This window comes from Argiope bruennichi, chromosome 2 (genome assembly GCF_947563725.1).
Source record: "Argiope bruennichi chromosome 2, qqArgBrue1.1, whole genome shotgun sequence".
Taxonomy (NCBI): domain Eukaryota; kingdom Metazoa; phylum Arthropoda; class Arachnida; order Araneae; family Araneidae; genus Argiope; species Argiope bruennichi.
This window is the reverse complement of record NC_079152.1, coordinates 72,470,164-72,614,342: the sequence shown is the minus strand read 5'-3', so window position 1 is coordinate 72,614,342 and position 144,179 is coordinate 72,470,164. Positions and strand designations below refer to the sequence as shown.

The window sequence follows — 144,179 nt, the reverse complement described above, 5'->3', positions numbered from 1 at the left end:
ATGTCAAAATCACATCAATTGATTTTGTTAGTTTAACAGTATTATTTAAAGTATTACTCAAGTGCAGTTTGAAACGAAAAGAGACTAAATTCAAGCTTTTTTGTGATTCCGTTGTCGAATGAAAAGGAAAAGACAAAAATAGATTTAATTGTTTTGTTTTGGTGCATATTGATAGCTTTGGAAAAGATTGTGATTCGCCGATTTTTAAGGTGACTCAGCTGAACGTAAATATAAATGCAAATGAACATTTATCATTGTCTTTATTTATTTATTTTTAACTTGAATATGTTGACGAGTTTCCGGATAACTGAAGTTATTTTATTCCGTCGACAAAGAAACAACAAACTGCAAGTTGTTGTTTTTTTCCTTGCTTTTCTACCCATTTCCCAATTTTTCCCTTCCTGTCGAAATCAACATAAAATAATTTAAAAAATCCACCTGATCAGGAGCCCCTACCAGGCATAGAAAGTCCGAAAATTCCATATTTTATTTGTTGTTTATGGAATATTTGGGATGCATAAACATTTGCTAAGACTACACACTGACTGTATTTGACAGTCGAAAAGAGAATCTTATTGATTCTGTCACACAAGCAGGTATATAGAATCTGTTTTTGGTATTCTCAGCAATAAATGGAGGATACTTCATCGACCGTTTAATGTTCAACCACAGTTTACTAAATATATTGTTAAAGCCTGTATTATTCTTCATAATTATGTGAAGTATAGAAATGGATTCAATGTCAATTATAATATATATAACTGTAAAATATGTTATTTACTTATTTAATTTATTCCTTTTTTTTTCCTTGGTATAACAAGGTATTCCTACAGAACATTTTTTCACATAATTTTTATTTACTTGTAATATATTTAATACATATATTCGTTTTATTAGAAACCAGTCTTAGAAACAGGTTTTTTTTGTGAGTTATTATAATTTCATTTCTTTATTTCTCATGCTCCTTTGATCCCAATTTTATATTGTTGTAGCATGTGTAAAGTAAACACATTCATTAGTAGATAGAAATATGTAGATAAATTAATTGTAAAACAGAAAAAAGATAATTAAATTTGCCGATTAATTTTTCATCTATTTAATGCTTATTATCCTTGTTCTGAATTTGTCTTTCGAATTTTACAACGCTCTCTGCCAACATCGCTACAGATGTTGCAGCGATGTTTTCTTGTTCCCATTTTAGTTTTTCATGAATATCTTTAAAACTCCCCAGTTCTCATACTACACGCTTATATCAAATTATAGAATATAAAATTCTTTATATTTTCAAGCTTTTATTTTTATTAAAGTTTTAATATTTTTGCGAATATGGTTTCTAAACTATTTTTTCGTTTTCAGTAATTTACATCATCAAATCCGGATGTTACCAGCATCAAAAAAAAAAAAAAAAATCTCAAGAATGTGCTTCTATTTAAAAAAAAAATCATAATTGAAACGCCATTTATTATTTTTTTAATTAATTTTTTAGAGTTTCCAACAGTTCTCACTCTATATTTTTGCTATTTTCACTTACTAAACGTCGTTTAGGACCCCATATTGTATGTATCCCTGGCTATCCCAGGTAAGCACAGGAAATTAACCGAAAAAGGTATTAATAACTAAATTATTTTTCTTTTTGCATAAATATGAATCTTATAAAAATATGGAAAAGGTTGAAGGAAGATTAAAATTAGATTGAGAAGTTGACTGTAAATTACTAAAATTAATACTAAAATGTTCCACCGTTGTATAATTCATTTCTTAAACTCTCTGATTTCCTAAATTTTATCTAAACTGAAGGTAGCTATAAGTTGAATGAATTTATCAAACATGTGTCAATAATTCGTGGAATGGAAATAAGCTCTAAGATCAAATTTGAACAAATCAATATTCTTATATGAACTATCACTTTGGGAGAAAAGAGACATTATTTATTACGAATTTTTCTTTTAGAGATTTAAGCTAAACAGCCTAAAGTAATAATAAAGCTAAACTTCTTCGATACTTTTTCTTAAGTGGAAACTTTCCTATGAAAATTTGCTTAAACAATATTTATGAATTAGGAACGAAAAAGAAAGCAAATAAAACAGCTTCAGTCAAGGAAAGGAAAAAGACACCGCACGTTTTTATTATTTCACAGCCGCTTCAATAAATGGACCCAACTTTGTTTAACGTTTTTCTCAAGAATCCGAATTTCACTGCCATTTTTTAAAAGCAAATTGACAGAGAAGGGAAAAAAATCTAAACAATCTCTTTGTTGCGCTGCAGCTTTGTTTAGTGCATTTTTTACTTTTTTTCCGCCCTTTCGGAAAGAGAATTTCGGGATTCTGGATCGATCCTGATAAGTTTCTTTCCTTTCTATTCTCTTCTTGTGTTCAGTCAGTTAGTTTGCAGTTAATTTGGATAAATTCCTGCACTTTTTTGTAGTGTGGAATCCGCTGATTCACATCTCTTTTAATGACTTATGATAAAGGTATATGTTACTGCAGATTTTTTAAAATATTGGGAACATTTTTAATGAAATAAAATTTTCAATAATTCATGACAATGTTAAAAGCTTTAACATATATTAAAGAGAAATTTGACTTACTTAGGAAATCCTTATTTTGTCTGAACATCATCTATATCTATATAAGCTCCGAAATGAATTGAAGAGAAAAAATAATCTTAAAATGTTATTTACTTTGATTTATTTTTGAAATTCATATAATTTGACCTACGGGGGGATTGGACAAAAATATGGAAACACCTAAAAAAACATAATTTCTTCCCTAATATAGTATAGGAAAACCGTTGGAATGCAAAACATCTTGCAGTCTTCTCGGAATGAATTAATATAGTTAATGTATTGCAGCCAAGGGAATCTTGTACCACTCTTTCTACAAAACAATGGCAAGTTTAGGTAATAATGAGGTGGATGATAGCTACCACGCACCAGGGGAAACGTGGTTGTGTTCAGAAAAAAGTTCTGGACCATGTGAGCTGTGCGAAAAGGTGCAATTTCGTTTTGGAAAACACCATCACCTTTGGGGAAAAAAGTTTGTATCAAGGGATAGACTTGATCGGACAAAACATTTACATATTCTTTTGCAGCAATGCTCTTTAGCAGACTTACCATGTGACCAACAAAAAAGCACGATATGGCTGCCCAAACCATCACAGAACCGCCGTTATGTTTCACTCTTGGAACAAGCAGTCTGTATTACAGGCTTGGGATGACGTTCGCCAGATGTAAATTCGGCCAGAAGTGCGAAACAGTGTGAAACAGGACTCATCCGAAAATACTATTGCCTTCCACTGCTCCACAGTCCAGATGTTATAAATTAAACATTACTTTTTCCTGTTACGAACATTAGAATCCCTGATGGGTGGTTTCTGAATTGCAGCTGGGCCAACAATACTCTGCTTATGGAGCTCCCTTCTGATTGTTTTGGTACTTATAGGGTTTGTGAGCATTCATTCAAGCAGTAATTTTGGCAGCTATGGTCTGTTTCTTTTTCATCACAATCCTCCTTAAATATAATTCAACACAGACTTTCGTTCAAGATGTGATTTAGCAGATGGTGGGTTTTTTTTTTTGTATTTCAAATATGAGGAATAAATCTTTGATACAGTATTTATTAAAATAATAAACACCTCAGCTACCTTGCCTACAAAAGCATTTACCACACGCGCTGCAACAATTTGTCCACATTCGAAGTCTGTCAGCTCTGAGATGAAGTAATTGCAGTTTCACAGATCCTTTGTATTCACGTCGTTGCATAAGTAGGGTCTGTAGGTGAAAGCCCCAGCGCCACTTACACATTTCACTAGAATAAACATTTCTTTATAAGCATGCATTTCACGAGGTGCTCCCATATTTTGGTCCAATCCCTGTATTTCATACATTCGAATGATTTAAGTCACCATTTTCAATTCAAAAGAGTACATACACATCTTTCCTTTTTTTAAAGTGTTTCTTTAAACAATTCTACACTAATTAAATGATGTATCAAAAAAATTTATATTAGGATTTCTCAACATATAGATGTAAATTTTACTTAATTTAGCGATAACTGAACTTTAAAAATATTATAACACTTTTTTTAATAATAGATTAAAATTTTGATATACGAAGAAGGGAAGAATGTTGTGAAGATTTCGTTCTTAATATTCGAAATAATACATTATAATAGTCATCTATTTTTTTAAATTAATGACTGCTTATAAAACTTTTTTTAATAGCTTCATCAGAGAATTTTGCAAAATATGACGTTTATGTTCTAATAAAATATAAATTAAATAACAAAATAACTTTTTCTTCATTCTTGACACTATTGATAATTTTTATCCTTTATTGATATTGGTAATATTAAAATTCTGTAATATTTTCGTTATTGGATAATATTCTGGGTTATTTTCCATCTGCAATCGATATGCTATAATAATAACATAAATTTGATTTTGAAGCATAAATTCAGGGACGGTGTAATTTCTTTAGAAAATAAGAATTCTTGCAATGTAAATGTTATCAACTCTAATTGTATAAACTTTCAATATGTACAAGGAGCTGATTTCGGCTAGAGGCCCATATAAAATCGTATTGCTAAGCTAAATTAGCCTAAATTAAATTCCGTCAATATCATATTACTTCAGTTAATTCTTTAAAGTAATATTATAGGATTTATTTTAAGAAAATGTAAGAATGAATACTGTTAGATAAGTTATAACGGGAAAATGACTTTTGTGTAGTTATGACTCATAATATTTTAAAACGTTTACAAGTAAATTTTATTATTAATATTTATTACGTATTTGTAAAAATAAAGTTTCTCAAAAATGGATTGGTAGAAATGATTTTAAAGCTACTATTACATTTTCATTTTTATTATATTATATTAAGCGAGGGTATTAATTATGTTATATTAAATTGACTATTCGAAACTGAACTTTGAAAACTGCATAAAAAATCAAGAGCTTCAAATTCAATATAATAATTATTATTTGAAATATTAATTTTACGGTTTTATGTAAGTCTTTTGAAAAGAATAGTATATGAGTCAGTAATATATAAAAATTCAATAATATATATTAATTAATTATATAAAATTTTTAATAGTCGCCTTGGATGACCAGATGGTTTGCTGAGAAAATTGGTTGTATTTGATACCAATTTAATATCTTATAGTTGGATGTTAATGATTCCCTAAATAAAACCCATTAATCATTAAATTGTGAAAGATATTAAAGTCGTCTTATTTACACATGTTCTGTTTATTATGTATATGAATTATCCTATGATTGATTACCTATTCTATTATTCCATGATTCTATGTATATGAATTATTCTATGATTACCTATTCTATTATTCCATGATTCTATGTATATGAATTATTCTATGATTACCTATTCTATTATTCTATGATTACCTATTCTATTATTCTATGATTACCTATTCTATTATTCTATGATTACCTATTCTATTATTCTATGATTACCTATTCTATTATTCTATGATTACCTATTCTATGATTCTATGTATATGAATTATTTTATATGATTAAGTCTCTGACATCGGAAATCCACGAAAAAAGTGTCTGTTGGATTATAGGCACTTGGTTGTTGTGTTGCTATGCTTAGTAAATACCATGAACGACATTTAGTACGTTTGGTAAATGTTTAAATGACATATGTAGTTATCTGCCATATTCCTATGGCGTTATCTGAATGCTTATGTTATTTATAAAATAAGGAGATAATTAAGTCATTTTGGCATTTCTTTCTGGAAATATTATTTTAGAAATATTTCCAGTTTAGATTAATCGAATATTGAAAAACAGGGTATGCAGGATATCCCAAACAAGCATAAAAATTAATAATATATTTAAAATTACGTCTTGACAAATTTAATTAAATTTATTCAACTCAAAAAAGTTTTTTCAATTTATTGATGGCTGATACTAAGCAATCTCTGACAGATTCACGACTTTTCTTTGAGATCTGAATAATGAGAAAGAAGTATCATTTTTGAATGTTATATTTTTTGTATTGTAGAATTTTCCCATTTTTTTTAATTTTTTTTTCAGATGGATTGGGATGTGGGGTTTAGTGGCACAAGAACCATACTTGACTATATTGCACCTGACATATGGTTAAAATATAAGAAACATTTTTTTATGTAAAATTCTGTAACAGTAGAAATGAATTAATAAAACTGCAGAGCAATACTCCTGACACTATAAAAAAGATGTTAAAAATGGTAATGTTAAATAAGATGATAAAAACCAATTGATTTTAGAAATTTAAAAAGGTTTTTGTGAGGACGTTTTCCTACAAGCATTTGCATGTCCACTGATGAAGCATTTAAAAATCTTAAACGGTGAGGATTAAAATCAGGATATTCAATTAAAGGATGAAGAACCATTAAAATCACTTGGCATCTGGAGCAGAAAGGAACTTAATCGACAAATAAAAGATGTTTATATGTAAAACAAGTGTGGCGAATTGGTTTTCGGAAGGCTTTATATTACGGCAAAAAACACTTTTTCGTTTTTTTTTTTTTCCTTAATTGCTTTCTTCACACCACGTTAAATAGCATCCATTCATGTTTTAAATAGCTTTATTTGTAATCCTCTGAAAGCCGATCCAAATCTGATCAAGCAAAAGTACAAAAGGGAATAAACAATTTATCTTGACAGGAAAATCCCTTTTGGAGATACATGTATGCAATTCCCAACTATTACAATTGATTCCCGCGCTTCCAACAAGTGACGGAAACTGTTAGGTTACTCGCTGAATTTCTTAGCTTCTTAATTCTTGTTTCATTTGTTGCATTGATATCTTTTTCTCCTTCATTTTTCGAAAACAAGACCATCTTTGTAATAGGTTACACTGTTCGCTGCGAATCATCCTTTTAAAAGAATCGATTGGATGCTGTTTAGATATTTAAAATATTCAAAAGCAGTCAAACCATGGAAAAAAACTTAGTGCAACTAAAAGTAAAAAGCTTAAAAGGATTATTAGTTCATAGAAGAAAGTTATTTGAGCAGGATAATCTAATCACCAGATGCAAAAATCTGAGACAAAAACCAGTATAATGCTGCTTTTTATTCATTGAGTGTCTTTTCTGCAGTTTCTATTTTAATTGTTCCCTTTTTTTGTTCTCAGAGCTTTTTCTTCGTTTTATTAAATAAAATTATTTGAGTTCTACAATCTAATCACTACATGCAAAAATATGAAACAAAAAATAGTATAAAGCTGTTTTTTTATGAATTTAATGTCTTTCCCGTAGTTTCTATTTTAATTCTGTTCCTTTTCTTTTCTTTCATTTTTTTTTCGTTCTCAGAGTTCGTTATAGTTTTTATTACTTACACCTTTACATAGAAAGCATGTTTTTAAAAATTTTCATTCTTTTTTATGTTGGAAAGGAAAGGAATGATATAATAAAGTTATTAAGAATTAAGTCACTTTATAACTAAATAAATATATAAAAAGATAGACTAGCTTGAATACGTTCTGAGATATTTTAATAAATTTGCTGCAGAAAAAAATAAAATATTTGATTAGAAGTATATAATCAGTAAAAGATTTAAATCTTATAATAAGTATCATATATTTGAAATTCCTATTTATATTTCATTTTATTTTACATTTGAATATTCTTTCTTCTCCTTTAATTCTAAACCTATGACTTTGTATTTGATAAAGGAAATTTATATATATATATATATATATATATAAAGGGATTACCGAATGATATTGGGACGAATAAATAATCCTTTCCTTTTCACATAAAACGTAAAGAGGCATAAAAAAAAATGCGGCAATTTAAAAGTTATTATTATTATATGTAGTGAGATGCTAATGAATGGAAATGAAATAGAATTTATGGTTGGATTGGAATTTATGGTTACACAAAATAAAAAAAAAATGAAATATTTTTTCCCTTGATAGAACTCCAACAAAACGCATTAATGATTCGTAGTAATTCCGATTATAGAATATTTCTGCATTGGAATATCTTCACAACACGCCACGTAAATGCTTGCAAACTACTTAACAATCTGTTTATTTAACTTTTTCTATGATTTGATTTTTTTAAATTTTTGAAACTGAGCTAAGTATTAAGCTCTATACAGTATTATTTGTTGTTCATGGCGCAAAGAAATTTTATACATGTTTCTTATGCAATTGTAAGAAGCATATTTTAACTTTATGCCACTTTTTGTTAAGGAAACATCTGCACTCTGATATTTCCTTAACAAAAAGTGGCGAAAAATAAAATCCAATACTCTCAGTAAAGGAAAACGACTATTTAATCTACACAAAAAACATGAGACACGGATAACAGAAGTATACACCAAACATCATTTATTGAAACCTACAGCATACAAGTAGCAAATCGTTATTAAACAATCGCAAGAACACAAAGAATTCAGAGTTCCCTTTCTTGAGATCAATGCGTCAAAGACAGGTTTCACTTGTCCACTTGTGTTGACTTTAATCAATACTGACTACTGACGATTCTTAGTTCTGTCTCTCATCATTTTATTGTTTCTGCGACAGGACAAAAGCGTTTCTACAAAATATCATATATTTGCTCCTAATCGGGATATCATCAGAATTCCAGTAGCTTCTGGAATTCTAGCTTCTATCGATACTACCTTGTTCAGTGGTGGCAGCGTGATCGGCTGTACACAAGAAGAAGCTTCTGGAAATTTCATTTTTGTTGCCAAATTCTTCACCATACCACAAAATTCCCGACAAGTCCATCGCAGAATTCGGGGATTATTAACCCTGTCATACATTCAGCTTTCGATAAAGCAACCTGTAAAACTCATTTCCTTACTATAAAACTAACGGCGCAGGGAAATAATGTTATAAATTCATAACACTGTGTATCATAAAAATATAATATCCTACTATCGCTTCAAGATACCAATTAGTTAGAAGCTTACATTTGCAATGCTAAGCGTCGCTTAGCATCGATTTATATATTATTCGATGCAGTAATTACTCTTTTACTTCTGATATAAAATACTCAGTTGATTTCAATAATTTATCTTGTGTAATAAGATAGTGTCTCATGGCATCTAAATTCGAATCAATATGAACAGCATACAATTTTAACATCAGCAGCATTGCCAATAGCAGATAGAATGATTCAAATTACATTACAGACTAATTCAAAAAGCATATGCGGTAATTTGAAAAATGGCGTACTTTCATATATTTTTATCTGATTTAAACGATAGATCGAGCCAATCAACAGTAGCAAAAAGGAAGTTGTTCATTGAGATATGATAGAAAGTAAAACAAGCCACATATCCGTGCTCCTCTAATAATTCCTGAGAAGGATATATTTATAAACATTTTTTTTTCTTTCATATTATTTTAGTTTCCAGTTCAAAGGGGAAATCCTTTGTACACAAAAGGGATTCATTATTGGAAAAATGGATTTTCGAAAGAACCATTTTTACTGCATTAGACGTAAATTTAATTACAGTCGGCTTGAGCTTAGCAAATAGAAGCTTTAAAGAAATACCGAATTTTTCTTATTTTTTTCCCAATAAATTAGCCCACTGAGAATTTTCTTTATTATTCTTCTCTAAAGAAAAATAAGACTTTCTGAAGGAGACCCAAACTCCTCCTTCAGAAGTTTTCGGTAATTTTATTTCTGATTATATATATATATATATATATATATATATATATATACATGTGTGTGTGTGTGTGTGTGTGTGTATGTAAAAATTTCAAAATGGCGTCCTGTATTGCCAGGGAAATAACGTGTATTTATAATTAAGTACCTATTCTGAATTTATTTAGACAAGTAACAGGTCCCACACAAAAATTTTAATTCAAAATTAAAGAAGATAGTCCAAAGATTCCAAAGAAAAAAATGTTGACAATACCATAATAAAAAACAAGAAAAAGTTTCATAGTGTTAACCGTAAAATTGGTACAGATATTTGCAATAAAATCATGAACTTACCGTGGTTTGAAGAAGGGCCCGTCAAAAACTAAAAAATGTATTCTCCATTATCTCAATGCCGAGTTACCTTCTTTTTTCAAGACTTTTTATTATTATTTTGCTTGCATTATTCGTTGCTTAAATTTCTTTTCTCAATTGCTTGACTTGTAAAAATTGCAAAATAATACCGGATAATACATTTTTCAATTTTAGACACTCCCTTTTTCAAGTCAAAAATTCATAATTTTAAACACAAATATTTCCACTTGTTTTCTAGACAACTGTATGAAACTTTTTCCTGTGTTTTTATAATAGTATAGAATACATTTTTCTAATTGGATTTTTTGTTCAATCTTTTATTTTATTATTTAAGTTATTCTTATTTTGCCCTTGAGATTCTATAACCTCGTAATAAATTCAGTATAGTTACTTCATTATCACTACACATTACTGCTTTGTCTACAATAGAAGGCGGGGAGTTTAAAGAACTTACAAGGAATTTATCAATCACCCTGTATATATATATTTATACACTCTAATCTAATAAATGGTTTGTTTTCTATTTTATATTCGGCATTAGATTCATTTTATTTTAAGAAATTTCCATTTCCTTTTTCGAAGCATTTTATTCAATATTTATCTTTTCTTTGCAATCTTTCAGTAAAAATTGCGGAAATTTTCAGAAAGTTGTAACTCCGCCCTTGGGCATGTGGAAAGGTTCGAAACAAACATTCCAAACTGTGCTGATAAGTTCTGTTTAAAATAGAATACAGCAACAGAACAGAAAAATAGACAAAAATGCAATAGTTAAAATGCAGTCTCAGAACATGAAGAAACCAAAAGTATTTCATGGTTGCAACTATAAATTTATGTAAAATGGAACAAATATGAACAAAATAGAAAAATATAGCGTTATCGAAGCCAAAAAGTACAACCAAGAGAGGAAGTGGAAATATTTCTTTCTTTTTTTTTTTTTTTTTTGCTTTTATTTTCATATAGTGCAAGAATATGAAATTCTCACTTGCCTATCTAGAATCTTTCGCAACCCCCAAAACAAATTAATTCTTCAGAGTTGTTCAATTTTCTGATATAAAAATTGTAAATAAAGTGTGATTTTTGTATTATATTTCACTTAAATGAGATAAAGAAAAGATAAAATACAAATAATAGGTTAAAATATTGAGTAAACGGCTAAAAGATATATATAATTGTTTTTTAGGTTCAAATATTAGCAAACATTTAGAAATAATGCCTATCTAATTAGAAATTAATCAAGTATAACTTATTTTTTGGTTGTTATTATAAATCTTTTGAAAAATGCATTAGCATTATTTTCAATTTTTATGGTTCTTACGATAAATTTTAAAATCTGATTAAATATTTGTTTTTAAGGAATATAATTAGAATAATAATTAATCTAACAATACAGATTAAAGATTTTTACATCTTCACATGTAAAGGTGTCCTTGATTATGCATTTAATTACAGAATTTCTGATATTTAAAGTAGTAATTCTATAAAATTCTAACAAAGCAAGCAAACATCATTTGGGCTTGGGTCAGGCATGGTTGTTCTTTATATGTTCTATCTGTGAGATGTGTGAATGTGCCCCCCTGTAAAAAGGGCCTGTGCAGGCGAATGTGATGCGTGAGTAGCTAAGACGTACTCTTGGCCCTAGTTGGCGCTACTAAAAAAACAAGAGACGCACCCTCGGCTTAAAATCGCTGATTTCGTCAGCGAGCTTGTCCATGCCAAGTGCCAACAACAACAACATTCAGAAAAAACTCTGCCAACTCGGCTTTCCGAATTAGGTAACACGATAAATACAAAACATAAAAACCTGAACAGATACAATTTGGCATCTAAACAATAAACGATATTATGTTTGGAGTCAAATCCGTCAAAGTATTGACCGTCTGTCGGTCTGTAGTTTCACTTGCATATAAACGCGATACATAAAAAAACGAAATGACTTAAATTAATAAAACTTGATTTGTAAACTCGTGATTTCATTTTTAATGGTATGCCAAATTTTGTCTCCTTTAGCATGAAAAAAATTCTAAAATACATAATCAGTTTTTTTTTCTTTTTTAAGTTACCAAACATATTTTGTGCGGGGGTGAGGAAGAGAATAATAATTTTATTAGATTGTAAGAAAGCTTTGAGTAGACTTATTCTGCTAGTTTTTATATATATATTTTTTTAATGTATGCATTGTTTCTTTAAAATTAATACCCGACAAAATTTTAACAAAGAGAATGACTTAGATTTAATCTCAGTGGAATTTTAGTAAAAAAAAAATATTTCAATTTTTAATAATATTTACATTTTTTTATTGATTATGTATTATTAGGAATAAAAATGTTAAGAAAAATAGCGCTAAAATAAAAAAAAATAAAAAAAAAACGTTCTACAAATAATATATTTTTTTTTATTTCTGAGATAAAATTAAGCACTTTCTTCCAGATTTTTAATATACGAGGTAAAAAAAATTGTTTTTGTTCCTTGTTCATAATTTAACCGTTGAAAATTTTGTAGAACTGAAGCATAAAAATAACATTTACAGTAGCGTCTTCAGCGGAAAATGAAGAAAGCTGATTTATGTCGAACAAAAGAAAAATATTCCAAATATTTCTATTCGTTTGCAATCCCTCACATAAATGGATGCAGATTTGTTTGGCGTTTTCTTCCTGGAGTCCAATTCTTTGGGAAAAAGAGAAATGAGGAAGAACTTTTCTAAACGATCCTTTTGAGACGTCTGCAGCTTTGTATAGTTCAGTTTTTTATTCTTATTTCTTTACTTTCGTACAAAGATTTCAGAATTCCGGATAGATCCCGATAACCTCTTTTCTTTATTTTCCCTTTTCGCACTCAATCAGTTAGTTCTCGGGTTGCGGTTTGTACGAATGATTGCTGTGCCACACAGTTGGGAAAGAAATGTTTGATTGCTGCTGCTTTCTCTCTCTCTCTCTGTTTCGGATTCAAGTTGAAAATTGGCAATTAAAAAAAGTCCTCTCTACCTCTGAAGATTCGTAGAAATATATAGAGGTTGTTATATTTTTAGAATTTGTGTGATTAAAGTTTTGTTATCTTTTCTCCCCGGCATTTTTAAGAAAGAAAATAGGACGTATTATTGTTGATTTTCTTGATTTGCATTTTATCATGTTCTTCAATGAGCATGCCAGGGCTGCGGTGGCTAGATGGTAAGGTCTCGGCTGGTGAGCCATAGGGTTTCAGGTTCGAGACCCGATTCCACCTAAGGACCGTCGTGTAAGGGGTCTTTTGCATTTTAAATTCATCATGACCAAATGTCCTAATAGCTCAGGTGTCGTCCTCGCCGTCTGACCGCGGTTCGAAATTCCGAGGTCCGTCCCAAAATAGCCCTAGTGTTGCTTTACAACGGGACGTTAATATAACTAAACTAAACCAAACTCACTGAATATGCCAGTACCAAAGCATATATTCAACGGTGGTATCAATAAACTTTTGTTTAGAAATTACCCATTTCAGCAAATAATTAAAGAACATTATATAAATTCAAATTATAATTTTAAAAAAAAATAATGATATGATCGAGATTAGGTGTGTCTTCATTTCGTTTATAGTAGTTTATTTTGCATTTAGTTTGTAGCTAGTTATTGTTTGCATTTCGAATGTAGCTAGTAGCTATTTTGTAGATAGTTATTGTTTGCTTTTCGAATGTAGATGGTAGCTAGGGATTGCAATACCGGTATACCGGGATACCGAATACCGGTATTTTGAGCCCTTTGTACAATTTTGTAATACCGGTATTCACAAGTTTAAATACCGGTTTTTCGGTATTTACTAGAAATTTTTAAAATTGTCTCCACTATATGTTCAGGTATCGCGAACATAGCAAAATAGTATACGTTTTTGTTTTTATGTCTCCCTAACGGGTAAAATTAATTGGCTAATTAATGGCTTAATTAATTGCTTAAATCTAAATTAGCGAAACATGGATTATCCCTGAAAGAAAATATTGTATCCATAACGACTGATGGGGCAACAATTATGAAAAAAGTTGGAAAGTTGATTGGTGCAAATCAGGCAGTTGTGCTATGCTCATGGAATTCAATTAGGAGTAATAGATGTATTATACCAAAAAAATAAAGAACAGAAGAATCCAAATGCTGTGGATACCGAAATTTCGGATTCCAACTTTGAAAAGAGTAAGAGTGAGAGTGATATTGACAATGAAGATAATGACAATGTAATTGTGGGAGAAGATATTGCTAATGAGGATGAAATATTAACCCATCAAGAATTGCTTCCTATAATTTATAAAGTTCGAAAAATTGTTAAGATATTTAAACGTTCACTTATAAAAAGGATATTTTACTAAAATCGATACTAACTGAAAATAACACAGAATATATGTTAATATTAGATTCTAAAACACGTTGGAATAGTTTACTCCTAATGATGGAACGATTTTTGAAACTGAGAAGTCCAATCCAAAAAGCAATAATCGAATTAAACCTGTAAATTAATTTTTCAGATAGTGAATTCAACTTAATATCTAGAACTATATCAACTCTACTTGAAACAAAACTGACTATTGAGGCCTTATGTCGGAGAGATTCTCATTTATTAACAGCTAATGCAACAATAAATTTCATGTTGCAGTCACTGAAAGAACAGCACACGTCACTATCTGAAGAATTATATATTACATTGAAAAATCGCACAGAAGATAGGCATACCGAAATAGAAAATGTCTTATGGTATTTACATAATTATAAGGATTTTAAATATAAAAAAGATGAAAAGAAAATAACCAGTTCAAATCTGATTAAGTTCAGAGTAAATTTTCTTAAAATGTTTTACCCATAAACTTATCCACATTCAGAAGAATTCGATTCAATTATCGAAGATTATGATGTCGCTACTGTCGATAGTAAAAAGGAATTGTCTCTTGAACAAAAATTAGAATTAGCGATAAATAAAAAAATTTCAACGAACCAAAATACAATACAGAAATCAGCTATATCCAAAACTATCCGACGAGAAATCGATTTATTTGAAGATGAGGGATTTAGAGGTAAATACTTGGAAAAAGTATATCGCGCATTGCTAAGAGTACCACCCAACTAGGGATTGCAATACCGGACCAAAATTTCAATACCGTTATTCGGTATTTTCTAAATCTTAATACCGGGATACCGGTTTTAATACCGGTATTAGAAATTTTAGAAAAAGAAAGAAAACACAGGTGTTTCATTGTTTTATTTGCCAGTTTTGTTAGAGAGTGTAAATATCACAAAAAATAATTTGTCACTTATAAATTATAACAGTATATAATCACAAAAAAGTAAAGGAACATCTTATTTATTTAAATCACAAAAAAAGTGTAAATATCACTATTTAGTCTGTGGTACTATTACAAATTTTTGAAATGGGATCTTAAAAAAACATAATGTATCAATTGTACTGTCATTAAGCCTGAAAAGTAATTTTGTGTAAAAATTGCCAGCGGTCGAAAACCCTCTTTCGGCATCTACGCTAGCTGGTGGTACTCTTAGCAATGCGCGATATACTTTTTCCAAGTATTTACCTCTAAATCCCTCATCTTCAAATAAATCGATTTCTCGTCGGATAGTTTTGGATATAGCTGATTTCTGTATTGTATTTTGGTTCGTTGAAATTTTTTTATTTATCGCTAATTCTAATTTTTGCTCAAGAGACAATTCCTTTTCACTATCGACAGTAGTGACATCATAATCTTGGATAATTGAACCGAATTCTTCTGAATGTGGATAGGTTTGTGGGTAAAAAATTTTAAGAAAATTTACTCTAAACTTAATCAGATTTGAACTGGTTATTTTCTTTTCTTCTTTTTCATTTTCATTTTTAAAATCATTATAATTATGTAAATACCAAAAGACATTTTCTATTTCGGTATGCCTTTCTTCTGTGCGATTTTTCAATGTAATATATAATTCTTTAGATAGTGAGTGATGTGTGCTGTTCTTTCAGTGACTACAACATGAAATTTATTGTTGCATTAGCTGTTATTAGAATCTCTCCGACATAATGCCTCAATAGTCAGTTTTATTGGAAGTAGAGCTGATATAGTTCTAGATATTAAGTCGAATTCACTATCTGAAAAAATAATTTACAGGTTTAAGTCGGTTATTGCTTTTTGGATTGGATTTCTCAGTTTCAAAAATCGTTCCATCATTACGAGTAAACTGTTCCAACGTGTTTTAGAATCTAATATTAACATATATTCTGTGTTATTTTCAGTTAATATATATTTTAGTAATATATCCTTTTTTTTAGGGGAACGTTTAAATATCTTAACAATTGTTCGAACTTTATAAATTATAGGAAGCAATTCTTGATAGATTAATATTTCATCGTCATTAGAAATATCTTCTTCAACAATTACATTGTCATTATCTTCATTGTCAATATCACTCTCACTTTTACTCTCTTCAAAGTTGGAATCGTAAGTTTCTATATCCACAGTATTTGGATTCTTCCGTTCTTTATTTTTTTGGTATAATACATCGATTACTCCTAACTGAATCCATGTGCATAGCACAACTGCTGATTTTCACCAATCAACTTTTCAACTTTTTTCATAATTGTTGCTCCATCAGTCGTCATGGATAAAATATGTTCTTTCAGGGATAATCCATGTTTCGCTAATTTAGATTTAAGCAATTAATCAACTAATTAATTTCGCCTGTTACGGAGACATAACAACAAAAATGTATACTATTTTGCTATGTTCGCGATCCCTGAACATATAGTGGAGATAATTTTAAAAATTTCTAGTAAATACCGAAAAACCGGTATTTAAACTTGTGAATACCGGTATTACAAAATTGTACAAATGGCTCAAAATACCGGTATTCGGTATCCCGGTATACCGGTATTACAATCTCTACACCCAACTAACGTAGATGCCGAAAGAGCGTGTTCCACAGCTGGTATTTTTTACACAAAATTACTTTTCAGGCTTAATGACAGTACAATTGATGCATTATGTTTTTAAAGTTCACATTTCAAAAATTTGTAATAGTACCACAGACTGAATAGTGATATTTATACTTTTTTTTGTGATTTAAATAAATAAGATGTTTCTTTTTATTTTTGTGATTATATACTGTTATAATTTATAAGTTACAAATTATTTTTTGTGATATTTACACTCTCTAACAAAACTGGCTGATAAAACAAAAAAAAAACCTGTGTTTTCTTTCTTTTTCTAAAATTTCTAATACCGGTATTAAAACCGGTATCCCGGTATTAAGATTTAAAAAATACCGAATACCGGTATTGAAATTTTGGTCCGGTATTGCAATCCCTAATGGTAGCTATTTTGTAGCTCGTTATTATTTGGATTTCAAATGTAGCTAGTTTAGTTTTGAGAAGATAAAAAGAAAATTAGGTGCAAAATTTCAAATTTTCTTGTAGAATTAATTGAATTTACAGGCTCCAGTTATTACATCAATTACCAGTTACCTCATTAAATTTACACTATAAATTCGATTTTTATTTCGAATTCAAATAAACATTTTCAAGAATTTCTTATTTTGATGATATGTATAACAGATTTATAGAATAATTTCAGTTCTGGTGAAAAGAAAATTTAAACGGAGAATTTTTTTTAATTATTATTAAGGAGAAAAAAAAATCATAGGGCCTTCGTTAGTTTATAGAGATAAAAATATATATATATAAGTACACATCATAATTAAAATATATTATTTAATGATCTCAAAAGTAAGTAGAGAATTAAGTCAAACCAAAATCAGGGATATTATTATGGAATAGATTGACTGTGCCTAAAAGAGAAGAAAATGATGGAATTTTGTTTTTATCGCCTTTTTGAGATGGAATATTTCCAATTTTCACCTTCCTAAAGCAATATCAAATAATTGGACAATATATAGGTAAGTGTCAGTCTATCAGATAATTTAACTAATAATATGCATTTTAATCATAAAAATATAAGGTACGCTGTAAATAAAATTTCGTTCAAAGCGTTATTCGTTTAGTTTCGGCTCTTCTTATTGCTACAAAATTTCAAATTACTTTTGAGTACGAAAGAGATTATCCTGTTCTTAGCTTTAATCTTCGTCATTATTACTTAGCGAAGCCATGGAAAAAAATTCTTAACAAAAAATACGATAAAATCTTAGTAAATAGCTTTCCAATATTAGAAATTTTAAGCTTTATTAATCCGCGATCAAGAGCTTTAGCAAAATAAAAGATATTCTACGAAAAGAGTATTTCCCGTCTTCGTTCGTAAATGGAAGATTTAAATTGTACAGAGAGAAAGCTAAAACAATATTTATGAAATGGAAAAGAAAAAGATGTCGAAATCAAGAGTCGCATTTTTGGTAAACGATAAAATCATATTAGTCGAAAGAAAAATGTTCCAAATATTTGCATTCTTTTGGAACCATGCCTAACAAAATTACACGGGCCTCACTTTGTTTTATATATTTTGGGGATGATCAAATTTTTTAGCCATCTTTCGAAGCAGAAAGGTGGTTGGGTGTGGGATAGGGAGGAAGACATTTACTGAACAGTCACTTAACGATTTCTGATTGCTTTACTTTTATCAAGATATTTGATAAAACGATTTCTGACTGCTTTATTTTTTTTTTTTTTTCATTTTCTTTCACTGATATTTCAGGATTCATCACGGTATTTTTTTTTTTCATTTTTTTTCTTTTTTTCTATCTATTTGCAATCAATTAAGTAAAGGATTATCTTTGGAATTACTACTCCGTACTGTTTTGTGCAGTGATGAATGCCAAGATTCTAAGTGTAAAACAACAGGAATGCTAAATGTCAAAAATGTATTTTAAAAGGTAACTCGTATTTTTTAAAATTTATTTTTGGAACTTGCATGTACAGAAAGTTTGAATGTTAGAAGAAAATCCATGGAATTTATTAGCTCAATAATAACTGAAGAATAAAAAAAATGTTTTACAGTTTTATTAAAATGAATTTCTGTCTTTAACCTTGAAAGAGAATAATTAATCAATTTGGCACAATATGATTTTGATGACAAGTAATGCATCCTCCAATAGCCTTAATAAATATATGTAATAGATTACATTTAATTAGATGTTTCTACAATCTACATTTCTAATAATATTGTCACGTAGGTTCTCTAGTGTGGAACTCACGACACACACACAAGAAGTAGAGCTAAACTAATTTATTAACTCAACTCTGAGCGCAGAACAAAGTGACTGACAAATCTTCTGCTTTTATACTAGCACGGAAAGTTCCAGAATACTTTTCTGGAGACAGTAAGAAAAGTCCAGAACACTTGTCTGGTAAACTAAGGAAATGTCCAATATCTTCAGGAACATGAAATAAAGAGAAACATAAAATCAAGGAATTAAATATTTACACAAACTGTGAATCGCATTGTCTCTAGCAGGATTCGAACTCAAAATCTCTCGATTATGAAATCAGGGCTATGGCCATTCGGCCATGGAGAGTCGACTGCCTCTTTTCAATGCGGCAATATCATACCTGGTTACTTCTAATTCACACCAAATTGATTTAGAAATTTCAAAGGAATCCTTCCTATTTTCAAAAATACCTAAAACTATCGAAGCTTTTTCAAATAAATGCTTTTATGTATTTCATTTTTATTTATTCAGTTGATGACTTCGATAAAGGAAAAATATTAGGGTTATTTGAATAAAAATAAGGGTATTTTTAATTGAATGCTAATACAGTAGACTCCCGATTATCCGCGGGCGGGTTATCCGCTGTGCGGATTATCCGCGCCTGCCGCACGAAGTTTTTTTTTTTTTTTTTTTTTTTGACTGATTTTTTCAAAAAGGTGCAGTTTTACAGTTATGCTTTTGTAATTACATAATACATTACAGTATTAAAACAGTGCAGATGTATTAATTTTTCTGTGTATCCTTGACGCCTATCGTAAATACAAAGCACTTTTCTGTTTTCATTAACAAAATGCATTTTAGGTTAGTTTTGAGTGATATACTAAAATATTAAGCGTTAGTGAAACATTTCCTGCTGTTTATTTTACGTTTTATTGTACATAAAACAATTTTTCAAAGTTGGAATGACTGTTTTCTTTTTTGCTATACCCTTTTTTAGCTTTTTTCGGATTATCCGCGATTTTTGTAATCCGCGGCGGCCGCGCCACCCAATTCCGAGGATAATCGGGAGTGTACTGTAGTTTAGAATTGGAAACAAAAAAATTGATCGAATCCTCCTTTATTATAACACTTTTTAATGTAAAAAAATAGCTTGGCATTCTCTTTTTTAAAATTGAAAAAGGCGAGAGAGACTGTAAGAGTGAATGTAGATTTAGAATTCATGTGAAAAGTTTAATGAAAAGTAGAATTCTGGAATATATTTTTGGATGTAATTTTGCTGAATTCCCTTTCTTAAAAGCTGACTTCGGAAAATTGATATTTTCTGAGATGGGAGATTTTTATTGGAGCAAATTGCAATTATAATTAATAAATGGTTAAGAATAATATTTCCAAACATTTTATTTAAGACATTAGAATGTGTAATGTAGCAAGCCTCCACTCGGTGCACTCTGTTTTACACTAAATCTGTCATGGCTTTGCTTCCTTCCTTGTGTCAACTGGAAAGTTCAGAAATTTTAGAAGGCTAGAGATCTAATGGCGTCATAGCCAATCTTCTGAGCATTTGTAATAAATAAATAAATGATCAAAAGAAAATCAATTTGCAACGATATTGAAATTCTTTAAAATATAATTCCTAGGTTATAAATTATTTTTGTATTAAAATCTGTATTTAATTTTTGCTCAATGACCAAAGTTATTTTTGAAGGCATTATTGAACAGATTGAATTTTCTTGAATTTTCAACAATGCTAATAATATTGGTGAAATACCGAAAATGTTAATTTCCTTAAAACATTTCAGAGCGTTGTAAAAAGACGATTTAAAATTAATTTTTAATAATTTTTTTTTAAATAAAATAAAAATCTTAATTTTATTTTATAAGTTTCATTAAAATGACAATTTTTAGAATTTTAAGATGATTTCAAAAATACTCCTTCTGAGATAATTAATTTTCCATTGTCTGTAGAAAAAGACAACATTATTCATTCCTTAAAAATCTAGTTAAGATTAAAATTGCTTCGAATTTGCAGAATGCCGAGTTCAAAAGTATTGTTGTGCCGAATTTGGTGGCTCTTGATTCAATAAGTGTAAGGCTATAGATAAAACTTGCGCGCAGAGTTTCGAGTTTTCCCATTAAATGAGAGCAAAGATAATAATTAATCAAATGGACAAATAAGATTTAAATATCGAAACTAATCCTAATTTAAAAGTTCAAAAAGATGTACAATCGTTATAAGTAACTAACATTTTAATAGAATAATTTCTTTTTTTTTAAATTCCAGTCTCATTTTCGGCTTCACATGCAGATGCTAATTTTTTTTCGATGTTCCTCAATGTTAGCGACTAAGCTCTTTAAGAAAGATTGCAAAATAGAACAATGTTTTTCTTTTGCGGATAAAATGGAGAGATGATTTTTGTATGCAACCCATTCAACCAAAACAGTGACTCACAAATGTGAAAACTTTATGCACTACTTCACTCTCCTCCCCCCTCTTTTTGTCCCACGTCGTAAGGAAAGTCCCCTTCATTAAAGTTGCACATTGTGCGTTCATTTTAAATAAATTCTATGAACCACCCTTTTAAAACAATCGATTGAAGGCTATTCAGTCGAGAAACATTCGAGTTTTCTCATTAAACAAGAACAGAAATATGATTGGTTGTTGGTACTTATGCACTTGTAATGACAAACCGGCTGATGAAGTCAGCGATTTCAGCCGAGCTGGAGCAGTAAAGGCCCTGAGCGCCCGAGGACAAAGTCTGACTTCTAGCTCATGTGAAGATGACAGTGACACACTCGCTTGTACAACCCCTTTTTACAGGGGAGCTCTTTCACACGCCTCACAGATGAACACAAGGTAAGAAATAAACGTGCTCGAACCAGGACCATAACCCGGGATGCCCAGACCACGGGGAAAACGCGCTACCCCTAGGCCAGGACGTCAGCAGACGAGACATATTAATTAATCTAATGGAACAATAAGAATTAAAAATCAAGGTTCCTTGTCATTATTTAAGTAACTAATTTTATTTTAAGTAACTAATATTTTTTTCCTCCAGTATCATTTTCTGCTTCTCATGCAAAAAATTATTATAATTATTAATTTTTTTAATTCCTCAATACTAGTGACAGAACTGTTGGGAAAACAAGATTGCAAAATGGAGCAAATTGTTTCTTCTGCAAACAAAATGTCTCTTGGAAAGAAGATTTTTGAATACGAACCACCCAACCAAAGCAGCGACTCACACACGTCAAAACTTTATGGACTATTTCACCCTCCCACCTCTTCTTTTAGTGTCATGCCGTAAGGAAAGCCCCCTTCGTTAACGTTGTTCATTTTGTGTTCATTTTAAATAAATTCTGTGGACCGCCCTTTTCAAACAATCGATTGAAAGCTGCTTAGCAATGCAAAATATCTGAAAACAGTGGGAACAAGGGAAAAAAAACTACAAGCATGCTGGGATAAATAAAAAAAGGAATGACTTCTTACTCTAATCACCTAATACAAATTCTGATGAAAAGATCAGTTTAATACGGTTCTTTAAGCCCTTAATGTTTTATTCGCAGTTGATAACAAGTGTCCAAAATCTGTTATTTTTGCTGCAATTTCTTTTTTCATTGTTTTACCGAATTTTTTTCTGATAGATTTTTATAAAAATTGTTCTCGGTTTTGTTTGAAGAAAAGGCATGTTTTGGGAAAACTTTTTTTTTTCTTTTTGTAAGAAACAAGAATATAAAGAATTTTTCCAAGGTAAAGAAAGAATGAAAAGGAAATGAAATTTCCATTTTATATATTTATTAGAAAAATGAATAAAAGTAAAATGGCTGGAAATATATCTTTAATAAAGATTTTTTTTCAAAATAGGGTAATTTTCTTGTTCTGCATTTATTAATTTTATTTCATATTGGCTTATTTTACTTTTTTCTTTTTAAAAGAAGAATAGTTTTAATAATCATTCTACATTTTTCATGATATTCTAATATTTTTCTTTAATTTATAATTTAAAAAATATCCCGTTATTGACATATCTTCTGTAATTTTATTTTGGAAGAATTTAAAAGAATTTAATATATTTAACTGTTTAATTCTCTCTTCATATTATACTAAGATACTTTCTTCAATACATTTGGAAATAAATAAATAAATATATGTATCAAATTCAAAATAAGAATGTCAGAAAAGTAGATTAAATTAAATAGAAAAAAAAGTTAAAGCAGTTAAATGTAAATTTTTATTAGTAGGATAAAATGTAATTTTTTTCCTTTCTTTTCTCCCTTTTTAATAAATAATACATTACTGTAAATATTACTGAATTTCGAAATCCATTTTTCTTAAACTTTCTAATAGATAATATAATGGGAATAGGATAAACTTCAACTAAATTTGTTGAGTAAGACATAATTAATCTACGGAAAGTATTAAAATAACTTATTATCATCGAGAATATACAAATATACAAAATTTTATAGTCACAGCATATCAAGAAGTCATGTTTAGAAACACGAGGAAAATCAAGTTAAATGAAAGAATATAAAAACAGTCTTGCATGTTCCTATTTTCTTTTCTTTTTTAAAAATATACATCAATTTGTGGTATCCGTTTCTTTACCAAAGATATATTTTTCGATATATATGGTGATTGGATGTAATTAATTGTTGTCATAATAACTGAAAAACATTTCAATTTATAACACAAAATACTTGTTGCATAAAGAAAGAATTAATTTTAGATGTGATTATAGTAAAAAATTTCTTGAATTTATTATTAAAAAGGCTTATGAAATGAATGGAGAATTTTCTGTGGCTTCAAAGTAATTATATTAGCATACAAATATATAAAATAATTTTAGTATCAATTTTCTTGCTTAGAGAACAAACCAATATAAAAGGTATGGATTTGTACAGATTGAGAATTGAAGGAATAACTTTCCTTAATAAAAAGTATATACTTATTCTAGATTTCTACAATTAAAGACATCTTTTCACATAATTAAACTGGGATCGTTTGAAGTTTTTTTTATCTATTTTTGTTCACTCTTTACCTCCACGCGCATGTGGAGGTTCGTTCTGATTTTGTTAAATTTTTAAGCTAGATTTTATTTTTATAACGTACATAATAGTTTAAAATACCTTACTATAAAACAAATTTATCTTTCAGTCTATACAAATTATCTGAAATATATTTGCTACAATAACTACAAATATCATGATAATTTATTGAGAAATTTTAAATAATGAAAGTTCTCAATTTGTTTGGAAAAATCTTGACAACAGGCTTTAAGCAATCTTTGCTTAATTTTCTATTTTCTAGTAGTTTAATTTTGTTAAATAAGCGATTTTTCTGTTATCTCATTGTAATTATAGTAGCAGATGCTGAAGTAAAAAGAAGGCTTTTAACGTTAACTTTCTTCTGAAAGCACGCAATAGAAGCATTACAACGTTAAAAATTATATATTTCAATTTAAAAAGCTTGTTTTTAGGCAAGCGCTTAGTTTCATTTAATACAGATATATAATTTGCTTGTTTGTTATACTATTGTAAGTTAAATTTATCCTTATCTAAGTATACAAACATATGAAGATCTGGATGATACCATTAGAGTCTTCATCATTTATCAAATTTTTTATCAAGCATTTTCATCTTTAAAGCCATGTTACTTTAATAGATTTACACCTTATCTCTGCGTTGCGTAAATGAACAACTTAACAGACTCAATTCCCATAACGACGTAGCGTTTTTAAAAACGCTAACTGTCTGATTCATCTGTCATCTAAATTTTATGATTGTAAAATGTCACTTTCTTATTCGTCCGGTAAACCACACAGTCTCTTTCTTTTTCTCTCAACAATGAATGAATATCACGTGATGAAATATTTGATATAAGGATGTTAAATGTTTGAAATCAATGCAACAACATAATGTATAGTGGAAATTAAATAATGTTTGAAAAATTGCTGAAATTCAGAAAATATTTGTGGAGTTATTAAAAAAGATATAATTTTTTTCAAATTAAAAAAAGTGTAACATTTTATTTTAAGCTTAAATTTTTTTTTTGCGAGAGTTATTGCGGAAAAACGCTAAAATTTTGCTTAATTATTAATTAACAAAAATCATAATCATGTAAAAAATCTCTCCAATTTATTCAGTTTTTACCTACCACAGTATATATGTGACAATCTTCGTGTTTCTAAATCAAGAGATCTACCTTGTAAAGCGGCAAAACATAAATTCAAGTTTATGATTATTAGAAATGAATATAAATATATATATAGTATATATATATACATATATATAGCCTACATATTAGTCTTATTCCAATATTAGTTGAGTAAAAAACACACAGGGTTTCTCTTGAATTTCATGAATTGAATTGTATATTATTTATTTTACTGAATTTTTTTAATATCTGCACCTTTTGCTTGAACTTACAAAAAAAAAAAAAAAAAAAAAAAAAAAACCATACCAATTTGCGAAATTAAAAAAAAAATCGCTTCAGCTTTTTCCCTCAGACTACATTCTCCAAACATCACCCAGAAGTAATATAAATCTAATTTCAAATTCCCTGAAATCCAAAGCAAATAGTCATCAAATAAATAAAAGGAAGAGTTAGAAATTTCTGTCGATCTGAAAGAAAGAATGAAGTGAATTAGCCAACAACAGCAGAACTGCGAATTTCTGTTACATTCCAAACATTTAAAGGAATATACTTATTGCAATCTTTGAACTTTTGTTTGCTTTCTGTTGCTGTGTTTATCCTTTCAGAAACAGATGCTTGAAAAGCACATGATTATCTTTCTGTTAGCTTTATCTGTTTGTAGTATTGAATCTATTTTTTAAAATAATCGATCGGGGGATATTTAAAACTGTAAAATGATCTAAAGTAGTCGCAACATTTGAATAAAATAATGCAACTTCTGCTCATAAAAAAATCTAAAAAGGCGTTTGGGGGTGAAAAAAGCTTTAGCCGAGCAGAGTCTAATTATCACATGGAAATTCTGGAAAGCAACAATATAATGCTGTTCCCATACCATCTAATGCCTTGTTCGTTGCTGATAACGAGGGGCTTTAATGCGTTGATTCTATTTATTAGTTTTTGCACGGAAAGTGAGGAAGAAAATAAGCTTTAAAAATAAAAATAAAATTAAAATTCTTCTTTTCTTTCCATTAGCAACTAATCACCAAAGATCACAATCTAATGGCCTCTTTCGAAATTATGGTTTGCCAAAAACCTAAAATTAATAATACGCTAGTTTATTTAGCAGAAAATATAAGCGGTAGCTTCGGAGAGACTACTCTTGCTTTTTTTAAAAGTGAGTTTTATCTTTTATTGTATTAATTTTTAAACAAAAATAGAAGTTTAAAATTATCAGGAATGTATTACTCTGAAGTGCCAGAAAAACTGGTATACCAATCTAATATCGTGTAGAGCCCCTACGAGCACGAAGAAGTGCCGCAACATTGCATACAAAGGATTCAACTAATTTGTGAAGATATTCTATAGACAGTTTACACCATGATTCCTGCAGGGCGATCCACAACGCCATGGGAGTGCTAGGTGGTGGAAATCTCCTAAGAACAGCACATTGCAAAACATCCCAGATATGCTCTATAATGTTCATGTCAGAGGAATTTGGTGGCCAAGAGAAGGAATGAAATTCAGAAGAGTGCTCCTCAAGCCACTCGGTAGCTACTATAGACCTGTGGGGTGGCGCATTGTCCTGTTGGAATTTCCCACGTCCGTTGGAATGCACACATGACATGAAAAGATGCACGTGGTCAGAAAGCATGTTAACGCACCACTGGCCTGCCATGGTCGAGTCTAGACGTATCAACGATCCCATTTCATGCCAACTATGCACGCCCTATACTCTCACAGAACCAGCATCAGCTTGAACAGTTCCTGGTACGCATGAGGTATCCATGAATTCATGGGGTTTTCTCCACACCCGTACACAGCCATCCGCCATATACAATTGGAAACGTGACTCGTCAGACCAGACAACGTTTTCTCATCATTAAGAGTCCAATAACGGTGTTGGCGAGCCCAGGCAAGTCGAAGAACTTTGTGCCGCTGAGTCAACAATGGTACACGAGATGGTATGCTGCTGCGGAAGCCCATATCAATTAGGGCACGTTGCACAGTGCGTACACTGACATTTGTTGATGGGCCTGCATTCAAATCCGCAACTATTTAAGGAAGTGTTGAATGTCTATCTCGTATAACGATTCTCTTCAGTCATAGAACGATCCCGTTCTATCAACGTTTTTTTTTTCGGTCACACCACTGTAGGAGATTTGAAGTTTTACCAGAAACCTAATATTCGCGGTGCACCCTTGAAATGGTAGTGCTGGAAAATCCAAATTTCATCGCTACATCGGAAATGCTATGTCCCATCTCTCTTGCGCCGACGATTAGTCCCCATTGAAAATCGCTTAAATCTTGATAATCTGTAAACCATGAATGTATTATAAGTAAAACCAAAAGTGTGTATTATCTTCACCTATGAATAGAAAAGGATTTAGAAATTAAATATTCTATCTTATGTAAATATTTCTCTTTTCAAGTAATATCTGCTATTTTACTACCAAATGATTTTTTTATGAATATTTTCTTCAAATTAGTGAAATATTACTTCTGAGGGATAAACAATTTTTGTTTGATTTCTCCACCGTTTCGAAGCATTTATAAAAAGGTAATTAGATGAATATTTAAACATCATTTCTTAAACAACACAGGGAATTTTAAACTGAAAATTTCTAATTCTCTTCAATGTAATATTGTAGACTGTATTTCCTGATAGCTAAATTATATACCAAATGAATACAAATGAACAGTTAGATAAAATATTTAAAAACATCAACACTTAAAACTAAGATTCTTATGTAATATATAAATTATTTTTACTTCTTTTTATTTTTACGAAAACCAAATTTTGTACTTAAGGCGAATGCCATATTAAAATTAATGAAAACTGTTGGAAAATATATTTTAGGGTGTGAGTTTTTTGGCTCTGTAATTTAATTTGCAATAAAAAAATAAGTAAAAATTATTTTAATGATTTACAAAAATGCTGAAAACAAAGATTATTTAAAGTAATAAAAGATGATTTATTTTAAATATTAGGCTCTTAATCGTAAAAAAGTCAGTTTGTCAGGTGACATGGATATGAGTGTGGCAATCTTTTTTCTTTGCTGTTAGTAAATTTTAGTTAGAATTTGAAAAGAATAAAATGAATATTAAAATTATGATTTGCGTGTGACTGCTAGATTTAATGAAAAAAAAAAAAAAAAACTAAGAATAGACTTGCAGCTGAAGGAACCTTTTATTGTGTATTTCAGAGTCCCAGTCTTTTCCTTTCAGTTTTCCCCGAGTTGTCTTCTGAAGTGGTTTGTCCGGTAGAATGAAATAATTGCGCTAATAAAGTTGATCATTCACGAGCTACCGAAATCCGATTACTCCGAGCCGAAATCGACTGTGATGTAAAAACCAGTAAGTTCTAGCGTGGCTTAGAGAGAAATGGTTTATATCCAATCTTTCCCAATGTCCATTTCTACAACCCTTTAGAATCAATTTAGTTGAATACAAGTGGGTTTTTGAGAGACTTGAGTTGAATGGGGGGGGGGTGTTACTTGCGATGTACATTAGCAAGGCCAAGGGTTGAAATGAAGCACATTTGGTGTATTAATATCCTTATTTAATAAATGAGATAAAAATGGAATGGCTTGGTGGGGGAATGATTGTGAGTGATAGGCTTCATTATTCTCTCAGCGTTTTGGTGGCTAATAGTTCCATCTTAATAAACTTGCACAATGATCGTCAACTTCTTACATAGTTGAAATTGTATCCGTATAGTGGCCTAAACTTTTTATTCTATATTAGGATCTAAAAGAGAATCTAAAATAGAATCTAAACTATTTTCTTCTTATGGTAGATATGTTTATCTTATTAATAACGCTTAACGATTCCTTTTACATGCATTTCGGTAGACATTCCTACCAAATTTAGTCCAATTATATCTGCCAAATTATTAAAATATTTAGGATTTTTTAAAAATTATATTTTAGATTTAAGATATTTGGTATTCGAATCCCCTTATTTTTTTAGTTGCAGAAAGTGTAAGATTTTAAAAATTGCAAAGGCGAATTAAGAAGTGTACCGGAATACTTATTGTCGTTAACTCATGGGCTGGGCTAGCACAAGCCTCTTCGCATTCTCTAGAATGATTTTCCTTCATGTCAATAGACAGCCACTAGCACAGTGAACGCTGCTCATAACTGGTTTTAGTTTCAGACAACCAACTTCTAGGGACGAAATATCAACTCTTTAATGAGCCATTGTGTAAATACTTTCATAATCTTGCTGATACTTTTTAAAAATATACTTTGCTTTTAATTTTATAGTGCCTTGTCCATTTATTTTTTAATTCAGCCTTATAATTAAAAAAAAAAGAACGACTTTCATTTCCTATCAGTTAAATAACATGAAGCGATATTAAAATACTTAGATTTTTTTCTTAAAATTACTATAACAAAAAGTAATTTTTTCTACTTTTTTTGTTGAATTAATTATTAACTGAATGTTATTCATTACATTAGGTTATTATTAATAATAATAACAATTACTCAAATTTATGTCATACTAAATAATCCCAGGAGAAACGAAGAAATAAAATGAAACTATTAAATAAATATATTCCTAATTTTAATTAATACCTTTACCGAAAGTGAAAAGAAATTATTTATCTTATTTCTGAAAAGAAATAATATTGCGGGAAGTTTCGCCAAGTTAATTCATTAATTAAACAAGCACAGAGCTCCGAAATGCTATTTACTTTGGTAGTTTTCTAATTAGATTTACATATTTCCATATTTCTTTTCTTGATTATTAGACAAATAAAGGCGAATTTTCTAAAAAGATTTTAAATGAAACTTGAGAATTTAATTCGAAGAGGATTCTTATTGGAATATCTTCGCTGTTTTATTTCCGTTGTCGCACGAAACATTCGAATCGATTCAACCCTTGAATCTCTCTTAAGAAAAAAGTAAGTATTCCATTTGATTAAATACTTTGCTTCTTTGTTCAATAATATTCTTCATCCTTAAAGCAACTGATTATTTTTGTATTATTTTGAATAATAATTTAAATAAAAATCCCCTTTTAATCTAATATATTATTATATTTTAATAAAAGAAAACTGCTGTTGAATTTTTTTATTGCCATCAGTTAAAAAATTTAGCATAATTTTTTAAATTTATTTTTATTTTAATTTTTAAAAAATTATTATGCTGTTTTTTAATTTTATATTGAAAATCTCGACTTGTGATAGAGATTTACTGAGACTAGTAAAAATATTTTCACTATAAAATATTACTAAAGTATATTTTCACTATAAAATATTACTAAAGTATATTTTCACTATAAAATATTACTAAAGTATATTTTCACTATAAAATATTACTAAAGTATATTTTCACTATAAAATATATTTTTTACAAATATTTTTTGTGGTCTTTATTAAATTCACTAAACGTAAGGTTTTTATTATTGAGTTTTTGAATTTTCAGATATGATTCTTAACAAATGTCCTCAATAAACAGTGTTTATGTTAGAAGAATAAAAATGTTCACATGAACAAATGCTTCATCAATTTTAGTAAATTTTTCATACTAAGCTTTTGTTGACGAAAAGAAATACTGTTACTGGATTTTTAAAACTTTTTTCTCACAAGACATTAAAATTATATTGAACTTTTCAAATGAGGGCACTGCCATGACATCATCGTAGCGTCACGAAAAAAACGTAAATGTTCGTTACAGCTATCTTCTAACCTTCTTGGCACTGTTATTTAAATTTTTATTTCTTTTGTAAACTACAGGGTGATCAAGAAAAAAACAGGAGGTATTTGGAGGCCTGTAACGTGTTATGCACTGTACGAAATATAACAACATTTCGCCACTATACACATTAAAGTATGCGGTTTCGATTTGTTAAGGAAAAAATATATATATATATAGTATCAAAAAACACCGATGTGGAAATTTTGATGCTGCGATCGAATTCATTATGTAATTTGCATGTACGGATACTTTGTGAAACGATATCGAGGATAAAAGGAAGGGTAGAGGGAATTCAAGTCATTCTGCATGAATTTGCCCATAGATGGCGTTGTCACTATGTGAATTTGCCTTATTAGTCGAGCTGATTTATCAGCGGGTTGAAAATTCCAGTGCTGCTCTTCGTGAATACCGGCGGTTAAAACAGTTACGTAGAGGACCGATGGCCATAACTAACTTAAGAAGAATGCTTGAAAGATTTGAAACAACGGGAATTCTTGCTGTGCAACCAGGCCGAGAACGATTTATGGTTGTGGGGCTACTTGAAAAGTGTTGACATGTTCCTGACATTCCTACTTTAAAAGATCAAATGACGTTACACGTCAGACGAACAAATGCCGATATGCTACGAGCCACTGTCGAAAACCTGGTGTACCGCATGCAATTATTGGAACATTAGGCTGGTGGTCACCTTCAGCCAAATTTATATGTTACTATAATAAACGTTTTTCATTGGTATTTGGTATGTTGATATTTACTGTTACCATGGGCAATTATGTATTCTTTTTTCACACATTATGTGCCTTACAACGCCGTGGCGCTGCAAGCGCATAATCCCCTATCGCCCTTTTTTGGTACTTTTTTTTTTTTGTTAAATTGAAACCACATATTTTAATGTATATGGTGGCCAAATTTTATTATATTTTGTCCGTTACATTACACGCTACATGCTCCGAACACATGCTGTTATTTCTTGATCACCCTGTACATAGGCAACGAATAGAATACTTCTTTACATTTCTATCACAAAATAAAATTACGAGACTAAATATTGTTGAAAGATTGAAATTGGTTTAAATTTCAAGAGAATAATATCATCTATTTTAGGAAATCTGGCAAAAAAAAAAAGAATTACCAAAATTTAGGAAACATTTACATGATACTTAAATTAGTACAATAAAAAAAAAAAATTCAAATTTTGAAACGGTATAAAAACTTTTGTTCAATAATATTTTCTGTGGATATCGTGGAAAAATATAAAAACTCAGCTCAATTTTTAATTAATAATGAAAGTTTCAAAGAAATTGCTTCGATACACGGATTCCCACAATTATAGGCACGCATCATTGTTGAATACCAAACTGCCTGCCTGTAGAATTGCCAATATATTTTTAAATATATTTATCTTATTTATTATAAAGCGTTTGATAATATCAAATATTAAAGAAAAATCATAGCAAGAGAAAGACGAGATGATAATAAAATGCACGTGGCATTCTATCTGGAGAAAGAACGATGTATGCTCTTATAGCAAAAAAATTGTAGTTTTATGTCAAATTTTAGTTATTTAAACCAGAATTTGTAGAAATAATTAAAGTTTGGTTATTAAAACTATCATGAAAAAGACATCCAAAATACTTATTCGATTTTCTGGTAGTTGAGTACTAACAACATGCCAGCAAATAATCAGCGAAAAAAAAATCACTAAAGATCACTCTCCATGGAACACTTTATTCAATAGTTCGTTCTTGTTCACCAAATCTATGCAATTAATTCACAAATACCGGTAATTATTCTACGAAGCATGCACTTCTCATGTGTGAGAATCTGAGAATAAAAATATGAGCATTCATGGCAATTTTCAAGAAACATAATTTTATGCAGAAGAATAACTCCTTCAGTTTAGAGTACGCGAAGAAGTTTTGAAGACACACTTCCGCTAGTTTTATATACTTTTGAAAAATCGTAATAAATTTTCTCTCTTACCTTTATTTTATCAAATTTTTTGTGTGATCTGTAACAAAACACTCTCAGATAAAAGCTAATTCAAAATTATTGATAATGATACTTAATGTATTATTATCGAAAGATGAATGACCATACTTATTAATTTTTAACATTTTATTTGCAATTTTCTGTAGCTAAGTTTGGTTATATTAACGTCCCGTTTTGAAGCAACATTAGGGCTATTTTGAGACGGACCTCGTAAATTTGAACCGCGGTCAGATGACGCGGACGACACCTTCTGTAGCAAAATGCCTTTGGATGTAAAGTATAACGAAACATTTTGGGAATGAATTTTATGCAAAATTATTATTATTATTTTTTGCATGAAGAAAATGAAACTGAAATCCACTCTGACAAAAATGCAATTAGGTGTTAGATGAAGAATCTTATATCTGTATTTGCGGTGAATTAATGCAAGAATGACAATTGCAAAAGTCTATTATTCAGTCTACAGTGTTAAGAGAATCATTTAAAATAAATTATGCAGAAATGATTCAACTGTAAATAAATTTAACTATCATTAACGGTGTACACATTGGTTACCATATTAATCAAGCAATGAAATATATAAGACACGTAATTTTGTCGCTTTTAATGGCAAGAAAATGAAATGAACTGGCTATATTTGGTGATAGGTTTTTACTTCAACAAGCCAGTTTTACTGAAGTGAATACAACACTAGAAGCACATGTTTCATATTCAAGAAATAATTAAAAACTTTAAATTGTTGAAATTTCTACCTTTCCTTTTTCAAAATTATCTTGTTAGCTTTTTTTACCCAAAAGGTTTTTCTCGTAAGATAATTTAACTGAAAATTATCATCATCCTTTTTGCGAATTTTAATTGTTTTCAAATGTATGATTTTAGCCTAAATAATGGTTTAAAGATAATCATGATTAAAAAAATGTTAAAGTTTTGCTAATTATTATCCTCCATTAAACAATTTTGATTTTTTTTAAAATTAACTTCATTTTTCCGAAATAAATTTAGTTTAGAATTACTGATTTCAATGAGGGATTATTGTTTTAATATTTTATTTTAATGCTAGTAATAATTAATATAACTTTAAATACAATTTGTAAAACTCCCGATTTTTATCTTTTTGACTTGATTTACAGTTTATTAGGATAATACTTGTGACACTCTGTCACAACAATATCTTCAAAGCTACGTATAATTTAAAACTCCTATTACTTTATAACATTTGTTTCTCCAAAAATGGAAAGTAAGAAAAGTTCCATCTCCTCCCTGGCATAAGGAGGTAGGAGAATGTCTCAGGGACCCAAATGCAATACATTTTCTTAAATCCCCGATTTGCTCTTAGCAGCATTTGGGTAATGAACTTGTATGGTTAGTATCTTTCCCAAAATAATTTTCACTGTTTTTCCACTCCAAAAAAAATCGCTCCTCTTTTCATTTTTAATTTCTTTAAGAATTTATAAAATATTTAGACTATATCCACATATGCAATGCTCAGGAAACGAAGAGTCCAAGACTGAACTAATGCTCATATCAAAAAAAGAGTCAGAATACAAGCTCAAGATATAATAAATAACAAATATATTCTACGAACATAAATTGTATTGAAAAACGAAGCGAGTATATGAAGAAGGAGGAGGGGGGTTCCGCATCGTTTTATAAAGAAAAATAAGATAAAAAGGGTGGAAAGCGGATTTGGTAACCAAGGAATGATAATACCATTTTTCTTATTTTTTTTCTGATATAGTGCAAAAATATGGAATTCTCGCTCGTATATCTGAATTCTGTTTTGGCCCCTAGGGAAGTTAATTCACCAGAAATGTTCTTCTTTTTCAGTCTGAAAAAAATGATATGTGGTATTTTTGCATTTAGGTATTTGATACTGCATAAATTTATAAAGAGAATGTAAAAGTTGGTAAAAATGGGAAAGCATTCAGTAAAACTCTAAAGATAATCTGTAACTATTGAAGGATATGTATGCGGTATACTTGAGATTACCTTTTCCCTTTTTACAAAATAAATTAATAATAATACTTTAACACTTGAAAAAACACGCAAATCGGCGTGTTTCATTTCTATGTAGAATATTTAAATATATAGGATCTAACAAAAACAGTAATGTTTGACAAATATGATTGCACAATAGTCTAGTTAAAAATTTGAGAACATTTTTTTATTTCATATTTTTTTATGTTTAAAATGAAATGTCTTTTCAATACCTAAAAGAAGGAAAGCTTGCTTCATAAGGCTATTATTTATATTTCAATGATTCGTACTTATGCCTTGGCTATATAATTCTGGAATTCATAATAAATGTTTAGAAGGCTAGTAATTTTGAATCCTGTGGTTTCAAATGATTTGAATTGAAACAAAAATATTTACAAACAACTAGTTTTTATAAATTCTGTAGGAAAAAAATTACTTTTTTAGAATAAAAATGTTAGAATACTTTAAAAGCATCAGTCTCGTAGAATAATTTATCTAATCCATAGCAGGAATCCGCTTTTAAGAACATTTAACTGAGCTTAAAGAATCCTCAGAGGATAAAGGATTTTATGATTGTATTCATTGCTGGGGGCTTGGAATGCCCGAAAAAACATGCTAAAACAATTTTCCCGAAAAAGAAGATAATGACAACCCTTTAGTCGCATCTTCTGAGAGTGATAAGAAAGCCTGGTCTTATGTCGAACGAAAGAAAAACGTTCCAAATATTTCTGTTTCATCGCAGGCACTCAAATAAATGGGTCCGGCTTTGTTTAACGTTTTCCTGGGGGAGTCGAGTTTCCTGGCCATCCTTCTGGTACAGAACGATAGAAGGTGGGAAAAAAATCCTTTCTCTAAACGATCCCTTTGTGACGTCTGCAGCTTTGTGTAGAGCATTTTTTATTTTGTTTCATTTCCTTTCGCAGATGGATTTTAGGATCTTGGATCGATCCTGATAACATTTATTACTATTTTTTTTCTCTTTCCTTTTCACGCTCAATAAGTTAGTTCTTAAGTTGCGGTTTGAACAAATGTCTACTGTAACGAGAAACGTTGGATGTTAAGGTTGGGCTGCTGCTTTTTCAATCCATACTACAATAAGATTGTTATAAAAAATTTTTAAAAGAGAGGCTCTTGTATTGTTAAAAATCAGTAAAATTATTTGTTTTCTGTAGCTGTTTCGAAACTTTGTTTTGGATATTTAAAAAAAATAATAAAACACTTTTTAATATTTAAATTAAGCTGCCTTTTTAACATCTATCAAAATTGTAAATTTTCAATTTCAAATAAGCATTATGCTGATTGCATTGATAATTAATTTGTACCTTACCATTTTATTGTAACGAGCAACGCTGGACGTTAATGTTGGGATGATGCTTTTTCAATCCATACTACAATGAAATTTATATAAATTTTTTTAAAAAAGAAGCTTTTGTACTGTTAAAAATCAGTAAAATTATTTGTTTTTTGAAGCTGTTGCGAAATATGGTTTTGTTTTTCAATACTTTTTTAAATATATAAAAAACTTTTAAATATTTAAATTAAACTGCCCTTTTAACATCTATCAAAATTATGAAAAGAAAATAATCAATTTCAAATAAGCCTCATAGTGATTGCACTAATATTTAACCTGTATCATCCTGTTCCATATATGCTGTCATTATTTGGAACACTCTGAACATCTGGAAAAGGCATAACGGCTTAATTTCTAATGCAGACTTTCTCCACAAATTTGAAATATTCTTTTCTATTCTGTATACTCGAAGATAGAGAATCTTTTTAGCCAGGTGTTACTGGTTATTCTAAAGTTAATATTTTGTATCAGTAAAATCAGATTTCAAAAAAATGGAGTGGAAATATTGCTCTCCGTCTCTTAACAAATCTTGAATAAAAATAAATGAAATTGACGAAACAATTAAAGAAAAAATATTACGTTATACTCGATTCCTTATGTCGAGTTTGTAAGCTTCTTCAGTCTTATAATCAGTCTTATATGCATACTAAATCTTCTTGACAACTGAAACATATAGAAATATCTTGTTAATCAATTTTCTAAAGTAGAATTCATATAGAACAAAATTAATATTCTAGGTAAATAAGATGATGATCAAATGCGAATAATTATGTAACAAAATACCATAATATTTACAATCAATGATGCTGATTTGATCATGGTATTCAGAAGAAATGACTCTATTTAAATAAAAAAAAAATGAAGAAATTATTTTGAGTGTTTTTAATCACATTTGAGAAATTATCTTTTGAAATGCATATGCCGTTTTAAATTGACAGCTTTATTACAAAATAAAATAGCTGGTCAGAAATTCGAGAGAACTAAATAAAAAACATAATGAAATAAAGGAAACTTTAGTACACGTTTATTTACTGTTAAATTGCAGAGCATTTTGATTACTTCCGCTTAGTGACCTTTCGGAGACCAACTAGTTCATCGGGGAATATTGATTATCTTTAATTTTCTTTAAATCATTTAGATATGACTCCTTATTCATGAAATCGCCAGACAACCAAGCTGTTTATTTCATTTGTCTTACATATGCTCCTCTCATTGGTACATGAATTTTTCTAAATTATAGAAGGCATAAGAGCCGTGTAATTTTAATGGCCTGATATTTCTTTGTTTCATTGCATATTCTAATGGAATCAAATCCTATATCATCACTATATTATAAGAGCAGAGTTTTTCAGAATTATCGAACTTTCTTAGTGTTATAATTTCATATTTTTTATTTCTCACCAGTTGTTGCCAGGTTTATTGTTTATATTTGATTTCAGATAAATTGTTAGATAAGGAGTGTCCAAATATTAACACTATATTTGAATTTGTCATCATTTGTGCAATAAAGTGTTAGCAATCCTATTAAAAACCATTAGACACATTCTCAACTTCCAAAGTATATGTGTTCCAAGTTGCTCAGCTGTAAGTCAAATGGAATGGTCTGTAGACACACACGTATACTTTTATCTTTATTATTAGTAAAGATGCAAAATACAAAAACCACAGTAAAAAAAACTCGGAATCGTCCACTTTTTAAAAAATTCAATTGATTTTTTTTGGGTACTTTGTGAAATTATGAAAAGATTCTTTTGAGTTTATAAACAAATGAATGACGCCGTAAACCTTATTTCCTTTGTCGTTTAATAAAAAAAGAAAGAAAATGCCAATTATTAAAATATTTCTTCAAATTTTTCTTGCATCTGATTGATTACTTTTTCAATAAATTAATTTTTTCATAAAAGCATGTAAGTAGTTTAAATTTAAAGCTATTGCAACTTTTTTTGGATACAAGTCTTTCTTATTAAAATATTATCAACTAAAACTTGTATTATTTTGTTGAGAATAATCGCTAAGAGTTTTCCTTAACAGCAACTAGGCAATTATAAGAGACCTATACAAATAATTATAAAATAACAGTGGCAGTATAATCTAATCTGTGTTAAATTAATGCAATAACATCTGAGCCCACGAATGCAACGGTCTGTAATTAGCTCAAAGCGGGGAACATGAATGAGCACTTTATGCTATTGAAACTGTAAACAAGCCCATTTGAAATATACTTTATCTGTGTCTTTTTTAAAAATCTACAATAAGGATTAGTGTGTTGTTTAATCAGATTTGTGGAAGCAAGAAAAATAAATACAATTAAGAAGCAAATAAAACGTAGGTGAGAGTTACTAAATTCAATCCATTAACACGGTTAACTTATACAAATAAAAAAGGAGCTTTCACAAAAAGTACAAATACACAAGTTTATTCAAATTAAGTTTCATGCTTTTCTTCCTTAATAGAAGCAAAGTTTTGATGACGTGTTTTAGTCTTCTGAAACGTCTTCAAATTTAGTTACCAAATGCCCAATTGAATTTTACTTTTTTGTGTACGAAATATAGAGAAAGTATTGTAATCATCAAAAAATTCGAACAAGAGAATTTGACGATTCTAAAGGTTCCTGACATCCTTGATTTAAAAAAAAAAAGAAAAAAAAACTTGTGATTGATGAATTTTTGATCAAGTTAGCAGATATCTACCAAATTTCGAATGAAATTCCTTCAAAGGCAGTCTGTTTATTTGGTTGTTCGAATATAGGGAAAATGATAACTACCAAATGAAAATAACTCGATAAATGAAATTGAATACATATTTTTAGCATTTAAAATATATATTCTGACAAATTATGAAGTAAATCCTCCAATGTATTGACAGTCTACCGGACAGTTTTTTTGGCGCATATATAAATGCAATAACTTAAATTTATAGAATTCAGTATGTGATCTTGTAATTACAACTGCAATTCTATGTGAAATTTTGACTTTCTTTTAGTTGGTCAGAAAATAGGTTTCCAATATACATATTCGCGTAATAGATTTAGTCAACATGTTGGTTTCATGCCAAGAATCTGTATATCTTAACTATTATTCATCAACGTTAAACAATAATTTGTGATTTTACGAAAAATTTACAATTTTAGGCTAGTGTACTGGAATACTAATTTTATTACAAAATAAACGAGAAAGTTTTAGAAAAACCGCTCTTACAGTCTTACTGGTTTAATATAATATTCGATGAAAATTTAATGTTTTTTTATAAAATTTGTGAAATAAAATTTTCATTTGAGTTAAGTTGAATATTTTCACCTACTAAGCATTTAATAAATGTATCTATGAAATACTTCCGTAAAAAGCAATTGACGGAATAAGTTCTAAGGAGATTGATTTTTTTGTGTGGAAGTAAAAAAAGAAAATGTGTGATACTCTGATGGAATTAATTAAGCAAATAGCTTCAAAATGCATTACTGTTAACTAACTTCAGTTAAGAATCGTAATATGAAAAGTAAGTTACTATATCTTAAAAAATTTTCAATGATTATAAATTGATTTAAATTTACAACTTCTAGTTACGCCTGCTAGGAAGTTAAATTTTTGTTCTTTAATTCCCGAAAAGTTCCTTACTTCAGCATTTTATTACTTCCTTTCATATTGAGACTTTAATGATTGCACTTTCCATTTGGATTTCAAATATTTTATCTGCTTATGTCGAAGAATTTTTATGTGAAATGTTCGATAAAACTTTGAAAACAATAAAATTTATTTCTGAGAAATTCAACTGTTTGTGAAAACTTAGAGAAAAGGTTATGGCACAGAAAGGTTGATGAAAGGGTTATTAGTAAAGCAATTTCAAGAAGTTTTCCTTGGTTTTTTGAGAATCAACAATGAAGACTTTTACTGAAACTTCTTTATATAGGGTGCAACAACGACACTGAAAAAACATTCTTAAGTGTTTCTTAATTTATTCATAGCACTAAAAAATGACTGATTTATTTGTAATTTGAAATGCATGCTTATCCAGAGACATTAAATACATGCAACGCAAACACTGCTAGAAATTTCCACTTATTCGAAGTTGGGATTTCTGAAAGAAAGCTTTCACTAATATCTGGTGTGCAGCCTGATCTCACGTGACTTTCGAAGTAGACTGTTTTTAACATGTTCGTTGCTATGATTTACTGCATCTATATAATATGACGACTGCTCTATTTATTAATTAAAAGCTGTTAACTAAATAGAAAGTGCAAGTCACAGATGTGAATAAAATAGATCAACGGCAGCCAATGTGTCAAAGGTGTTAACCTTATTATTGGCATACTTTTCAAAGATTAAGAAAGCAGTTCTCTCTGGAAAGATTGGCCAGAAAAAGTATTCAATATAGTGTTGATAACTAATAACAATTCTTGCTTTTTTAAAATTAAGATTTAAATTCTTGGCACAATTTTAATAATATTCCTTTCCTTAACAATTAACCCCATTTTTCACAAAATTATTTACTTACTCTTTGACAATATGAACTAATGAGCAGTATTTTAATGTATGAGGGGAAACAAAGTGAAAAAATAATGTATGTAATAAATTATGCTGATTTTTTTGGAAAGAAGTTACAAGGAACAAGGGATTGTTTTAATTTCATATTTGCAGTAAAATTAACAGAGATTTGGTCATGATTTGTAAAAACACCGTTTCTACTAAAGAATGCCAAATATCATTATTTATCATTGCATTTAATATTAATTTGCCTTAACAAAAATATTGTCATTTTCTTCCTTTTTGTAATCTTTTTTTTTATTTTTAGAATTGAAATACAACTAATTTTAAAACTGAATGCTCCTTCTACTGTTTTTCATTGAACACCATGCCACAAAAATTTATTTATTTCATTCGGGTGAATTTGGTCTGTTTTAAGCAAGAAAGTATATATTACTTTAATAAATGAAATTCACTGCTCACTAATTTTTAGGGCTACAAAGATAGCTTTTCAGAAGAGAGAAATTAATATATCAATTGTTTTAAGCAAAAGATCAAACTCTAAACTTTAAACAGGCTTTACATTTCTACCTAAAGAATCAATTAACAATTAAGTGTTCTTTATAATGGAATTAATTAATAAAAAAAATTACATGAAGTAATATTTGTTCTCAGATTTTTGATGCACTTCTTTTGATGCTATTTACTTTTAATAAAGAAAAATTTATTTGATGTTATTCAAACATTAACTTGATTAAATCCATTAATGCCCATTATTCCATTTTAAGAGCGTCTCGAAAAAAACGCTTCCATTTTACATAAATAAACATTTCAACTTTAAAATTATGCATGCAATCCTATAATTTTGTTTTAATTTGTTATTAACAAATAATATAAAGTGCGTTCTTAAACACTTATTTATTTATTTTGTTCTTAAAGAGTCGCGCTGTTCGTGATGCCAGGAAGGAAAAACTAAATTAAAGAATAATTATGAATAACTTTATGTGTATTTGATATATACTTGTTGGAATGGTTGGAAATAGTTCACGATTGTTTGACGATACGAAAAATGAGTTTCAGTTTTATACAAATAATTATTACAACTTTAAAATTATACTTATGTATTCCAATACTTTGTTTTAATTTGTTTTTTAAAAAATTACAGCACATAACTGATATAAAATATGTTCTGAAACAATTTTATTTTTATGTTCTTAAAGAATAGCGAGGTTCGCGATGTCAAGAAGGAAAAACTAAATTAAAAAAATTATTTATTAATAACTTTATCTGTATTTGACATAATACTATGAATACGTCTTTAGTTTACGCATTTTTACAATTTTAAGTTGTTTGTTTCAAAATTAGTATAGATTTGTTTAACCTTTTAATATTTCAATTTTTAAAGAGCAGGCTACAAAAGGTACCTCTTTTTTTCAATTGGCTATTTTGATCCTAGAATTGAATATTTTATTCAAGAGAAGTTTTTTTTATTGAAAATTAGATAAAATATCCTTTTTCTTTATGAAACTTTCAAAATTCGATATGGTTATTACTATTACTACAAATTCGATTTTTTTCATCAAAATATAAAAATTATATAAGGTTACTATTAATAACTTAAATGAAATTCCGGAAAATATCCACTTAATATTTTAAAACTTAAATTTAATATTATTTGATGAAAGTAATGTTTCTTCAATTTTTCAATGTGGTTTATTGAAATATTGAGCTTTTTTAAATAAAATTTTAAACCTGCTTAGATTATCATTATTTTTTAAACCAAGTTTTACAAAATATTGCCAGAGATTGATTCTGCAATGTTTAGAAACCAGTTTGAAGAAATTGTGCTGTATTTTTTATTTTACTTCAAGGCAAATAAGAAAAGGTAACAAAAATAAGGCCTTTATCTTGTTTGTTAAATGAAAGATTCTTATTTATCTAAGTTCAACAACAACAACTTTCAGTTGATGAAAATATGGGCTTTTATTATGGTCTTCATAACTGTAAACAATTTATTCAGAGAAAAACCTATTCGCAATTTTAATCGTAAAATGTTTTCTGAACATGAAATCAGTTGGCGCAAATATTTTTGTGTCTATGTTTGTAGAAACTATTTATTCTAGCACCTATTTTGGTGATATTTAAATTTTTTAATTAAATAAAAAAAATTGATTTATATACATTTTTAATATTTGTACAGTTGATCAAAAACCATTTACAAACAATAAACAGTATATTTTTGAAGACAAAAATGTCTATATTTAATGAATTAAAATATAATTTTTTTATTAAATGATAGGTCTGGAAATGTTATGAACTATCAGATAGAAAACTAATCACTGAAAGCTAATAAACATTTTATATGGAGTTAAAAAAAGGCTTTATTAACACAAGCTCTGGTTTAAAGATAATAGCCAGTAAATGATTGAATCACACGGGATTTTCACTGATATGTCCAGTTTCACTGTTATTTACTTCTGGTGCTGGTGGGACAGTTTTTTCTTCACTTTTCTTCAGCTCTTCGCGGAATGCTAATAAACCCAGTTGAGCATGAGAAGCTTCACTTAAAGCTCTAGATCTCAAACAAGCTCTTTGTTGGTCCACAGATAAGATTTCAGGATCGCATTTCTTTTCGTGCCATAGGTGGAAGATACCTGGATCCGTTGATCGTATAACCATCAGCTTACTGCGAACATACTTCCTGTACAACATGACGTCCTCTCCACCCCAGCCTACTATTTCCTCATCAAACCCCTTTACCTTTAAAAAGTCACTTCTGTACTGACAAGTCATTCCATATCCGAAATCCCTCCAAAAACCAGTATCACGTGAAATCAGCAGCTGCTCTGCCTCACTTGGAATTTCTTTTCCTTGTAAAGAATAAACAATGGAAGGATTGAAGAGACTGAAGACTATAGGATAGTACACTTTTTTGCCTGGTTCTGTATTCAAACGACATCGTTCCAGGAATTTGGTGGAAAATATGACATCCACATCACACATAAAAAGCAAAACGTCTCCTTTAGTCCAGTGTTGGACACCAACTTGGAGGCCTTTACCTCTGGAAAACGTATCATTCAGAGTCAAAAGTTTAAAATTCCGAAATTTTGTGTCCTTTGAAATTTTGGTCAGTATTTGTTGTACGTCTAGTAGACCTTCCGAACCGAAGTATACCACAGTTAAAAACACACGCTTATCGTGTTTTATGCCAACTTTCACAAATTTATCCATGAAGTTCCGGAATTTGTCTATTCTTCCTGAAAGAGGCAATATGATGTTGATAAGACGTTTTGCTGTCCTTTCTGATTTATCATTTACCAGCTGAATGGGAGCGAAAGGCCTTATAAGTGTTAACGTTTTGTATGTCCTGGATGCGTTTCTCTCTCTGAAATACAAAGAATATTGAGTTCCGGTGGTTGGATCATTTCTGAAGACACCTTCCACAAAGTCATCCACAGCATATCGAAACTTGCCTTGTCTGTCTTTATTCATAATTTCTAATGCTCTCACAAAAACTTCTAGAAGGTCCTTTCTTCTATACCCAATGGGTTTCTCAACAACCCTCTTACCAAGACTCAGATCAACTGGGTAAACTCGGCTAAAAGTAAAATGAGAGAAAGGTATGACTTCATATTCATTGTTCAGTTGAACGCCATGCTTTAACTCAGCGGATGATATTTGCTTTTCAATGTATTCACTGCATTCTTCGACTCCAAGAAGATTATGAGAGGCAACGCTTTTCACTGGAATGGGCTGAATATCCTCGCTGAGTTTCTCAAATGTCTCCAACTTCTTTTTGAGTTCAGTAATTTCGTTTTGCAATCTCTGGATTTCTATTTTTTGTTCATCATCTTTCCTCCTGGCGGCATCACTCTCATCTTCGCTGTTACTCATCTGATACATCGCGATGCCAGTGTCTGGAGACATAGGTCCCGATGCGGAACTCTCTACTCGTAGTTCTTCGTCTAGTCTGAGTCCGCATCGTCCAATCAATATAACGGATACGACAGAGATTGAGAAGAGTATAATCGCAATTCTACTAGCCAGTCTCATTCTTTTCCAGTATTTGGTGTATCCGCTTCCATCACTGAGAACAGTCATTGAAATAACTTGTTGGGAAACTTCTCATTTTATGACATGCCTTTTATTTTCATTTACCTGTGAAAGAAAGGAAAATATTTTGATTATAATTCTAATCTAAAATGGTAATATTGATGCATATAAAAGAAAAAATCAATAGAAATTATAAAATCATTTCTTTTTACTTGTATTCGAATTTACTGATTTGACACCTTCGAATTTTAATAAGACGCAAATGTATGCAAACTTCTCTGGACCAATAAATTTTACTGATTGCTTGCTCTTAACATTTTTATATCAAAACTTTTACGAAAGAACGAAAGAATAAAAGAAACCATTCGGAAATATTTTACTAACACTGAAAGATGTAAATTGCATAAGTAATAAAGATAAATTTTCATTTCTATAATTTTAAAGGAAAAAAAATAACTCTGTTAGAATTATGATCAATCAATATTTATTAGTACAACATTGAAACATTATTTGTTATTTAGCAAAAAGAGTAAAATTAAATTTCTAAAAATATTTTTATAATGATGCTAAATATTTCTAAAAATGTTCTTATAATGAAGCCAAACACTTCTAAAAATGTTCTTACAATAATATTCATTAGAAGCCTTAGAGAATAATCCAACCTAAATAATGCCACATTTCATCAGGAAAATTCATATTTAATAAAGCATTAATTTGATTAAATATGAAATAAGAATGGAAAATTATTCTTTTTATTCTTAACGATGCTATAAAAGAAAATTGTTGAACGAGATATTGAGCAACAAACCATTGCATATAGATATACTAATCAGCGTTAATTAAATGGCAAAATCCTTAAGTATTACTTTGAACTGAAAATGAATCAGAAAATAATAATAATAAAATTAAAAACGAAACGAAATTTGATACTGAAAATCCTTTTGGTGTTCGCAGGTTACGTAAAATGTTAGAACAAAAGAGCATGGAAAGTAGTACATTTTTTTTTTTTTTGTGAATATTTGTACTGTTTAGGAAAAATGAATTTATGTTAATCTTGTGAGTCAGATGTAGTTACAAAAAAGTTTACAGTACTATTTTAATTAACAGTCTATAATTTCCGAAATACCTATAAAAATTTATTTTTACACCATTTTACATATTTTATTCGAAAATTTATTATATTTCATTTATAACAATTTTTTCGAATATAAAAAAAACATTCACCAAAGGAATTTTTTTAATGTTTTGAAATCTGATGAATAGAATAGAAATACCTTTTCATATTTTTCAGTTTCCCCCCCCCCTTGATTTTCCTGCTTTAAAAATTGAAAAAATAGAAGGAAATTCGAGTTAAAGAAAAACGCGATGAGCAGATTTTATAATAATGAAAAAATTTTGCATAAAAATTATCCTTATGATTTAGAAATTAAAAAGTTTCAATTGGCGTCTCACTCTTTTAGTTCATTCTAAAAGAAAATATGCTTTTCAGATCAAATATCACTTGGAAGGCGGGAAAAAATGATGTAATGAAAATTTTATTTCGCATGACGGTTGTTTGAATTTCAAAAGAAACAAAAGAAAATTTATATAAATGCGAAAAAAAAAAACCCGCAATCTATTTTTATTATAAATTTTGAAAACTAAACATCAGAAAACTGAAAACATTGATTTCTGTCCAATTTTTTTACTGCCGATAAATACTGAGATATGATTTCAAAATGTAAAAAAATGATTTTTATACAGATACAGAAATTATTATTAACATAATTTTTTTTAAAAATGCCCTGAACATCGAAAAAATTATGAAAATAATTTGCAGCAATATTTTATATTTATCGTTTGTTACTTTGTTTTCTATTTCTATGCATAACACTGCTTGCCATTCAAACAAAAGCAAGGTTTCCCAGAAGAAAATATTCAAACATCGCATAAAAGCGTGAATTGCATTTTTTCTATAAATACAAACAAATAAAATATTTTTCATCATTTTAAGTTTGTCTTGCATTTTGAAAACCTCAATCAAAAATAAAATAAAGTTTTAAAAAATCGACAGAAGTAAAATTTTTTGACAGCATAACTCCTTATCATGACAAGTAGAAATAGTATATTTTAACTTGGAAAGAAATAAGAAATGAAAAACGTAAAATTGCTGTCTCTTTTTTCATTCAAAGCTGTCAATGTGAATTTGCATTTCATGACAGACGCTCCTAGGAGAAAGAAGAAGAAGAAGAACGCAATCAAAACTCACTTTTATATGAATATTAATCGATAAAAATAAAGAAGAAATTTATGGAAGCTCAAGCAGGGAAGGAATTACATTACAGTAATTACGTTTTGAAAGTTTTATGTATATCTTTCTAAAGAAAAGTAGAGATGAAAATTTTTTTAAATGTTCCACGCAGAGAAAAAGAAGTGAAATATAGGGGAAAAAAGAATTTAGTTAAGTGCATTTATACAGGGTTTGTTAACTACAGATTTATAGATTCTGAGAGGTAAAAGATAAGTAAAGTTTAGTTATATAAACGTCCATTTTTAAAGCTATTTTGGGATGGGCCTCGTAATTTTGAACAGCTGTCAGATAACAAGGACGACACCTGATATTGCACCCCCTCTCCAGACTTCCACACCATACCAAGGCGGATTTAGCGTGCATCAAACCTGTTTACGATAGTTCATCAGTGGAATCAGCCTGAAGTCCTGCTCTTCCCAAGCTGAGACCTTACTGCCAGGCCATTCCAGCCCTCGAGAGATAAATAAAATTGACAGAAAATATGATCATAACAGTGACATATTTATTTATTTCATATTCGGATGACACGTAAGGAAATTATTCCACACATTAGTTTAAAGGTTATATTTATCGAAAAATTATATTAGTCAAAGCTCAAGAGTATAAGAACTTAATATATAGGAATATTTTTTTTTTGGGGGGGGAGGTGATAATGCGGGCTTTTCCTTTATACATAAACTTGGAGAAAAAAATTTGCTATTTTTAATATGAATTTTCCAGTTTAAAGATATAAAACTTTTTTTTCACCATCTGGGTATTGTATAAAAAATGCTAATTTCTATTAATTGTTGTTCTATTAATATTAAAAATTGCATGAAGTTGCAATTAAGTAAAACTAAAAACAGTATTTTGAGATAATTTCATTCCCTTTGTTACAAGGCTACAAGCAGCACACGTTTAATGAGCGTGTCGTAACTACGTGTGATAAACCTTGTCATGCTACATGTAGAATGTCTGATGATAAGATCTTGTTTTCATAATAAAAGATTCAAAGCGCAATCTCGCAGAGGAACCGCCCCATAAGAGAGTCTGGTAAACTTTCAATAAGCGGATCAAATGTCATCCAGCATGGAAGTTTGGAGAACGAATACTAGCTTAAACAGCGTCCTTGTCAACTGTTCAAGATTCAGCAAAATAGGTTTTTGCTTCTAAAGTATCTGATCAATTGTTGACTTCTAATCTTACTAGCCTCCATAGAATGGTAATTGGTTTGAATTTCGAGAAATAAGTACTTGTATAAATTTCTTAGCATTCATTATTAACTTCACAGAAATTTACAGAAAAGGAATTCGGAATATTGGATGTTTTTCACATTGATTTTAATTGTCCTTATGTCACTGAAAACCATCGTTGAAATGTAAAATTTGAGAAACAGTTATTTAAAACACACACACACACACTATAATAAAAATAAATAAATAATTGCTTTCCCCCCCCCCCCAATTTTTATTATCTACTGTAAACAATTTTTTTTTTTTTGGTTGAACAGAATTCTTTAAATTCAAGCAAAATGAACACACTTTGGTACAGTTATGAAAAAGTTAATAATTAAATCAAAATCCATTCCTGTTCTTTTGCGATAATTAATTGGAAAATTGACATTATCCATAAGAAATGCTTGGAACCAAGTCTTAACATATGCGATTACATTCGGATTAATTTTTTTGAAAAATGTATTAAAATATTTATACAACTGAATTTTTGGTTAAAATAGGTTGAAAACACAATTATAAAACAAAAATATATCAATTAAAAATCAAAGGTGATTTTAAAATTAGAAGAAATATTAATTTTTACATTGAAAATTGGTAAAAAGTGAAAATATTTTAGTTTAGACGCTTATCAAATGATTCGTTCTGCACTTTTCATGTGAGAAATATATTACTTAGTTTATGAGCTGAAATAATCTGTATTTCCGTCTAATCGTTAAATACTGGGGTCTGGCTGATAAATAATATGAAATATTAAATTATTTTTCGCATTATGGTACTTTCAAGCAAACTATAATTTGTTTTAAAAAATCAATACACTACTTATTTTATTGTTTGTTTCTTATGGCACTTGCCACTGACAAGCCCGCTGTTACGAAGACAGCGATTTAAGCCTGAGGGGGAACGTATCTTATTTTTTATAGCAGCGCCAACTAGGGCCAAGAGTACGACTTTGCCACTCAGGCATCACTCATTCGCTTGCACAACCCCTTTTTACAGGAGGGCACATTCACACATCTCACAAATAGAACAACCATGCCCAAAACCGGGACTCGAACCCGGGACGCCCAGATCACGGGGAAGACGCGCTACCCCTATGCCAGGACGCCGGCACTTATTTTAGAATATATTCCAGTACAATAACAGAATAACATTTTAATTCATGTGATCAGCAATAGGAATATTTTGCCACAACTGGAATTAGAAAAATAGCAATTAATCATGTGAAATAGCAATATGTAAATTATGAAGATAAAAATAGAATTATTGTCGCTTCCCACAAAACGAGAATAGAAAAAAAAATTCAAACTGTTTTGCCAATAAATAAATAATAATTAAAAAAAACACCTCGATTTTTATATTAAAAAAATATTTTTGAACGAATTTACCTATCTTAATCTATATTTCAAGCATAGCCGCACATTTAAAAGTACCATTGTTTATTAAAAACAAAAGGCATAATAATGCTGAAAAATCATCGAAAATCATCATTAATCATAAAAATCATCATTTTGTAAGATTAACTATATAATCATTTAGTTGTTCGTTTTGTAATATATGTATAATGCATTTTACACTGGGCACAAAGAATTACGTTTTTAATGAAAAAAAAAGGTAAGTTAATATAATCCATAAGACAGTGATTTGCATTCGAGAAAAGGAGTAAAAAAAAATTGTTCTTGGGACGAAAAGGGCGAGAAATTGTTCTTGGAGCGACGAATGCCATATGCAGATTTTTCTGATTTATAAATAGAAATGATTTTGCATATTCTTCAACTTTTTAGTTTTGTCCTTTCATTATTAAACATTTCATAATAAAAAGAAAGCTAAAGTTTGCATCGAATAAAATTTTTATAATAACGGTAAATCTTTACTATGAAAAATACAAAAGTATTTTTATGACTTATGAGGGGAAAAAAAAAAAAAAAAAAAAAAGAGAATAGTTTGATGTCTTTCTTTTTTGTGCATAACTGTCAAAGCGAATTCTCTTTTCTTGTCAAATGTTTCAACGTATAAATTGAAAAAAAAAATTATGCACCGAAAACTTTCTTTTATATGAATATGAATCTTCAGAAAATGGTAGAAGAAAGAAAAAAAAAAAATCTTTAAAAGAGCGAAAAGAAAAAGCGCGCTTTTATGTATTGAATATTTCGAATATATCCTTCTGAAGACGACTAGGAGAAAAAAGTTCGAGTATGCTGCATGTCTGGAAAAAAATAATGAAAAGGAAAGAAAAAAAATAAAGAGCAAAATCTAGATAAATGTGTTTACGCAGCTGATGTTCAACGCAGATGTATCGATTTGGAGATGCAAAACACAAATAAAAATTATAAAAAAATATCGTCCCAAGTATGATCGATGATTCAAAAGCGTCAACCCAGGGAGAAACACTTACGGAAATGGTACATTTGAATAAAATATCGTTTATGCTCCACGCGCTCGTTTAAAGATGAAATTTATCGAAAAATTCAATCGCGCACAGGCTGGTTCAAGTATATTAGAATATCGTACAAAAAAAAATCGTTTTTTCGATAATGGTGATTTTTTTAACGAGCTTTTAAAGAAAGTATAGTTCATTTTTTATCACGAATTTTCAAGATTAATGGTACAGAACAGCTTTTATTTTTGAGACATTATGCAAAAGCATTTTTTTGAACTTAAGTATTTAATTTATATTGATGAAAGTAGAATTTTTCTGACACTAGAGGGCGTTTAACAAACTATTCCTTCAAGCAAATACCTTAGTAAATGTATAACTTAAAACTTCAAACAGAAAAATTTTACTTCGAAATCTAACTTCTTAAAATGTGATTCGTGACTATGCAATTTGAGGCAAAAAGTTAAAATTAAAAATTAAATAACATTTTAGGTATTTGAATATCTTAAAATAGTAAGTTCCATTTGAAGTCAGTTGTAGGGATGCCTTACCCACAAAATAAGAGTAATAATAATTCAACTCAAGAAACAGTTTCATCTACGAAAATTGAACTTTTTATAGCTAAGAATTTAACAGTTTGGTATGCTCAGGAGTTCATTTTTTGTGTGTGTGTGCCAAATGAATGTATTTTGTGCTGCTTTCAAGCAACAAACTGTGTACAGTAATGCTTCAAATAACCAGACTTCTATAAATCGAGCCATTTCCAGAAAATTGAGCCATGTTTTTCATTTTTTAATAATACAAAAAAAAAAAAAAAGCTGAAAGTACAGAGTTCTGCACCTGAACCAATTTTCACAATGCGATGATTTTATAAAGTAGTTGCTGAAAGGCGATCTCATACAATTCAAGGAATTAGAGAGAAAAAATAAAATCATTGTTCCATTCTTAAGCCCTTTAATAGTAAGGTGAGTATTTAATAGTAAGAGGAGTAAATTTCATGAATTTTGATGAAAAATGAAAGTGTAAAATTTTTGGAATGCTACGAATAATTAACCGGGAAAAGGTATTCTACTAAAAACATCATTAAAGAATCACTAGGAAAAATTTGAAAGAGAAAGTAAAGACCAGAATCATTCGGTGACAACTCTTGTAAAAAATTTGAGAATTTATAAAACAGTATGTTAAAATCTTATCACAACAGTATGTTAAAATCTTATCACTTATATTTTCAAATCCTTGAAAAAGAAAAAGATTTAAAGTTTAGTTTCTATTAACCGAATTTATTATATGATCTCAATACATTCGTATTACACTTATTCACTTTGATTCATATAATCGAGTTGTTATCCCAATAAGAAATATTCATATAACAGAAAATTTTCAGCATTATAGAAATGATGCAATTAAAAAAGAAATTGCTGGTATGAAAAATTATCCATGTATGATTTCAAAATTCCCAAAAATGAAAAGGGGGGGGGATTCGGGGAAAAAATCCATTAACAATTGAGAAATTTCATTAACAAATTAAAACATGCTGTTAAAGAAAATAATTAGTTTTAAATTAAGCAGATTTTACCGATTAAAATTGGATTAGTTAAAAACAAAGTTTCCGTTGAAGAACAGTAATTTACCAATAAAGAAGATTTCATAAATAATGAAACTTTTAATGTTGAATATACGTGGGAATAAACAATGCAAGTTGAATATTTTCCTGTCTGAAGTGCTTTTATCTTCAATACAGGGTTACTTATCAAACACAAATAACTAAAAATAAATTTGTCTGCGTAGTCATAGCACTTTCTAACGTAATAACTATTCATATTTTCATTAAAACATTTTATAAAAACTCATTATTACGTTAAATTATTCTTAAATTTATACGTTCACAATGACAATGTCTTGAAATTTTATATATACCAACAACAATTATATATACCAGTAATCATTTGGCAAAAATTAATTTTTTGGTAAAATGAATTTTTACCAAATGAATACTTTTTCAAAAATTACATGGTACAAATTGATCCTTATTTACATCATTATTTTTAATTATTTATTTACTGGAAACGTTCAAAACTGAATTTTTCATTATTATCGGCATTTCTATCATTCATATAAAACTTTCCATCATTTTATTGAAAAAAAAAAATGTACAGTTTAAAATTATGTTACAACTTTTGAGGATCCTTTTACTTAAAAGTCAAAAATAAGAATGAATTTCACTAAAAATGAAATTGTTATAATCCTGTGCCAATATAAAACTTTTTTGTAAATGAATTTAAAAAAAAAATATTTTGAAAAAGAATTTGACTTATTCATAGTTTTTTCAACGCCCATATATCTGTGACTAATTAGAACGAAAAGCGAGAATGGATCTAGCGGCTTCCTTTAGAATTCGAACGGTCATAAAGAGAGAGAGATAAACCTTTTTGAATAGAGCCTCAAATGATCATTAACACTTTCAACTGTGAAACTTCTGCGTACAATAGCAGACGATAATCTAGAGCGAGATATCTGTGTTCCATCACAGTCTCGGAAACCAGATGCGGGATGATTAGAAACACAATGGGGAGGTGCCCTGAAAGGGACACTGAGAAGTCTCGGTGCAAATGATAATGGAGTCAGTTGCTGCTAACCGCAACTTTGCGGTTACCACCAAACTTTTATCATTAATTTTGTCGCTTCATTTAGAACATTGAAAGAAAGAATGGTGGAATAGGTAGCAAATTTAGTAAAAGGCTCATCGCTACCAAAGTTATTCTAGCGTTACAAATGTTGCTCGTGCTTTTCATGTGTTTAAAAAGAATGTGATTTTGAGTCAAAGGCAGAAAAGCAATTGTTTTTTTTAATGTAGTTATTTAAAATCTCCATGTAAAATATCTTTCTTTTTCTTTTGACAAATTCCGCTGCTTTGAAAAGAAAATAAATTTTATATTATTTTCTTACTATTATTATAATTGCGATCGGAATAAAAGTGTATTAAGCTAATTGCTTGCAGCCAGTAGACTGCTTAGGAGTTTTTCTAGCCATATCCGAAACTACCTATCCATGGGATAGAGCTCAAAACTTGAATTTGCTGCAGGAAACAATTTTTCATTGGGACACAATACTTAATGATATCTTTACGACTATGTGCTGCATTCAGAACAACGGATGGCATTTTAGAAATACAATGCAGTACCTCATACCAATAAATCATTATTGATATTGTTATGCAAATTTTAAATTAATTCAGATTTGTTGATGTGACCATTTGTCTGCAATGGAGCATTTTAAGAGGCAAGACTCTTTGAATCATCTTTTTTGAAATAATTCTTGTAGCTTCTGGTTATTTGGGGCACAAGATGATCCATTCTAAGTTTGGAGCCACTTTTTGTAATTTTTCCACATCGGTTTGCAATTTTTCCATATCGTTTATTCAAGATGAAGCCATTTTGCTGCTTTAGATACACTTTTAAAAATATCAACATTTTTGGAATTCAAAAATGGGCTTGGATAAATCAGTCCCATTTGTCATAATTGCTGCAGATTCAATGTTCTTTTAAATAAGCACAATATACTTTATATCTCTCTTATTTCTAAAATTATTTGAGTTCAAATACTTCAGAACACTGGAATCCTTGGGTTCTCTTTCAAAGATAAAGAAACTTCTCTACCCCTTCAAAAACATTAACATAGCAAGTGTTCTTAAGAAGTTGATACATAAAAGAGGACCCTGCTTAATTGATGCAAATATATGCTTGGACTTGCTTTGAAGGTTCTCAAAAATCCTTCCTGTCTCCAAAACCATCTGGGCGATCTTATATAACGTCTCTTCTGATACTCCCCCTCTGCCGGTATCCAATCCTCCTCCTCTTTGCGGATATTCAATCAATCTTACTTAACGAAAAAAGGACGACATTTTTGAAGTATATCAAAACGTTTTGAACAACGGTAGTAGTTTCGTTGAACGGGCGTTTGTGGTCTTTCAGTTTTGTTAAAGTTATATCCATAAACATGCAGATCATAAAAATAATTACGTTAGGCTGACATAGAAAATGGGAGGTGACCCACATTAATATGACTCGATTGTTTATTATTTTCTAATTCTTGAAGCACCTCAGGCTGATACTGCTATTTTTACTTTCTGTACTATAATCATTTAGAACCATCAAGCATAAGTTTTAATACCGTGTTTTTTTAATAAAAATTAAAATAACAGAAGGGTTCCGAATGATACGACAAATTCAGGAAAACAGTTCGAGAAGCGAGGGCAAAATACAATACAACATCAAGAAAAACCATTCGGTTCCAACAGAGTTTCGAAATCGGAGACTCCGAAACATAGAACATAAAATTTCCTTATTATTTTTCCTTCTAAATTTTTAAAATTAAAAGAAAACATATATCTTTTTAATTTGAAAGAAGCCCGATTAATACTTAAAGGCATAAATATTTCTAAGATTCTTTCTTTAATAATTACATTGAAATTAGTGACAAAAACATGGAAAACGAAAAGTTAAATATCTGTCTTTAAAAAACCTAGACTTATAGGTTTTATATAGACTTTATAGCCAAACAATCGAAACTATATTTATTATATGAAGATATTTTAGCCGAAGGAAATAAAAACTTAAATATCAGGCATCATGTAATAAAGCTTTTAAAGATATAAAAGGGACATATTTAAAATAAAATATCTCTCCGTCCTTCCTTTACCAAAAACATACGAAAATGGAATCTAAGAAAATATTATAAGATAAATAAATATATAAAATAAAAGTAAACAAAGTTTGAAGATAATTTTGAAAAGTCGTCGATTCGTGATAGTTAAAAAAAAAAGACGACAAAAATATTAATATAAATTTTGTTTAATAAATATCATTTAACAGGGTGCGATGGCCTAGTGATAACTACATCGGCTCCCTAACTACATGAATCCAGGCTCGAAGTTCGATACCGAAGAACTACCTTGTAAGCAAGTATGGCACGTGCTAAAGCTGTAAGGCTAAAAGACTTCATGTTGCTTTGGGTGAAAGCTTCGAGAAATGGTCGCCAGTCTAGATATCGTCATCTGACTACACTTCGAAATTGCTATGCCCTTTCCAAAAACAACTCTAACGTTATTTTAAAATGGGAATTTCAAATAACTGAACCCAGCTCCTTTTAATTATAAAGTATAAAAACATCCTTTTTTTAAATTTATGGAACATAAATATAATTAGTTATTTGTTTCAAGTTATTCTTGCTTTTGTCCTTTTTTACAATCTATAGACTGTGGTATTGTAACCTTCATTTACCGCCATCACTTGATCCTATTCATATTTTGCTGTATTAACAAGAAAAACAATACCATCAAGGACATATCAATTGAAATCCCTCGCTTCAAAATTATACTCGAATAATTATTATTTTCTGAGAAGCTTTTCCCATTCTATTATTACTTGCAAATTATCTCATTTGTTTAAATGCATATTCAACAATACTTAAGAGACGAACGTGAAAACGTGCTTCCCCAGAACTGAAATCTCACAACGAGGACCCTCTCCAAAGGCAGGGAAATTCTAAAGTTTCAAATGTTCTATCTTGACGATCATCATAATGGCGTCACGTGTCCAATTAACAATTGAAATTTCCGTTTAATGGAATAATTACGGTTTGTCATGCAGCAGCGCACTCTGCCCGTCATAAAGGCACATCTTCTAATTAGGGCGCCACATGGATGGAATCACTTTCCAACCTTCCCAACCCTTTACGGAATAATGATTTGAATTATCAGAAGAGTAAATGAGAGGAGGGATGGAGTGTATCGGTTTAGAGTGCATTTGGATTGAAGTCTTTGATTATGCAGTCTTCACTCGTTAATCACAATTAAAGTTTCAGTTCAAACTGCTACAATGATAGTAGCAATTGCATATACCATTAATACAAAGTATTGTTACAAAGTAAATGAACTATTTCTTTGTTATAAGTGAAATTGGTAAGTGTTGCGAGATGAGAATTTGTATGCAATAGGAAACCAGTGTTTTAAAGTTTCATTTCAATTTTTTGGTCCATTACAATTTTTTTTAGATGAAGAGTTGAATGAATTTTTGTTATTTTAGTAAAGCATAATTATTGATTAAACTAAAATTATTGAATATATATATATATAGTTAAGAATAAGAAAAAAAAATTTTTAGTTTAAAATCTAGAGATCGAAACAAAAATCTTAAAAGCCTAAAAAAACTGATAAATATACTCCCAAATGAGTCGCATTATTAACTGCATAGATTTTAACTTTAATTTATAATGATTATTTAAGGATTTATTTCTTATGAGAGTTTTTAAGGTTTAATTTCTAAATAGAATTAATTTCAACATCTGAAGTTTTAACGATTTTAAATTTGATTTCTAGATGTTTGATAAAAAATACTTTTTTTATTTCATAGTGCATTAATAAAATCAATACTTTTTAAGGAATTGAATTTTTATGAATTTCTTTTTACATTTTAATCTTAAATATCTTTTACAATTCCTTATAATAATTGTTATAAATGTTTGCGATCAATTTTTTTCCTGAGATTTACAACCAAATCAGGGTTCTCATGTAGAATCAAGACTTAACGATTTAACTACACACACACACACACACACACACACACACACACACACACACACACACACACACACACACACACACACACACACAATTTTCATCGTAAATATACAACTTTGCAAAGTTTTAGAACTCTAACACATTTGGAAATAAATAGAAAATTGATTACAAAATTTTTACTTCACAAAGATGGAAAAAGATTACATTAAATTCACATTAAAAGATTTGGAGTCATTAAAGCGTTGGGACATCTCTATGACAATTTAGGAATATTCTTCAAAGCGACAATAGACAATATAGATGGAGACTAGAGTAGCTTTCACACGAGGCCAATTATTGCGCGCAATAGAAGGCCACGTTCCGCCTACCTTCAGGTGACCGCAAAGATCACTTGACACCAATGGGAGAATGGAATATAGTTTCTAATCAGGAAAAGCTTTAGCCATTATTCCATTGCAGTCACGTGATCTTTGAGGTCACTTGAAGGTAGGCGTGGCCTTCTCTTGGAGCGCCATAATTGGCCTCGTGTGAACGCTGCTTAATAAAGCGTCCTAGAAGGAGCAAAGCAAAAGAATTCAAGCTGATATTCAGAGTCCTTCAGAAACAAAATAATAGAAAAATTGCCTTATAAATCCTCGGATATATAAAACACATCCAAAAGTTATGTTAAACCATTACAAAATCCTCTATTATAAGGAATGCTTTGATGGATATTCAAGTCCAGTTAAACAATGATTTTTTTAAAATCAATCTTGAGTGGATTGAAAGAAGAATGCCATGATTTTAAAGCACAGTACAATTTCTGTAACAAATTAGAAATCGTCAAACTTTTAAAGTAATATTAAGATCATATAAATTGTATCAAATTTTGGACCTAGTCTTTTAAAAGGGAGGAATCGAAATGTAATTTTAGTTGTTTTTTTTTCACTACATTATGAAGCTATGAAGCTATATGTTAAACGTTCATAGTGAATTGAATAAGTATCCCAGAAAGAAAAAATTACAGCATTTCCACTGGTTAAGTACAGTAAGCTGAAGACGCAAATAAACGAGAACAGTTCTATTTTTTAGAAATTTGACTAATTTGTAGAAGGATGTGATGCTCAAAGGAAAGGTCTGAACGAATTTCTGCAGTATTTTTCAGGCAGGCAAAATAAATAAATAAAGTTAGTCAATTTTTTGAAAATAAGAAAATAAATATGGTTCAAACGTCATAAGAATTGCAAACAGAAAAGTTAAAACAAAATTTGATTATTCGCAAAAGTTATTTCCGGATATTTTTTTAACAACTATGTGATACACTAAAAAAGTAACGTGAATAGAAAGTATTAAATTCATTCTCACTAGATAAAAAAGAATTGTGTAATATTATCTTTCAAACCATTTTAAACCTCTTTACGGAAATAGAACTCAAAACAGAAGGAAATTGAAATAAAAATTGTCTAAGAAGGGCCTTTTATTTCATATCTTATTATTTGAAGAAAAATCCCACATTCTTCACCTAAATTTAGCCTTATACTATCTTTTTTTGCGAAAGCACAAAGAAAAAAAAATAATAAGATACAATCTCTTATTTGAACCCCGTCTCTCACACGGATTTAAAAACTCTTAAAGGAACAAGCAATTGTTGTTGCCTTTTTGAGAAAAGAAATCTCAAAGCAGATTTTACTTTTAATGATTTCGTTGTTCAAATGCAGCGAAATAATAAGAATCCTTTGTTGGAAAGAAACTGCCCACTTGAGTACATTTCTTTGTAAAGAATTTTTTCTTCAAAGAATTATTTTATTGAGAATATTTCAGAGAATTATTTGAAATTTTGAGTTCAGTATTTGTTTATATGAGTGTAGTTTTTATATATTCATGATGCTAATAGTTTACATTGTGTTGTTTATTAAATGTAAATATCTTTTAAATCTTACAGTCAATGCATTTGAAAATAAAGTTATTAGGAGCCCACTTTAGTTCTTTTTAGAATTAGCTACATGAAAACTAACTTCGAAAGAATCTATACGAATTTAAATCCAAATCAGATGATCAGGACGAACATGAGCTGTCATCTTCAAACTTCTTTGTTATATCAGCAGAAGAATATATGAGAAAGATCTTTATAATAAGCATCTAAGCAGAGTTTAGGAAATATCTTTAAAGGAGGTGAGATTTTGAACACACCACATTCTTGCCTCGAAGCTGAGACTCAACCATCAGGCCACCAAGTCCTAACGTTAAATATGAAATAATGAACAGAAGGAAAACTGTAGTGAAATGATTCATTCAGTAAAAAAAAAAACAAATATTTTAATATTTAAATTGATATTTTCTGTACTGCTACCTGTATGAAAATTGTGAGATTGTTTAGAGACCAGATGGTTCCAGAATCAAAACCCTATTCTACTTAAAACTTTTCAGGGTAAACATCTCACCGAGTGAAATTTGATATTTCTTGTATCAATTTTCTTAATTACTGTACAAAATTATGAATTCCAATCTAAAACAGTTCTCTTACAACTTTAAAAGGTTTTAATTATATTTCACAATTCATGGAATGTTAGAAAAATTAGCTTGATTTAAACTTTATGCTGAAGTTAGGATAGAAAAAATTTAATTCAGCTTATAATATTTCTTTTAGTAATTTGATAATAAGATCAGTAATACTAAGAAAAATCAAAATAATATGCAAAATAAATTGTCAACAAAAATATAAAACTGATAGATTTTTAAGAATTGCATTTTTTTTTTTTTTTTTTTTTTGAAATTGCCAATGGTGGAAATGTTTCTTTTTTTCTTCTTGAATAATTAATTGGTAATAAAATAATATATCTATAAAGAAAGTTTCTGAAAACATATTTTTAATTAAAAAATAGGTGAACTTCCCACAGGATGGTATGTAATTTTTAAATATAGCAAGAAAACGCTAACTGATATCAGCTGAAAGAGTGTTAACACGTAAATTGACAAATCACCGATCATCACATGCATTTACCATTAATTGCGAAATTTGATAACATATCGTTCTAAATAAATTTTAACTTGACTTCATCTAAATTAAATGTTAAAGGGCAACAGCGGCATTTAAAATATTTGGGAAAAAAAAAATCCAAATCATTTATCTTGCTCTGTAGTTTTGTAAGAAATACATGTAAGAACAACAAATAATCTTTGAAAGTATATTTAGAGTTAACATTTAAATAAACGTTATATTTATTTGTAATATATTTTTTTGGAATGCAAAAATTTTTGAAATGTGACTCTAAAATTTAATACGTGGGACAGCAAGCAAGGCTAAGTAATAAATACTTAAGTATTCTTCAAGGAATAAAATAAATAAAAAAGCAAAGGATATCTTTTTTGCCTGATAATTTATTCAATAATATTGAGGAATGCAATTCTTCTAAGCGATCATGTAACATTCCACTGTATTCGCTTATAAACTGCTTTAAATAATAAATAATTTTGGATATGATTATACCGAATATTTTTCAGCACTTAGATTGTTTTATTTGCTACTTACTGACAAGGCGAACAGTGCTTTTATCAGGGCTAGCGTTTTCTCTTAATTTTTCTTTTAAAATTGGTGGTCAATTCTGAAGCCAAAAATAACACCTAATTTGATAAATCAAAGCATGATTATTTATTAACCGAGCATAATGATTGAAGTAAGATTTAAATCATCCTATAACAATTTTTGAAACATAGTCTCGATAATTTTTTTATCTTCATTGTGCAGTCGAAAATAGAGGTCAATACATTTTTAGTTATTGCTATATTTTAAAAGTAGCAGAAATGGGACAAGTTTCATATAGTATTTATTAATGAATACTTTATGAAACAAAAGAAGCATCACTTAAAATTTTCTTCATCCGTATTTTGTTTAAAAATGTTTTGTTAAATGTTTCCGCAAAACTTTTCCAGTTTTTAGAAGAACATAATTAAATTCTTTGAAAAAGATAGCTCAATACTAGAAATAATGTCTGCTGTAATAATTGTGCATTAATAATAGAAAAACGAATGAATCATTTTTTTTAATACTTTTCATTCGAATTTTTATTGTTACGACAGAAATGTTGAGCTTTAAAAAAATCTAATTAAAGAAAACCCATCAGAAAAAAAATAAGAACTTAAAATTTTTTCCCTTATTCTTCCAATACCAAAACTCCGAAGAGAATAATTGTCATTTTTTGAAGTTCGGGCTCTTAAAAAGTTTTTGACGTTAAGAAAAATGAAAAAGTTTGTTAAAAGAGTCTTCCCCTCTCCCACCCCAAGTGGAACAGCACAGAACGTGTGTCTTTGGTCCAGAGCCAAGTCTTCAATCAAAATGGATTCAGAAAAGAGATTAATAAAACGACAGATGTCGGGAATTAATTTTAAATTATTACTCTTTAGAGAGGAAATATTCATTCATCTCGAAATTTCTGAAGCAGGAATTGGAATAGTTATGCGATTCTTTATTTCCATGATTAAGCAGAAAGAACTTTAATGGCGTGCTGACTTTTAAATATAAGTCATCATGAACATTTTTTGGATGTTCCCCAATAAATGAAAAATAAATATACAGCGTAATCTGGTGGTGTTTAAAATTAGAATCCAGAAAGGGCACAGGATAGTTTTATCAGTGCTTTGATTGCGAAGAGTTGTTTTTGGTGTAAAAATAAATATTAAAAATTATTTGCTTAGCAAAGAGTTATGAATATTTTTTTTAAAAAAACATGATAGTAATTTAATAATAACTTTCTTAGTGATTAAGAGTGATTATTTGTTTTTCGAAATTAAATAAAATAGATACGGGTATCAGTGTAATTTTTATAGAATTACAGAAAGTAACATTTTACAAGCAAAGGATTTGCTTATAGAAAATATTCTATGATAGATATATGCGATTTATTATGAGTTTATTTCTCATCTTGGCTGTATGAAGAGTAAACTCATTTGGCTGTGTTATAACTAATTGATCACTTATAAATTATTCCAATGATAAGATTTTAAACTAAATGTTGCCCAAACGAAAGATTGAACCACTTTATTTAATATTTATATTACATCGATAAATCATCTATGCCATTCAACAAATATTGCATCTGAGACTTTAGAATTTGAAAATCAATTTAAAAGCCTTATTTTTAAATTTATAAAATAATTAAGCATTTTATTAAAATTCTTTATACTAAATGAAACAATTCTCTCTCTTTTCTTTCATTTTAATTCTTACTTATATGAATGCTTTAGTTTTTAATATGATGCTGAATACAAATCTTGCCGAAAATTCTAAATTTTCAATTATTGAAAAAAAAAAAAAATCGAACGGAGGGAATTTTACAACTTTTTCTTCCCTGCCGGGAAAATGTTCAGTTATTTTTCCAAGGGTTAAAAAATCAAAAAGATACATTATAATGAACATAAACTCATTTAGATTAAATTTCAGTAATAATAATTTATTTTGAATGATCACCAATGCCAAATTGCCACTCGTAAGTTGAGGATTTTCACTTTTTGGCGATCTTTAATAAATAAGAGAGGCCGTAAAATATTACTATTAAAATTTGATATGAATTCAAAAACTGCACAAATTTTCAAAAACACATTTTAAATTGTATTCCAATTAAAGTTTTCACATATTGCATGACTAGAAGATTCCTAAAAGTGAATACTTCTATGGTTATGCTTACAAATATAATACGGAAATGCAATTCAGAGGATAAAAACGTTTTTAAAATTTAATTGTTCTAGCACCTGCGTTTTTAAACTATCATTATCATATGTGCAATTGCATAAAGACAAAAAATTTCTAATTACATTCCATCCAAATTTTGAGCCCGATTTATAATTTCGATATTATGACAACAAATCAACTGTCTAGCTTACTGATTTCGTCGAGTCATCTCTTTCATAGGCAGATATAATATGAAGAATCTTTTTTTTTTTTCAATATGAGGAATATATAAAAAGAAAAAAGCCAACATAATTTAATATAATAAGCTTTTGAAGATTGTTTTGCTCTCGGCTTTAATAATTTGTATAAACATGAAGTGAAGAGAAAGTTTCTCTTAAATTCTTTGACTAAATTTTGCAACTTTTGCCAATCACTTTCAAGGTCAAGTGTCCTTGTGCCTGACCTTCCATTGATATGCCACTGAACTGAGTCGAGAGTAGATAGGCAGAGTAGCAAGGAACTGCCGCAGGCCCAGTTAGCAGAAAATATTTAAATCGAATATAAACTGTCTAAATGCAATTAATTAATGTTCAAGTGAGACACTTTAAAGGCACTGCCCCAACAAAATTTTGAGAACCATCTTGAAGTAAAAAGAATATAATTAAGTGAGTTGTTAAATACCATATATAGAAGCATTTTTTTTTTATTTGTGAGATGATGAGAATTGAAACCATTCTTAATAAGCTTTCTAATGTTTATATCCATGGAAGCCATGCAACCACTGAAAAAATGCGTAATGCTTTATTTTAAATGTCGAAAAAAATGTCACTTTTCTTTATCGTTTTCTTAAACAACAAACTCTCAGTTTTCGGTACAGTTCTAAATGAATAACAAATTAATTTAATCAAATCAGTTTTGACTAAACAGAACTAATCATGAGTAATAGCTAATAAAATAAATTCATAAACAGAAAGAACTTTAACCGAATTACGCTTAGATGGAAAAAAAAGACTAAGCGAAGATAAACAAATAATTTCATGACATTATTCATACTTTAACAAGACTTATCGAATGGAATAAATCAATAATAATAATCTAAACAAACTCTAATTATGTGCTATTTTCGCTTCCCGAATATTAAATTAATAACTCAGGCAAACTTTCATATAATCTCCATGCGTGGGTATACTTTCATAAGTCTTGTATTCCATTATTAGATAGAACACAATACCCTAACTCTGAAGAATATTTTATTTTTTTAGCACACCCACCTGCAACCCCCAATCCCTTCTAATCCAGCAGCTTCCTATAAATCTGCATAATTACATTAAAAGCGATATTCTATGATGCATTAAAGCTAATAATGCCAAGGGAGCTAATGACGTTACAGCGCAGAGTTCTGAATATGAATGACAAATCACTCATTTAATGATGCTTCCAGTGATTTCGGGGAGCTGCGTTATTAGGAGAGCTCGTTATTTACCGTCACTGTACCCATGATTGTCGTGGTAGAAATTCGAAACTATGCAGTTGGGATGGACATCGACCCCTCCTCCCTCTTTCTAAACAAAATGGGCGGGTTATTATCCAAAATGCCCCCTCCATGAATTATAAATCGTAAACACCTGCAAGTAACTTGAGTGGTAGAGTCGGGTAAACAGGGTGCATAAATATTTGATATCGGGAGGAAATGATGAAGGTGATAATGATGTGAAGAGAATTACCGGTGGAAGGTGATGCTTTTTAGAATGAGGCTTATCATTATTAGTGGCATCCGGTCTATAAATTGTAAATGATGAAGTGAACTTAAACAGAAAAAAATAGCAGTAATAGGAAAAATTCACTGTCATATTACATCATTAAACAAGTGATAAGACTTTGAAAGTAGTTTTAGGCAATTTAGTCAACTTTGCAATTTCTTTTTATTAATAAAACTAGTAATTTAGATTATATTGAAATAATTTCCATGTCTACAACATATATATTATCCATCTCCAAAAAAATGAAATGTGTAACGGAGGATTTCAAACTAGACAGAATACGCAGTTATGTAGGATCACTAAGGTTAGAAGGGGTCGCAAGCAAGTTGATTAAAAAAGTTCATATTCCTAGTTGCCAAATAAATGTTTGTAAAAATACAAATACAATTGATTATTAAATATAAGATACTATTAAAGAATTATAAGTATGATTGGTCAATATTATAAATTTCTATTAGTTCATTTTGCTATTAAAATATTTATAAAACCGAAAATGCACTTCAATGTTGTTATGCCGAGCCATCAGGAATCATAACAGTTAAATAAAAGCAAATACATTTTCTCAAAGGTAATAAATTTCTCCTTACGTAGAATAAATCAGGGACTTAAAGATGTATTAAAATGTGAAATGAAATCCTCCATTTTATTAAAAGATAAGTTTTATAATACGCATTGCTTAGGGCTACAAAGAAACTTAAATCACTAATAATATCAACAAATTGTCAAATATAATTGGTCCATTTCTAAACATTCACCCAGTTATTAGAATATTTACCGGGTGTCTCAAAAATGGTTGATGGATTTTGAAAATCAATAAAAAAGAAAGAAAACAAAAAAGACAGAAGGCGATAGAAATATATCGTCTGCTGCCCTGTGCTTGTGAATTTTATTCATCGAATGCAACTTTAACTAACACTGCCACCGACAGTTGGTATTGCATTGCATGTAAAACACATCCAACTCATACTTTTGCACAGATGTATAGAAAATGCTGCCTGATGCTGAGCAACGTTGTGACAGCAAATGGGGGTTTACATTAAAAACATCAATGTTTAATTTTTTTGCAACAATTCTTTTTCTACCAATTTTTATTTTTAATATTTTGTGTCGCCACCTATTGGTAGTAATGTTAACTAAATTTGCGGTTTGGTGGGATAATATTCCCAGCTTTCCCAAGTGCAAAACGGAAAAAAATACATTTCCACCACATTCCGTCTTTATTATTATTATTGATTTTCAAAATCATCATTTTTTGGGGACATCTATTATAAACACCAAACCTCTGCTGTAATAATATGTGCAAACGAGGATGCCAGGAGTGTGGAATCATAACTGGGAAAGGCTGATATTTTCAAAAAATTAATAAAATAATAAAAGATTAATCTAAAATAACATGTTAAATATGTGCATAAATACAAAATTAAATGGATCATCTTATTAAAAAGGCGTCATTGTATATTTAATGTGCACTACTAAATCCGTCACTGATAATACGAGACTAAGAAAATGGAAAATAAAGATTACTTATGTACTTTTTTATATCATTGAAATAAATTTCTGAATTGCAGACACGGGAAAATAGTCTCTTCATTTTTATCTTATATAAAGCGCGAAAAGAAAAAGTAATATCAATTCGAAAAAATTCCACAAAAGATTTTGATATATTTCTCCGTTTTAGATCTGTTTGAATTAACTGTCTTTTGGAATTACATCTGTCCATCTATGGGTTTATTCATAAACTCGATAACTCACAAACAGAGAGAGCTAGAGAATTAATTGTGTTAGTGAAAATAGAAATATAAAGGATGGTTCCTGAAATGTCAGTGAGAAAGCGACCACAACTCCTTCCTTGTCCAACAAATTCAGTTAACATGACGCCATAATTACGAGATAAACATAAAGCAGTCATCCTCATCCTACCAAGGCACCTACCTACACATACGCATTCATGCCTCACACACCTTTATTATTAGTTTAAGGAATATAAAAATATAAATTAAAAATGAATGTTTTCAAGGAAAAAAAATAAAAATGGCAGTTAAACTCTCTCATCCTCACACACACACGCGCGCACACACACACACACACATGACATGTACTTTGATATGACAATGTAGATAATTATTTCTTGCCTTCGCAATTTTGTACTGTTTCCCGTCTTTTTATCGATAATAATAATTACCTATTTATCATTGTTTTCAAGCATTTTTTTATATAACAGACAAAATTTTATACTATTACTCAACTAAAATAATCTCAAATGTTAAACCCATTTTTAAATTCTGATATTTGTATGTTACCACTTAGAAAAATAATGCCCCAACTTTCCAAAATCAAGATTGAAGATTTACATTATAAGTTCTTAAATAAATTTGTTTATGGAAGAAACTTCTAGAACTAAAGTAACAATAAAATATTTTTCTTTCTTAATACCCTTTATAATCTTACTTCTTACCAACTAGCGCATTAAAGTAGATTTATTCGAGATATAGAAGAAAATTTGAGACCTCGGAACACTCTTTCTTATGAAACCTTCCCCCAAACACGAAAAGTACCATAAATTTCTGCGTTCTTGAGCTCGAGTAGAAGTTAAATTATTTTTGTTTGTACTACGATGGGCAGAAAGTATACAGATATATTAAATTTTCTGTTCTCTTTACTTTCTTAAATTACTTTCTACCAGAAATATTTAAGTGCAAATAAAAGAAAATGTTAAACATAATACCTAAAGCAGAGTACCCTAGTCTTTTCTATTTATTTTTAAAGTGAGTATAATTTTATATGATAAGAATCGGCAACTAAACACATAACATTATTTCAAAAATAAGCATTAATTGCTTTCTTTTTTTTTTTTTCATGAGGATGGTAACACAGTTACATTTAAATAAAACTTATCATTAGCTGTAAAATTATATAAAGAAAAGTCAGAAAAATATTAAAATAATTCTTTACCAACAAAACAAATTTTTACGCATACATTTCATTAACAAACAGATAATCCTTTTTACAAATATTTGTGATGATAAATGATATATAGGGCAGAAATATAGAAAGAAAATTTGTTCAGAATTTTTGAATTCTTCGGAATTTAGTTTAAAATATTAGTTACCTTTTTGAACTTTATTAAAATAAGAGAATGGAAGATGTCCATATTGTTCATATTCATAAACAGTTCGCATATTTTTATAGGTTCATGTTTAATTTTACGGGACCTTCGATAAATCGCCAAAAATGCAAATCGTCGCCAACTTTGCAATTAGCACTGTTCGTGATCTTGGCATAAACAGAAAATCGCTATGTAAATGCGTTATCTTGGAGTAATCTCAAAATGCTATGTAAATCATTATCTTGACATTATCTGAAATTGCAAAGTAAACCTGTGGACTTTAAAATAAATAAGTACCCTTTTACATTGAATGGATTATCAAATCGATTGCCATCTATAAGCAATACAAGAAAAATAATTAATTTTATTCTATAATTTTACTATACTATTTTTTATTATAATCATAATATGTTTTATCATGGAGGTATTTACATATTCCAGGCAATCGTTTCTGAAGCAGACATCAATTTTGACAAAATCGTCTATATCAAATGAACACCGTACAAGAGGCCCTTCAACTACTATTTTAAAGTATAATAATAAGAACTAATATCAATAATTTTAGTCAAAAATTCAGTGTTCCATTGGAAATATTCTAAGTTTGGATTTTCATACCACACTAACACTCAGCTATTGGTGCACAAACATATATTTAAGAAAACAAAAGTAAATAGTTTTGTATACGATTTATACTTCGGTTACTTCTTTGACTGTATGCTCCGTATTTCACCTGAAATACGAATTTATTTCTTTTTGAAAATTGGAAAAGCTTTAGAATTTTAATAAAAGATACTATTAAACTGTACCACGTCAGTATTCATTTTATGTAGATTACTATGTTTTATAGATTAATGGAGCCCACAACTGTAACTGAATCCATTATTTTCGAATAGCTATGAAACTTTAAGAAGCATTTCATTTCAATTCAATTTTTTCCACCTTACATCCAAATCTCACCTAGCGGGTTAAAGAAAACTTGGTATATTGTCTTGAGGGAATCTGAATGAGATTATTTAAATTAATTTTTAATAATTAAGTAATTAACTTTTATTTAAACTTCCTGGTCATTGGTCTTTGGCCAAATTGTAAAAAAGGGCTTGGTAACACCTCATAATATGAGAAGCGTATAACAGAATCCTAAGAACTTTTCAGATTCATTTACATTGACATAAATAAGATTTCTGCGAAAAGGAATCTTCACTTAGTTGTAGTTACCGACCTACATATCAATAATAATTGCACTCGATGTACATGGACGAAGAACACAGAGTAATGGTCTCACTTTATAAGCCACGTGCTACTTTGCTTTTATTAAATTATTCTCTTACTCTTTCCAAATCAAAAAACTATTTTGTAACTTTAAACACATTTTCTTTTCTTAACTTTACATTGCAAAGTAATTTATGCTTATTAACTATCATTACTCTCTTCCTCCTCTCAATTTTGAAGAATTGAATAATAATTTTACATTACTGATTTCAAAGACATTTTTTTAAAGAAATTAATGAAGCAAACACAAATTTTACAACAATGATTTTTATTTGAATTTTCTATACAATTATTTAATTTGAATACAAAATTAGGATCAAAATTAAATGTTTATTTGACTTTCTTTCATTTCCAATAATCACGTCTACATATACTAGCAGTTTTTCTTGAATATGAAAACATCTCTCAGGTAATTATTAGTACGTTTGATATGTGTTTCAGTATATTTGTAAGTAGAAGTATCTAAAATATAATAATAGTTAAAAGTTAACTACTGGCTTAAGGTTCTAAGGCATGTCTCAGAAACACAAAATGAAGTAGAAGGTTATGGGATCGATCCCTTTGTTACGTTTATAATCCCTATTACTTCAAAACTGGAAACCTGATGGCCTTTTAGAATTACTCGCAGTGACCAGGCTGAATACTAGAGATTTTTTCTATACGAAACACAAAAATAGTCATGATCCTCCTGAAATTCCTTGGACCATGGTGGTCATGTGGTAAGATCTCGACTTCGGAACCGGACGGTTTCATGGACGAGGCTCTATTCCACTCCGTCCGATTTCATTCCATTCCTTAAATCAGTCGGGGCCAAACGTCTTCCCTCTGATGTGATGCGGAAGTTTGGAGAGGGGGTTTCCGGCTCAGGTGTCGTCCTCGTCATTGGATCGTGGATGAAAATTACGGGGTTCGTAACAAAATAGCCCTAGTGTTGCTTTGAAACGGGACTTTAATATAACTAAACTAAACTAACCTGAAATTCCTTTTGAATAGCAACTTACCACTACTTAGTAAATATATCCCTCCTATATAGTTCTATATAGCTTTGGGGGACTAAGAATGCTTTCTATGTGTCTTAGGTGGCTTTGATTATCAAAAGGTGCATTATCTCCTTTTTATCATAATATCTATGTTTCATGGGCTTGGCTATATATACTAAACTATAATATATATAATTTTGTTACTTGTTCAAAATTTATTGAATAGCCGAATTCAGTATCATCTAATATATATAGACAGATTATATAATTTAAAAGTGTATTCGTCGCATAAATGGCAAGTTATTAATACCTTAAAATCTTAATTTATATTAACAATAATCAAACATAAGGGAGAGAATTTACGCTATTTTATGATAAGAAATAGTAAGAACAGCTTAAAACAGAGCAGCAAATACATCATAATCTAGAAACAACATCTAGCAACAATACCTAAAAGATCCTCTCCAAGCCGCCCGTGACAATGATATAGAAACACAAAAAAGGGGTGTCATTCCGAATGTGCCCACTAATCCAAAGCAAAGTACGTCATCAAAAGTTACAAAGGATCGCTGCTTGAAAATCCTCCCCTTCTCAAAAGCTATCATCACCAATCCAGAACTTACTTAACAAGCTGCAAAAGGAAAGAGAGTAAAAGATGAGAGAGTGAGAGAAAAAGAGAATAAAGAAAAAAGCGAGGCTTTTGGCTCTCTCTCTCATTCATGAAGTGGCACTTGGCGCGTCAGCTTATATTATCTGCCGGGAAGTTCGCCAGAAGCCGTTCATTGTTATCGGGTGAAAGAAATTAAGGCTCACGGGTCAGCGCGGAAGAGGAAGCTGCAAAAGGGATGATAAAAAGTAGCTCTATTCATAAATATTAAGAGTCGGATGTTCTTTGCTCGGCAGTGTCACCGGCAGGACGATAAGACGTTAAAAGTGGTTTTTAGAAGGAATGGTCGTTATATTTATCCTTTGGAAAGAGAGGTGAAGAGGGTATTTTAACCCCTTTTTCTCTGAGGATATATTGCGACGATCGTGTTGTTTAAAGAGTGCGGTGCTTAAATAAACGACTTTTATAAGATATGTTTCATTACCTCTCTTTGTTGTACTAATGGGTTTTAGAATTTATTTGACTGCAAGGTTACTTACTAAATTTTTCTTCTGAAGCACTTGGTTTATAATTTAAAATATGTGGTCGTAGAGTCCGTTTCATTAAACGCTAGATTAGTGTATCAGGTTTAGTATGTCAAAGCATGGCATGATGTGGCATGGCTAAGGAAAAAGAAATGAAGGAACAGCTTTGTGGTTTCTATATTTTAACGATGCTTCAAATCAGCAGTGTTCAGAAAAATGGGAAATTGGCTTCAGCAATGAATTTCCAGCTGTGATCAAGTTGGCCGTTGGAGGCTTTCCTCCAAATGAAATACATGCAAGTGGCAATTCCTTGAGAAGTTCTTCCAAGGATACGATTTCTCTTCGTATATTGGATCTAAATCATTTACTAATTTTAATTTTATTTACTGGAAATATCACCCTTTTCTTTCCTTTGTCCTTTCCTTCTCTTTCCTTTGTCCAATTGTAATAACAAGATCATAAATCAAATTTCATTTTTCTAAGTCATTGATTATTTGAGTTATCCCGTGTATATACAAGAGAATGCACAGAGCGTTAGGCGGGGGACTATTTAACAGATAGCCTTAAAAATTTGGTAAGAAATCCTGCATGTTATGATAAATCTGTGCTCAAAATTTTATCGATTACTGTTTACGCTTTTTGTAACTATGTTCCCTGGGCCTGAATTGTTCAAATAAGCAGATTTCTTGCGATTTCTGTTCACAATTTGATGGAATTCAACAAATTTAGTGGAAAGATAACATAACAAATCTCATATCTATAATTCCAAGTGCATTTGAATTATTTGATAAATAGACGTAATCTGATAAATAGACGTATCTGATAAATAGACGTTATCTGATAAATAGACGTTATCTGATAAATAGACGTAATATTAAAAACGTATTTTCTAGACTCATGGAATGTAAGACGTGGAGATTCACCAAAATCTGGAGTTCGAATTTCTAACGATTACTTTTTGTATTTCATATAATAAATTAAAAATAAATATGCTTATTTCTGACAATTTTTCTGTTTAAAATGCTTCTTTTAGAATTACGAAGTACACATAAAATTCTAAAGCAAATTTTTAAATTCTGTATGTGATATTTACACGCTACAATTCAATTTAAAGTCAAAAATTAATTTAATTAGTTCATGATTTCTAGAATAACTGCGCCTTTAAAAAAATAATGTCTACTTTCTAAGATTAAAATCTCTGTTTGTGTGTAAAATTTATTTGGGTTTACTTTCAATACATTTATTATACAAACCAAACAAAACCGTTGTATAGCAAAAAAGTTTTATTCTAGTAAATAAGAAAGTAACATGTATCTTTTTACAACAAACTACAAATAACTTTCTGCAGTTAAGTCACATAATCAGCTTATCATTCTATTTTAAAAATCACATTTTTAATTAAATTCTCATAACTTATTTATTACTGGAAAACAAAAGAGAAATTAGATGCATAAAAGAAAGGGATGCCTTACATTAAATATAAGTTTATCATAATCTTGTTTCAATGTGCGTGTGTGTTTTTATATCAATGATTAAATGATTAAAAGAGAATAAAAGGATTAGAAAAGAAAGTAAATTTTCGTTATAATAAACAAACTTTGTTTTCTGAGTAATTTTTTAAAACAAATTTAATTCTAAGGAAATACAATGAAATATCTTTTCGACCTGCAGACAGTGAATTGCAAATTAAAAAAAATGAAAAACTTATAAAAGGAGTAAAAGGATTAGTATAACAAGATTTTTCCGTGTGCTAGTTACAAATTATTAGAAGGAACAAAATAATAATGAAAAAAAAAATGAATGAAATAGTAGTGTCTTGTTATCTGGTAATTGCTTAAACTCTTTACAATTTTTCGAATGTGAGCCTTAGATTTATTCTTAATTCTTCTTTGGACATCAAATTTAATTAATCCTCCAGCTGCTTATCCCGCGATACGAGTTAGCAATCAGTCCATTTTCTATTGCATCCCGGTTTTTCGTAATTTAGGATGTTTTTGTTTTTACAATTTCAGATTTTTACTATATAAAATTATTATCGTGTAACATATAGTACCAGATCACTTTGTTTGTTTGAATTTTTTTGTTATTATTTATTAATTAAACAATGTATTTAAACAGAGATTTTAAAAAAATTACGCAGTCAGAGGGCCGAGAGGAAGAAAAAAAAATATATATATTGAAACAATAATGGTCGCTAATCTGGTAATTGTGTAAACTCTTTACACGCCAATTTGAGCCCTAGGTTTATTTTTAATTATTTTTTGGATATTAAATTTTGAATAATTATTTTGATTTCAGTAATTAATATAAGAGCAAAAAAAAAAAAAAAAAAATTACGCATCGTTTTTATAATTTTTCTAATTGGGAATATTGGCCGCTTTTGATTATGGTTATTTATACTAGATATAAAAATGGAAAATAGTGATGATCACTTTGAATAATATGCATGGTAATGAAAAATTAATTTGTTTAACTTTGCTTATGAAAATATGAATTCAGTTATTAATAAGTAGGTATTATTTTCAGAACATTGGAGAAAATCACCCCCATGGTACATTATTAAATTTTGCATGGTGCATCCCATGGTACTCTAGAAATTAGTACATATATACTCTCTCCCATGGTACATTATTAAATATTGCACGGTTTATCCCATGGTACATTATTAAATATTGCATGGTGTATCCCATGATACATTATTAAATATTGCATGGTGTATCCCATGGTCCATTATTAAATATTGCATGGTGCATCCCATGGTACTCTAGAAATTAGTACATATGTACTCTCCCCCATGGTACATTATTAAATATTGCATGGTGTATCCCTTGGTACTCTAGAAATCAGTACATATGTACTCTCCTTCCTGGTACATTATTAAATATTGCATGGTGTATCCCATGGTACTCTAGAAATTAATACATATGTACTCTTCCCCATGGTACACTATTAAACATTGCATGGTATAGCCCATTGTAGTCTAGAAATTAGTACATATGTACTCTCCCCCATGATACATTATTAAATATTGCATGGTGTATCCCTTGGTACTCTAGAAATCAGTACATATGTACTCTCCTTCATGGTACATTATTAAATATTGCATGGTGTATCCCATGGTACTCTAGAAATTAGTACATATGTACTCTTCCCCATGGTACACTATTAAATATTGCATGGTATAGCCCATTGTAGTCTAGAAATTAGTACATATGTACTCTCCCCCATGGTACATTATTAAATATTGCATGGTATATCCCATGGTACTGTAGAAATTAGTACATATACAAACTAATTGAAACCATCTTTTTCCCTTCCTAATGTGTACATCTATCCATAAGGTTGCTTCCTCTTCAATTCTTCAAGACTGACCTCTATTCATTACTGCTCCAATTTGTAAAGTGGCAATAGTTACTTTCGATGAAAAGGTGGATGGATTAGTTATCTTTGGGTTATTATAATGGCCATTTAGCAACAGCAATGTTTAATAGTGTTGCGGAACTTCATCCATTAAGTCAGTAAAGTCAATGGGCAGTATAGTGTAACACAATCAACAATCCTGAATAGCAAATGACAACATTTATTAACACATAGACACGGATACACAGACGACAAAACTCTGTTGAGATGCACACAAGCAAAACACAGTGGCACACTTAGAACAAACAGCAGCCGACAAGTAGTAATCGGTAGTAATAACAACCACAGCACACAAAACGGCCAGACAAATTCAACAGAAGGAGGGAATCGGCATAACTTCTCTCTACGGTCTCTCCAAACATCTGCAATTCTCTACTGTATCCTCGCTTTAGCTGTATATAACAGCCGTTTCACTACTACACGAACTGACTACTCAACACACGAGTCGATGTTCCTTCTATAATAAATTCCAGGACTCGGCACACAGCGTAATTCACCAAGCGCTTGAGCTCCATTCAACGTTTGCGCTTCACTGGACTGATCCAACTAACACGCCGTTGACTTGCTATGCGACTTTCAACTTCTCGAGGACTGCTTTCAGCTTGAACTGCCATAGTTTTCAGAGGCGGGCAGACACGGTTCTGGAACAATCAAACATATCTCAGCTTCTATTGGCTCTACCGCCAAAATTTAAAAAAATCTAGTTTCATCCATTTCGTCACCAAATTCATGACAAAGCCCGGGGGTCCCTGATCCTGTATCCAATACAGCTGATGGTAAAACTATCTTTCCAGCAATTCAACTAACTATGTTGGGAAGCAACATTGTATATTAGCAACGATAGATTTGCAAATAAATTCTACCATCATTTCTTATTACGAAGTTACGATGGTAAATGCCAATATTTAATCCAACTTAGAAGCTTCATTCAGAATATTATCTGTGACTGAAATTTGATAGTAATATACATATTTATTTTCCTTTGCGAATGAGTATACTTTTTAATCAACGAGACAGAAGAAATGATTGTAATGAATTATAGAACCATCAAGATTCTTGCAATCATTTTACTGCAATTGTATTCAAACAGTCTATTATTTTTTGCTTTTCAGCCTTTAATATATTTAATTATTTTTCTTTATATACATTCATTATAAAATATCTTGATCAATTTGTTCCCTCAAAATTATTACTAAATTATACTTTTCATGCAAATTAAAAGTTAAATAAAAATTAAGGATAAACCGAAAGTAAAATTTTGAAAATATGAAATTAAAGTATCATCCTCTGAAACATGTATCTGCAAAAATTTCAGATTAAGAGGCTGGTTAAAAAACTAATTACTTAATTATATTCTAATAAATACAATCGTTTACTTGAAGTAAATTTCTTGAAAAAAATTAAAAATATATAAGATTTTTCTAATAAGGAAAAGTACAATCCTCTTTTTTAGAGAAACTGTTCAAACACAACGATTCTATTTTTCAACCTGAAAGTACTAGAAACAAACAAAAACGTGACAACGCAAGAAAGAATCCACCTTTCCTCCAGTTGCACCAACCAATGAATCAAAACAGTCACCTCTCTCCCTCAAAGAAGAGTACTCCACCTTTTATTAATCCAGTTAAGTGGCTTCGTAATTAAGAAAAATGGTCCATGCGGGTCTGCTGTAGGCGAAGTTCGGAAAAGCATGTCAAATTAGCGGTCCTGGACAAGGGACCTGGCTGAGGGAACGCAATTTGGCTGTCGCTTTGAAGAGGCCTATCGTTAATGACGACTGCTCCTCTAATGAGAAGAGCTTCTGGCAGGGAAGTGCTTGGTATCAGGAAAAAAGGAATAGTTATTGTCCGAAGGAAAAGATTACATGTGTTTGGAAGATAGAAACTGTTTTTCGCTTCATTTACAATTCCCATATTCATTTATAAGTGCGATGAATTGGCATCTGAAATGTTTTGTAAAAGAAAATCATTTTAAAAGGAATTACTTAATATTAATTATTTATTAAACATTTCAAAAGCAAATAGAGCATGCAGACACCTAAAATATTCTTACTGTTTGCCAACTGATTCTAAAATCCTCCGTGCTTTTGCGCATGCGTTAGGTTGGGTTTAATTCGTCAAAACAGGGATAAAAGGAAAGAGGAACGAAGGAGATGTTCATATTTAACAATAAAGTAAAATCGGAATTCTCGCGGAAATAAAAGAAATACATTTTGAATTAAAATAAAATAATATGATCAGAAAAGACACGACACTCACATACACGTAAAAAAATATTAAAGGAAAAAGTATCCAACAAGGCGGAAATTAAGATTAATTTAGTTAAGTTATATTAACGTCCCATTTTTTTAAAGCTACACAAGGGTTCGATAGGACTACTATTTTCGATAGGACCTCGTAATTTCGAATCGCAGTCAAATGACGAGGATATCACCTGATCCGGCAACCCATCTCCAAGTTTCCACACCACACCAACGGGAGGGTGTTTGACCCTGATGGATTATAACGTGCACCTGACCTGCTCACACAATGGTTCTTCGGGTCTTGAACATAAAGTCGAGACTTTACCATCAGGCCACCGCGGCTAACAGAATGGTTACGGATATGAAGGGAGAGGGGATGTGACGGCGTTCTGTTTCTGTTCCGGGGTCTCGAGCCTAAAAACCCTCCGGTTCCGAAGCCAAAACCTTACCACCAGCCACCGCGGCCAGGAGTCTAAGGTCAAAGAATGAAAAAGAATTCCGGAAATGTGCTCATCATTCCGGTTCTCACCTCTAAGTGAGATAGAGTCGTCGAAAAGTGATAGTCTCGGGATACTGACATGAACAGTAAATATCTGCTTCAATTTCTGTGGCAAAAAAGTAGAACTTAAATTTTACAATTTTGTTAAGTTTCTCTAAAATATCAAAAAGAAAGTAAAAGCCTGTAACTGGGGTATATAAAAAGGTATTTCTGTTTTAAATTAGATATTTTATCTAACTGATTCGCTAATCGGCTTTTTGTAATTCATTTATATGGCATGAAATTAAAGTTTTATTTACATACGTTAACAAATACGTCAAGTATTTTGACGTTTACATACGTCAAGTATTTGTTTACATACGTTAACAAATACTTGATTTAATTATGAAGATTAGTTTTGATTGATCATGTGTGGGAGCATAACCATATAAGGTGAGGGCATTTCAATTTTTTAAATTATTGAAAGATTAAACTCTGAAATGTATTTTGGCCATCGTATAGATAACTATTCTTTAGGAATTCAATAGCAGCTTCCAAATTAATAATATACAAATCGTCACATACAAGTTTTAAAATAGGATAGAAGATTGAAACCATTGATAATCGAGTAATTTTCTAATGGGTTAAAGCAAGGTATTCCTGTGGAATTTGTATCAAAATAATATTGTGCGAATTACTCTCTGTGGTCAGACGTACTCCCATACTTTTGCTGACACGTGAGTGCTTTGAATCGTTTCGATAAGCAATAACTGTCGTCATACTTGCCCTTTATCAAGAGTTCTTGGCTTGATTTGCTAGATGCTACTACAAATGAGAATGATCAACAAATATGTTACGGTGTTCTGTACGGAGAATTAGCTCCTAAGAGTTTAAGGGTACATTATATGTCATAGAGTGTGCACAATTGGAAAATTTGTATTTGCATTTGTTCTCTCATACATAAAAATTCATAGTATAGATTTACAAATACAAATGCAAAATCTTCTACATAAATTAATTCAATAATGTCTCGTCTTCCTCAATTAAAATATTTCTGAATTAAAGTGAAGTTTTTTCATATGTAAGGATTAAATCAATCTTTATTATTTGAATCATTATTGTCCTTCTTATTTCATTAATAGAAGATTATAAATTTATTAATTCTTAACTATGTAGGGTACATTATCAGCGAGTGAATTAATTCGAACTTTCTACTAATTGAATATTTCTAAACAAAGAGATGTACTTTAGCTTATAATAGAAACACAATGCACTATACAACCAACAGTTGCATAGATATGCAGAATACCAGAAAACTGTAATGTATTTGCATAAATACAATGATATAAATCTTGTTAAATTTCCAGTAAAAAGATGGAGATAATAATGAATTCATCCTATGCTCACTAGATATCAACATTGGATTTATTTTTGTGGAGAAATATCATATAAAGATCAGGAAAATGAAACACCTCCGCGTAAATACCATGATATAAATGACTTCCTGGTTAGATTTCAGGTAATAAGATGGATAGATAATAATGAATCCATCCCATTTTCACTGGATATCAACACTGGATTTGTTTTTTGTGGAATAATATCATATATAATATTTATAACTCAAGAACTGCAACCATCTATAGATTAAGATTATCCATTAAATGAAAATGTACCCAAATGCTTATTCACTTGATTATTACCATTTTCAATTTTGTGAATCGATTTTTTTCATATAAAGGCCCCCGAAAATCCAATGAAACATGATTATTTAGTGAACCGTTATAAAATGCATAATTCGATTTGTCCTTAGAATTCTTTGTTCTTACATGAAATAACTGATCATGATTTAACATTTCATAGTATATATAGTTATTTCATAAAATATTTAATCAAATTCTATGAAATAATGACTTTTATGCTTTAATGATATGAAAACACATGAATATGTTTGAGCTGTTAAACCTTAATGATTATTTTCCTTTTTTAAAATTTTATCTTATACCAATTATACAAGGATAAAATATTATAAACATCAAAGCATTCAAATTCGAAATTTTTGCGAATTTCAGTATTTTAGACCCCCCTCTGCTTGAAAAACATATTTTTGGAAATATTTCATTCTGCAATTACTGCCTATGAAGAGTATAACTCTAACGCATTTTAACTTAGGCGGTTGAAGTTTGTTATACGTCAGTGCATAGAATATACAGATTTCATTCAAATTTTCAGCGAAATCCATTCACAGAACGTCTGCCTGCTCAGCTGTTTGTTCGATAACTACAAAAAGTAAAAACGTAATTTTTGGTATTCATGCATGGCACTTGAAATTCAGATTCAAACAAAATTTTTAGCTAAATCTGCCAGAGAGTTGGGCATCTGACTGTCTATACTTCGTAAGCAAATAAATGCAATAATTCAAACCGCAATGACTTAAAGAAATTTGGCGTGTGATCTTATGAATACTGTAGTTATAAGATAGATTTTTGCATTAATCGGTCAGAAAAATTTCGTCCATAATACATATTCGGATGATAGATTCAGTAAAGAAGACAGATTCAAGTCAAAGATGTATTTCGTAACGATTGCTTAAATTTTATGCACTCTTTGGTCCTATTAATCATATTTAATATAATATTATATTATTAAGTTATTATTCCCAACATTCAACATTCTGCAATTAAAACTGACCCAATTATTAAACTTTGAGTTTCATTACTTAAGTCAATCAACTACTATCTAGGTCAAATGCCTATCGTTTACAGGCTGGAATTCCTTGCAAAGGGTCATTAAAATAATTTAAAATAGCGATATTAGAAATTTCAGACTTCAAGTAACTTTAGTCGTAGATATTTATTTTCGTTAAAATGTTAGTGTGACAAGAATATTATTAATAATAATAGGTATTAATAATAGGATAATAGGCTCAGGAGATCGCAAAAAATGTAGAATTTTGTAATTTTTTCAATTTTATATTTATTTAATAAAACATCATAAAATATAATCATAATGAACATATTTCAATTCTTCGAGGAATTAAATGTACATATTTATTTCTAAGGGCTTAGAAATTAGCAAGGACAATGATCAAAATGGACATCCTATAAATATTTAACCATTCTTTCACATTTAACTCTCCAGTTAATTATTTCATAATTTCCACGGATTGCATATCAGATTATTTTCTGTTGTATTTCATTATATTCGAGGGTAATTTATTCGGAGTAATTATCTTTTATTATCAGAGATTTTATTTTTATCATGCTTTTATTAGGGAGCATATAATAACAGTTTTTCTGTTTTTTTTTATAAATATCTGAAATTATTCCTAACTGTTGGATTTAAATAATAATTTTTTTAAAACAAAATCCATTTTCAGAGAGTGAATCTATACAATCAATTCCTGTGCGACATGTTAAGACAGATAGCGATCAATTTCTTGTGAAATGATAGATCCTATCACACACCAAATATCTATTTTCAGATTTTAAAATGACGATAGAGTTGCAGTTTCTCCGTTATCGAAAATAAAGGAAATATAATACGAATTTCTCTTTCTTTGGTTGCGAAAAAAAGGTATTAAAGCGATGCTTGTGTGAGCAAAACCAGTCTTTTCACTTTAGCAAAGAGGGACAAAAATATAAAATCTTTTGCAATGAAGCCATCAGATGTATATAAAAGGGAATATGGTTGCTACATTTTTGCTACATTTTTCTAGATACAGTAGATATGAGTTTTTGAAAGATGATATTGGAATCTGAGAATGAAGTCGACAGAATATTATGGGCAAAACCAATAAAGAAGAAAATATCTTTGACACATAAAAAAACCCATTTTTTTAAATGATATATTTCCTTTTTTATATATGTATATAGTTATAAGAATATAAAAAATTGCCACTTAATAATATATTAATAATAAAAGTTTCTACTTAATAATATTTATATTCTAATTCTTAGGATATTATCTGCAAGCGAATTCCAACACTTAATGACAGTTAAAAAATAAATTTACGATTCCATGAATATTTGATTTACTTCTTTTTACCTTTTTATGTATTAATTAGTAATATTCAATTTTATTGCATTTTATAATGGCTAATTATACAATGGTAAGGCTACTAAAAAAACACTGCTCTATATTTACCACAATTTACTGTTTATAAATTCTTTGCGGAATGTATTGTGAATAAATTATGCATAAAAGATAAAATTGAAATTCATTACTTTCACAGAAACCAACTGTTTTTCAAAGACCGCTGGCAGTAAGTAAACCACTGGAAAATTTCCTTTTAATACACTTGAGCTATCCATTTCTGCTACGTTTGTTATTAATAATATATACTGCAAAGAATAAATGGCTTTTGATTCATGTAAAATACCCTTATTTTTGCAGAATTTAATTGTTATTTGAAACTATTTTTTATATTCTGCGTTATTGTATTTATTGTTATTCTTATATGTTTAGTAAATTTCTGTATATTTTAAAAAAACACAAAAAAACTCTATAATTTTAAAGTTTTCCAAAACTTTAGTCTTTAAAATTGCTCTCTTCATGTAGAACTAATTAATGCTTTAAAACAAATGATAAAGCTGTTTCTAGTGAATTTTAAATCAATGAATTTAAATATAAGATAAGAATTCTATTTTATTTATAAATAACTAAATAGATAAAATATGGCAGGTAGATAAAATTTCAGGTGTAGGCATAGATGACATCTAGAATTTAGTTTCTAACAAAATTTTGTTCCAAATCAGCCATGGTTTGATCATGTGTCGATTTTCAATTCATATGCATGTAAACAGAATTACTTGAATAAATGTAATCTGGTGTGCGACTTTGAGACAACAACTGTTTTTGAATTCTATGTCAAATCTTGGTTTCAATCGTTAGGTTAAAAGGCGTCCAAAATACAAATTCGTTTTAGAGTATTAATCGCATTGAAGCAATTAATCGGCTAAAATAAAGATCGCATTCTAACAGAGTCTTTCGAAGTATTATTCCAATACGGCATGTGTTAATAATACATAAGTACATTTATTAGAGAGTATGCGAGAAAGTTTCAGGGAGAAGGTTCGCGTTGTGGAAAACGCATGCATCTTAAGAAACCTGTTTGATATGCAAATAATAGCATTTTCTTTAATTGAAAAATGTTTCGAACACCGAAAAATAATTATATTTCCCCCGTCAAACAAAGTAATAAAAGAAATTTAATGCACGACGAAATTCAGTGTTCTTAACAGTTAAATCATTACTTTAAAATTATCATCTCACAAAACTATTTTTTTAAATAATTATCATATTTATTTATCTCATAAAATAGTAGATAGTCACCGAGTATTTAAGTCAATCTTGTTTTAAAACAATGTAATAATGTAGTGAACTATTGAGAAAACATTAATAAGGGTTCTCTGCTTCCATTTTATCTATTTTCTTTTGCACTTCTCTTTATTATAATTCAAAAAATGTTTTTTTCAATTAAATTTGATTCCTCTAAACAGAAAGCAAAACTAATGTAGGAAGTTATCAAAACATTTTATCGATTTGAATAATAATACTTTTAAGATAAATATTTACAATTTATTATGAATATTCGTCAATATTTCAAAACAATGTCACAAAATTGACAAAGTAAATATGAAGCATTTAGAAATGAAATATAAATATTTTTGCTCTCTCTCTCTCTCTCTCTCTCTCTCTCTTTCTCTCTCTCTCTCTCTCTATATATATATATATATAATCATTCGATATAAATATTCTTTAAATTTTGCTTTTGTATGGTTTTTTATCTTTATAATTTTCTCCGTTTTTCTAGACGGTGAGCATAAAATTCAGGAACACATATAATGTATATATATTTCATTATTATAATTAAATGCTTATAAAAGGAATCAGTGTAGGAGACATGCCCTGAAAATAAGAGCTGATGTAGCATTAAAGCATAGACATTATGCTTAACAATAATTTTCCTGTTACCTGAAATAACATATCTTAAACTATTTTTCAAAATATCTTTCTCCATTATTATGTTTTTTTGCATGTTTCATAACACTATTTTTTTATTCACAGAATTTTGATATTAGTGAAGATAGTAGGAATATTCAAAATAAGATAATTCAGATTGAGATAAGATCATTTCAAATGGAGTTAAATTTGATTTTACATTCCATTTTGGAACAGCACGAAGGATATATTGGAGCGAACATCTCACGCGTGAGTATCGGTCAGCTGATAGGGATAACATATGAGCAAGCAATTTTCCCACCAAATTTCAGCACCACACCAGTAAGAGTATATTTCATTCCGACCAATAGAGCAACTTGTGCGGAATCGGGCTTTGAAACCTGAAATCCTCATTTACCCATTTTTTTAAAAACACGAGACCACCGGGCCCAACACAACCTATTTTTATACCTGATGGCAAGGAGAATGATTTTAACTACTAAGACGTTATACTTAATTTTCGATTTTTTTTAATGGGGGTGGGGGGATAATTAAATGCAACTAGACCAGAGACGAACTTTTTGATTCTGAATTAATTCCTTAGGCCAATGTTTCATCAGTCATGATTTCCTTTGCCTGGAGATGACATTTTGAGAAATAAATAAAAGAAACTGATTATGCGATGTGAAAATTTGCTAAACAGTAACCAAAAAAAGCTTAAAAATTGTTTATAAACATTGCATTTTTTTAACAGCAGAATTTATAGTGAATTGAAAATTTTGTTTATTTTTAATATTATAACAGTTCGTACATTCTGCTAACGTTTAGTTTTAAGATTAGTTTATATTGTAAGTGTATATTTATATAACTATTATAAATAGGATGCAGTTTTAAACTGATGTTGCAGGTTTTTGATTGCAGCTAACTTAATTATTATTGACTGTGATTTGAGAACTTTTAACTTAAATGAAATAAGCCACAATTTTAATATAGTTATTTTCAATAATTTTTTACTTACATTTTTTAGAATACCTTTTATACAGAATTAAATAAAGTCATATGTGATTAGAAATTAAACAACTGAATGCAGTTCAAAAGTTGCCATTTTATAATTGTTTGAGAGCAAAATAACAGATCTACATTGTCTCATCTTTTGAAGCCCCATCCAAAGAGTTTTGCTTTTATTTTAATCGAAATGTTTTTATTTGGATTATATAAATCCAGGAAACGAAAAAATTAATTTTTGAGCTTATTTTTAGTAAAAATTTGGAATTTTTTGAAAATCAAATTGAGTAAAATTTCAGATTTTTTTTAAAAATTGCTATTAATTTTGGGAAAAAAATATCAAATCGCATATGTATCAACGTGCATATTATCTAAGCGGAGGTTGTTTTATGTTATATTAAAACGCCATGTCATTTGTCATAATGATAGTGGTGTACTTAATTTATATCAAATAACAGCATTAAATAGTCTCATTTCTTACTTCAGAACAATCACTCTTAAATATAAACTCGATACTTTTTTTTCTTCACTATCTTAGTTCAAAGCTCTGCTATCGACAATCCCATTAAGTCCTTCACCGGAAAAAAAAAGCAAAATGGATTTTGTCTTCTGGAAAATAATATTTCAACAAAATGAACAGGAGAAAAATAAAATATTTGTTATGGATGTCAAATCTTAAGAATATTGGTTGCATTTTACCGATATGTTATATGTCTCGTCACTTGGATCGATATGTTATCTATAAAAGTTTTATAGCCCAAACTGCTATAAACGCAGTTATTTTCCCGAGCTGTCACATGGAAAAGGGATGGTGTTGGTTTTTATGACTCGCCAAGACATTTTGATATCATATTGCGATGTAGATGTACAGCGCAAAAGCTTCGATCAAATTTCATCTACTCTTCAATTTAGCTTGTAGATATGTAAGATGTTATGACTGAATGTTTAACATGTTGCCGAATCACAAAAGTATAAATTGAAACCGTTGTAAATTTGAAATAAGTCGTAAATTCTTTTGTGAATTATTTTTTAAAAAATGTTTATATTTTAATACATTCATAGAAAAATAAAAATAAAAATATTATTTATTTTTTCTCAAAATCTATAAAAGTATTTAAAAAGAAAAGAATGCCGCACAGAAATCCAAAGAATTTTAATTCTGAAAAATAAATCGCTAAAAAAGCAAATCTAAGCAAACCCTGTTCGTCCTATTTTAGAAATATCAGGTATGTGGTTTGTTTAATAAAGCCACATTGAAAAAAAAAAAGAAAAATGAAATCTGCTATCTCAAATTTTATGTTATCATGTGAGAACATTATTTTTTTAAGTCATTGTTTGTCTTAATTAATTTTAATCACTAACCAATCTAAACCGGTTTGAAAAGATCACATGACTATCAGATTACTCATGCATTGATATTTAGAAAACAATATATATATATATATATATATTTTCCCGTCTCAACCCGTCTTTTTTTTTTTTTTTTTGCCAGCTAGAAAAATTTAAAGTTAAAAAAAATATTTATATATATATGCTGCCCTTTATTGGCCAGACAGGAGAATCGGGTACATCGAGGACATTTGCGCTAACTTCTAACTTCTTGTTGGCGATAAATCGCCAAATGTGACAATCACCTTTATCTTTTTCTAATAACCCTACAATAACCTTCTTCACGACATACAAGTGAAAAATTGATGACTCTAAAACGATAAATCGCCAATCTTCTGTCCGTGTATTTTGTGGCTTCAAAAACCTCAAAATAAAACATCATGTTGTCACATGATAATAAATAATGAAACCTCCAGGCTTATTTCTTTGCTTCATAAGTGATTAAATGTCTATAGACTAAAATTTAATAGCTTGAAGTAAAATAGTTAAATAAATAAAATAAAACAGAAACATTTATCGGCTACATTAGTTAAAAATTTATCCAAATATTTCGGAACTTGTAGTTGTCTTATTTTTTTATTGTATATTTAATCTTTCTCTTAGTAGCGAGATTCTGAGAACTTCTTTTTTATTTCGTTTTCATATTACCTTTTAAAGCGAACTAAATTATTTTATAGAATTACATTATCTTCTTGATCGTAAAAAGAATATAAATAAATAAGGTTATTTCGCTGAGGACTGATTACAAAAATCTTCATATAATTATAAATTATTCAACAAGCTAACAAATCCTCATCCACTGAAGTTATAAACAGGTGAGATATAGTACTTCATTAAGCACCTTATTGATCTGAAAATAAATTAAAAGGTTTTTGAAAGAGAAGTATTTTTGAATCAATAAATATTAATTTTAATACAATGTTTCTAGAAGGGAGTTGCAGGAATTTTATTTTTCCAATTGATGTCCCTACATAAAAATTTTAAGCACCTTCTGCTCATTAGAATCATGTTGCTTTGCCTCCAAATTACATCCAGTATTTTTTTACAAGAAACTAAAGAATCCGATTAAAATACGTCTGTTTTTCTTTTTTTTCACTCCATCAAAAGCAACCTATTATCCATGGAAATATCTACTTTTACATTTCATCATCATCAATCTATCTTCTTATCTTGCATGCGCTAAGCACTATGCAAGAGCGTCAAGCTATCTACATGGTGATTAGAAAACTCCCAGATACATAGCTACATTGTTCACCCAGGGTGGCTGACTATGTATTTGTATATTATAGCTACATTTTTCATCGAAGGAGGAGGATGTATTTTTGATTCTATGATTCGATGTTATCTCATATGTGATATGACATGCAAAAAAAAAAAAATTTTTTTACCGTCATTGTCTGTTTTTTCATTTAGACACTTATATTAAAATTTATTTGAGATTAAGTATTTTGCAAAGACAAATTTAGTCATATCACTTCATCTTTAGAACAAATTGAGTTACTTTTGGTTATATATATATATATAAGTGTTTTTTACAGAAAAGAAACAAAACAAAATAAATTAAAAGAATATGACCACTAATTTGCAAAAAATACAATAACATAAAATAAACTATATAAGAATTCTGAACCAATTATTAAAACAAAAAGGAAAGAATCTACCAGCAGCAGATAAAAAAAAATTACAAAAAGTGTACCTTACCGCGCCTTCTTGTTTCTTTTCTGTAAAAAATGGTGTATCTCTTAGGCCTTCAGGGGATTTTTGGGTCACGAAGGGTCAATATTGTTGGACTAAAGTCTGATTCCTCACAGAAAAAATCCCTTATTTTGAATTCCTGCCTGAAGGTGACCCTTGAGAAAGTCTTCAGGCCGGATTTTTTTTTTCTTGTTTAATTTTAATTCTATTTTTCCTTTTAACTTGATATTTATTACTAATTAGTCCAGATTCATCTGTGTTTTAGTAGTAGCTGCATTTGCGCTCTCTAAATACAATGGTGCTTTTTCTGTTTTTTTTTACTTTTTATAGTTTTTAGTTTGACTTTGTAGCGATTTCGTTGAACGGTTAGCATTCTTTCACTACTTGAAATCTAATGCCTCTCCACTTGCGAGGTGCGGAAGTTTGGAGAGTTAAATCAAGTATTGTTCTTGTCAATTGACCGCGGCTACAACTCGTGCATTCTTACCCAAAGGAACCTTTATGTTATTTCTCAACGAATGCTAATATAACTAAGCTAAACGAAATTTAACAGCCATAAAATTTAAATAGATAAAAAGATTTGAGGGAATTTTAAGAATTCCACAAATGCACTTCATTGTACCATTGAAAACTCATCTTTCTAATTTCCCACGTGTTCTCTATGATAGCACCTAGTAGTAATTTTTCCCGCTATGTTGTCAGCATTCACAATTGCTCAACCAGTCTATAAATAAGGGCATAAGTCTGCCTTTATTATAGACTCGTCTATAAATAAGGACGGACATTAAAAGTATGTGCACAACAGAGAAATGCTGACTTCTGTTTTGGCATCCAGCAACTCAGAGAAGTTTGTTTTCTTTCGCATGTGAGAAAAGCTAAGTATGAATAAAAATGTGTTATGATTTCTTAAATTTCATATTTTATTTATATTTTGTAACCTGTATTATAAAAAACATCAATGATCTGAGAGCTGCAGTTTTTATAACGCTGATTCATTATATTCTCTCTCCACGGGGACAGCTGAATGTTATTTTTAGTACTTGTTTTTTTTAATTTTATATTTGACAGTATTTTCTCTCTGTTAGAAGAATCAGTATTCATTTAGAGCATTTTGATTTGAACGATCGTGAGCCTTTGAACGCCTTTTTGTTCACAAAATTTCAGATCTGTATTGTTTACTTTTTGCTTGAAATATATATCTAAAATGATCTACAAATTATAATCTTTTTTTTTTATCTCTTAAGTATCTTGTCATTGTGTTAACTTTCTGCTAAAGCTCCCGTTAGTTAATCTATGACAATCAAATCTAAGATATTGTTAACAGGTTCTAAAAGACCAAAGGTATTGATAACAGCACGGCTTTTAGAGATGTATAATTCATTTTTAGCCGCTTATTTGGTTTACAGTTTAGTAAATATTGATGAAATATGCGAATAGTGATGAAATATGCGAATTGACACATTTATCTTTTCGCTTTAAATAATATATTAATGATTGCTTTTAAATAATTAAGATATTTAGAAGATGATATTATTTCTCAACTTTTTAAAGTAGTAGTAAAGTAGCCTTACTATTTAAATAGTATCGATTAAGATAATAAAGAAATTGTTTCTTAGATTTCAGAGCCAATCTTTGAATTGCGCAACATTTGATGGATTTTATGTTTAAATGGTGTTGTTTTAGGCATTTATGTTCAGTATCACTTCCCTGAGCGAAATTCTATAACACAAAGTTTCATGATTCGGACTATTTCAATTTCTATTAAAATTGTTAGAACAGGAATTAACAAATTATGTATTTTACGCACTTCTTAGGGAGAGAGTAAAAGGGGGAAATAATGGAACGTCCTACACACATTACAATTTCTTTTTTCATTCCATTTAAAATCGTTTCAAAAATAAATGAAACAAATAAAACACTTTTTTATTTACTTCATTTTATTAAATGTGAAATTAAATATTTTGTCAAAAAACATCTATTTAAATTTTGTAAATTATTTATTATTTATAAAATATTCTTAACTGACAATAAAATTGGGAATTGAAAATTATTAAACTCACTTGATATAAGCATAAGTTTAATGAAATTTATTATGCATCTTTTTAAAAGAGTGTGTTGTTCCTAGTCAGTCTATGTCAGCGAAAAATTAAATTTTAAATGACATTTGCTATTTTGTGATGGTAAATTTAATTTATGGGAATTGTAACATTTAAAGTTGTTAGACTTGACTTAAAGAACCAAAATTCCTTACGAGATATATAATAAGATGCTTGTGCACTTCTAGTAAATAACTTCAAATTTATCCTTATCAAATAGAATGAAAAATACAATTAAATTAGCAAGGTTCCTTAGCACTTATTTCACAAGAGAATAATTGGGCAGTCAAAATTATTGAGCAACGAAGGAGATTTTTAAAGCGAATGCTCTTCATTCCATGATCCTCTATTGATTTCCATTAAAAAATCATGCCCAATAACTAAATTGTCCCAATTAGCATCTCAGTTTGATTAAGCATGCACAACACAGCAGCTTATTAAAAGGATCGATAGTGAAATATCGATGTCATTAATTAAAACATCCTAATAAGGGTGAGAGCCTTATTAATGAGAATGGTACCGGGAACAAGGATCTCTGAAACAAACTCTCGGAAGAGATTACTTTTGGGGCTGAAAGGTTTTAAAGATGTGGTACGAGTTTCGGTGAAGTATTGCTTTCGCCAAGCTTGTGAAAGATTATGCAAAAAGGACGAATTCTAAGGTTTCGACAACCTTAATTAGAGACTTCAGTTATTTCTGCTACGGATACAGTGAATCTTTTAGATACCACCGATGAAGTTACTTAGAATCTTAAGGAAACTTTAGTTTCAGTTTGATTAAAGTAATTTAAAATGCGGCTCTTTGGATTTGAATGTTGTTTGATTAAGAAATGCGAGTTAAGTTACTCTGTATATATGTTGGATATATATACAAAAGTATTAGAATCAAGTTAATAGGAAAAACAAAAACCAAATAAAAATTAAACCAAAAAAATTATTAAAAAATATTAAAAAAGAATCCGGCCTGAAGACTTTTTCAAGGGTCACCCTCAGGCAGGGATTCAAATAAAGGGATTTTTTCTGTGAGGACATACAGACATTAAGTCTAATAATGATTCCTCGTGACCCGAAAATCCCCCGAAATTATGCTCAAGAGATATACCATTTTAACAGAAAGGAAATACAAAATAACAAATTAGAAAAAAAACCACAAAGTAAAAATACAATAAAAACAATAACAATAAAAACAAAAACAGCATTAAAATTAAAATTAAAATTAAAAACGAAAAGGCCAAGACATACCATCCAACAGTGAACGAAACTTTAAACAATCGATTGTGATTTCCTGTTTTTGAAAGTTAACGGTAAATTATGTAAACAGAGGTAGGCACCCAGCGCCATCTATTGAGTGATCCAATATGCAAGTAAATTTCTATTTTTATTTAAGCCAAAAGATTAATCCCAAACCATACCTTGTTTAATTAAAAAATTGACATTACAGTAATTTCTAGGAAAATCATTTTTAATTAAATTTTTAAGGAGGATATTTGATGCTTCAATATAAGAATTTTTATTATTGCAAACCCTTTTGATCCTGTTAACTTGTGAGAAAATAAGATTTTTGAAAATTTTAGAGTTTAGATTGGAATGGTAGTTACATAGTTTTGTTATTTTAAAGTTGAAATCATCCCTTTTATCGTATATACCAACTATTGTTTTATCATTAGCAATTTCGATTTTTAAATCTAGAAAGGTAGCCTCAAGTTGATTTATATTTGTATCTTTTAGAATTAAATCTTTTGGATAGCAATTAGTAATAATATTAGTATTGTCGAAGTTAATCAAAAGTAGGTCATCAATATATCTCCACCCGTTTATTAAATTATATTTAATTATTTTTTTCTCATAGTAATGCAGGAAAATATTAGCTAAAGCACTTGAGAAAGCTGTCCCCATTGGAATGCCCTTGACTTGTTTATAAAAATTAATACCATTAAACACGTAATTTTCAGTAATATTAAAATTACATAACTCAAGCCAGTTATTTTTAGGAATGATATTTTCATTTAAATATTCGTCATAAATAAAAGTGCAGACCTTTATTAATTTTTCATGAGGTAGATTAGTGTATAAATTTTCGAAATCAAAAGTATTAAGTTTATTAATGTTGTTATCTTTAAGAAAATCCAATACTTCTTTGTTACTAGAAATAATAAAGTTGTCTTCATTTTTTATTTTGTCCAGGATAATTTTTAAGTATTTAAAGAAATGTTTACCCGTATAGTAATTATAACTACCAGTGCTACAGGTTACGAATCTGAATTTTAATGGATTTTTATGAAATTTAACTGTTGGGAATAAATAAGGATAGTTAAGAGAGCAAGTCTTAGTTTTGGTTTTTTTTGCGAAAGCTAGCATTCTTTTATCTAATTCCTTTTTCCCGGTGTTCTTTAACATATAAGTTGCATTAGAGTTATATTCATTAATTAAAAGTTCTTTATAATAATATTTACAAATTAAACAGAAATTATTTGCTGATTTATCTATTATTGTAATAACAAATTTTTCTTTTAAATTTTTTATTTCATTTTTTAATGTTTTACTAAAATAAATCCCACGTTCTTTAGATCTGTCAAAATCAGTATTCAATTTTATTTTAATTTCCTTTAAAATTCTCACTTTCCATTCCCCGAAACCTTCCGCAAATTGAATACTGATTTTGACAGATCTAAAGAAGGTGGGATTTATTTTAGTAAAACATTAAAAAATGAAATAAAAAATTTAAAAGAAAAATTTGTTATTACAATAATAGATAAATCAGCAAATAATTTCTGTTTAATTTGTAAATATTATTATAAAGAACTTTTAATTAATGAATATAACTCTAATGCAACTTATATGTTAAAGAACACCGGGAAAAAGGAATTAGATAAAAGAATGCTAGCTTTCGCAAAAAAAACCAAAACTAAGACTTGCTCTCTTAACTATCCTTATTTATTCCCAACAGTTAAATTTCATAAAAATCCATTAAAATTCAGATTCGTAACCTGTAGCACTGGTAGTTATAATTACTATACGGGTAAACATTTCTTTAAATACTTAAAAATTATCCTGGACAAAATAAAAAATGAAGACAACTTTATTATTTCTAGTAACAAAGAAGTATTGGATTTTCTTAAAGATAACAACATTAATAAACTTAATACTTTTGATTTCGAAAATTTATACACTAATCTACCTCATGAAAAATTAATAAAGGTCTGCACTTTTATTTATGACGAATATTTAAATGAAAATATCATTCCTAAAAATAACTGGCTTGAGTTATGTAATTTTAATATTACTGAAAATTACGTGTTTAATGGTATTAATTTTTATAAACAAGTCAAGGGCATTCCAATGGGGACAGCTTTCTCAAGTGCTTTAGCTAATATTTTCCTGCATTACTATGAGAAAAAAAATAATTAAATATAATTTAATAAACGGGTGGAGATATATTGATGACCTACTTTTGATTAACTTCGACAATACTAATATTATTACTAATTGCTATCCAAAAGATTTAATTCTAAAAGATACAAATATAAATCAACTTGAGGCTACCTTTCTAGATTTAAAAATCGAAATTGCTAATGATAAAACAATAGTTGGTATATACGATAAAAGGGATGATTTCAACTTTAAAATAACAAAACTATGTAACTACCATTCCAATCTAAACTCTAAAATTTTCAAAAATCTTATTTTCTCACAAGTTAACAGGATCAAAAGGGTTTGCAATAATAAAAATTCTTATATTGAAGCATCAAATATCCTCCTTAAAAATTTAATTAAAAATGATTTTCCTAGAAATTACTGTAATGTCAATTTTTTAATTAAACAAGGTATGGTTTGGGATTAATCTTTTGGCTTAAATAAAAATAGAAATTTACTTGCATATTGGATCACTCAATAGATGGCGCTGGGTGCCTACCTCTGTTTACATAATTTACCGTTAACTTTCAAAAACAGGAAATCACAATCGATTGTTTAAAGTTTCGTTCACTGTTGGATGGTATGTCTTGGCCTTTTCGTTTTTAATTTTAATTTTAATTTTAATGCTGTTTTTGTTTTTATTGTTATTGTTTTTATTGTATTTTTACTTTGTGGTTTTTTTCTAATTTGTTATTTTGTATTTCCTTTCTGTTAAAATGGTATATCTCTTGAGCATAATTTCGGGGGATTTTCGGGTCACGAGGAATCATTATTAGACTTAATGTCTGTATGTCCTCACAGAAAAAATCCCTTTATTTGAATCCCTGCCTGAGGGTGACCCTTGAAAAAGTCTTCAGGCCGGATTCTTTTTTAATATTTTTTAATAATTTTTTTGGTTTAATTTTTATTTGGTTTTTGTTTTTCCTATTAACTTGATTCTAATACTTTTGTATCAATTCATCTGTGTTTTAGAAGTAGCTGCAATTGCGCTCTCTAAATACTATGAAGTTCCTTTTTGGTTTTAGTTTAAATAGGTAATAAATTTTAGTTGCGATTTCGAAACTGTTTTGTTTCGTTTTCATTTTAGTTTCGTTTTCAAACTTTTTCTTACTTTAGATTGGTTACTTGGATATATATATATATATATATATATATATATATATATATATATATATATATATATAAATATATATATATATATATATATATATATATATATATATATATATATATATATATATATATATATATATATATATATATATATATATATATATATATATATATATATATATATATATATATATATATATATATATATATATATATATATATATATATGTTACAGCTGACCCGGAATTACATTTTGGTTAGTAGCAAAAAATAAATATAATATATATATAATTGTAGTTGTAGTCACAGAAGCATCCTCGCAACAAATAATGACATCAATTAATTCTACCTTAATAATAAGAAACTTGAAATATGAAAGTTCGTTTAGATCGATCTCTGATAAAAATCAAAATATTTCAAATAAAGATTTTGTGTGGCTTATTACATAATTTTGAAAATTTCACCAATATATATTTCGATCTGTAAATACAGTTTATATAAAATGGTTATATTTCAAAAGAGAATTCATTAATACAAACCTTTAATACTATTTTAAATATTGGCTTTGTTTATTTTATTGTAAAACAGACTTATTATCTTTTGTTTGTGGGCCAAATTGTTAAAATCTGCATATATGGATACATAAATAATAATCATAAAAAAATTACTGAAAATTAAATACTTGCTCAAAGCAAGGATCTGTACACTTTCCTACAATAAACGTCTAAATCATTGGTTCCCTAACATTAGGTTTTAGGCGTTACAATTATATTTTTATTTAAAAAATGTTACAATACATGGCTTAAATAGTCGAAGCATTTTATAATTATATATTTGTCATGTTTTAAACTATTTAGGGAAAGAACACTTTGATTTTAAATTATAAAATGGTGGAATAAATATCTGAGCCAATATGTTCATTTAATCATGTTGTTAAGATGGAGTCTAAGTCTTGAAATTACTCAGTTCTTTATCTAGATACTTTGATCAATTCTTGATTCAAATGCACAAAAAAATAAGATTCGCCATTGTGTCAGTAATAAACTGTCGAAAATTATATTTTCTCACAAAACATTTTCTGTCAAATATCCTTCAATAGGATAAACAAATAGAATAAACGCAACAACTGAATTAGCAGATAGAAGTTTCAATTTAATATTTCGTATGTCTAAATAATAGGAGTTTTTACTTTTTATATTTCATATGTTTAAATAATAGGAAAGAATAATAGGAATAGAATGAATTATATTTCATAATTCTGTAAAAAGTTCGAAACAATTATGAATTCTGTAAACGTTAATTTTTCATCTGATGGAGTAAAAAAAAAATTCCAAAATTTTTTCTTAGAAACATGTGGAAACATAATTTAAATTTGGAGTTAATGTTGAAATGAATACAAAGTAATTCTGAAGTTTTTTTTTTAAAAAAATGTTACATTCCATCTATTAAAATGAAGAAATGGAAAATACTTTGAAAAGTGCTTCTCAAGAGTAATAGGAAGCAAGCGTTTAATTCGTAAATATAATTTTAAAAATAGGCTAAAAATTTCCAAAATTTCCCCTAAAAAAACGAAATTTTTATCTGATGAAATGGAAATTTGAAAACTTATTACTAAAATACTAAACGAAAAATACGAAACTTAAATATTAAAAAGTTTTTTGTTGTATATTAATATTTCAATACATGAGCAACTTTAGAACAGGACGTAAAATATTTCATTTACTACAAACTCATGAAATTCAATTATGTACTATGTCCCAACAAAGTGGCATCCCAAATTTCAAGCAATGAATAAATTGCCCGGAAACACCCTAACCGAAGGCGGTAATGGGCCTCTCCTTTCGAGCGGCACGTCTTTCCTCAAAGACTTGACCCTTGGAGAGGAAATGAAATCGGAACTTCCTTTTCCGCTGGACAGAAAGAACGTTTACACACTGGACCCTTCTTTTCCCTTTCAAATGTAATCGGATCCTCTGAGTCCATTTCGACTTGCGAATGGGCCAAACAATTTCGCTTGTGTGTTGATCGCTTGCCAGTTTTCAGTTGAAGGTCATATGCTGGTTGTGTGAATGTTATCAATTGTCAGTATTTTTATTCTTGGGAGAAAAATAACTCGAGGTAAATAATTAAAATGTTCAAGGTGGTCTGAAACAATGTGGGGTATTGATGTGATAATATAAATGTTGTTTTCGATAAATGAATGATTTGCAAAGACATTGTCCTATCCCATGACAAATCCCATGCTATATAAAATTTTCAATATCAGTTAATATATGCCCAATAACTCAGCCAACAGAACTTTTATAAAGGGAAGAAAGCCTGTTTTATTTCTGATCAATTTTATTTGAGATTTTATTGTACTTTAAAATATCGAATAAGCTGATACTTTTTAAAAATAGTTATATAATTTACTTTCCTAAAACTAATTCCTGCTGGTAGTATTTTTTTTTTTGATTTAATCAGGAATTTTGATGCACAGTAATGGCATTAAATCTTAAAAGGTTTTTTCTGTGAAACATATTTTAATATTGTACACCCTGTTCGTATATGCCCAAATTTACATTTGATCCACAAATATATCTGTATAGAACAAAGGAAGAATTCTTAATACCTAATTTTACCGAAAAAAACACAGACCAATTTCATTTTTATTGGTTATCATTTCATCGCAAAGCTAAGATTATGTTACGTTTTTTAGATATGAAACTACTACATATGATATGGCGGAACTTCATAATCTTAGCTTGCATTCAGTAATATTCATGATATAATATGAAAACTATAATTTTGCTTATCATCTAATTTGTAGAGACATTCTAGAATTTTGAAATATAACCTGTTCGAGAAATTTTTCTTCCGATTAATAAATTTCAATTACAGTAATATTAAGGAAAATATTTTTAATTATATTATTGTAGTTTTATGGAAACATAATCGAACCAGATGCTCAATCTTTATAATAAACCAGTATGCGTTTAATGAGATGTGAGATTGAAAATTGTAGATTTCTAAATAAATAGAATGCATTTGATTGACTTTAAATTCTCATAACATACAGCTTTGAAATCTGCCTATTTATTCAAAACCAAATATAATTTTAACGAAATATGTCCTTTTCAATTTCTTTTACCCATAAATTTGAATGGAATCAATAATAATTTCGACTTGCGTTGCTTTCATAAGTATAAAGCAAGATTATAATAAGTTATGCTTTAAACAATAAGGCTATGCATGTTAAGAAGATTGAGGAAATAAATAAATAGTCCCTATATATTTGAAAAGTAGTTTTGTGTGGCATATGTCATGGTTGTTCTTATTAAGCGCCACATCTCTACGTATCTCAAATTAGTAATGTGTTCTCTCTTTCGTGGAGATGATGTAGTTGTGTTGGTCACGTTTCCGATAATGATACGTATCTCCTTCAGAAGGAGTAGATATATGGTCGAGTGATGGCCAGTTTATAACTACCCACAATGTCCGTGTTTATTATCTTGGCCACCCGATTTTTTATGATCTTGAGCATAGATAGGAAAGGAGATAGCACTCAAGGTTTGCGGCCGTATGTCAGCACATTATATGATGATTGATGCCATAAACAAAAATACGTGGTGGAAATTAAGAATTTAAAAAAAAATTTCAGCTAGTGGTGCATCGGGAAGCCTTCCGATCGAATATTTGCAGGAAAATGTAGATTGGCTCTTTTCTGACTTTTACTAGGTCGATATTTTACAATGTATCTATCATCTACATAAAACACTATATGTTTCTCATCATATAGAAATTCAAAAGGAGAATTCATCAAAAAGGAGAATGGTATTAGAGTAGAGCAGTAAGGAAAATAGAAGTGCGCAGAAAATAAATATCATAATCAAAGAAGTGGGAGTGATGTCACGGAAACTTTCACGTATATTCCATACATAATAATTGTAAACCTTATCGCTTTCTATTGACGTAGGGAAAAGCCATGACCACCATGAGTGCACACAATTTTACTTTTCGAGTCTCACGGATAAGATTTATGTACATCACGCCATAGTCAAGAAAATCGAATATATGACTGGGCTTGCTGGATAGGCAAGTGGGAAAATAAGCGATCACACATTCATCAGGGAAGTAAGCTTAAAAGAGATTGCACCATCTTGTATTAATATTGTGCTGGTAAAACAGTCTCTTTGCCTTAACTCATGAAGACATGATCTTTCTGAAATCTGCTGTATTGTCACTGGTGACTATACACTTTAAAAAACCTGTTCACTGTGACTTCCTCGAAGAAGTTCGAGCCAACAATGTAAATTCACCATGACTTATGGGAAGGTAGCGGCTGTTGTTGTATGGCACGAGGATTAATGTAAATATAAGGAACAATATTCATCCATTTGCAAACTTGTCAGAGAATACAAGACGGGCAGAATAATTTTGCGGTTTTTAGTTGTTGCACGAAATGCATTTTGTAAGGATCAAATTAAGAATTTTTCTTACAATCATGCACACGATGCCCACGGATTATCAAGTGTTCGAGCTTTTGAGTTGCCACTTACAATAACATCTGAAATCCATGAAGACGTTTTAGCTGTTTCAATTGCAACTTCCTTCACAATTGCAGAATCTGTTGGATGGTATCTTCTTTAAGTAATTTATGGACAATTCCATTACCCACCGGTAAGCAGGGTGTGCTGCTTAAGAATTATACGGATTCTGTAAAAAGAGTTTTATGATCAATGTGCACTCTGCCTGAGTCATGTTCACCTCAAATGAATGATTTCTTTGAACGACATGTATCAACATGCTTTTACAGTGAAATTAAATAAGCTACTCATAAGCATATGGTTTTAAGATATACAGAGCCATCAATTGGCGAAATTTCAAACATTTTTTTCTTCGGCGGAAACCTCGGGCTTATGATCTAAGTACCAAATATACGAAGTTTTCATTTGGATCATTTCAGTAGAAACGGAACTATGAGTGTCTGAATACCGTCAGTTTAATTTTAAACACTTTGTAGAGTTCAAAAAAGGATTTTGGGGGCCCAGTAAGCTCTGAAAATTCTTAATGTATGGAAATTCTTAAAAAAATCGAAAGTTTTTTTGGCATTTGCAATACTTTCATTATATATATATCGTACTTAAAAAAAGTTATTACTTTTGATAGTTTCAGTTAACCTCATAACTAATAATATTGAACTTCTTACCAAACAGAAGATAATAGATATAAAAAAAGGATTCTAAAGAATTATTTTTTATAACTTCTGAAACAGATTGATGAATGGTAATTTATGGAGAAGAATTCGTTTCATCTGTTACCATTCAATCACGCTTTTCTTGTGAATTTATTATTTGGAAAGGAATACGCAATAATGGCAATTTACTTCATATTATTTCATAACGATTTTGCCTCTTCCAATTTCATTATCTGTGAATTTGCTGTAGTAATATGACAATTCAATTTAAAACATTCGGAAAATTTTATACTATGCATGGTAATTCTAATATATTAACTATTATTGAACAATTAAAAAAAATGCTGTTTCTTTCAAAGTTAAAGCACCAATGTTTCTATTTTTAATACATTTTATTCAACTTAATTTCCGTTTGCAAAGATGGAATTTCGTAATTTTGCAAAACATTATTTCTTGGTATTATTATTTTCATAATAATGAATTAACAAATAAAAATATTCTACTTTTAAGTATGCATAGAGAAACAATGTTTAAAAATAATTTTCAATGAAGTTCTCATTCCATCCCTTTATGTTACATTTAGAGCCAATTTTTACTACTGTATTGCACAGATATCGTATTTTATCGTACATTTACTATTAAACAAGCACTGGTAAAATGCAGTCATATTATTCCAACGCTCAGAAGCGGTATTATTAAAGGCTTATCTAGGAATTGGGCTTCTCATAACTAGGTGTGAACACGATTCAGCTAATATATTATCGAATCCTGAGGGTCAGCAACTTCTGCATTACAGACGACATTGATTAATTCGTTAGAGTACTAACACTATCTGGTCATATATCTGGTCACTATTTACATTAGCTCAATGGACTAGAAAGCGCGTGCAGATCATGAATTAATATTTTCAATAATTTGTAGGTGAAAACTTCTGCAATAAGACTATTAGATAGAAGACATGTTTAATAAGACGTAAATGATTCCTACTTTGAAGTAATACAAAAGGGTGTCATTGTGATAAACTCTACAACTAGATTGTTACAACTATGCTTGTGTTATTTGAGGCATATTTTCTGAACAGATTATGCAAAAATTTTATAAATCTCTACCAATAATAAAAGTGAAAGTTTGCGTATCTGTCTGTAAACTCATTAATTGACCTATCACTAAATTTAGAACAACCAACTTTGGTATGCATGTGATTTGGAAGAAGGAATGCATATCGCACAGCCATTTTTTAATTTCAATAAATTAAAAATAAAATAAAAATTATGCGGGTTTTTTCTTGTTAATTTGTGAAAATTCTTTAGCACGAAAATGATCAGTACTATATCTCAAAATAAATATTATTATCTTTTTGATGATACATTTAATTGCCATGCAATTCTTTCAGTGACAAATTTCAAAAACTTCTTTTAGGCACGATTTTCAATTTTGTATGCCACTGTTTTGCTTACATATAACATTGTTTTCTTTAATATTTAATTATATGTTCATTTCTCGCTTTCAAAAGTTTGTAAATAAAAATATTTATTTATTTGGGGGAAAGGTACTTTTGTTTAGGAAATTTTATTTCAGTATCATATTTTAGCCTAGCTAATATACCATTGGATCCAACGAACTTTAATTATTTTTACACTTAAGTTCAAATTTCGAAAGAAATAATAACAGACTTGCAACAAGCTAAATGTGTAAGTAAAATTAATGAAACATGTTAAAGATTTCTAAAACATGATTATCACAATAATAAATTTTAAATAATTTTCTCAAGTAAATACGAACAAATAGCGGATTACTTAATATAATATACAACAAATATACCAGGCGAGTAAGCTGAATGCCAAAAACTGCTAGTCTATACAAATAATAAAAAAGCGAGTAGATGTATGTATGTTTGACGCTATAGAAGCCACCAGATGGTTCAATATAGACATATTTTCAAGCCAAATTTTTTGAAATTTTGATTAATTAAAAAGTATGCAATATTTTAATAACTTACGTAAATAACATTGCATAAAATCAATTATAGCACCATTTTAATCATACATGAAAGTTTTTCAATTTTCGAAAGACTTTTTTTATATAATTTCATTTAAAGTCTCATTAATGCAATGCAATTCGCAGCGGTTTTATTGTTACAATAAATATCAATTACATGATTTTTCTTCCATTGTTGAATGTTGATAAGAAAGATTATATTTATTATCTAGGCAGTTTACATGTGGAATCAGAAAGAGAATGTCCAATACATCGAAAGGCAATTTGCAATTACAAAATGAATTATAAGGGTAATTATATTTATAATGGCATTATGATATAATTAGGATTGTCCATACATATATGAAAAGCATAAAAAGTTTTTTTTTAATTTAACGTGTTTAGTCTGCCCTACGATTTTTTTTGCGCTAAAATAGATTATTGAATCAATCAGGCGAAAAGAAGTGAAGTCATGACTGAGAGATTTATACGAAATAAAATGCAACCAATATTCTAAGTGAATAACTAGCTGGTTGCCAAAGGCGACTAGTAAACAATAAAATTATCTCAATTCTGTTGACACAGTGTAGTTTCTAATCCCTTTCGCTATTAATACATCGGTGAAAGAAATTTTTATGCCTTTGGAACACATTAAGAACGAATTCATAAAGAAAAATTCTGAAGCATGTTAAGAAATTTAATTAAAAATAATTATAACGTTTCATAAGAAGATTAATCAAATCCATACATCCATCTTTTAACCATTCCTTTCAATACGTTTAACATAAGGCAAGTTAGTTTCTGAAAAAAAAAGTGGAATTTTTCCTATCGCTTTAATAAATTCTTAGTACTGAACGACTAAAACATATGCAGAAACTGATTTGAAGTTTCAACTTAGAACATTAATTTTCTGCCTCGTCCCGAGCCTTGCTGCTTGAGACAGCTGAAAAATTGTCTTTTCGAAATTTTTGACATCATTCTGCCAGAAACAGAAAATTCTTTTCTATTAAAAACCTACTCATACATAAAGAACAACTTTATCTCTTACGGAAAAACTTCGGCATAATTTATTTCAATTTTTATCAGAAGTGATATCCTCCAGGTTCTTTTCTCCATCTTTTTTTTTTTGGTTTTATGGTTTATAATCAAAGATTAGAGATAAGAAATGAGTTATTTTTTTTTATCTGTAAGTGAATAAAATCCTTCAAATATTTTGAAGTTGAGTGAGTTTGTACATTTTTGAATTTATTAAATGCGATATTTGAGATCACTGTAGATCAGATGCTGCCACATGATGAGAAATCCATAACAATGGACAATTCAAAGTGATTTATAAACGTTTCATTTAAAATTCTTATATTCGGAAGAAAATAAGATTCTTTTCCGTCGCTTCTTTTCATGATATCATTTGCCAGAATAAATAATACGATGTGCCATGTGTACACGTAATATGAAAAATGTTTGAACTATAATGTGTAATCTTTGAAACGGAGAGATGATTGGAAACAACGGTATCAAATTTCGAAATTTTTGGGTAAAAAGTCTTCATTAACAAGAGATTTAAAAAAATGTAATTAGATTTTTAATAAATAATATAATGCAACTCAGTTTTACAAATTATTAAAATTAAAAAGTTATCCATTGTATGATGCCAATTTTATTTTCATAATGTATTTTCTTTAATTTAATAATTTTAAGAGTAATTTAACGATTTTTAAAAAGATATTTTAAGATAAATTTTCACAACGATATTGTGTTGCCCACCGAAATGATATTAAAAATATTTTTTTGTGTATGGACTGTACTGCGCAATTACAGACATCATCTGCAATTTTGTGCCTCGAATTTTCGATCACAAAAGTGAGACTGTATCTATAAACTATATACAATTTTGAAAGAATTAAAAATTGGCTTCAAAACTTTGATGAATCTTTCTTTTTAAATCTTCATGATTCTGAAAGCTCCACTTGGAATTACGTCTGTGTCTGTTTCTATATGAATATGAAAGATCTTTATAATACAATAGATGCGTGGATTAATCTACTTTTGGTTTTTTACATCTAATTGGTATTCTGAATAAGAATTTGGGTCAATTTCCTTAAATCATAGATTTTTTTGAGTTTTTGAATGTCATAATTTGAAAACACAACGAATTAAATGAAGTTAAAGAAAATAAACATTTCGTTTAATATTTTCAAATTTTAATTTAAATCTGTCAAAATATATGTGATTTTTCAAAATTTCATTTTTAGATTTTAATTGTACTTTCGAACGTGCTTGTATGCTCAATCAATCAAGGAGAAGATGTACTATTCGAAAACACTTCTCCATATTCTGCAGTAAATGCCGAATTTAAACACATTATGTACCAAGTGAAGTATGCTAAAAAGTGAAGGAATGCATAGAAGCTATCAGATAGCTCATATGGTGGATAGATACAAGAATAATAAATACTATTTGTGAAATGTGTGAACATTCTCTTGCAAAATTTTTGAAAAATACCACATACAAAGTTTGCTTGAAAACTATCTTATCTTCACTCATGAAAATTACTGGATATAACAATTACTAATTTTCTCCAAATAATCCTTTTGCTCTGTTATACATTTCTTCTAAAGACTGGGCCATATTCGGGAAGAATTCTGCAATCCATCTTTAGAAAGCACGTAGCTAATATGTCGCATTTTGTGTAATAGCACCTTCAGACAGGAATCTTATCTTTTTAAGGGCCATTTTTGGTATAGAGAAGAACCAGAATTCACACGAAAGATGAAAAAAATACATATATGTTTTATTTGTTCAAGGAACTCTGCATAATATATGAAGAATGAATGGTCATGTGCACTTTTATAATAGAGCTGCCAATTTCTTGGGGCCAAAGATCTGATATCTCGCATCTCATATCGATACGAAGATAATGCAAAACTTCTTGATAGTATTTATGTGTGGTTTTTGCTGTGTGATGTCTATTCATGACAAACAATACCTCTAAAGTCATACAAGATGTTAGCTTGAAAGTGGACCAGCCTTGGTATCAGAGTGCTATAATTAAAACTATAATAACCAAATGTCTGGCTTTGTACACATAAACCCGAATTTAAAATGCAGAAGTTTAGTTTAAAATTTTCATTCTTTTTTTTTAAATAAAAACTGGACTGCATTATTTTCCCAATCAATGATTGATATCTGGAGAAGGCAAGAAAAAAAGTGCATACATGTTTCATACCAACATCAACCTACGCCTTCTTAACTTCATTTACTTAAGCACAAAACTAAGGGCAGATAATTTTTGATTAAACCTTGCACATTTATTTTATGAAGAATATTCGATAGTCTGTGACAGATGCTATAAAAGCATAGACATATTCAAGAGCAGTAATCGTTGAGCAAAGTCTCCCTTTACAATTTGTATCTCCAGCGAATTCCATCTCAGCTCTTTGTGTTGTTGTGATTGTTTAAAATCTGCTGCTTGCGTGCATCTTTTTGTTTTTTGCAAATGCTCTTTTAGTGTGTTTTTCTGTTCTTTTGTGTTGTTTCTGTTTAATTTTTCCTGAGGAATAAGACATAGTAATCTGATAACCAACTTGATAGAATTTTCACCATACAATTGCCCGATATATTCTTCCATAATATAATGGATAGAATAATTGTTTAGTAAAAATAGTTAAAAGTGAGAAACTGGAAAAAATCATTAAAAAAATCCAGAATTTCATAATATTTCATTGTTATTTATATTTTAATATTTTTCAAACCCTTCACTTAAAGTAATATAGATATTTATATACATCCTGATAAAAATGGAAAATACTGTGGACCAAAAAAACTTCTTTTTTTTGCACAGTAGTTTTCATCTCCTTCTCTTCTCTCCTCCTCACAATCGTATTAATTTTCATTAGCATTGTTAAAACAGATTCACTTTTTTTTTAAGTGAAATGCCTTTGGCAAATTTTGTTTTAAAATCCATGGTGCATTTTAAATTAGAAAATATAAAATATGCTATCAGAGCACAGCATACTGTAGACTAATTAAATTAGACACTTACGATCGCTCAGTAGCACATCGATGGAGGGTGTCATTCCAAAATATATTGCAAATCCAAAAGCACAATTCATAATTGACATTAAGTTGAATATAAGGGTGAATATCCAGTTCACCTTAATTTCCTCTCCGTCCGTTTATTCGCGCCATTTGGATTGGGTGCTCACTCATTGTGGGTATTGAGGAGAGGCTTGAGTTGAATGAGAGGTGGGAGTGGGGTTGATTTGCGATCTTGGTGACTAAGAAAGCATTCAGCAATAGGCTTGGAGTGAAGATAATGTGGTCTCGTGCTTTAGGTGCTAAAATGGATGGGCGATAAATAGAATGGATTGGCGAAGAGTGATTGGGAATTACTAATGTTAGAAGACAGATGGAATATCACGAACCTCGGTCGTTGGTACTGTCTGAAGCTGCTTCAAGTTCTAAATATTTTACTAAAATTTATATATTTCCTTAAGTATTTATTTATTTGGATAATACAATTTTGTTTATTTCTACACACACACACACGAAAATTATTTGTTTTTTAAATGTTTATACAGTACAGAAATGTCTAAAATAGCATACGCTTATGTCTCTAAAACTGCTACTACAATTTTTGTAATTTTAATTAGATATTAAGTTTAATACACCTATTGATTCTGGAAAATATGAGAAGTTTCCTATATGCAATAGAGCATGTATAATTGAGTATTCTTTAATTAGATGCCCAGTATATGAAAGAATGACATCAGTCGACAAGAATTTGAATTCTTTGTTTCTTAGAACTAATACATATTTTAATTTTTCTAACAATATTCAGAAGTTGCCGAAGTTACTTATTGATTACTCGATCATATCTTTTACAAAATAAGGTCAGAGAACTCATTAAGGTCAGTTATTGGAAGCAGGAAATACCAGAAATCGTTCCGCTAGACGATAATCCTTTTCCGCTGCTCTATTTGCTGTGATTTATTAGCTAATCTTTGCAGTTCCTAAGGTACAGAAACAGGGTAGACATAAAAATACAAGAACGTTTTTAATATTTAATGATACTTGTGCGTGCTTAATTGAAATAATAACTCATACAATTTTTATAAACATTAACTTATATGTACAATTTATATTAATGCTCTAGCTATTAATTTCATAACTTTTTCAGAACAAATGTAAAAAAATAACATTAATGCTGTGATATTTATTTTTTTCATATAAGAATTATGTGAAAATGTATTGTTATCAATAAAATAACTGACATGATTTTGATTATTTCCCACTTTTTGGTTCTCTTTCAATTAGAAGGAATCATTTTCGGAGTTTGTGCGTCTTTAAAACTATAAGACATAAAAAATATCTAATTAAATTAATTAATTAATATTATGGGAACAATACACTTAAGTTTTAGAACTGCTAAAAGTTTGGGAAATCTCAAAAGGAAAGCCTGAGATTTCAATTATTCGTCAGAAAGTGAACACTATAAGCTCAAAAGTGGAATGAAATAGACGTATGAAAATCTTCGGGTTTTTATTTGCACTTGTAGCAAATTTTAGTTCAAATCTGTCAAATATACTATTCAACTGGCTATTAATGTGTATTACAAACAAGAAATTCAAACTGACGTAAAAAATATTGAATAAAATAATAAAAAAATTAAACGGTTTTCGTGTATTTTACCCTAAAATGATATATCGTTTGGAGTCATCTATTGATAAGATGAATTGCTGTTTAAAATAATAGTTATTTTCAATGGTTAATACAAACTATACCTGACTTCCCAAAGGAACTCAATCCCAATTTTTAAAATTCTTGTATAAAAAGCCTTAAATTATAACTTTAAATATTCATTATACACTTTTTCTACGGTAAAATGGCCAGAAAATATTTTGCTGATAATGATCACACGAAAGATTGATTTCCATTAATACATGTTTTGAGTCCATCTAGAAATGCAGTTTTATATTTTTAAATGTTGCTGTATATTGTGATGTGTATTATATAAATTAGTTAATTACTCAGTCGTATAACTTTTAACTGAATTATTGGTTGATTAATAAAGAATGAATAAATTATATTTTAGTAAAATTATTCTTTATTTTTATTTAATTTAATTCAACCACTGAATTACTAATAACATTTTCCTCCAAATCAAATTAATATATGAATAATCGAAGTCAAAATATCACAATCCAAAGAAGCAATACATTTGAAAGAAGAGAAATGAAAACATAAACGAAAAATATTAATTATAGGAATCCATAATCAAAAACTTCTTCAGGGAGTTCTTACTATAGTAATTATTAATAGTTTAATATCATTGTTTTTAATTTATTTTTACTAAGGATGATTAAAAAGGCATTATTATCATTTTAGTGTAATATCTGTGTTCCTTAATATTAAGTAAATTCATTTGAATTAATAATTTAAAAACACGGAGAGATTCAAAATTGTACTCATTTCATTTAAATATTTTTTAATTTTTTAAAAAATGTGCTGCTTATTTTGTTAAATTTCCCTAGGCGATCAAAATTTCATTTAACGTTCCTATAACATACATTAACATTCATTTAACATTAATATTCATAAAGTAGGGAAATTCATATTTTAATTAACAGAATTGTAAAGGTAGAAACGTAAACGATTTCCTAATTCAAAGAAATTGGTTTACAAAGAATGCATCATTTCTTGAAATTCATTTAATCAACACTTTTTTCGATTTGAAAATCTGAAGAAATTTTTACTCATCAAATAGCCAAAATAATAGTCAGGAAATATAAAAATTTCCAAAAAAAATATTCAGGAATTTGTTATGAATTCGAATTTAATTTAAAAGCAGTATTTTTGCTTTTGCAATAATAAGAAGAAATAATCGCATAAGTATAAATAATCAGAAGAATTTAATCAGAAAATATTTGAAATTCGCAAATTGAACCAAAATTACATGATGAGGTGAAATGTTAATAAAATTGTTAAAGAAAGCTGTCCTTAATTACTAAATGGTTTCGCTAACGTTTCGAATGTTCTTGTTTTACTTATTTTCTATCATTAACGATAATTGTCCTCAAACCTGTGAACGACCCAGGGGGTGATTGGAACACGATTAGGAACCATGCACAAATAGAAAAAAATATCAAACTATTAATCATTTTAGTTAAGGTAATGGATATCATTTTATTTCAATCAGTATTTGCCTTTGTTACTTTCTAACTTAATCTGGACGAACTAATATTTCTTTTTTCTAATATTCCAAGAAGAAAAAGAAAAAAAAAAAAAAAAAAAAAAGAAAGAAAGAAAAGTGGTCCTGCAAAATACTTAATTTTCCGATGATTAATTGCCGTGCCGCTGCCTGCATGACTAATGAATTGTCAATTTGTTGTTAATTTAATTCACCATGTAAGACGATGGAGCAAAACTAATAAAGTTAGCTAGTCCGTCTTTTAATTGGATTTCAAGCGCTGTTTACTCATTAAATTATTGCATCAATTCTTTGGAAATTGAGTGTTTAATAAAACATGCCCGGTTAGAAAATAATGCATTTTTTCCCTTGAATTCGACTCAGTGGAGTAGTCTGTTTTTATCTTATTGTTTTAATAAAACGTATTGATTGACGATTTGATATGTAGTTGAGAAAATGTTAAGCCCAATTTTCAATAAACTACTAGTCTTATAAAAGTTATATTAATGACAATAGTTATTCACAAGTATGAACCCTTGTTGCCACTTCTTAATTAAATATTTAAGTTTTATGAAATTGCAGCGATTTTTTAAAAAAAATTACTTTCAAATGTATTCTTAAATTGTTTGTTGGACTCAATAATTTGATTAACTTGCTGATTGAAAATTGCTGCAAATGTTGATACTTGTCTCTTAAGAAAATATTAAGGGACAAATAGAAAATCATTAAAAATGTATGCATGCATCATCTTTGATAAGCAAGAAACTTTTTAACAATTTGATCTAAAAAATGTCAATCGAAATTTTAAAGTCATCTTTTTTCTCTAAAATATAGCTAGATATATTGATAGATTGGTCAGTAGATCTCTATCAGCTTCTCAAAGTAATTATTTTGATTTAAAATAAAGATTTTTTAAAAAAAAATATTGATTTCAATATTGCAGTGGAAACTTCATACCCCGTCCGTTAACGTCACTGAATGAAATAAAAGAAAGGGATTTCTAAAGATAAAAAAAAAAGAAAAAAAAAAGAAAAGAAAAGAAAAAAAAAAAAAGGTAGAAATAAAAATGCGATTGAAATTCAATAAAACCACAATAACTTAAATATATATGTCAAAATTAATGTAATTAATATATTATTATTGATAATAATCAGTGAGAAATCGATTAATTACTTTAATCAGTTATTAATGTTGGCGTCCTGGCATAGGGATAAAGCGTGATCTGGGCAGCCAGGGTTCGATTCCCGGTTCGGGCATGGTTGGTCTTCTGTGTTCTATCTGTGAGGTGTGTGAATGTACACCCCACCCCTTGTAAAAAGGGGTTGTGCAAGCGAATGTGCCATAAGTCACAACACAGGAACATCAGTTATTAATAATTATAATCGATTTATTACATTAACCATAACATATATATTTTTATAGAGGAAATGTTTTTTGGTGTTTAAATTAACAATTAATGAGCAGATGAGTTTGAGTTCTGATCGAAATCACAAGACTGCATTTCCAAAAAAGTAAGTTCTTACGTCAGAAATTCTTCGATTCGAGAAGTTTAGATTCCTTTTATTCTATCTACTTATTCTTGCAAGGAAATTCTAATAATTTCGAAAATATTGTCTTTTACTTTTCTGTATAATTTCTTTACCAGTCTTCTAATCTATTCTGCTATGCAAGGTGGAAAATGTATATATTTTAAGATAAGATCAATCTTATTCAGTTAATTTAATCTTTCATTAAATGCAATTATCTTTTATATGTCTTAATCACTTCGCTCTTCTATAGTGGGGGAGTGTGGAATAAATTATATTCACTTTCCTGTTGGGTATAGTTATATTATTGAATCGAAGTATCGCCACTTCAATGATTAGAAGTACCTACTATGACAAGGGCTCTGTCAAGGCCGATGATAATAGTATTCCAACATCATTTCCCACCGCTTGCTGTTGACATGGTGGTCATTCAATTAAGTTCTGGATGTTAAAGCAGATCTGTGGTTATTCCGGTGTAGTGACATATTTGCTGATTAGAAGAATGATGAATGAAAATAAAGGACTATAACAAAATTTATCTTTGGTAGTGTTTCGGATGTTCTCATACTTAGAGACAGCGTATGGACGCTGTAACATTCCTCGTTTCCCGGTACTGATAAGACATTTACAGCCAGCTGTGTGGTCGCTGTTGATTACTAAACTCCTCGTGATAGCCAGATGGTGGATCCTTTCACCTGGGTAATTTCGCATCTGTTCATTAGCGACTACAGTGAAAGACCACATGTGGGAATTCCTCGCCCAAGAGATATTGATAGTACCTTCAAAGAGAAAGGGGTGTCCAAACATCTGGATGCTAAATGTTTCTCATTGTGAAAGGACTATGATAACTCCGTGTTCCAGAATAGTCAGTTATGAAAGGTGCATCACTAAAAGGACCTTCCCACGACCGACTGTCGCCACTGAGGGAGCATATTGCTGAACCCCAATTGACCGAAAGAGAGCTCAAATGACCAACGTAAATTAAGAGGTGGAAATTGTCGCCGAAATAAAGTGCGGAGATTTTTTTTTTTTTTTTTTTTTTTTTTTTTAGGGAGAGGAGAAGAAACGAATTGCTCGCAGACTGTTGGACTTCGCCCACGAGTTCGGAGTCCGAGAACTATCCCTGGAGTGGTCGTGTTGACTAACAACCTGTTAGTTCCCTGTGGTGTTGTTTCTCCGTATTGATGGAGAACTGAGTTTTCAAGATAAACCTTCGACTTCGACTGTTGTGTCTCCTATTACAAGTCTCCTATACATAGTCATAGTCTATATATATATATATATATATATATATATATATATAGAGAGAGAGAGAGAGAGAGCTATAAAATAAAGATTTGTCTGGAAATTCTGCTTCGTTATTTGATCAGTCTAGATCAAGACATTACAACGCGAATAAACCGAATTTTACGGTTCCGAATATTTTACGGTTTGGATGCATACCTGTATATTAAAATCCATTGTGAATGTACACTTAAAATGAATTGTATATTATTCAATTATTTGAATTATTATTGAATTATTTATTAATTATTTAAATTTCTGAATTATTTATTCATTGTAACATAAATTCCAATAATCAAAACTAATACAAATTTTTGCAACAACGCTTGCAACTTCTTCCAATTAAATCACTATGGTGATCAGGATGGCCGAAGGTTGTTGTGTCACTTAGCAGACAGATAAACAGAAAAAATCGATATAGGATAGAGGACATTAGGGAGAATGTTCACAATCAAGTAAATCGATTAATGTGAGTGGTCAAGGCAGTGTCCAACTTGAGAGCGAATCGACTCATTTAGTTCGCTATCTCACGGCTGTTTGCATTCATTAAGTCTCTGGTGTATAGTTCTCAGAAGCAATAAATAAATAAATCGAATCAAACCATCTGTACAAAAACGATAAAATCAATAACAATTTGAGTTTTCCACAAAATGGATAGAATGTTTATTTTCATTACATCTTCTCAGTTGTTCGAAAGTATTTCTTTAAATTATTCTATTACGTATTTTCTAAGATAAAATATAGTTTTATTCAAGCCTCAATAAGAAATAAATTCTAAATCTAAAAGATCTAGTATGAAGAATATGATATTTCTTGAGGAAAATACAGTGTATTTTGTTGAGTAAAAAGTAAGAAAATTTAGCAGTCTATAGCATGATTTGAGGCAAAATTCTAAAATTTTTCTTATTTTTGACTTCATTGAAGCACAATTTTTTTAACAACTCTGATAAGTTTGCATTTAAGAATGAAAAATAAAATAGGCTGTCGTAACTTTAGTTTATATTAAACAAAAAGAAGTTTAGAACAGAATATTTGCTTAAAAACTTCGAAATACTTCGAAACAAGATGATTTTCATCATGGGGGGGGGGATATTTTAGAAAGAGAAAGGCAAAGTTTAATAATATGTTCAGAGAGCTATGTATAATATCCATCAGCTAAGTATAAATAACATCTATACACTTTCTTGATAACAATATTTCTGAGAAGGAATGCTTAGTATAAAATGAATATTAGCATTCATTTGTATTTATTTAATTCTAAATTTTGTAACAATGTGTTGAAAAGGAAAAGAAATACCAAAAGCAGTAAAAAGTACTACATCAAAAATGAATACAGTGACAAAAAAAGTGAACAATTAAGTTAGATATCTTGTGAAATTAGGACTCCAACTTATGACTTTTCAATTTTGAACCCTACTATTAGTCACTAATTAAAAACAATTAATATTTTTAAATCAAAAATCACTATTTTTCTTGATTTACTCGATAAAAAATTAACATTAAAAAGATTAATGATATTAACATGATCACAAAATTAAAATCGATTTCTAAATATAGCATAGATTACATCTATCTTAATGTTACATATTTCAGATTGTTCAACCATATTTAGGGTATATCGATATTAATATTAGTCCTGGATCCATAAAATTCAAAAAGAAAATCGTTCTTTTGATTAAAATAACACATAATACATGCACCAAAAAGTTAACTACAAATTGATGCGTCTGAAATTATGTTGCGAATTAATTCATGCACCTACTGCTGAAAAAGACATGCTGTGGTATTCAAAATCGAAGAGGAATTTGGCTTTTAATATATACATTGAAGTGACAAAAGTCATGCGATACATCCTAATAAGATGTTGGATCTCCTTTTGCCCAATGAAGGGCAGCAACTTGGCATGGCATGGACTCAACAAGTCGTTGCAAGTCCCCTGCAGAAATATTGAGCCATGCTGTTCTCTATAGACGTCTATAATTGCGAAAGTGTAACTAGTACAGGATTTTATGCACAAACTGATCTCTAGATTATGTTCCTTAAATGTTCGATGGGATTCATACCAGGCGATCTAGGGGGCCAAATCATTCGCTGGAATCTCTAATTCATTTGAATTCTGCTCTTGGAGATAGCCGTTTAGATATTCTTCTTCTTATCATTTATGTCATTTAAGGACAAGAAAACAGCTCGAACAGGTATGATATAAAATATAAACTGGTTCTCAATAAACATATATACTTAACATTTGGAAACTGATGCAGGATCAGCATTTTTTAAATCGAATATAATATGGCTGAATCGATTAAAGGTAAAAATGGAACTCCTTAGTTTGCATGCATAGTTAATGAAATAATTACAAATTCCCAATACCGCTTCCTTGTCATGTAAGTTTCATGATTGATAAAGAAAATTACAGCGGATGGATACGAATTAATGACCGATTCGGCGATAAAAAAAATCAGGAAAGGAGAAGAATTATTGTCTCATCTATATCAGAAACCGAAATCTGAGGACTGTTTCAAAAAATTTCATTTGGAATCTCGTGCTATCGAGATACTATTAAAAGCTGAGGCGCTGACATAAATGACTAAACGATCAGATATTCGTTCGAGCCGGAATAATGTATTTATTTAGTTTATCATTTACTATCAAATTGTATAGTATGTTTGGGCATATTCTCTATTTGGAATAAAAATTAATTTTCCGTTATCAAGCTGAATAGATCACTTTTAACGTGCACTCACTCGGCGAGTTTAGTAACAATATATGAGGAACCCTGAAATTAGTTTTTGACAGTAGTAGAAAATAGATTTATGTGCTTGTTGTGTGACAGCAGTTGAAAACTAATTTTTGCTTTCCTGTTGGGACAGAAGTTGAAAATTGATTTATCTTAGAAAGGGGAAAAAACCCTTCCTTCAAACTCACAAGAATAAAGATGACTCAAATGATTTATTTAGAAAAGCTTTCCCATGATATATTTTTACTTCAACAAGACACCTGAGCATAAGCCAATCTTCCGATAAGCGAAGGCAATATTAAAAATATTAGCAGTCTACATTCAGATTAACTCATTCCTTTATTCAATTTAATTTGTTAGTTTATGTTCTTTTCTCACAATAAATCGAATGTTACTAAATTTTTGATGATATATTTGTAAGAGTTCATTTGATGTTTCCAAGTTTATCACGATATAATAGATCACAATATATTAAATATTGAACAAAATTAACAATATTTGCAATATAAGTTTCTTTCCAGCAATAGAGAGATTCTTCTTTCCAGCAATAGCAAGATTAATAATATTTGCAATATAAGTTTCTTTCCAGCAATAGCGAGATTCTTCTTTCCAACAATAGCAAGATTAACAATATTTGCAATATAAGTTTCTTTCCAACAATAGCAAGATTAACAATATTTGCAATATAAGTTTCTTTCCAGCAACAGCGAGATACTTCTTTCCAACAATAGCAAGATTAATAATATTTGCAATATAAGTTTCTTTTCAGTAATAGCGAGATTCTTCTTTCCAGCAATAGCAAGATCAACAATATTTGCAATATAAGTTTCTTTCCAACAATAGCAAGATTAACAATATTTGCAATATAAGTTTCTTTCCAGCAACAGCGAGATACTTCTTTCCAACAATAGCAAGATTAATAATATTTGCAATATAAGTTTCTTTCCAGTAATAGCGAGATTCTTCTTTCCAGCAATAGCAAGATTAACAATATTTGCAATATAAGATTCTTTCCAATAGCAAGATTAACAATATTTGCAATATAAGTTTCTTTCCAGCAACAGCGAGATACTTCTTTCCAACAATAGCAAGATTAACAATATTTGCAATATAAGTTTCTTTCCAACAATAGCAAGATTAACAATATTTGCAATATAAGTTTCTTTCCAACAATAGCAAGATCAACAATATTTGCAATATAAGTTTCTTTCCAGCAACAGCGAGATACTTCTTTCCAACAATAGCAAGATTAATAATATTTGCAATATAAGTTTCTTTCCAGTAATAGCGAGATTCTTCTTTCCAGCAATAGCAAGATCAACAATATTTGCAATATAAGTTTCTTTCCAACAATAGCAAGATTAACAATATTTGCAATATAAGTTTCTTTCCAGCAACAGCGAGATACTTCTTTCCAACAATAGCAAGATTAATAATATTTGCAATATAAGTTTCTTTCCAGTAATAGCGAGATTCTTCTTTCCAGCGATAGCAAGATTAACAATATTTGCAATATAAGTTTATTTCCAGCAATAGCGAGATTCTTCTTTTCAGCAATAGCAAGATTAACAATATTTACAATATAAGTTTCTTTCCAGCAATAGCGAAGTTGAAGAATCTTTGAGATCAAAGTTCTGCCAACTTATTGCATATTAACGAAAATCTATTTGCTGTGCATTGGTTTGCGAATATGGTAAAAAGTGCGCGAATTTAAAAGCTTTTAAAGAAAGAAAGAAAAAAAAAACCAGTGGAGACCCAAAACTCTCTAATAAATTTGTCATGCCAGAGAACGTCTTGCATGGCACTAGTGTATAATATTTACGATATATTAACTTTTAACTTGAATTCAGCATTTTTACTGAATCGGTCTAGTCATCCTTGACAAGTTATCTGGCGATTAATCGCTGACATGCCATTAATAGAATCTGAAATTCGAATTTCTATTTTAGATATATTTTCCTCAACAGATTGAAAGAAAAGTTTGACACAAAACTGCACTTGTAGTAACAAATTCTCATACAAAATTTGATATATTTAAATTACTGTGTATTCGAACACGTTGATTTATTTCTGAAAGTACTGACCGACAGTGAGCATAAAAAAAAGAAAATCGTTTACTTGAATCATTATTTTGAAATATTTTGTTGATAATTATGTAGTAAACGTTTCCAGTTTAAAAATTGAAAGAAAGCGTCACGCCATAGTAAAGAGACCCTAAAAAAATGCGACGTGAGAAACATTGTGGCAAGGAACTGAAATTTATGAATTTCTTTATATAAATCTTATTTCAAGAACTCGAACGTAGAAAATGAATTACGCATTTCTCAAAATTGCAAGAATTTTGACGGATTATTTTTTTGAGTCCTCTAATAATGTCAAATCTATTCATAGTATAAAATGAAGTCTCCTGAAAGTGTCTATATGTTTGAACTCGAAAAACTCGAGAAATATGTAACTGATATTGGAGATATTTGTATCATATTGTACGGCATTTAATGGAGAAGGTTTTAACATATTGAAATCATATCAAAATTAAAAAAAAGGAGTTATATAATTGCAATTTTAATTATTTTCCCACTACGATTCGCGCATGCGTAAAACACTTATCAGCGCGATCGAAAATTTCAATTTGCGCATGCGCAAATAGCAAGAGTTGTGGTGTGCATAGGCGATACATTTCTTTGTTTACCTCTGTTTGTTAGTCAATCACGCCAGAACGGTAGAACGGAATTGGATGAAATTTAGCAGAGTGATAGATTATAGTCTGGAGTGGGGATAGGTTACTATTTATTCCAGTTAATTGTGTGGTTAATTTTTTATTAATTAAAAACTAACTTTCCATCCAAAAATCTTTTCATTTTCCCACCGCCAGATGAGTAAGGCTTCAGTCTTTTTTTTCCCCACGCTAACGAGGTTAGGCTTAACATGTTTTTGACCGATTATTTGAAACGATTCTGTTTATTTTCTTAGTGTTTGATGCATTTAAAATTAAACGTTGTTAATTAATCGATCTTTCGAATTCATTCTGAAGTACTTTTAAATTAAAATAAAACAGAATAAATGAAATTAAAAATTTCTAGTCTGCATTGCGTTACCCCAACTGGCGTAGAAAACTCACGCATTTGCGTTACTCCAATTGGTGTTGAAAATACACGCATGCGCGATTTGTTCTTATTGTTGACAACTGTATTTTCATTTTAATTAAAAGTTTAAAAATTATGTGTATTTTTCTGTTGTAGCTATCTCAATCTCGATCGATAAATAAAATAGACTGATTTTTAAAAAAAAATACGGACTTGATTTGAATCTTCTGCTAGTCCAACTCCGCAAGGACCGCAATATAGCTCTGTCTGTAGCTTCCTCGGGCATTGCTGCAACTTTGCTTAACGATGGCTGGACGGCACTTCCGTTTTCTAATTGCCGCTTAATCTTGCAAGCTGTATACGGTGATACCCCAACATGCAACATCACCAAAAACAACGACCGGGGAGTCATTTTGCAGCAGTGCAAGTTAATATTATGGGACGAGTGCACAATGTCGCACAAGCATGCATTAGAGGCATTAAATCGCAGCCTACAGGACATCCGCGGCAACTAGGCGGTGATGGGCGGCGTTGTCGTTTTGCTCACAATGACCTGTTTGCAATTTTAGTGAGCACTTTCAGACTATCAAACCCCCTCCAGCTGTGGGATAAATACAAGGACGCTTTATCAGAAGATATCGTGCATAGGCTGGACGGCACTCACAATGACCTAATCATTAACGGAGCTTAGGTATTGATTGAGGCGCAAGATGCCTAGGTCAGTTCTCATGCATTTATCAAAATATCCAAACGAACGAAGTCGCGGATAATAGCTAGTATAATGTGAAAATTACATTAATACTGTAGTAACCCTATTAGGGGTGCAATAGTTTTTTCTTCTTTGAATTTTCTTAATTCACATGTAATGCAGTTTTCCTCTTTCATACGCAACTCAAATGATTTCCTTTCCTCTCTTTTCTCGAATTTTTGTAATTTACTACTAACACGCTGTTATTCTTTTCATTCTTATAGTACATTCTATTGCATTAAGTATAATGTGGTTTACTACTTTCCAATTTTATATTTTTTACAATACCGTTCTTTGAAGACTGCTCATGTTTACATTAATCCTAATTACTGCCGTACGAACTCTGTAGATGTACAGGGTGATTATAATTAAATAAAGTATGTAATTTCATAAATATATTGTTTTAAGCTTTTGTTTGTCAACATCACGTTATCTTAAACGAACTGTTTGTAAATACTGAAGAAATTTTAAAGAATTTTGTTGTTGAAAATTTATATGAAATGGATCAGAAGAAATCATATCACCTAAAAAAATGTAAGAAAAATAAAAACCGCTTCCAAACAAGTACTAAAACTTATTGAAATGAAATAAAAACAGAAAATCGTTCACCAATTTTTAAACAGCAGCTTAAAAAAAAAAAGAACATAGCAACTTCTGCAGACATTCTTTAAGTTTTGAGCATCAGAAGTATTTCCTCTTTAACATGTTTTAATGCTTAATTATTTAAATGAGTTAATCACCAGATTGATAAATGTAGTGCTTGCATTAAAATGCATAAAATATATCTTGAGAATAAGAGTAGAAATGAATAGCACTGATTTAAAAATATCATGCACAGAATTTTAAATATAGAAAAGTTAGAATTCTTCGCAAACATGTTTTCGAAATCTATTTGTTTGAAACACTTGACTACATTGTTATTTTGCATTTTCTTGCTCAATGTGACATTTCTATCTGTGCGAAGTAATCCCAGATATTATACATGTCTAGAAAATAACAACATAAGGATAAATCTTATATAAATTTTTAAAGTCCAGATAGGATGAAAAAATGATGCAATACCATGGAAGTTATTTGCATTTGCTACGGTTTAAGCTCGAAAGCTGTTAATCTACGGATTCCCTAACTAATTTGCATATTAACTGATTTGGTCCATTAAAGTGCGGCATCAAGAATTTTCAGCATTTGAATTAGGTAATGTGCACATAAGCAGTTTCCGTATCATTAACATACAAAAGTTTGTTTCTGTCGTTTCCTTTCGCTACTTCTTCCACGGCAAAGTGTCAAAAAATGTGACTAAAAATCTAAATGTACCACAAAAAGGCATGCTTGTCTCAAAAACCAATTGCTATGCGACTCAAATTGTCACGAATCTTTTGATTTCACTAATAAATAAGCATAATTTTATTATATATTTGGCAAATTACTTTCCTTAATTGTAATAATATGTTAAATCGTTTGATTCTTTGTATTATAGTTTTTCAAATAGTTGATGATTGATTCTATCAAAGTGAATCTACGTTGTAGCTTAGTGGATCGTATTAACGTGACGTGATTAACGTATTAACGTGAATTTTTAGATGCTAAAAAATAAATAAATAAGATTATGTCAATTTCTTTAATTGCAATAATATTTTAACCGTTTGATTATTTGTATTGAAAAATGTTTTCAATTAAGTGATGCTCGATTCTATCAACTAATGTGTCGACTGCGCGATTGTGCCCTCTCGCCGATTAATTTAATTTCGTATTTCAGTGCATTCTTTATAACTTAAACAATATAACAGAAATCGGATCAACTGATCTGATCCAATCATTATAATTCGTGGAACTTCTATTTCTTTTACAAAGTTATTTATTTGGGAACTAGCCTTGTAATAATTTTTTGAATTGTCCTTCCTGTGGCGCCGCAACAGCTAAGTGGTCTTAGGCAGTTACCTAGCTTCTCTAGTCAGAAATCCAGAAACAAAATCGTTTCTGGTTTATAATACTAATAGCGGTTTGCTGCATCTGGTACCAAATTTTTACACCTTTTTTTTAAATTGATCTAATGATATTTTCTTCCCCTCTAAGACGTTCTTTTATCGTGCTGAAGCTGAAAGCCTATAAAGAAGCACGTTAATTCTGAGGAAGTGATATTACCATGTAAGTAGGTAATCGTTTCTCCTGTGGGTATAATAATGGTGTAGTGACGAATTACCTCTACTCCGATGACTGAATTTATCCCTTAAGTGAAGGGTAGACGAATCTACCGTACTATAGGCGGTTATTTTGCATCCATCTGAACATCTAGGCCATTCAGATATTTCCACATGCATTTAATTGGTTCGGGATGGTTCAGCTGTGGTGTTAAGGCTCGATGAAATCTCAAGGTTACTTTTTAAAACAAAACGAAACTCATTATTTACTCAAACATTTTAACTTGTTAATTATTTATTTTAAATTTCAGTTTTATTTCATTCATTTTACTAAAATGCATCAGTTTTCATTTATCTCTTATCATCACAAACCGCCCCACAACCACAATTCTAGAGAATATTACTGTGACAGAGGCTCGGTATTATCAATATCCCAATAAGAAAGCGAACGCAATGAGATATATACTACATGAACTTGATTAACTATACTCGTTAAAGTGTTAGTATTATTATAATATTGTATAATTAGTAGAATTTGCATATTTTGTATTTTTTTGTATAGATTTATTTTTTTAATTAATTATTTAATAACTAAGAAAATAAATCTTTTAAATCAACTTGATTGAAGCCTCCCAGGTGTAAAAATCCACCAGTGGCTTCGTTAAATTCACGATCTTATATTTGATCATATTTAATTACATTTTTGAATTGTTAAAATTATTATGCATGCACTAAATAGTAAATCGAAGTTCAACGTCTTATTTTGACAAAATAATATATACAGTTAAATTGTATTGAATTATATTACAGTTCAATACTTTTTTTAAAAATTACAAACAAAGCATTTATATCATGCAAAGCGTAATTTACACCTATTTCAATATACAATGAAGCAATGCTATTAATTCCAGTTAAAAAAATACTTTTAATGCTAATTATATTAATAAAATATATTTCATGTAAAATATATTTAATGTACTTCGTACTTATAAAACATTTCAAACTAATTAATTCGAATTTTTTTACAAGAAAAAATCAGACGATATAATTAAATCCCAAGTTATCACAACATAAATTTGCCTACCTGACAATCAATATTCAAAACGATTTCAACAAGAGGAAAACAATAGAAGTTAAGAATATAGTGCAAAAAAAAAAAAAAAAACAGCAAATTAATTTGCGCTTGGCAGAAATATGATAAATATTTAAGAACTAAATTTACTTTACTTTTAACACAAACCTTTTATTCACATTTCGCAAAAGCTATTACATTTTTCTCAACAACTTATCACATTTTCATCTTTATCGCGAACATAAAATTTAAATGTGTCTCTCCAATAAACGATTTCAATTGGAAAAATGGTTAAAATAAGAACTCTCGTATTGAAAACAACTTTCTGTCACACCTGAGAATGTTTTACACGAAAATGTCTGCTCATAAAAAATTATAACCTCATAAAATCAGATTGCCGCTTGAATTTACGACCACAAAAATATTTTTATGCATTGCTCAACATAGGAGAATTTTTTTTAAAAGGTTGTGCACAATCACGTAAAATGATATTGCAGTTATTTATTTGCGAAAATTCATGACTTAAAAACTATGAGGGCAGCAAAATATAAAATAATATTTTTTGATAATATATTATTATTATTTGAAAATTTAAGCAGCCAAAATTTGAATATCTGGATTTTATGCTCTTACGATCGACAGATATCTTTTTAATTATCGAATCTTTGGGGGTGTTATTTTTATTTATATGCAGTGTTCAAGAATCTGTCAAAATAGTTTTGAACTTTAGCAAATTTCTAGCTTTACTCAACTTAATATTTATTTTAACACCTGATAAAATATTATTAAACGCTAATACAAACACTTGATAAAATATTATAAAATATATAAGAATATTATAAATCAGTTGAAACAGAAATTGTTCAAAGCTGCTATTGCCAAAATGTAAATCAGTTATCAGTACGAAAAACAAAAATCAGAAATTCCAAAGAAAAATTAGAATAATAAGTTAAAAAAGATGCTTAGTAAATTGAAGAAAATATCATTTAAAACTTGAAATGAATAGAAATATATCTTAGTTGGGAGGGGGGGGGGGGGTGAAGGGTGAAAACGAAGGCACTAAATAGAGATTACTTTTATAGTTAAACATGTTTTCTTTCTTTATTTGTTAATTCTTTGTTTCTTCAACTCCCCAGCCCCTGAAAAATAGCTATCCTATTTCTTAAAGATCTTGTTATAATTGAATATTACCAAATAAATGGAAAAATAAAGAATTTATAGTATTAAATAAAAAGAAATAAAATGAATATACTTAACCTGATGGCATATTCACGACTAACGAAGCTGTATATATCATCTAAATTTATATATGCAATCTTTTAATAGCACGTTTTTTGTGTTACAGCTCCACGTATTTCATTCTTCTACAAGTGGAAAAGTGGTAATAATAAACTACCGATAAACGTTTGACATGCATCACATGAGTAAGAATTGATTATATCAAAATGTTTATTTAACTTTAAGTGAAGTTTTTAAGTTCATATTATTTCATCCACAATTTTTGATTGCAAGAAGATCAATATAGAAGTGATCACTAATTTTTTTCACCCCTTTCCCAATATTGGACGTTAAACATGAAAAACAATTACTGATTAACAGTTAATTAATATATTGAATTGAACTCATAATTCGTCAAACTCTTTATTAAGTTTTTTTTTTTCATATGATTATTTGTCAAATTCTTCCAAAATTATCATTTTATTGTTAAAAAAATTATTAAATTCTTTTTTAAAACAAAAAACATAAATAAAACCTACCTGTTGGTTCTACATTGCAGCCACTGTACTGTTGATGTCTATTTATCGAAATTAACACTTGATATTTTTCTTAGATATTGAATGCATTTCATCGGTTTTCTGACATACCATAGGAAGCAGTACGACTGTAACATTTATCAATGTTTCAAAAATTCATTGCATTTCAATGCGTTTAATTAATTTCTCATTATTTTATTTAGAAAATGCTTCTTGTTTAGCGCTTTCACATTTCAACAAAAAAACTGTCCGTTAATAAATAGAGAATAGACAGTTAGAGTTTAGAAAAAAAATGGCAGATCATATGATGTCATTAATCCATATACAGAGATTGTAGAATATCACAACAGCAGCGAAAGTTTTTCTATTTAAGAACTCTCTATTCTTCGAGCTTTGGCAAAAGTTCATGGAACATTTTAAAAAAGTTTCAGAAGTTTTAATATTTTGAAATCTGAATTTGAAATTTTGATTATTATTTCACATTAAATAAGTTAATTAATTCATATTCGTATGAGACAGCATGGAAGATATTTAGTCTAAAACTTTTCAATAACATCGCTGAAAGAGGAGGAGAAATATTATTCTTAGTACTATTAGAATATGAAGACAATTTTAAAAAAAGTTAGAATTAATGTTCCTTTTATTGTTTATTGATGCGATGATTAATAATGATTATAGAAATCTTAGAATCTTTCAAAAATCCTGTATTACAGTAAACATGCAAATGATGACGAAGAAAAAAATTAAAGTAGCTGAAATATTAAAACATTCTAATTACAAACAATCTATTACAGCTACTTATTAATTCTTGTTTGATCCACAACAGCAGGGAAGATGCTTTCTTCGTTTTAATCCAAATTCAAAATAATAGCCATCCCAGCGATCTTCTACGAAAGTATGAAATATTTAATAATGTCACAAGTTGCAATATTTCCCTATTTAAAAACGAATTCAGTTCATTTATTCGAAGTAGAAAATTATTCCATCGCTCACAAAATCAAAGTTTACGAAATTTGCACTTCTTCGCGCACGCACGTTCTCCATTACTACAGTCATTTGTCAAACTCTTCGTGGACAAGAAAACATTAAACGATTGGAGTTCATCTGTGACACATCCTTATTCTCCGAAGCAAAGGAATCACAACTAAGTTTCAAAGTCATTCCTAAAGAGAATGCATGAAAGAAAAAAAAAGAATAAAAATCAAAGCGAAATAAATAATCCGAAAAAGAAAAAACTAAATTGACGGATAGTCTGCGAGAATTGGCCAGGCGTCGTTCGTTCGTCGACGAAAAGAAAGAGTTCCTTTCAAAATCGTTTGCAGAGTGGGGGTGCGCCCGGAATCGGCACAAGCGCGGAGGAAACTGACGGAGGACTGAAGAGAAGATCGTATGTCGGTGGATCACAGAGGCGGCTCGGATTTCCTCGAGGAATGCCATTGCGCATGCTCCCACGCCGCTTGACGGTTCCGATGGGATCACGTGATGTCTGGCGGGGGTGGTTGATTTAGAAATCGGGTCCTGTAAGATTTCTCATTGTGGCACTGGATGCAACTAAATTGGAAAATTTGTCTTATAGTGAGGATCGGACTACTTTTGATGAAAGAATGGGATTGGGCCTCAAGGGCTTGACGTAAAGATGATGACTTTTTGCTCTGTGGAGGAAGAAATGGAGCATTCTCGTAGTAAAGAAATAATAGCGCAACTTTTTCAATTCATTATGATTTTATATAAATTTCTGTAAGGGAAAAACTTATATTAGCAAAAAAACTTTTTAAAAAACTCAGTATAATTATATTTGAAACGACAAATGTCTCTTATTTCAAACCACATACAAAATTTAAAGCATTTATTCCAAATGTTAAGAAATAATTGCCATCTCTATCCGAATATCAAATTTTGAAACTTAATTTGAATTACTTCTTCGCTTGAAATAGTTTATCAAAAGGAATTCGAGGAAAAAAATTATTCTTTTCAAAGCTTTTTTTTAAAATCAGACATAATACCTACCTAATATTTAACCTACCTGTTTTCTCTTGAATGCAAACAAAATAGAAAAAAAGGTTTCATTTCAATTTTTTTAAATTTAATTCAAATCATCAAAGGATACGTATTTTATCAAACTGTGTCAATCCTTAATGTGATGCATATAGAGTTTGAAATACTTATTTGACATGCGAATGTTAAAACGCCAAATATTATCGTCAAACTGTGTCATGCAATATTTATGCTCTGAAAGTCATACAAACTTCTTTTGAAATGCATATCCCTGAACTTAAAACAACAAATTTTTACATATGGTTATTTCTTGGTTTGTAGATACTCAATAATAACATCATTTTAGAGATACCGATTTTGTTTCCGAACAATTTCCAAAATTAAACCAGCGGGAAGTTTCTACGAAACTTTATCATATATCTCATAAATGAAGTTGTATATTATCATATTCTTGCAATTAGATATAAGAATATAACAATATATAATTGAATATAATAATATACAATTAAGAAAGTGCTTATTAACTTGGTGACTTTGTCGATTAATCGCTAGATATAATTTTTACACGAAGCACTAGAATATATATCACTTACTAAATTCCATCCATTTAAGTCTTTACGTTTTTGAATTATTCACATTGATTTGTTTGTGAAAACACAGACAAAATATCTTGCTAAACAGACCTTACCTTGTCCTGTCTGCGTTTTTTGGTCATTAAAATAAAAATAAATTATACAGCCGTATAAACAAAACTACTGAAAATGGATTTCTTTCAAAAATTTGATAGAAATTTACAAACTTAGGATTAAGACAATATACCAAATTTAATTTATGTAGGCCAAAAAGTTTTTGAGTTATAATTCATATGTGAATTGAGTCCTAAAGCATTGGGATTCATCAAAAGCTTGAAAGTTATAATATTTTGTATACTTCGTATACTAGAAAGTAAAAAATATGTTGAAGTATATTTTAAAGCAATACTTTTCTGTGCTTTATTTATTGGATTTATAATTTTTCGCTTTGCAAAGATAGGAAATTACATTTTTTTTGTGTGCGTGTGAACGCATTATCATTGGTAGATATTTAACAGAAATTTTTAAAATAAAATAAAGATTTATAAATCAATTCAAGCACTAACATATCAAGGTCGTTTCATAAACAGTTCGAATGTCCTTGAATTTGACCACAAAATTATTACGTTAGAAAACATTTTTAAACAGTATTTTTTAGGGAGGGTGAGGAAAAAAACCTATAATGATTAAAAAGTGTGCTTGTTTAAATGGGTTGTTAACTTCTTAAGAATATCTTATATATGATTATCTCAAATTAACTAAGGAAATTTACTGTAGAAAATCTAATGAGAAAGCTTAAGAGATATAAAAAAAAACTATTATTTTTGGTGCACTATAGATATAAATAAATAATAGCATTAAAGTTTCCTTTCTTTGCAGTAGACTTTTCTATATCCATAATGTTAACGAGCACACAAATCGAAACTAATCTCTAAAATCGGATTGAGACAGATAGTGCTCGACTAACAGAACAAAAAAATGATATTGCCAAATACAAATTTTTTTAAAAAGAAAGGGATTACTCAAAAGAATATTAGAAATAACCTCCAGTGTATTAGTATAAATATAAATTTATATATATATATATATATATATATATATATATATATATATATATATATATATATATATATATATATATATAAAGCAGCGCATACGTTTTGCTACAATTCAGTATTTATAAAAAAATTGAATTGAATAAAAAAGTAAGCTTAAGATCGCATGACTCATTTTTATTCATGCTTAGCTTTGATGTTGTTATTGTTACTTATGGCACTTCTTATAGACAATCCCGCTGATGAAGTTAGCGATTTAAGCCGATTTTGAGCAGCTCTGGGGGTAAAGGTCCCTGAGTGCCCGAGAGCAGAAGTCTGACTTCTAGCTCATATGAAGATGGCACTCACACACTCGCTTGCACAGTCCTTTTTTACAGAGGGTTCTTTCACACATCTCACAGATACAACACATGGGAAAGAAGAAGCATGCCCGAACCAGGACTCGAAACCGTGAGGCCCAGATCATGGCGAAGACGTGCTACCCCTAGGGTAGGAAGCCGGCGCTTAGCTTTTATGTCAGTCATTTTAAACATAAAAACGTTCTTCAGCTGCTAGATGCCAAAACAGAAGTTGGGATTTCGCATCCTGTAATGATTTAGACCAAAGAGGAAAGAATAATTTTAAGTCTGCTCGGTGTTACAGACGATAGTGAATGAATATACATATATGTCTTTTCAATAAGACGATTTAAAAACTTTCTAAGTCCATTAAACATAACAGTATCTTAAGAAAGTTTTTAATAAAAAATTTGTAATTTAATTTTTTTAATCCTCAATCATACGCAATCAACGAAATAGAAACAAAACACCCACTGATGTCGAAATGCTAGGTTTATTACATCGACGCAACATTTCTCTAACGAAATGTATTCATAGCTATTCAGATTTTCTAGCAAAATTCAATGAAGTTGAGTGCTGGAATTTTATAAATATTTGCCTGCCAGGTTTAAAACCATTAAAAATTTGACATAAAATGTTTCCCATGTGTTAGACTTATATCCGATTGCTAAATTTAAATTATTTTTGGGTTATTATTCCTTTTGTTTTAATTATTTTATGGCAATTCCCGTTTGTTACTATTTCTTGCTGTTATCCAAGATGAAATACTGTTGGCTACTTTTTGGACGGTTGGCATGATTTTGTCACGACTGGCGAAAAACGTGAACAATAATCTTACCTTTACTTGCTTGATTGTACCAATCAATAAGGGAAGTTATTCTTATTTATGAGAGAAGATACGTATACTGTCAGGATGAGACGAATGAATGACAAAATATTGAAATTATATTGGATCAATTTTGAAATTAATCAATGTAATTAAAAATGTCTTATGAAGCAAAAAAATTGGTAACAGAGAAACAATGTCAAGTGCTGGGAGGAAAACATAATTTTCACATTTGTCCTTGTCCTTCTATGCTGTCTTTAAGAAATAAATCTACATTTATATAAAATTAAAATTACATTTATATAAATCCTAAATTACATTTATATAAAAATAAAATTACATTTATATAAATCCTAAAATACATTTATATAAAAATTAAAATGCATTGATATTGTAACATTCCCCGTTTTTCAGTAATGATAAGACATTTACAACCAGCTGTGTCGTAGCTGTTACTTACTAAACTCCTCGAGATAGCCAGATGGTGGATCTTTTCACCTGGGTGGTCTCTGTTCATTAGCGACTACAATGAAAGTCCACATGTGGGATTTCTCGTCCAAGAAGTATTGATAGTACCGTCAAAGAGAAAGGGGTGTCCAAACATCTGGAGACTAGATGTTTCTCTTGGTGAAAGGACCTTCCCACGACCCACTGGCGCCGTTGAGAGAGCATATTACTGAACCCCGATTGGCCGAAAGAGAGCTCAAATGACCAATGTAAATTAAGAGGTGGAGATTGTGGCCGAATTAAAGTGCGGATATTTTTTTTAGGAAGAGAGAAGAAACGAATTGCAGTAGACGGTTGGACTACGCCCATGAGTTCGGAGTCTGAGACACTACCCCTGAAGTGGTCGTGTTGACGTGATGGAGAACTGAGTTTCAAGAAAAACCTTCGATTTTGACTGTTGTATCTCCTACTACAGATGTAAATTATTTATTTGACCAAGCTTAGAACTAGTCTGAGAAACTACCCCTGAAGTGGTCGTGTTGACGTGATGGAGAACTGAGTTTCAAGAAAAACCTTCGATTTTGACTGTTGTATCTCCTACTACAGGTGTAAATTATTTATTTGACCAAGCTTAGAACTAGTCTGAGAAACTACCCCTGAAGTGGTCGTGTTGACGTGATGGAGAACTGAGTTTCAAGAAAAACCTTCGATTTTGACTGTTGTATCTCCTACTACAGGTGTAAATTATTTATTTAATCAAGCTTAGAACTAGTTGTTCTTTGTATATATAGGGCTTTAAAATAAAGAATTGTCTGGAAATTCTGCTTCGTTATTTGATCAGTCTAGATCAGGACATTACAATATAAAACTTAAACTGCATTTATATGAAACTTAAATTACATTTATATAAAACTTTTATAGCTACCCATATGAACTTAGATCATGTTTATTTTGTCCATTAGTTTGGTGATACCCATGTAGTGTTACAGTATACATTTTACCGAAACATTTCTAATGGCAGAACTTTTATACTATCCAAAATGAAGAGGATGAAGAGGTTTAAATTAATTGAAAACCAGCTATATAATATCAAAAAGAGGTTTCAGGACAGATGTTTATTCCATCTTCGAATTTCACGTTAAGAAGAAAAGACACATAACAAATCGGAGTTCTTATTCTATGTATAATGTAAACAATCCCTTTACTCAATGAATACAAAACCTAGAAAGATGAATAAGGTATTAGCAAATGAGAATTTCATAATGATTTCTGATTAACATTCATTTCAGATTTTTCAAACAATCTGTTTTCTTAAAATTTAAATTAAGAAATATTAAAATATGTCATAATCAACTGTTTACTCGATGTATTTGTATGTATTCAAAATGTCATAATCCTATTTATTGCATAGCCCAACAAAAAATATTTGGACACCATCAATTAGTTCCAAATTTGGAAATAAATTTATTCTCTCATATTTTCTTTTCGAAATCAACCTACCTAAAATACGAAATATTTTGTTATATAATTCATTGGGTGATATTTTTTTATGTTGTTTTCGTCTTTATCTTCCTTCTTTTTCTGCCACTAAAACAGTCTTGCAATTTTTTTCAATACGTTAGAGAACTTCTGATAAGAATGGGCCCTTCTGAATACTTTTTAATTTATTCATAACTGTTTATTGACATCCTAAGCTTGTGTTTCTGCTTTACTTGAATAAAATAGCACCAAATATGGATCAATATCCGTTTCTCACTAATCATAATGAAAGAAATTTATAATACTATTTAGTCATTGAGAAGTCTCACAACGTTAATGTTTCATTTGTGTTTAATAGAAATGGTTAACTAACTAGTTGGTCAGCAAGGACAATTGTGAAATATATTTACTTTTGATGTCTTTACGATAAAAGAGCTAGATAAAATAGCTGAGAAAAAAAATGGCTTACCAAAAAAAAAAAAAAATTACGGCAGTTGGAGAAAGAGATGTCGTTTTTAAATCCTTAGTTGGACGAAATTGAATACTTTTGCCTCCACTACATATAACGTTTGGATTAAAGAGTTAGTTCAAAAAAACCCTTGATTCAGATGCTCCTAATTTTGAAATACAGGACGAAAAGATTTGGTGTAAATAAAGAAAAATGAAAAGTTAGAATCTTTCATTGCCCACAAATTAACCAAAACCCAATTGATTCTTATTTCGAATCTCGTGACTGAGCAAACTAGAAACTTGGATCTACATTGCCAATGATATTAAGAAATTTCTTAGTAACCACAACGCTGAAAACTGTATTGTACTAATTAGCAGCAGAAATAGCAATTTCCAGATTTCGGTAGTAATATGAACATGAAAGTTCATTTCTTGTATGATTATTTAAATTGATTCTCTGAAAGCCTTGGTAAAGAACATGTCGAGCTGTTTCAACTGGATATAAAAACAATGGAGGAAAATAAGGCAGAATGGATATTTTTGTGACAGTAGATTACTATTGGAATCTGTAAAGAGATTATGCCAATAAGGTCATAAAAAATATGCTTTCAAAGTCGGATAAAATACCTTTTTCTTTTGATCTTATTTGATTCTTCTGATATTAAAATAAGCTATTATAGATAAAGATAATATAGCTGTATTTTTCTATTAATTAAATGTTTTAAATGTTTGTTAAAGTGCCGGCGTCCTGGCATAGGGGTAGCGCATCGTCCCCGTGATCTGGGCATCCCGGTTTGGGTATGGTTGTTCTTCCTGTTCTATCTGTGAGATATGTGAATGTGCCCTCCTGTAAAAAGGGGTTGTGCAAGCGAATGAGTGATGCGTGAGTAGTCAAGTCGTACTCTTGGCCGAAGTTGGCTCTACGATAAAAATAAGAGGCGCTCCACCTTAGGCTTAAATCGGCTGTCTTTGAACAGCAGGCTTGTCCGTGGCAAGTGCCATAAGAAACAACAACAATGCTTGTCAAGAAATTTAGTGCTTATGCCTTAAACCTAATTTAATGTGTTAATCTAAATACTGCTTTTGTCATACCATGCCAGTTAGAATCGATGAGCAAAGATTAACTTCGTATTTGTTTCTAGCATATGTAATATACATAAAATAATTTAAAAAAAAAAAGAACCTGTACAAAATTGGATGTTGGTATATTGCTTGTGAAGCAAACAAACAGGAGAATATTGAGAGATTATACTGAACATAGGACTATCTAATATCAACAAACTCAACAAAAACCTATATTGTTTTTTATAGGGAGAGGGAGGGTGGCTGTATGTGCAAAAGATTAGCGCGGAATTTTCTGGTTCAATAAAATCTTATTGTCATTAATGATTATGTTTTAGCCATTCCTTAATTGTCTCTACAAATGCGTATTTTTCCCTTACTATCACATTCGTGTGCAACATAAAAAAATAATAAATGTAGATTTTTTTATCAACATGCCGCTAATGCAAATCCATACTTAACTTTATTTTTATATTCTTCTTCAAGGATTTATTATTCGATGAGCGTCTAACCTTCATTTAAACTTTCCGCTCTTGGAATCCTTCATATTTACATAAAAAGAGTCGTGAATATTCGTCGATATTAGAGGCAGACACTTTTCAAAGTTCTGAAGAAAATAATTAATGTGAGATAAATGAGCCGTGAAGCCTCATTGATCGAAAGAAGAAAGATGGTTTTAGTTGCCGAGAATAGTTCAAATAAAAAGGCAGATTCTACCGCATTCGGAAGAATTAATCTTGTTAAAAATGGTGAGTTAATGGAACAGTGATGAGATATATGGATATTTTGTTCTTCTGCTGTTCAAATTTTAACAGTATAATAGAGGTTAAACTATATCCGGCACAAATCCTTTACCCAGTCCATAGCTTCCGTAGAAGATAATTTGTAATTAATCTTGAAATTCTCAATTATATCGAGAAGTGTGTAAGTACTTCTCCATTATCTTTTGCCAGAGAACTTTTCAACTTTTTAGATTTCCATACCTTTTCAAGTATTGCTATTTTGTTCTTTTCTTGAAGAAACCATTTTTATTGCTTTAAATGGATGTCGGCTGTAAGCTCTTAACCTGTATATATGAATATTACACGTTTGTCTATACTTCACTTTATTGTTATGTACATACTTTTTCCTGTTTTTGTTTCTGAATTTTTAAATTTCATTTTATAATTTACATGTCTTGTTTTTCTAGAAAAAGATAATGAATCAGTGTGTGAAAATTATTTTATACATTTTCGTGAAACTATACCCTATTCCTTTTCCTTTATCCTGTACTTTGTACTTTGCATTTAAGAAACAATTGAAAGCTCAATGATTACTCTTCTGCATATACTAAAGGGTAATATATCAATAAAATAAAAAAAATAAAAACACCGAAGGTGGGAAATATCAGTTCAATATAAATTTTGATGTTTAAATTTCAGACCCTCAATGTCGTCAAAATAATTTCAACCTTCTAAATTTTATTCCATATAATTTAAAACATCTTTAAATTGAAAAGCAAAATAATCACTTCGTTTCTTCTTCTCAGTTTAAATCAATCCCAACTCCACGTGATGCAGGATTGTAGCACTTAGGACACGGTATTTTGAAATAAAAGCTTTGCAAAGGTATTTCTTAAGAGTTGGAAAATAATTTCAAGAAATGGAATTAATTCATTTTCATGTTTAAAGAATCTAAAATTTTTTCCATTTAGCATCAGAAATAAAATGTTGCATGGTATAACAGTCTTAAATGCTGAGAATTTAGATGTCATTTCACTCTGTTCTATTTTTGCTTCATGCTTGTGAATAAAAGTAGTTATTTTTCTTTAAAAATAATTATATATCTAAATTATCAATTTTATAAAAGAAAGAAAGGACAAGAAATTTAAATAACACCAATTATGCTGGAAGTGATTTTTTTATTGACATTTACGGAAGAGAAAGTATCAAAATTAAGACCACGAAGAAAACAATTTGAAGGAAAAAAGGAACTACTGAAAGCCTATTTAAAAGATCCAAAGAGTAAATTTTTCTGCATTTATTTACCTCATTTTGCCAATTGTATTAAGCCAATTAACATATATTATTGAATCGCATCGTGAAGAAAAAGGTAGTTATTTTTAACCTTCATCTTGATGTTTTTTTTTCAAAACATTACTAGTCTGTCATATTGAATTCAACAAATGTCTAGACTCAAACAAATTTCTATTCAACTTTGCATTTTGAAAATAAACATTTGAATATTTTTGAAATAAATTTCACTAAAAATGAAATTTAGGAATATATTTTGGGATTCATTTAAAAATATTATCTACTTTTTAAGATGATATCTATTTTTCTGGGGCCGCGGTGGCCTGGTGGTAAGGTCTCGGCTTGTGACCCGCATGGTTTCAGGTTGGAGACCCGATTCCACCGAAGAGCTGTCGTGTAAGGGGGGGGGGGGTCTGTTGCACGTTAAACCCGTCATGCCAAACGTCTTCCCGCTGGTGTGGTGTGGCGTGGAGAGGGGATGCCAGCTCAGGTGCCGTCCTTGTCATCTGACCGAGGTTCAAAATGCCGAGGTCCGTCCCAAAATAGCCTTAGTGTTGCTTTACAACGTCACGTTAATATAACTAAAAACTAAAACTATTTTTCTGAAATTCTTTCTATCTATTTTTCCAAAAATAATCTTTTTACAAAAGGGGAATAAATTATTTTAAAAATTTTTTTGCTAACATAGTCAGGGAAATCTCTACTGGCATTTAAAAAATATATTTAGTTTTTAATAAAACAGTTAAAATCAAGATCTGATAGGATGGATTCTCTAGGACATGATAAATGGTATTATTGAGCATTATATGACTGTTCCCGATGCATGTGAACAAATTTAAGAAAAAGAACATTTGCTGTATTCCTTGTTTATTTCAATGCAATAAAAAATTACTTAATCTCCGAGTATAAATATCGGATTTTTTTATTATCTTCAATATTTAGTAGTATTGGGTAGTCGGTAATAATTTTTTAAAGCACCGTTAATAAAAGAATATTGCCGCATTGAAAAGAGGCAATCGACTCTCCATGGCCGAATGGTCATAGCACCGGTCTTTTAATCAAGAAATCGTAAGTTCGAATCCCGCTAGAAACAATGCGATTCACAGTCTGTGTAAATATTTAATTCCTTGATTTTATGTTTTCCTTTATTTTATGTTCCAGAAGATACTGGACATTTCTTTAGTTTACCAGATGAGTGTTCTGGACTTTTCTTACCGTCCCCAGAAAAGTATTCTGGAACTTTCCCTGCTTGTATAAAAGCAGAGGATTTGTCAGTCACTGCGTTCTCAGTTCTGAGTTCAGTTAATAAATTGGTTTAGCTCAACTTCTTGTATGTGTCATTGAGTTCCACACTAGAGTATCTACGTGACAATATTCTTAAAAAAAAACAATAGCACATTCAATAAATTTTTGAAGAAACTGTTGAAATGAGAAGTGACATTTTATTGAATTATTGGGATATTTTAAACAATCACTTAACAATTATTTTCACCCTGAGGATCATGCATATTTCAGAAACAATCAAAATGCTTCTATAAGTGCATGTTTAACTATCAATTTATCATTTTGAAACGAATGGAATTCAATAGCGTTAGATTCCTTTCCGATATAAAGTATGTTCACTCATATCATAGCTTAAAAGCTAATATCTAGACCGTTAAAGACAGGTGAAGAATTAAATCATCAGAAGAATTATATTTTATCTTGCATGAGTCAATAAATGCATTTTTGAAAAATTAAGAATTCTAAATTTTATATATAGTCCTTGATCTTAAAATCATATGTAAGGTTGAAATTTACAGATACGGCTAAAATTTACCGAATTGTTTAACCTATATTATCGATTTTGCAAATTTCTTTTAAGTAAAAATTTGAATAAGTAAACCGTTTGGGTGAAACTAAAACTGTCGTAATTTTTTTTGATGTACATATTCAATACAAAAATGTAAAATCGATATTCAGTATGTTCATAAATTATATTACATAAAATATATATCTTGTTGAACAAAAACACATGATGGGAAAACCGAATCATTTTTGTTAGAAAATAAAGTATTATTAAAAATGCGATTACATCCAACGATTTTAAGACTATAATTCTGAGATACAATGTAAATAACTATAACGAAAGATTTAACAAAATGACATTATTTTAAATCCATAAACAAACATTCAAATGAAAAATGAGTTTTCGATATAAATGAAAATATTTTTTAAAAATCAAGAATAACATATAACAAGCAGCTGAAATTCTGATTCATTGAAGAACCATTTAAATTTTCGTTTGGCCGGCAGGTGTTTGTGATCTGTGAGGCATAATTATCGTTTGTATTACATGAATACTTTTGTTTTGTTTTGTTTTCTTTTTTTTCCTTTTCGTATAGTTGAGTTTCTCTAATTTCATTACTGTTAATAAATGTTTTTGAGTAGTATGGGTAGTGCAATATCGTCCAGCGCAATACCGCGCTTAATTGTTTGCGATAGTAAAAAACGCGGGAAATATTCATGGACCATCTGCCTTCATGGTGGAAAGAATATGTAATAGAAGAAGCTTCCTCACTTTATTATTTTATTAGAATATTACAAGATACCGATATTTTACAATTTTAATTAGAGAATTGTCAAATACTAAATATTTTACATATTTTACTAAGGCATTCTCAGATGTAAATAAGAATCGATATTTTACTTATAATAATTTTGGACTTTCTTTTTTAAGTTTAATCATTATTTTCTAAGTGATAAACAAAACTTCTACCTATTTTATGACGTATATATTGTAAGACATAGTATTTTTCAATATAAAAGGCCACTTTTTGAGTCAATTTAGCGAATTTTAATCTAAACATGTCTACTGAAGGAATACATTCTGAGTACGGGGGGGGGTATTCCATTCAATGTGACAACTGTTACTTGATATTATTCTTTACCTAATGAGTATCTTGATTACTTTAAAGGTGCATCAAAAGTATACATGAAGTATTAATAAGTACTCTCGAGGTTAGGCATAAGTAAAAGCGGCTTTTGAAATTTCTTATAAGGAGGTAGAAAAAAACAGAGATGTTTTGGAATACCTTAACGATTCCGTCTTATACAAAACGTATATCTGCAGTTAATCTTTCAGAAAATCACTTTAAAAGATTCCGGTTTCCTTATTTCCTCAAGAAACCGCTAGATATGATCTGAAGTTAATTTGTTGAACCCAACCAACACAAATTCATTTCTATAAATCGACAAAAATAGGCAGTTTGAAATGGTTGTCACTATTTCTTAAACACACTTTGCCAATATCATTAAAATAAATTTAATCAACCAGCGGAAACCACATCAATGATTTAAAGTAAGAGTAAATCAAAATCTACTTTAAAAATTTCCAAGCAATTTTTAATAAATACAAATGAATCAAAATCAATATATGGAAGAAGATATATTTTTAACTATTTAATTTATTTTCAGAAATACTTTTTACTCTAAATATATTTGCCTATTGAAAATGATGTTTGAGAATGAATTTGAGCAAAATAAATGTTTCCAATTTTATTTGAGTATACAGACATAAAATATTTTAGACGAATTCATAAATTTGAAATTTTAAAGAGCATCGTATATAGAAATAAATTTCTGTTAAATTTTTGTTTGAACTATGAATTAGCTTCTAATGAAAACAAAAAAATAAGATGGTATACCCGTCCAATATTTTATTTTCATTTTAAGTATTACTAATTTTTAGATTTTGGATGAATTTAATTAATGATGTTCTTTAAATATATTTTAACAGCAGCATTTAATTATTTTTTATAATTCATTTTATCTTAAAATATTGCAAATTCGTCAAGAAATGAAACGGTACATTTTTATAATATTCATTTTTTTAATGTATAGAATACAATCCCAAAAATGTAACTCATTTTGAAACGAACTATGTATAATTGAATATTTGTATAAATATAAAATTAAAAGGCAGTAGAAATGAAATATGTCTTAAATTTAATGAGAAACAAAATATTATAATAATAAAATATATGAATTTTATGAAATTTAAATAAATTAAAAAATGGTAAGAGTAAAATTATATTTTGTTCTTACAATTCAAATAAATAAAAGTTAAAAACATTAGATAAAGGAAAGCACTGGAGACAAGATATAAAATTCAAATTTTCGATTTCCTGCCAGAAGTATCAAATAAAAATTGTTTCAGTATAATAAAAATAAATAATCTAATAATGCAATTGTCAGTCTTAATTTTTATCAACCATTGCTTAAAATATTGCAATTAAAATCATACATTTTTTTCTCAAAAATAAATATTTATTAAATTCAATTCCAAAAATTCTAACTTTTGCTTTCTTTTAGCCCATGATTTTTCATTTCTCAAAAGGCAATTAATTATTAATAATAGAACATATAAAAACATGTGTGATATAAAACTAAAATAATTTATTAAAATAATATATATTTTTCTTTTATTAATCATCCTCTTTAATAATACCTCTCCAAAAAATATGATGAGATGATGCCCGTGATTTCAGCTGGCATTTATCAACTTAATGAAAACGCCACAAAATCTTATTTAAATCCCAAAATTGTGGTACGTACTAGGCTCCTAAACTTAAACCAATTTAATCTACGAGCTCTTCCTTTATTGGAAAGCGGAGTTATAATTGAATAGAAGCGGCATTTCTGCGAATGCATTCGTGTAATTACTGTGTCCCCCCCCACAAACAATTTCCCTGTGAAATGCTAATCTTCCATGCGGGTCCGATTGAGTCTTAATCAGCAATAGGAGAGGAAATTACCGAGTAGCTCTTGAAATTGCAAATTCTGGGAGTTATTCCGCACCTGGAGGCCAAGAAGTTATCTTTCAGAATATTCGAGTTACAATGTCAGGCACGAAAAGATACATTTTCACATTAAAATATGTTCTTCAATTTCGAGACTTTAAAAACTATTTAAAATGCAGATTTTAAAGAAACAGTATTTCTATAGGTCTATTGAACCTGTGTTAAAATATTATTATATCTAATAATAAGTACTGTGATTTAAAAAGGCACACATATCTCGAACAAGAAGAAATTTTTATGAAATGAAATTATTTATTTAAGTGGGTTTACACACGGCCAATTGTTAAAATTCTTGTAAGTCACGCATGCTCAGAAGGAAGTTTGCGCATGCGCTTAGAAAGCGGACAATAGCAAGTTCTTGTCCCAACGGTACAAGTACGTGCTACTGTACAGTTTCTGTGCATGGATGGTTTTGTAGTTGGGTGAGTGTAAACCCACTTTTATATAAAATATTCCAATGGAAACAGTGCGTTTTATTCGCTTTGTGATTAGTAGATAGTCACTTGACCCATGAAATTTGATGCTTTGTTTTGCCGGTATTGACTGAAATATTTAATAAAAATTATTAGGACAGCGTAGTAAATATTTATATTGCAGTTGACGCTATAATAGTGGCAAAAAAAGTAAAGATTTAATTATCATCACATTGAGAGCATATGAGTTTAAAACCATATTAATTATTAATTCTACTTTTAGACACACTGTTTGTGGCAACACTAATGAATACCTTCCTGTTTGTTTATCTAACTCGAGTATCGGACAATTTTCCGTCTCGCTTGCAATCGCCTGAATACCTAAGCAATAGACGTGTGAATCCATTGTTTATTTAAACAATAGATGGGGAGTCCAGCGATATCAGATGAAAAAATTCGAAGAAAGATAATCTGGCATGAAGTTGCTAAGTTGGCGGCTAAATGTGAAAAATTGATTCAGTTTTTAGATATTGGAGATAAAGGAGATAATGTACTCATATTGGAGTTTTAAGTTTTGAATCGGAAGTAAACAATCGATAAATGTATGTTCTTTTCGCGGAAATATTAAGTTTCTAGCATTGAGTGAATGGCCAGTGCAGTTTAAAAATTTTCTACTTGGAAGAGATGAACAGTATTGGGCAATACCGGGGTTGGCAAGAGAAAGCGAGCAGAGGGCGAAATCCTAGTCTTCTATAATTTTTATTTCTTGTTATCCAAAATTCATTTATATCTTAAACTCAAAAACTAACGTCAAAACATTCATTTCTTTCGTTAGGAAGTGTATGTGTGTGTGTGTGTGTGTGTGAATTAATTTATTGAAATAGGAATTGAATTGCTTACTGCACTACAATAATTAATTCTTGTGTTGCCAGATATCAGAAGTCTCATGAAACAGTATTATGATGATATTTATAATACTGTTCGAATTAAACTGTTCAAGTACCACATTCAAAATATATGCATATAAAATATTCCTTTAATAATTCAAATGCACAAGTGTTCCATTTAATGGAATGATGAATATATCGTTAACCATCGATAAATTCATAAATTTCATAGTATTATTGAATGGGAAACTAATATGATTAGCAGAACATGTTCCCAGAAAATAACTATTTCATTCTAGATCGAATCTCTGTATTAAGAATTCGGCTTTCGCATTCAACTCTGGAAGAAAAAAAAAGAGAAGAAAATCAGAAAATTCAAGCTTCAAAGCATAAGCCTGTTACATTTCAAAATTAAACCATTTATAAAGGTTATTGCCTAAGGAATAACTCTTGCATGTGGGAAATTTGAATTAAATTATCACCAAAGATCAAAGGAAGGAAACGCATAAATGAATTTTTATGTATGGTCTTTTGAGATTAAAACTGTCTATTTTTTTTTCTCAAAAATTACACGACAATACGACTGCTGCATTTTATATAGTAACGAGATCCCAAACAAAAGAAAATGTGCTCTTCAATCTTTTCGCAGTGAAATCGTTTTTTAAAAAAATGCTCTAATGCATTCCTTTCATATTGTGTTTGTAAAGAGAGCAATAAAATAAATGTATCTTATTTCAAAGGATAAAAGTGCAAAATGGTCTTTTAAAAGCATTTAAAATTAATGATAAGTGACATTATGGAATTCTGCCTAATTACTGTAGCACCTACAAGGGTTCTCATGTCAGAAACCATCATTGTCAGAAACCATTTTAAGCAGGAATTCCTCCAAGTAGCATTGTTTACGAGCATTCACACCTTTCCATTTTAACTAAGAAAATAAGCACTCGGGTGTTAGCATGTTGAACGAAATGTCACTCATTGTCATTTCTCCGAGAAAATAAAATAAATATGTTATTCAAAATATCAATCTTAATTCAATCATTATCATTGAGTTTGCTACTGTAGGATCAGTTTAAGGAGTCTAAAAATCAAATTCGGAAATTCACAAACACGTGATATACATCAAATGCGCTTGCCAATTTAAGACAATTTCAACTGAATGAAGTAATTGTATTTATCATGTATAATGTTTCCATTATGAACAAAAGCCTCTTAAATTTTGTACAAATGTTCTATAGAAACCTTATCCTAATACAGGAATTCTTTTTAAACAGTTCCAAGAAGAATTCATTTTTATAAAAGTAATTTTTAGCTTTTTATGGGCAAGAATATACATTATTTTTTTTTCAAAATGCAATATCTTGAGCTTTAATTAAACATCAATGACTAACATTCCTTTATAGTTTTAAAAAAATATATTTATGTATAGTTTGGGTATCAATGTAAAAAAAAAAAAACCACCAAAGAAAAGACGACTTAAGCTGGTAATATCAGTTGAAATATAAGCCTTATTCTGCGCAATGATTTATGAGCGCATTACTATCATTTTAAATCTTTTTTTTATCAATTGATTTACACAATTATATAATTAATTAAAATATTTATCATTTAATTTTCTTTATGACACTTTCCACTTGACAAGAATCATTTTAGCAAAATAATAATAATAATTATTATTATTTATTCCAATTTTTTGTTGTTGTTTCTTTTATTTTTTGCAATTATAGAAGTTTACAAAAGTTTTTTTGAATTATAAAAAAAAGATATTCATAGTTTAAATTTATATTAATTTTCGTGTAAATGAAAAATGTGCTGCGATTTTATGAAATTAAATGTGGGTGAAAAACTGAACACGAATTTTACAAATTTAATTAGCATATTTTTTCAGCATTCGGCATATTAACATAAATTTTAGGATATTTACCAGAAGATTTTATGTTTTCATTTATAGACCGAAATTTCCTAGCATTTAAGAATATATGCGATTTGTATTTCATAAAAAAATATTGCTAAAAATGTACCGCCATGTTGATTATTCTGTTTAATATTATAAAGTAACTGCTATCAGTTCACTAAATACGAATGTAATGAAAAACATTTATCGAATGTAAAGTCAGTGTACCCCACTGATATTAATTTGCTTTGTTTGTATTTAAATATCTTGTACCTCAAAATGTATCTGATGTTGTTTTGCTTTTCAGGGAAGCTCTAACTAAAATAATTGTTTATGGTATTTGTGAAAATTATTAATAAGATATATCTTTCTGTGTTTAAAGGCAGAAAATTGAGAAACATTAATTAGTTAAGTAAGGCGATATAAACCATGAAATTTTGAAAAAATTACAGAAAAATTAGCGTTTTCATATCCAATCCACAAGTTTTCCATTTTATAAGAAAGCGATTAACATGGACAAGATATTTCAACAGGTATCTGAATTCATTTAAAGAATTTTCAAAAGCACCTAATTCCAAATTAAGTTTTATATTGCAACAACCTGATTTCATGAAAAAAATTATCACCAACCATGACTATAATCATTAAAAATTTATAACTCATATTAGCATTTTTGCTGCCCATTCGTGACAATGAAAGAAATTTGCAACGAGAAGAAAGTAAAAATTAAGAAAAACAGCGGGAAAAACATCATTAAGTGAAGTCGAAATCGATTATTTCTTACTTTTTTATCTGCCTTAAATATAATCATATGTAAAGAGTCTCATTCTTATTTTTTTCTCTCTGCATTTACTACATAGGGCCTAAAACTCCATTCGATATTGATGACGACTTTTGGTTGGTCATTAGTGGCTTCTAAATGAGAAAGGGTGGGTGGGAATGCAACCCGATTGAGGTGGAAGGTTAGTAATTCTTTTTTCTCGCATTCACCAGGAGAGCAATTTATTGGAAATTTCTCTTTTCATTTAGAGAATGATCGCCTGTTATAACAGAGCAGGCGTCGTTGCAAAAGTTATTTTTTTCAAGAACGATTTTTCTTTCTTTTTTAAGAAGTGGAATGTTCTTAGTTTCCCCTTAAGAAAGAAACTTTCATCTGCTTAATGTGAAAGACTCACAAAGGGGTGGATGGAAAAGACATTTAAATCAATCACAAAAGAAAATGAGTAATTTTTTTTTCTTTTTTTCTCCAGAAAGGATGATTATCGTGTTGTTTATAAAATGAAGAAAATAACAAATGTAATCAAAGCGTAATAATCCTATATATTTTTTAACCCGAGAAATATTTTTTTTTGTTTTCGAAACTTTATTATGTATATTTTTATAAATTCTTTTACATGAATTAATATTAAATTATTTAAACAATGGCATTTGCTTTTAATTCTATTGGTGACAAAGGCCATGCTGGGCCGGTGGCAAGGTTCTACCAAAAAAACGATCTTGTAAGCGGGTCTGGTACGCTCTAAACCCGTCGGTGCCAAACGTCTTTCCATTGGTGTGGAGCGGAGTTTAGGAAAGAGGAACGTCATTTCAGATATCGCCCTCGTCATCTGCCCGTGGATCAAAATTACGAAATCCGCCCCAATGTAACCATAGCGTTGCTTTAAAACAGGATGTTAATGCAACCGAACTGAATCCGTTTTAGGATATTTCTATTGTTTAGTCTTTCCATTGCTATGGCTGAGCTTACGAATTCGTGATTTCTCATACTAAAATTATTTTGGTTGTTCAAACAAAGAGGGAGATAGGAGGTTTCAGGAAGATAAATATGCTGAGTCAATTTTCTATTCTCTTGATATAAGAAGGCTGCTAATGTGTTTCATATAAAACAAAAGTAAATTTAAAAACAAACATGGTTGTTTAATGATGAAGAATTCTTTTTACTCAAATCAATGCAGTTTAACATTAACTAATTATAAATATGTATTATTTCTGTTTAAAGTGGATCTGAAAAATAAAATGAATTTTTTTTTTATTATTCTCCTCTAAAATCATATAACTGAAAATTATTTATAAATGTCCTTATAATATTTATTTAAAGTTGATTTATTACTTGGTACCAGCAAAAATTATATTTGGATCATGGCTTCTCTGTCTCTACGTCAAACACGGAAGTACAGTTATTATAAAATACAATCTGAAAGAGCAACTGACATGCATTTATATCTGTTAGCAATAGACGACTTTAATTTTGAACTAAGGAGAAAATTTTATAAGAAAAAAAAACAATATATTTTGACATGTTTCATCGAAATCTTTTTGATAGAGATTGTAAAAAAATATTTATAGAAATAAATTCATGCACTGAAAAAAAATATTTTGGCGTATCAAAAATTTTCTCTCAATTAGCAAGAGGTATGAGAAAAATTATAACTGAATACATTCTGAATAACTGGGGGAAAAATTCACAGTGTTGTATAAAATTGTATATTTAAAATTTCATGAGTAATAAGAGTTGTTTAATATTATTCTAATTCACGCATTATTATTAATAATAGCAATAAAACGTAGAAATAAGATATAATGAAATTTCCTGCTAAATATCATCATTTAAGGATAATTATTATTCAGAATAAAAGGAAATTTTCTATGTAATAAATAATGAAAAACTTGAAATATTGTCCACATTGAATGTTGTAACAGCTTATAGATACGAATAATGATTTTTTTTAAATTCTAAAAACGTGCGAGAACTTCTTTCATTCAAAATCCGCATTATGTTGGTTTTTCGTGATCAAAGATCAAAATCTTTGTTGTGTGATAATGGAAACTTACCTTGTTGAGGATATTATAAAGATATATTTTTCAACGTTTTTCATATAAATCAACTCTATTAACCCTAAACACACAAATATTACTCGGCTTACTGTCTTGAACTTTAGCTTGCACAGTCTAAAGCTTTTAACTAATTTACTTCTTAGGTTCATTAACACTCTATCAGCTTGTATGATAAAATCGTATCTTTTTACATTTATTACAAAATCCTCATTATAAAGGTTAATTCTACTTGAAAAACATAATAAATGACTATAATTATTATTCTAATTATTGAGATATTTTTGTTTATAAGTATATCAGTTACCTTAAATTGGTGAAATTCATTTTAACATTTTTCATGTAACTAATAACAGATGATACTTCGCATTTTTACTAACAATTACTCTTAAAAGCGAGATTTTAGAGTTTGTTTAGATTTTAGAGTTTACTTAGTTTTTGTCAATAAAGCCCTTTTTCACACAGACTATTTTAATTTAGACTTTTTTTAATTTTAGACCTTGAAATTTTTCG

General features: G+C 29.4%; 1 protein-coding gene across 2 annotated transcripts; it reads right to left on the bottom strand.

The window, feature by feature from the left end:
• Positions 1-43,030: 43,030 nt before the first annotated feature.
• Positions 43,031-123,922, bottom strand: LOC129962101 (chondroitin sulfate N-acetylgalactosaminyltransferase 2-like). 2 transcript variants are annotated; one of them, XM_056075825.1, is made up of 2 exons: positions 122,567-123,922; positions 43,031-44,848 (listed from the first exon to the last, which is right to left on the bottom strand). In XM_056075825.1, the coding sequence occupies exon 2, from the start codon at positions 44,789-44,791 to the stop codon at positions 43,121-43,123; it is 1,671 nt and encodes a 556-aa protein (XP_055931800.1). In that variant the 5' UTR covers positions 44,792-44,848; positions 122,567-123,922; the 3' UTR covers positions 43,031-43,120. The 2 variants fall into 2 exon arrangements, with proteins under 2 accessions (XP_055931800.1, XP_055931801.1); XM_056075826.1 differs by lacking the exon at positions 122,567-123,922 and adding an exon at positions 70,408-70,569.
• Between the last annotated feature and the right edge of the window lie 20,257 nt (positions 123,923-144,179).

What these genes read in the sequence shown, in the direction of transcription:
- LOC129962101 (XM_056075825.1), bottom strand. Translation starts at nt 44,791, where the DNA reads ATGACTGTTCTCAGTGATGGAAGCGGATACACCAAATACTGGAAAAGA.